Here is a 144,179-nt window from a genome sequence, read left to right as displayed (position 1 = left end):
GGAAAGCAGTAACTTGTAGAATTTAAAAAGGCATATAAACAAAAAGTTCTTTTGGAACTCATACTTGAGGAGATCCCATCAAAATAATAAACAGTTTTCATGAACTGGCCTGGAAAGAGATCTTTCTCTTGAAGAAGGCCTTCTTTCTTACCTGTCCCCCAACTGTGATGGCTGTGGATCCCTGTTTTCTGCTGCACTGTGGGTAGGCTCTCTCTCTTTCTTACTCTTCTTCCTGCTTTGAGGCTTCTTCAAATAGCAGGCCCCAAATGAGGAAAGTTTTATTTGCTGAAGCAAGAGGCCAGAATGTGTCCTCCCAACTCCTGCTGAGCAGTACACCCTGACACCACCTGTGCCAACAGGAGAGGAAGCTCAAGGCAACTGCACCCAGCAGGCCCAAAGTGCCTGAGTCCACAGTGAGCTGTAATGACACGTTGATAGGGGTATCGTAATCTCTATTCTGTATGTCGGGGTTCTTCCATTTTTCCCCCTCTTTCACAAATTTCCACCAACAGTTAAATCCAGACAATTGTTTGTGGTGTTAAAAGTGTTGAATATCTCTTCTTATAGCACTTCCTTTTGCTGTGTTTGTCCCATTTTAATTCTATATCCCTCCATCATCTGTTAATCTCCATTTTTTTAGTTACTTTTTATTTTTCAATTATAGTGGACATATACTATTATATTAGTTTCAGATGCACACCCCAGTGATTAGACATTATATAACTTACTAAATGATCATAGTGATAAATCTCCTACGCATCTGACATAATACATAGTTGTTGTTGTTTTAATTAAATCTCTGTTGTTTAAAGTATAACATATGTCCCCTTTTCCCCCCATTGACCCCTCCTAGCCCAGCCCCACTCCGCCCACCTGGCCTTCACCAGCCTATTGTCTGTGTCCGGGTTTATGCATATGAGTTCTTTGGTTGACCTCTTCCAACCCACCCACCTATCCCTGCCTTCCTTCTGAGATCCCACAGTCTGTTCTATGGACTGGATCTGTTTTCTTCATCAGTTTATTTTGTTCTTTAGATTCCACAGATGAGTGAGATCATGTGATACTTGTCTTTCTCTGACTGGCTTATTTTACTTAGCATAATACTCTCCAAGTCCCTCCATGCTGTCTCAAAGGGTAAGAGATCCTTCTTTTTTACTGCTGCATAGTGTTCCATGGTGTAAATGGACCACAGCTTTTTTATCCACTTACCTGCTGATGGGCACTTGGGATGTTTCCAGATCTTAGCTATTGTAAATTGCGCTGCTATGAACATAGGGGTGCATATATTCTTTCTGATTGATGTTTCGAGTTTCTTAGGATATATTCCTAGAAGTGGGATCACTGGGTCAAATGGCAGTTCCATATTTAATTTTTTGAGAAAACTCCACTGTTTTCCACAGTGGCTGTACCAGCCTGCATTCCCACCAGCGGTGCACTAGGGTTCCCTCTTCTCCACATCCTTGCCGATACTTGTCCTTTATTGATGTGTTGATGATAGCCATTTTGACAGGTGTGAGGTGATAGCTCATTGTCGTTTTAATTTTCATCTCTCTGATGATCAGTGACTTTGAGCATTTTTGCATATGTCTCTGGGCCATCTGAATGTCTGCTTTGGAGTAGTGTCTATTCGAGTCCTTTGCCCATTTTTTTATTGGACTATTTGTCTTCCTGGTGTTGAGTTGTATGAGTTCCTTATATATTTTGGATATTAACCTTTATCGGATGTATTATTGCCAAATATGTTCTCCCATACAGTGGGCTTCCTTTTTATTTTATTGATGGTTTCTTTTGCTGTTCAGAAGCTTTTTATTTTCATGTAGTCCCATTTGTTTATTTTCTTTTTAGTTTCCTTTGCCCTAGGAGATATATCTGTAAACGTTGCTATAAGACATGTCTGAGATTTTGGTGCCTATGGTTTCTTCTAGAATTTTTATGGTTTCATGACTTACATTTAAGTGTTTTATCCATTTTGAGTTTATTATTGTGTATGGTATCAGTTGGTGGTATAGATTCTTTTTTTTGCATGTGCCTGTCCAGTTTTCCCAGCACCATTTATTGACGAGACTGTCTTGACCCCATTTTATGTTCTTGCCTTCTTTGTCAAATATTAATTGAGATAAATGGCTTGAGTCAATTTCTGGGGTCTCTGTTCTGTTTCATTGATCTATATGACTGTTCTTGTACCAGTACCAAGTTGTTTTGATTACAGTGGCTTTGTAGTATAACTTCATATCTGGTTTTGTGATCCCTCCACTCTTATTCTTCTTTCTCAAGATTGCTGCAGCTATTCAAATAGGGCTCTTTTTGGTTCCATATAAATTTTTGCAGTATTTGTTTTAGATCTGTGAAATATGCTGTTGGTATTTTAATAGAGATTGCATTGAATCTATAGATTTCTTTTTAATTATGTTGATTCTACCAATCCATGAACCCAGTATATTCTTCCACTTGTTTATTTCTTCCTCTAGCTCTTTTTTCAACATCCTGTAGTTTTCCGAGTACAGATATTTTACCTCCTTGGTTAAATTTATTCTTGAGTATCTTAATTTTTTTTTGTTGCAATGGTAAATGAGATTGTTTTTATAGTTTCTCTTTCTTAGAGTTCATTATTGGTGTATAAAAATGCCACCCATTTCTGGATGTTAATTTTATATCCTGCTACATTGCCTAATTCATTTATTAAATCTAGTGGTTTTTTTTATAGATTCTTTAGGATTTTCTATGTACAATACCATGTCATTTGTGAATAATGAGAGTTTTACTTCCTCCTTTCCAATTTGGATGCCTTTTATTTCTTGTCTGAATGCTGTGGCTAGGATTTCCAGCATTATATATAATAATAAAAGCATAATATGCTAATTAGACCGGACATCCTTCCGGACGACCTTCCGGACGAAGCTGGGGCTGCAAGGGAAGCCCAGGTCCCAGGTGCCAGAGGGAAGGCAGTGTTGGCAGCCGGGGGAAGGAAGGCCTACTCTTTCATGAATTTCGTGCATTGGGACTCTAGTCCTATCTAATAAAAGAGTAATATGCAAATTGACTGTACCTCTGCTACTCCCACAAGCCACGCCCACAAGCCAATCAGGAGCAAATATACAAATAAAACCACCTAAGATGGCTGAGGCCAGGAGAGCAGGAGGGAGGCTTGGCTTTCCACCTGCCCTTGCCGGCCCAGGCCTCTGCTTAAGGCTACAAAGTTTCAATTATAGAAGGTAAATAAATCCCAACAGAAATGGCTGCGGCCATGGAGCGAGCAGAAGGCTTGGCTCTGCTTCAGGCTACAAAGTTTCAATTGTAGAAGATACATAAATCCCAGATACCAGGGCCTCCACTTAGGTCACCAGGGGGCGTGGCCGGCCTGCAAACCACCACAGGCCCCTCGCCCAGGCCACCCCACGGGAACCCCCACCCTGATTTGGGACACTCTTCAGGACAAACCAGCTGGCCCCCACCCGTGCACCAGGCCTCTATCTTATCTAATAAAAGAGTAATATGCAGATTGACCATCACTCCAACACACAAGGTGGCTGCCCCCATGTGGTCAAAGATCCTGCCACCATGTGGACACAAGATGGCCACCACAAGATGGCCAGCAGGGGAGGGCAGTGGGAGGGACCAGGCCTGCAGGGAAGGGCAGTTGAGGGGGACCCAGGCCTGCAGGGGAGAGCAGTTGGGGGGGACCAGGCCTGCAGGGGAGGGCAGTTAGGGGTGACCAGGACTGCAAGGGAGGGCAGTTAGGGGCAAATAGGCTGGCAGGGGAGCAGTTAGGCATCAATCAGGCTGGCAGGGGGTGGTTAGGGGGTGATCAGGCTGGCAGGCAGAAGCGGTTAGGGGCAATCAGGAAGGCAGGCAGGCGAGCAGTTGGGAGCCAGCAGTCCTGGATTGTTTAGGACAGTCGGACATCCCTCAAGGGGTCCCAGATTGGAGAGGGTTCAGGCTGGGCTGAGGGACACCACCCCCCCATGCACAAATTTCATGCACTGGCCCTCTAGTGTTAAATAAAAGTGGTGAAAGTGGACATCCCTGTCTTGTTTCTGTTCTTAGAGGAAGTGGTTTTAGTTTTTGCCCATTGAGTATGATGTTGGCTGTAGCTTTGTCATATATGGCCTTTATTACGTTGAGGTATGATCCCTGTATTCCCACTTTGCTGAGAGTGTTTATAAAAAACGGGGTTAGATTTTTTTGAGTGCCTTTTCTGCGTCATCTAATTGATAGTATCATGTGATTTTTGTCTTTCACTCTTTTTATGTGATGAATCACAGGTATTGATTTGCAAATATTGTGCCTGCCTTACAAACCTGGAATAAATCCAACTTGGTCATGGTATATGATCTTTTTACTATATTATGGAATTGATTTGCTAATATTTTGTTGAGGATTTTATCAACTATGTCCATCCGGGATATTGGCCTGTAATTCTCTTTCTTTGTACTGTCTTTATCTGGTTTTGGAATTCGGATAATGCTGGCTTCATAAAAAGACCTTGGAAGTGTTCCTTCCTCTTGGGTTTTTTGGAATAGTTTGAGGAGGATAGGTGTTAGTTGTTCTTTGAAGGTTCGGGAAAACTCCTCTGTGAAGCCATCTGGACCAGGGCTTTTGTTTGCTGGAAGTTTGTTTATTACTCCTTCTATGTTATCAGTTGTTATTGGCCTATTCAGGTTTTCTGATTCTTCCTGATTCAGTTTTGGAAGATTGTATTTTCTTAGGAATTTGTCCATTTCATTCACATTGTCCAGCTTGTTGGCATGTAATTAATTGTTCATAGTATTTTCTTAGAATCTTTTGTATTTCTGTGGTGTCAGTTGTTACTTCACCACTTTCATTTCTGGTTTTATTTATTTGGGTCCTCTCTCTTTGGTTTTTGATGACTCTTGCTAAAGCTTCGTCAATCTTGTTTACTTTTCAAAGAACCAGCTCTTAGTTTCATTGATTTTTTTGTATTTTTGTTTTAGCCTCTGTGTCATTTATTTCTGCTGTAATCTTTATTATTTTTTTTCCTTCTACTTACTCTGGGCTTTTATTATTCTTCTCTCTCTAATTCTTTAAGTTGTAGGATAAAATAGTTTATTATTAATTTTTCTTGTTTTTTGAGGTAGGCCTGTAGAGCTATGAACTTCCCTCTCAGGACTGCTTTTCCTGTGTCCCTGAGATTTGGGGTTGTTGTGTGTCCATTTTCATTTGTTTCCAAGAAGTTTTTTATTTATTTCTTGATCTCAGTAACCCATTCATTGTTTAATAACATGCTATTTAACCTCCTTGTGTTTGAATGTTTTTAAATATTTTTACCGTAGTTGGCTTCTAATTTCATTCCATTGTGAGCTGAGAAGATATTGATATGATTTCAGTCTTCTTGAACCTGTAGAGATTTATTTTGTGTGCTAACATGTGGTCTGTCTTTGAGAATGACCCATGTGAACTTGAGAAGAATGTATATTCTGCAGCTTTGGTGTTAAATGTTCTATAAATGTTAATTAAATCCATCTGATCCAGTGTTTCATTTAGAGTGTCTGTTTCCTTATTAATTTTTTGTATGGAAGATCTATCCAGCAAAGTCAGCGGGGTGTTAAAGTCCCCTACTATGACTGTTTTGCTGTGGATCTCTCCCTTAAAATCCTTTAGAAGTTTTATATATATGCACTCCTATATTGGGTGCATATATGTCTTACAGGGTTATAGTCTCTTCTTGGATTGATCCCTTTAGTATTATGTAGTGACCTTTATTGTCTCTTATGATGGCCTTCATTTTGAAGTCTCTTTTGTCTGATATGACTATTGCTACTCCAGCTTATTTTTTTATTTCCATTTGCATGGAAAAAATTTTCCATCCCTTTCCTCTCATCCTGTTTTAGTCTTTTGTTCTGAGGTGGGTCTCTTGTAGACAAAATATAATTGGGTCATGTTTTTGTATCCATTCAGCCACCCTATGTCTTTTGATTGGAGCATTTAATTCATTTACATTTAAGGTAATTATTGATAGTTATTTATTGCCATTTAAATTCTTTATGTCTATGTTTGTCTCTCTATTTCTTCTTCTCATTGTAGCAGTCCTCTAAGCATTTCTTGCAATGCTGGTTTTGTCATAATAAACTCCTTTAGCTTTTGGTGATAAACTCCTTTAGCCATTTTTTGTCTGGGACACTCCTTATTTCTCCATCTATTTTGAATGATAGCCTTGCTGGATATAGTAATCTTGGTTTCAGATCCTTGCTTTCTGTTACCTGGATGACTTCATGCTATTCCCTTCTGGCTTGTAAAGTTTCTGATGAGAAATCAGCTGACAGCCTTATGAGTGCTCCTTTGTAGGTAACAAATTGCTTTTCTCTTTCTGCCTTTAAAATTCTCTCTTTTCTTTAATTTTTGGCATTTTAATTATGATATGCCTGAGCATGGGCCTTTTTGGATTCTTCTTGCTTGGTACTCTTTGTGCCTCCTGACCTGTGTGACTTTTTCCTTCACCAGGTTAGGGAACTTTTCTGCTGTTATTTCTTCAAAGACATTCTTTCTCCCTTACTCACTTTCCTTTCCTCTGGCATTCCTATGATGTGAATGTTACGTTTCATGTTGTCCCACAGCTCCTTTAAGTTGCCCTCCTGTTTTTTAATTGTTTTTTCTTTTTGGTTCTCTGTTTGACTGATTTTTTCTAACCTATCTGCTTAATTCACTGACCCAATCCTCAGCTTCCCCTTTTCTGTGTATTCCTTCCACTGTGTTCTTTATTAGTGCTATGTCATTCTTTATAGTTACTATATCTTTTCTCTCGCTGTTGAGCATCTTTGCCATCATTATTCTGAACTCTATGTCTGACAAATTTCTTATCTCCATTTCATTAAACTCTTCTTCTGGATACTCTTGTTCTTTCATTTGGGGATTTTTTTTTGTCACCCCATTTTGGCTGCCTGTTTGGGTTTGTGTCTGTGTGTTAGGTAGATCTGCTAATACTACCAGTCTCTAGTGCTGGACAATGTTAGATACTGTTTGTGACTGGCCCTGAGTACCCTGATTGGAGCCATCAGCAAGCCACAGCTTGTGGCTCTCTCTGCTGAGGCTGGGTGTCTTTGGGAAGGACCAAGATGTGCAGTGGGGTCTGCTTTTCCTGGACCTGGGCCCAGAAGGAGATCAGGAAGACTCAAAGCCTCCAGATACCCACCTCTGCCTGCAGTCTGATTGCATTCAGGCTTGATTAGCCTTAGGTTATCGGTCACAGGGTGGGGCTACTTGTGCTGGGCTTAGAGGTGCCCAAGAGAGGCCAAGCTGTAAACCAAGGCCAGATGCCGCTAGAGCCAGGTCTGGGGCCACTTAGCAAGAGGTATGGTGTACACAAAGGCCAGATGCTCTTATTTGAGTTATTTTAGGAAAGTCTGAATGAAGAGGCAAGAAAGGCCAGTTGTATGGAAGCACCTCTAAAACCAGCTTGGATGGGCCTGCAAGTTGCATGGGGCTTGGTCTAAGGGACTCACGATGGTGGGATGAATATTGTGGCCAGGTTGATGGAGACTCGGATATGGCACCTGCCTATCAGCTCTTTGCTTTGGGGGTTAGGAGGGGAAAAACTTAGCAAAGGAACAGTGGCCTCTGCCTGCACTTTTCTCTGGCAGAAAGCTGCACTGCCTCCACCCAGCTCTTGCCCTGTTGCCAGACAATACAGTTTCTCTCCATATGTCCCTGGTTCCTTTCAAGGCGCTGCCCTGGTGCTGGAGCTTTGAGGGAGTGAATTCAAGTAAGTCTGTGCACAGGCCCTTTAAGAGGGACTGCCTGGGACTCCAGCAGCCCTTTATCTCTCTCAGCCTCGATCCCCGCTGGTTTTTACAGCCAGAAGTTATGGGGCCTTCTCTTCCTGGCACTTGAATCCTGGGCTGGGAGGCCTGGTGTGGGCCTGGGACCCCTTGCTCCTCAGGGAGCCCTCCACAGCTAAGATATCCCTCCTAATTTTTATCTGCCACACAATGGGTGTAGCATCAGCTCATTCCATATCTCCATCCCTCCTACCAGTCTCAATGTGGCTTCTTCTTTAAATCCCTTTTTGAAGGACTTCCATTCAGCTAGATTTTAGGTGGTTCTGAATGGTGGTTGTTCTGTAGTTTAGTTGTAATTTTTGTTAATCTCCACTTTAAAGGAGATGCATATGTTTATGTGATGGTGGTTGGTGGTGGTTGAGTATGTGTATGTGTGTTGGGAACAAATGGGGAAGGAAACTAATAAGTAATAAATGGAAGGCCAGGCAACAGGAACAAGTTACTATTTTCAAATATAAAGTAGCATCCTAGATTTATTTCCCTTTCTGTCCTAAACACAAAAAACTACAAATGGGAAATTAGTGTTTTTTGAGCCTCCAGGAAGAATATTCATTCTTGCCCTGTATCCCCACCTCCTTTGTAGAAGATGGGAATGAAGAGGGTAAGGTGAGAACCCTCCAGTCTTTGGGAAAGGACCTAAAAGAACATTGTACTTTGGGGTCTGTACTGCTCCCCTCCTTGGTTCTTCCAATGCTCTGGCTGCTACCCCTCTTCACTCCAGCATCTGAGCAGTGATGGATGGCCCTTTTCACAGGACTGGGTCCTTCTCCTTGATAGATCTGTATAGAAAAAGTAATGGGCAGTGCTAGTCAATCTCAAATCTCTCTAGCACAGCTGGTTTAGTTATATGGTTTCTTAACCTTCACGTGTCCATTTTATATATTTTCATTCTGGTGCACATACTTTGATCAGAATGAAATTATATTCTTGTCTGAATGCTGACAAGTGCCTAAGTCCACAGTGAGATGATAATGACACGTTGATAGGGGTATCGTAATCTCCATCCTGTATGGAGATTATATTATACCAAATTATTGCATCTTCTAAATTTTCCTTTATGCTGTTTGTCTATATTTATGTGTTTGCTTACAATATAATAGCCTTAAAGCCTCTGATCTTTACTGTAGTAAACTAGTACAAGGCTAATTATCTGCCAGCAAACTTTGGATTGCTGGATGTTTTAGTTGTTGCCTTCAAATGTAGTAATGGGGTTGCAGGTTTGATGAAATGCTTATGAGTGGTGGCTTTAGGGAAATCAAGCTTTCTTTTTTCAATATTGAATTCCAAATGACTATGTATTAATGCATCTGTCTCCTGCTTTTTTATTTCAGTACCTACTAGAAATGAAAAGCTTAATTCTACCCCCAGAACATATCCTGAAGAGAGGGGACAGTGAAGCAATAGCATATGCGTTCTTTCACCTGGCACACTGGAAGAGGGTGGAAGGGGCTTTGAATCTTTTGCATTGTACGTGGGAAGGCAGTAAGTAATTTTCTTTTTTTGGAACATTGTTTAAGAGCATGAAAAGATGCTAAAACTGTTTTTACCCTGATTGCCCATGATGAATAATGATTTGCACATCAATAGCTGTTCCTTTTTGTGATGTTCGTCACTGTGAGATGGTTAATTACTCAGGCTCTCCATTTCCCTGGTGGTGGTGGGTGTTACTATGGTGGTGCCATCAAAAAGGCAAGTTTCTACAGCAGGTGTGATGAGTCTGGACACTCCGGCATAGGAGCATCCTCCCGGCGGAAAACCCTCTTTGGAGACCTGGACAGCCCCATGCCATTGTGGGAATCTTTGGCCTGGTGTTAGATCTTGTGCTGGGCTCTCATTACCACTTCTCAATGGATTTCCTGGATGGGTTAGCTAATGAGCCCCAGTTCTCCTTTACTAGAGTCAGGAGGCCAAACACAAATGAGCAGTGGTTCTGCTTCAGAACAAGAGCAATGGCCATTGGACCCTGGTGTTTGGTGGCAGATTATGTTAGACTAGAGACCTGGTGCATGGATTCGTGCACTGGTGGGGTCCCTCGGTCTGGCCTGTGGGGATCGGGCTGAAACAGTCTCTCCAACATCCCCCAAGGGGTCCCAGATTGCGAGAGGGCACAGACAAGGCCGAGGGACCCCACTGGTGCACAATCGGTGTCAGGAGGGACTGCAGGAGGTCTCCAGGGTGTGTACGGCCCATCTCGCCCAGTCCTGATGGGCCAGACCCCAGCAGCAAGCTAACCTACCAGTTGGAACCTCTGCCCCCTGGTGGTCAGTGCACATCATAGTGACTGGTCGAACAGTCGAACGGTCAGACACTTAGCATATTAGGCTTTTATTATATAGGATGGCTGTGATTAGTTCCCATCATTCTGTGTAAGGAGAAGAGGCTCTGATGTGGTGAGATGTGCCCCTGCCCTGGAGAAGTTCTCTACTTGGGTGTAGTAACCAGAAGCGTGTAGCAGCTGCTCAGTGGTTCTTCAGAAGGGAGAAGTCTTTGGGGGTGGAATGGTCATGTGTAATCTTACAGATCATGTGAGATTTGAATGAAGTCTTGAAGAACAGGCAACTTTTTAAAAATATATATATTGGGCCAGTATTATAAGCAAGGACACTGAGAGAATGTAAATAAAGGGGAAAAGCCTGAGACTCTGGATTATTGGACACGTGTTTTGACACTCTGTTATCATTAATTTAAGCAAAACAAGTACCACATGTAGAATGAGGTTTTTTTTCTCCTTTCCTGAGGAAACCAAACAAATATTAGAGTCTTCTGTTAATTTTTTTGTAGTTCCTCCCTACTCTTATCAGCTTTATTAAACAGATGTCTCTTTAATCCCTTTAACGCTGTTTGTCTTAGCTGCTTCCATTTTTATTTTTATAATCTGCTCTTCCCTCTTCCTGTCCTTCCCTAACCTAGTAGGAATCTAAATTGGAGCAAGAAGAGGGCAGCGGGGGGAGGAGCCAAATAGGATGGAATAAAAGTGAGTTGATAGATATGGATGGGACTCAAGTTGATTAAAAGTTTTTTGTTTAGATGTTTTGAAAATATTTCTTTAGAGAATTATAATTGGTCTGCGTAAATAATTTACCATTTATAACATGAGGGATGTTGATTTGATTGATGCTTCTACCCCCACCCACTCTGTAAGTGCATTAACATACTCCAGGTGTCTTGGTGCTGGTATTTAGATGTGTTAGGACAGCACACTCTACTCAGGCATGTGTGGGCACATGTACAGTCCCCTCTGTCTTCAGTCATTGTTGCATTTAAGGTGTTCTTCCCAAATAAGACAAAAGGAATTTTTATTTAAACACAAGGGGGGGAAACCACACACACACACACACACACACACACACACACACACACACACACAAAAAAACAAAACAACAACAAAACAAAACAACAGAAAAATCACAGCAAGACTGAACATGAGAAGCCTCAACTTAGTTGTGGATAAATTAAATGAACAGATTGACTTACCAAATAAGAACATATTCCTACATCAGCATTTTGGAAACAGTAATAGAAGCTTATCAATTGGATCCAGTTGAAAAAAAAAAGTTGCCAGTCTGCCCTAACCGGTTTGGCTCAGTGGATAGAGCGTCTGCCTACGGAATGAAGGGTCCCAGGTTCGATTCCGGTCAAGGGCATATACTTTGGTTGCTGGCACATCCCCAGTAGGGAGTGTGCAGGAGGCAGCTGATCGATGTTTCTCTCTCATCGATGTTTCTAACTCTCTATCCCTCTCCCTTCCTTTCTGTAAAAAATCAATAAAATATATATTTTTTAAAAAGTTGCCTGTTCTATAGAAAGGATCAAAAGGGGTGCCCAGGGGCAAGAAGTGAGAGAGATGCTGTTAGGAATGCATAACTATAAAAAGAAATTCTCTGAGAAATAACTGGAAATTCTATTTAGAAATTAGTTACCCATATAATCATTTAAAAACAAACAGATGCTTTGAACCACCTGGAAGGACAATGGGATTTCAAGAAATGTGATGTGACATAGTGAGTTCCAAAATAAAATGGGAATGTAATTATTAGAGTAAAAAAAAAAAAAACGAGATGAATTTTTATACGTAAAACAGTATGGCAAGGCAAAGAGAGACCTATAGGAAAGAGAAATTCTGCTCCTGGTTCTTACCGACAAATAGGAACCACTCCAGGGAAGTTACACTGCTCTTCGGTTTTCCAAGAGATCCGTGAGAGTGCTTAGTAGGTACCAAATGCCTGTGGAACACCAAGAGCCTTGAAGAGTGTTTGTAGAACTGGGTAATTCTACAGAGGGTTTGCATTTCCATCATTTCATGCATTCTTTCTGGTAAAGTTCTGAGTTAGGCAGGGCAGAGTTGTCCATCTTGGTTGTTCAAGAGAGAGACAACCCTAGCCAGTTTGGCACAGTGGATAGAGTGTTGGCCTGTGGACTGAAGGGTCCCTGGTTCGATTCCGGTCAAGGGCATGTACCTCGGTTGCAGGCTCAATCCCCAGTCCTGGTTGGGGCGCATGCAGGAGGCAACCAATTGCTGTGTCTCTCTCATGTCCAATGTTTCTCTCTCTGTCTCTCCTCTCCTTTCCACTCTTTCTAAAAAAAAATTAGTGGAAAATATTCTTTGGTGAGGATTAACAAAAACAAACAAACAAATAAATAAGAGAGAGGAACAGATTAATTGAGTAGAGTGACTTGTTGAATGTCATGCAGCCATTGTTGGTGGAGCCACGATATCAACCTAACTTCACTTTACCTTCACTCCTCTTTTCTATAATATCAGCTAGTTAGGCCTTTCCTACATAGAAAAGGGATAAGAGGATCAGTTATCTTTGAAACATTTGCTTAAGCCCTCAACTTCTACATCACTACTTTCAGGCTGAGGTACAGTATACTTATTCTCTTCCTAGTGTTTATAAAGTTAATCATTCTATATAAAACCATATTTTTTATTGTTCAATACTGACTTAAATATTTTGAATGTAGAATGAGCCCATTTTTATTTTTAAAAAATAAAGAAATCCAATTGTAAACAAACGAAAGAAACTGGAAATGAATACATCTTTAAATAAATTTTAAGTGATTTTTCCCTTCATATTTGCATTTTCAAATTTTTATGCAAGGATATATATTTCCTACAAGCATAAATATGTGTGTATATATATGTGTGTGTACATACATATATATGTAAATTTTAAAAAAGAATCTTTCATTACAAGCACTTTGGTCTTTTTTACAAACAAAGCTATAAATCTGTCATGCAATATAGATGAAAGAATACCATTCCAACTCCACACTATTGTGTGCAGTCCTTTGCCATTACTTCTAGATCAGTGTCCAAAGTTAAATGGAAGCATCAGAGCTCTGGGTTTTGTTTTATTTTAATTTATTTTTTAGTGCGATATAATTGGCATATGAGGTATTAGTTCCAGGTATACAATGCGATGATTTGGTAATTTGTACATACTTAAGATCTACTCTCTTAGCAGCTTTCAAATATGCAATACAGTGTTATTGACGATAGTCACCATGTTGTACATTTCATCCCCGTCACTTATTTATTTTATAACTGGATGTTTTTACCTTTTGACCTCCTTCACTCCAAACCTCCTATGGTAACCACCAGTCTGTTCTCTGTATTTAGGATGAGCTCTGGATTTTAAATCAGAGGACTTGGATCAGAATTCTGACTTGCCTGCTTACAGTGGTATTTACTTAATTGACCCATTTTTTGAGCACTGTGAAGCTCTCATGATATTGAAAGCCACCCCCTACCTCACCCCCACCCCCCGCTACCCGCTGCCCCGTCGGTGGGCTTCCACGCAGTTGCGCAGAGGGTGATTGCAGCACCTGAGCTGCTCCCTCTCCCTCCTGGAGTAGTTGGTGGGCCTCCCCTGGGTCAAGCCTGAGCGCAGGATGCTGCACTTCCTCCAGTGCGCCACATGGTGGTGCCTTTTGACATCTCCAGCTTCCTAGTTTAGGTTTGCTTCTTTTAATCTGGTTTGTCTTCCTTCTGAAAGTTTAGGGCATCCCCCAACTTCCTTTCAGTGTCCCCTTTTCATTAATAGGGAATTCAGGGGGAAGGTAGCAGCACCTAATTTCACTAGTTTCCATGTTAAAAATGAGTATTTTTTTGGTCAAATTTTAATTTGGAGATTTAAAAAAAATTCTGTCAGAAGTATTGTTTAGTGGTGGGGATGGAGGTTTATTTTGCTTTTCTCTTTAATGTTGTGTGTTTTTTTAAAATGTTGGAGCATTAGTCATCTTGTGGGATTAAGTGAGTTTCTCAACAATTAGGCTGAAATAACTCACATTTTTTTATAAAACCCCCAAATCCAGCTGATGCATGGCAGAGATTGTTTGGGTTTGAAACATATGGTGGTTAAAAAAAAAGAGTCCTCAAACCACAAGTACATCAGCATTTCAAAGGTTTCTAAAATGTTTGATTCATCACTGTCCCAGCCCTTGAAATTACACAATATGTTCCTTAAAGTCAGGATAATCAAGAAAGGGGAAAAGTTTTAATTTATAAGATTTAAAAATATGTTTCTTAGTTCATTACACAGCTGCCATCTTATCTGAATTATACTTATTTTAAACACTGTAGGTTCTGGTTATTCTCTCTCTCTCTCTCTCTTCTCTCTCTCTCTCTCTCTGTCACACACACACACACACACACACACACACACACACACACACATACACCACTGCAAGTATGAGTTGAATATAAAAACACATATGAATGCAGGATTTCGCTTGAACTGGGTCTTATTTACAATGGTATTGTGCCTTTTGGGGCCCTATTTTAAATGGCAGGTCTTCTGTCTTACCTGTATTAAATACTGGTGTGGCCTTATCTCCTTCCTACCTAGATCTTTTCAAGGCTCTTTTGGTTGCATTTATTTTATAAAGCAAGGTAGTCTGCTAACTTCAACTGTGAACTTTAAGATTTAACTTTCTAATTCTATATATCAGAAGACTAGTATGCCATGGGGTACATCACTTAGCCTTTCTTTGTTTCCATTTATTCCACTTTTCCAAGTAAGACTCTTTATTTTTTTTTCTGGAGATCCCCCTCCCCCCCAAAGAATTCACTAAATAATGTATAAGATATGAAGGTGGTGGTTTTTAGGAGGACTACGGCAGAGTACTTCCTTTGAGAGGAGAAAGTAGCCCATTGTTAAAGCGTAGGATGAAATCCTGATTCTAATTTATTCTCTTTGAACCTAACGGTAAATGCTGCTGCTGTAAGATGTGGGCCTGGGGGCATTTCCTCTGACTGAACCTTTCCTCCCAAAGGCTGGCACCTTTGGGGCTGCTGAGGAGAGATCCCCACCCCCACGCACCATCCCTGACATCTAAGATGTTGTTTCTTGGGGGAAGCAGTGGTCCGCTAAAGTCCCTGGTGATAGTTGCCATTTACGAATAGCCAGTGTCCAGATCCAGGCCGATGCTTTCCCACCTCTGTCCAGTGAGCCCAGCTTGCTCCTTCATGTTATTCAGTCTTGCTGACTGACCACAGTTTGGATCCACCTGAGTTTCTAAAAAGGAAATTCTGCTCTTTCTGATTATGCATTAATTTGTTCATTCCTTTACTCAACAAAAATTCATTGAGTCCCTCCTTTGTGTTGGGGATACCAAGATGAGTAAGACTCTGAAATGCTTTGGGAGAAACATGTGTATGTGTATACATATGTACAGATATATTCACATGTACATACACACACACACGTGTGTGTGTGTGTGTGTAAGCCGTACTGTCATGGAAGTAGGAGCAGAGTGCCAGAGTTACTAACAAGTTATGAATCTGCTGTAAATCTCTAGAATTTCTCTTCAGAATTAGAGTGGAACATCATTTAATCTAACCAATGGAAACTGGTTTCCCAAGGCCACTAACGAGATACTGAAAGAATGTGGATCAGAACCTGGGCATTTGACTTTTGTACTTTCTCATAACCAAATGTCTCACCAAAGAGACAGCCCTCCTGGGCAGTTTCCTACAGTGCAGTGAAAGGTGAGAATACAAAATTGGTATTTGGATGATAATTTTCTGTTCTATTATTTGTACTTCTAATTGTTTACAAACAAGCAGCATTTTTCTTTGTAAGCTAGAGTATGACCGAAGAGAGAGAGCATGAACCGGAGGGTTAGTAGAAAGGGAGGGCGGAGGGGAAACGAACTTGTATTGAGCAACCGGGCGCTGTGTGTAGACACCTTGACCTCTGCAGTCACACGTGGTCCCCTTGACAGCCTCGCCGGGTCTGCTATATTCTCATTTACAGACCAAGAGACTCGACACAGATTGATGACCCACCCAAAGACAAGCCGTTGTTAGCCTGGTCAAGTTCAACTCCTTCTTTAGCTGTCCCCCCACCCCTCCTCCAGATAAACACAGCCCCACGGGTCTCTCCCACCAGGAGCTGCCACAGTGGGAACTTTCACACATATTGTCATGGTTATTGGATCGTCCACTTTCCGCCATGGGCAGTGAGCTCTGTCAGTGCAGGGGCCATGTGTGCCTGCTCACTTCTCTCAGATCCTTGCTGCATGAGGACGACGTTCACATGTTTAGGCGGTAGAGCTGGGACTCCAATTCAGTTCTCACTGTTACAAGTAATCAGTCTGTTTGAGGGTCTCTGGATCCTCTTTGGAAAGACAACATAGACAAAACATGACCTTCTACCCTTGTCTGTTTCACTGGGGAAATCAGGCATGAACTTGTTCCCGTCTCCATCCTTCTGTCCACTCTTTGGTTCTGTTGAATTTTCCCTCCAGTACTGGTGGAGAGTGTTTGCTGTGCACCGCACTCACAGACTAGGAGCCGAGAAAATGTGTCTGGTCAGGTGTAGAAGGTAGCAGTGCAACACCGCAGCCGCACTGCGGAGGGCCTGGTGTGTTCATTAACTGGTTCCGGGTCCTTTCACCCCAACAGGGGCATGGCAGAGAACAAGGTAGGGAGCGATGCACACAAAGGAACATACAGGTGCCATTTGTGCGCCATGTGGTAACACGGAGTGGTCTAGCTTTTTGGTTTTGTTTTTAAGCAAATACATATATATCTTTAATTTCTTGGAAATGAGTGTTTTCTCAGAAAATATTTTTAGGAGGTTTGTGATCACACATAAAATAAATCAAATTCATAAAATAGATTAAATGACCTTATTTTCCTTCATATTTGCTCTTGCAAAATTTCTGGACATTAAAGCCACGAGGTTCTCGCGGAGCAGCTGCAGGCACGTTTCTGCCGGGAAAGGGACCAGGAGGCCGGAGCTGCGAGGCAGGAGCAGCGCCTCTTCCTGCTCCCGGCTCCCCTGCTTATCTCACAGCTGCACTTCCCTGACCCTGCACAGCAGGGCGGCTGAAGGATGGAATTGTACAGACAGAAACTGTACTTGCTTTTGTTCAGTGAAGCCAAAAGTCTTACTATTATTTTATGAACTCGATGTAGATAATAACTGACATGAGAAAGAGCATGATTTTAAAGAGCACCTTAATACACGTCTTTACAATCTTGGCAGTGGGGGGAGGAGGACAGTGCAAGGTGTGTGTGTGTGTGTGTGTGTGTGTGTGTGTGTGTGCGTGCTTTTTTAAGCTGTATATAATCAGTGTCTCCACCCTCTCCAAAAAGACCAGAACTGATTAGAAGAAAAAAGCTAACTTGATGCACATAATTCTGTATGCATGTAAAAATACATTTGGCATCTGATTGAAAAGATACCAACTAACCATTTGATTTCCATGGTTTAAAACTCTCAAGATCTTGTGCTCCTATATTTCATTTTAAGAATTACTCCCTGAAGTACAAACTGACTTCAAATTTTGAATAAAATCTAGCACTCAAATTTATAGTCACTTTGAAAACTGAGGGTTTATTTATATCATATAAACCTGAACAGATTCTTAACTACAGCAGCCCAGTTGTACATGGAGAATCTGGATTTTTTTTTAAAAAAGAAGAAGAAGAAAGAAAAACTTTTACATACATTTCTCTACATATTTGGGATATTTTTAAAGGAGCCATCATTTATGGGAAATGGTATTAAAATCCTGCCACATTGCAGTTTAAATTTAAATGCATCACTTCCCAGAAAAGATTTTAGTATATCCTACAAAGGACTAAAACGATTTTTTTTGGTTTTGTAGTTTTTTTCTTCTCTTGCAAGCGTAATTCTATTAGGAGAGATGCGGTTTCTTGGAGTGATCTTTGTGTGTTAACAACTGGTATGGAGAGCTCTCTCTTGGCTGGTAGCGGGCAAAAGTCATCTCTGTTTGCATGAAGTTAAGGTCTGATTGAGCTAGGGTGAGCCTTTCATTTTAAGAACAGTTAAAGACTGGGGTGTTTTTAATGTTTTAATCTCTGTTTAAGAGGTTTCTGTTACGAGAGGAAAATTGATAACATTTTTAACTCAGCGAACTGGCTCTGCTCTAATCCCGCGTTTATGTGATTTATATTCTCCGTGGCAACGTGCTGTAACCCCAGAGTGATACCACTGTGGTGTAGATTGACTGCATTCCAAATGCTGGAATCACATACATAATGTTTTTACTTTTAAATAATATTCAGACACCAGAATAAATACCATATGTGCACCGATGCTGGTTACAATGGAACCTTGTCATTTCTTGTGAGGGAGAACATTCTTTGTTTCTGATTCCTGTTTGAAATAAGTATGCAAAAAATAAATACATACATTGACAGCATTTTGAGAAGGTTTAGGTAATCATACAGCTAAGGGTGTAGCTACAATTCCTTGAAATGTTGCATTGAAACTAAAAAGAATCCTGTGTCGCCACCACCCCTCTTTGACAGGCATGAAGGCAAGGATTGATATCCAACATTTCCCAGTGTAGGGCTCAGTTTTTATATTTTATATCTACAGCACTCTGTAGTTAAAGGACATCTGCTGAAGAAAAATCACCTCCATGAGCATTGTTCATAGGAACGGTGAGACTAACATGCTGATGACATTGTCACAGGGAGAGGAACACAGGTGATATAGGAGGGGCCGGGTTGATTGGAAAGCCAGGATTCAGTGTGAGACCTAATGTCATCTGATGCCACAAACGCAGAATTGAGGTGGCCCAGCATCAAAATACAGTCTCTCTGGATCCATTCTTTCCCACGTGATGTTGAAGGTTTAAATGTTTCATAAAGTTTAGAAATACCTCCCAAGTCATGCATTTTTAGATTTTTGTTTTTATCCATCTTGGTTGGAATTCTAATCCACCTAGACATATTTTAAAATGCCTTTCATATTTGTGCATCTACAACAGGCTCCAACAAGTCAATCCACATTTTTTTCTTGGGGAAGCATTTCAATGCAGGTTTGTGCTGTTCCCATCAGTTGAACTATATTGAATTAGTGCTTATGGCATTTTAATAATATTTTGTAGATGAGGAAATTCTGGGCATTGGAATTGATGGCTTCCCTACTCCTCTGCACCCCATCCCCACCCAGTTTTGTGAGGTTTGCCCAGAATATATAGTGAGATTAATGTGTGAGTCATACATCATAATGCACCTCTGACAGCTTATCTGGCAATGACTCAGAGTTTGGGGAAATCTTGCATCCTTTCTAGGAGTTATTTGTAGAAGTGTTCCCCATTATGAAAATGCTCAAAAGTTGAGAAGTTCTGAGACAAATATTGAACCTCTAACATACTGTCTCTCCTTTCAGCTTTCCGGATGATCCCCTATCCCCTAGAAAAGGGGCATCTCTTTTATCCTTACCCGATCTGCACAGAAACAGCAGACCGAGAACTGCTCCCGTGTAAGTGCCCCCTCTCATTGTCTTCAGCCTGTGAGGAGGGTGCCTGAGTGGGGGTGGGAATGATAAGTGTTTATAATGTTCCTTGTCTTTTATTACTCTTCTCCCCAACCCTGTCCTTATTTGATAGCATATGCATTAAAGTGACTTACGTGAATGGGTTTGGCTTCCTGCTCCTCCAAGTCTCTTCAGGTTTGTCAAAGAGAAAGACCCCAGAGGACTGAAATTTACATGAAGAGGCATCGTGTTGGCCTGAGCACAGAGACCCCTACTTTGGGGCTGCTGTTGACTGGGCTGGTCTAGCGTGCAGAACGCTGCCTGGCCTCTCCTCTGGCCACGTGCAGTTCGCACAGACTTCAGGGAGCTGCAGATGAGTCACTGATGGGAGAGCAGCACCAGGACCCTGGCATCTTGGCCAGAGGTGGAGTCGTGGGGCTGGGGGCGGGGGGAGGGGGAGCAGGTGTGTTCTCTGTGGCGATGCAATACTCTGGGCCAGAGGGATTCCCGCGAGCGCCTAAGGGCTGCACGTAGTGAGTTGGCGTCCCGTGTGTGGAGCCCGTGTGCAGCCTCAGCGCTGTGTGAGCGGGCCTCTGCTCTCAAGGGCCGTACCAGCCAGTGTCTGCCCATACCACGTGTGGTTGACTGTAACACGACACCGTTTTGACAGTTCTGGGTAACTAGTTTGTATCAAATCCTACTGTGCACGAGGAGCATGTCCAGGCTCTTCTTGTGGCCCTGACTTAAGACCTATTTTTCTCCCTCAGATAATGAGCTCCAAATTTTGGCTAATCCTTCTTTCCCATCTCTCTCCTGCCACCCCCTCCCTTTTACCAGCCCCAGTTATATCATACCTCATAACTATAACATATTTAAATACTTTGCCCAGAGGAATTGTGTAACATTGGAGCCCTGAGTGCATAGTAAATTGTCCAACACCAGCATTATTGAGCCAGTCATAAATCTCAGTCATAAATGGTGGGGTCTGGGTGCAAAATGAATCTCTGTCTTAAATTGCAGTAGCAGGAGGTAGCTCACTGGTCTCCTTGCTAGCTAGCCCCAGTGTGCGCTTTGTTACTGAGGGAGCGGGGAGGCCTCAGTGACATGTTGTCCTCACTGGCCGAGTCCGATTGTGACAAGGGTCTGGTGTCTCACACTACATTCGATTTGATTTCAGAAACCCCTGTTATGGGCCACACTTTACCTTTTGACTCCCCCTTCAGGGAGATCCTTGTTAAAGTTTCAGTTTTCTGGTATGAGAGACAGTTTTCTGAAAAGTACATTAAATGTTTTAGTTGAGTCCAACTAAGTTTCCATGGGGGTAGATTCACTGTTACAACAAGATTACAGGTCTTAAAAGAAACTTTACAGGAATAATCTTTATAAGCCGGAAGTAGGAAATAATGGCTCACATTTATTTAGTTGAATGCAGTGGTCCAAGTCCGATCTCCTCTCTAAAGTTAGGGGGGGCTGGGTTTTGAGAGTGAGGATATGGAGAAAGTCGCTGTTGCCACAGTGGCCCCGAGTACACCTCCACCCACGTCTGAACCCTACAGGTTGACTTCCCTGGTTCAGGTGTGTGGTCGGTTGTGCTTTGTCCCTCTCTCCCTCGCGGCCCTCTCCACCCTTAGTGTCAGCAGAGTGGATGACTCGGGGGTCTAAGTAATGAGAGCTGAGCAGTCAAGGAAAGGCCTTTACATCTTGGATTTGCTGAGGAAAGGGGGCGCTTGGATCCTTTTGGTTCAAGTGGCAATATTTTTCACACGCAGCCTCATGGTTTCCCTCTACCAGGGCCTCGGTCAGCACCCCCTCTGACCAGGTCACAGGCAGCCACAGAGCCACAGGAAGCAGGGAGTCCATTTTCTCCGTGGTACAGCTTTTTGGTTTCCCCAAACCCAGCATTTGAAATGTGAAAGTTACGGAAGGTGCTCTACAGAGCACCAGTTATTTATTTATTTATTTATTTATTTATTTATTTATTTGGGCGGTACTTGGGAGTATATTCATCATCACAAGTCTCCTACAGTTGTGCCAGGTGACCCTCAGCTCCAAAGCCCTGGCCAGCGAAAGAGGTCCTGCTGAACGTCTCTCGATCTGGGCAGCCCCTCCATCAGCATACCTAGCGCGCACCAGGAAAAAATACCAGATGAATTGATATCGCTGCCTTATGATGGTTAAAAATTACAGGCAGGTGAAAATCTAGAGACAGGATCTTTTTTCAGTGTACTGACTTTGGATATTCCAGGTTGTATACAGTGAACATGTGTTTTATAATTTGAATAAAGTTTTGTTTCCTTTGTGTTCACTTTCAAGAAAGGAATATAATATATCGGGCATAGATGGTGTTCTGTCCCTGCCCGGGAATGTGTGACATCCCCACATGAGCTCTATCCTGCTCCTATAGAGCACTGACGGCTGAACATGGACTTGGGAGAAGCAGATAGGCAGCCAAAGGCTGGCTCCAGTGTTGACCCGGGTTTGTTCAAGTGCTCTGCCTTTTTCATTTGCAACAGGCTTAAGCCACAGCTCTGAAGAGACCATCCCACATATAGAAATTCCCTGAGAATGCATGGTGTCCCAGCCTTAATATTCCTTCTGATCTTCTCCACAGCTTTCCATGAGGTCTCAGTTTACCCAAAGAAGGAGCTTCCCTTCTTTATCCTCTTCACGGCCGGACTGTGTTCCTTCACAGCCATGCTGGCCCTCTTGACACATCAGTTTCCGGAACTTATGGGGGTCTTCGCAAAAGCTGTGAGTATTTGCCAAGAGGGAGGCCTCAGGGAAGGGGCGGGAAAGTAAGAGAAGCAACATCAGAGAAATGGGGTGCAGTTGTGTAGAAAGGATATGCCTGTATTGATCATTTGCTCACTATTTAATTTCCTTATCATCATTGGAATCTAAGGGCTCAGGCTCAAATGAGAAAGTGTAGATGGTTCGTTAATGCGAGCCTTACTTTGTTTCCTACACGAAGAATTCTCAGCCGTTCCCCCCAAATGCATAAGGTCTAAAAGGATTAAATAAATAATGAAGGGACTCTTAGCAAAATGAAAAATGTGTGGGAGATTATTTAGTTTTGTATAATTGAATTACATTATTTTAAATCTTTAGATATTATGAGCCTTTTTTCAAGAAATATGAGATTTACATTTTCAAAGATGGTTTAAATTAACATTTTTTAAATGATTACAAACGTTTGGCTCAGTGGTTGCCGACCAGTGGTCAGCGGATCACTGGTGGTCCATGAGGTCCAAAAGGTTGGCGATTGCTGCTTTGACTAAATTGGGAAATGAACTGAGAGGGTGTGAAGAGCTTGTAGTAGTAAGAAGTACACAGATATGACATTTAGAAATATGGAAATCCATTAAGAATCTTTAAGGAGGATTGTGGAGAGGAACTTTAATCAGAAAAGCCACCTGCAATTGACGATCAAGAACCACTGTTTCCTTCTTGAAACTGACATTTTGGCCTACACACACACTGAGGATAAGTTAACTGACTTTGCCACAGATGAGTTTCAGACAGAAGAAATAAGGAAAAGCATAGCCATTGTTTTCCTGGAACTCTTGATTTCAAGGCAAATGGAGTCAGAAAGGATGATTTTTAACGTGGCTCGGTTGATTTCATCCCTTTCCAGATGATTGACATTTTCTGCTCGGCAGAGGTCAGGGATTGGAATTGCAAGAGTACTTTCATGCGTTTTGAAGATGAACTGGATATCCCACCGGCACCTCAATCTCAACATTTCCAAAACTGAACTCTCCACCCTTCTTCCTCACCACCAAAATCGCTCCCCTCCTGTATCCCTGACCTCCACAGTAGCATCCTGTCACTCAAGCCAGAGACCCAGCAGTGCTCCTTACTCTTCCCTCTCTCACTCCCCACATCCCATCTGTCCAGTCTCCAAAACCTGCTGGGTGTAACCTCCTGAGCCACTAGACATCAGTCAATGTAATTCACATCTCCTCCTCCTCCTACTGCCATGGCCTCTTAGTTTAGGTCTTCATTATTTCTTGCCCGGAATCCTACAAGTCTTAACAGTCTCCTTGCTTCCTGTCTATTCTTCGCCAGTCTTTCTTTCATACTGACACAAAAATGTGCTTCCTAAATTGCAAGTCAGAGCATGTTACTTCCTTGCTTGAATTTCTCCAATGGTTTCCCACCATCTTTAAGATAAAACCCCAGCTCTTTAGCATGACATATAAGGTCCCTTATGTTCTGGCCCTTGTTTGCCTCTTCAGCCTCATCTCTCCCAGCTCTTTCACAGGCACTGCTCATGGGCCACAGTGAATTGCTCACCCTTCCCAGATGCACCAGGGTCTTGTATACCTCAGTACCTTTGCACATGCTATTTTCTCTGCATGGCATGGTCTTTCCCATCACCACCCCCACTTGTCCACCCTACTAGTGCCTCTTTATTCCTTTATACTCACTCAGCTTTCTTTCTAAATTTCTCCTAAGCTGAGTTCGATCTCTCCTCTATGATCCCACAGTATTCCATGCATACCTATATGATCACACTCATTGTATTATATAATTGTTGAAAACTTGTCTGTCCCCCTTTTAGAATGGGAGCTCCTTGAGAGCAGGACTGTGTCTTCCTCATCTCTGTATCCCCAAAGCTATGCATAGTGCCTTGCACATAGTAGGTTTCCAATAAATGATTATTAAATAAATAAATGGTAGTGGTTTCTGCAGAAAGAATCAATGTAAAAATCAGATACAGCCTAGCATTTCTTCTCTTCTTTTATACTTGTAATTGTAGACTCTTAGGGTTGAAAGGGACCTTAAACAAATTGCCTTCAACAGAAACATGAAGGAGATCATTTAGACTCATCTTGAATACTTTCAGCAATGGGGAGCTCACCTATTTAATATCAAAGCCCATTTCATTGTTCAGTCACTCAGAACTTTTCTTTATCCTCATAAAATTGGCCTCCCTTTAACTTCCACTATTGTTCCTACTCTGCCCTCCAAAACTATAGTAAACAAGCCTATTTCCTCTTGCAAATTCTTAAGATAACTAATGCACTGATGGCCACCTCTAACTTCTGACTACCTCCTCTTTTCTCCAAGCAGAGTTCTTAAATTTCCTTATGTCTTCTGTACATGGCATGATTTCTGTACCCAGTAAGAATATATGTACAACATTAGATAATTACTGTTCCTCCTATGTTCATACTTTCTTAAACATTTTAAAGGCATATTTGTAAAAGTATGTTATTGGCCCCGTATTCTTCATTAAACTAAAAAAATAGCACTTTGTGGAAGTTTTGGGTTAGAATAGAGATTTTTCAATCTCCAGAGTGCATAACATTCACCTGGTCCTACCACCAGAAATTCAGAATTGTGAGGCTTAGCACCCAGGAATCTTTTTAACGAGGACCCCAGATTCTGATGACGGGTTGGGGACCAGACTTCCTTTCAAAAACGTTACAGGTGTGTGGTGCGCTGCCAGAGCTGTTGAGGTGAACACTTTCTACGAATCAGTGGTTTCCCCGGGCTGCACCTGGGAACCATCTAGGGAGATTGACAGTTACTGATGCCTGCCCTCACCAATCCCCAAGGGAGTCTGGCTTGATTGGCTTGGGATGCAGCTTGGGCATCTGAGTTCTCAGACACTCCCGAGGTGACTCAGGTATGGAGCCAGGGCTGTGAGAGCCACGGCAGTGAATGAAATGACTCATCTCCTGACACTGTGTTAAGTAGGATGGGGGTGGGAGGGTGGGGACAGTAAGTAGGGGACTGAGTGTTCTCTAGGGAAGCTGCGCAGCCCCCCGAGTGTCCGTGATGCATTCATTATGGTGCCAGACAAGGGGCACTCTCCTTATTTAACGTTTTCAAGTTTTGGTTTTGAGTCTAAGATAAGGTGACCAGATCGTCCCGCTTTTGGCGGGACAGTCCCGATTTTTATCAATTTGTCCCGAGTCCCATGGCGTTTTTAAAAAGTCCCTATTTAAGTCGAAGATCAAATGATTGAACAAAATATAAGTTTGCCTTTGCTTGGGCTCATCGTATTTTATACTCTACCAAGGTATGGTCGTTTGGTCAGCTACTTGTAATATTCAAATATGACTTAGATAAATTTGCTTTTAAACCTCTGTCTGGAGGATCACATTCATCTTGCCCTTCATTAAGGTTTCACAGTTTCCAAAATGTCTGGAGAGACTTTGTGAGGAAGGAAGATGGATGGCCTGAAAGAGATGAGCCGCATCGCCCTCCTCCTCCCCACGCCGCCCCGTAGTCTTCTCCGCATCACATTTGCACCCTTGTCACCTCACAGGGCCCCTTAGGAAGCCTCCTGCAGGTTATCAGGGCTGCCCTTCAGGCTGCCTGCACCGTCTGCTGCTTGTGAACCGGACTTTCCCAGCCCTCGCCTGCAGCATGTCCCTGGGATAATGCCTTTTAGCAGATGGAGCGATGGCCCTGCCACCCCAGGCCGTGTGCAGAGTGGGGACTCCCCGTGTGTTTACTTGTTGATGTGCAGCCCATAAGGAAGCCCAGCCCATGGGCGCCACTGGAAATAGCGAACGAGAGGCTTCAGCTGGCTTCCCCTATCTAATCTACCTCAATGGCTTAGGACTGACTCCTCCTAGAATGTTTGGCTCCCAAGATAAGGTTGCTCATATAAATAAGTTATGTTCCAGCCCAGCCCCTGAGAGAACGTGGGAAGGTCAGCATTCTGACCCCTTCTGCTTTCAAGGGCCCTGTCTTTACCCCTGCAGTCTTTCTCCTTCCTTCCCTGAGATGAGCCCGCTGGCTTCTGACTCTCGTCTTCACTTACAGGCCCTGCCCTCTTTGAAGTCTGATATTGATTACAGTGAAATGTCAATGGTCTGATTGCAGGGGCACCTGGAACTTGCTCAGATAAGCAGAGGCGTTTCTAATGTTAACGGAGCACGTTGGGCGCCGCGGCCTTCCTCTGAGTGACGGTGCTTCAGGAAAAGGAGGGTCAGGCGGCTGAAGTGTCACTCTCCCGTTTCCATTTGTTCCGTTGCTTTTTCTCGCCACCAGAGACTGATTGAGTCAGGGCGCATTGGACCATGTATCTCTGCCCTCGGGACAGAGGTTTTGGACATTGAGAGAGATGAGCTGTTCCAGGGTTGCCTGGTGCTGCTCACGGCCTTACCGCTCCACGCAGTCAACTTCCCAAGTCTGCGAGGGAAGCTGCTGCTCCTCTATGTGCATTGGTTGTGTCTCTGGCCAAAAAAATAAATAAAAAAGGACTGGTTTTCCAGCATGCAAAGAAATATAAATGACCACCCCAAGCAAGCTGGGTTCTGTCAAACGTTTTTCTAGTGCCTCCAATGAAAGCTGCTGACCTTCGTTTTGTTCCTAAACGAGAGGGCTCAGCAGCTTCTCTCTGTGGGCGGGTGTGGCAAGGAAGCTGTGGGGCAGGGTGCTAAGGAGGAAAGCAGCTTAGTAATAAAGTGAGCGCATCACAACTGGGTGCTGTAGGAAAACTGGGGTCTCTTCTCCATTTCCTCAGGATGGAACACTCTAGATGTGAACAAGAGCAGTAAATTATCATATACCTTGGAGGTGGGGCACTTAAATCTCTGTGGAACCTTGGTGGGAAGGCAGGTGGAGTCAGGGAGGCAGGCCCCATTGTCTTGCTGCAGCTGGGGGAAGAGGAGTAATTACAGATATCAAACACGGAGAGAGGCTCACCTCTTGGTTTCCAGAGGCCTTACCTTTTGCACTTGCTATCCAAGTCAGGAGAGTGCCCAAAACAAACAAACAAACGGCTTTATTTCAAACCAACTTGGTAACAACATCCCCATTCATTCTGCTGCCCAAGCTGAGGCTCCCTGAAGTCTCCACGTTCCAGTGCGGGGAACAGCCCAGTGCAGCCGCTGAGCCGCCTTTCCTCTGACGCACGGCACATGCTAGTACTTCGGTAGTCCCTCCCCCTCAGTCACGACGTCAGCAGTTCCAAATCTGTTTCTGGTCAGCTCTTTAGGATATGATCACCTCACCAGCAACATCACCTGTTCACTAGCCCGTCTTCCAACCCCTGTCGGAATCTGTTTATCCAGACCCCTTAGCACCCAGCTCCTCTTTATGGAAATGAGTATTACAGGCAAATGCTGTGGTTTATGAAGCATGGTAGTCTCTGAACACACAAACATAAGTTTAAAAATGTGTAGGTATTTTTAATTGTATAATGTTATCGTATTAGGTTAATGGAATCAGTAGACTTGTTACATATTATCCTTTCATAACCAGGATTTTGCAAATTTTTTCAGAGGAAGTAATTATTCATTTCTGGGCCAAATATCTCTCATGATGCCTTACAACTTCGTTCAACTCTAAACTGAAAAGGGTGGGCACAGGGAGTCAATTCTGTAGGGCGAGCATCTAAAGTGGTTCTGTGCCCCCAAAGGCTAGTTTCAGAAGGTGACTGGAGAGTGCCATGTACTGTATCTCGCGTGCACTTGAGGGGAGAAAGAGCCATCCATCTTTGCTCAAGTCCTAACGGTGCTGCCTGTTTGTTAACTACAAATCCAGCCTGGCTTTTAGGCCCCTCCCACATCCTTCTAGTTACCTTTCAGCTCTGCCTGTAACTCGTCCAGCCAAGCTTGACTATTTACTATCATCTGGTCATCCCAGTCGTTTTCCCATTTCTCTTCCAGTTGTTTATTGGGCCTGGAGGGTCCACCTACTCCTGTTTCTTTCCTTATCATCCTTACCTCATCTCTCCTTTTGCTATCCAGCCATCATTGGGGTCTATTTCAATTGCCTCGTTTTAAGATGTTCCCGATCCTTTCAACAGGACGCATTCTCTCCCTTTTTGAATCCTCCTGGTGCTCCTCTTCCATCCTGGTCTCTCTGGTATTATTACTCTGCTGGGTACAGGCCTAGTGCCGCTCCCTCCCAGTCCCAGGCTCTGAGGTTTCTGACAGTAGCAGCTTTGTCCTAGACCCCTTTATACTCACCCAGCGCTTAAGTGCCTCACCGAGCAAACATATTTAATGGATGTAAAAGACAGCACAGAGAAAGGCTCCAAGTCTTACACTCTCTTGGGTTTTCTTTACATCCTCACACTTGATGATCCAGCTATAATGTGTCACAGGCCTTCTCAGTTTGTACTCTACTGGTTCTTTTTAAAAAGGAGGAGGAAAGATTCTGAGGTCAAATGAATCTGGGAAACTTCCCTACCACACCCTTCCTTGAAGACCCACAATCTACAGAACATATGACCCGCAGAGAAGCCTGTTCTAACTTCATGAAGTGTACTGTCCACTCATTTTTGACCTAAGAACCATGTTCCCCCTCTGCATATATACTCACATCACTTCTGTGGGAAATCCTTGGTAATATAGACAATGATGTGCTATGGACAAGGGATTAGGATAAAGGACTCCCCAGTACTCAAACCAGTATTGGACCCTAGTGAGGTGATACCCGGGTTCTGAAGAGACAGACAGAGGGCAAAGAAACCTCCCAGTGCCCCTCAAGCCTGGCTGGGTTGGGCCCCTCTTCTGCCAAATATTGGATGGTTTATGACGTGAAGGCGAGTCTTCACAAGAACACAATCAGAACAGTTTTGAGATTACGTTAAATGAGTCTCGGGCAGAGCACTTGGGTTTCTTAAAAGGCACCGTTACTGTGCTGAATTCCTCTCTGCATGTAAAGCAGGAAGTTTAGTAACCAAATGAAATAGCTCCCCAAGGTCTCCGCGCAGCACCTCTTCAACAAGGACGTGCCGTCGGCGGGCTGGCCGGTGGGCTGCCCTCCCCAGGCTCCCGAGATGCGCATCATGATGCAGGCTGCCATGATGCCGGTAGTCAGAAATGGGCATGGGCTGCACAGGTGTTTGGGAGACTATAATCCAAAGCAGTTCACAGCCATACAACAAACTTGACTTTAAAATTCCCTTTTTCACTTAGTGAGTTCCATACCCAGCGAGGTAAGCAGGTGGCCACTATTTTTCACTCTTTTGCCCACTTGCTACCTATCAATCCCTTTTGATGGCCATCTGCATGGGCAGCTAGGCGATCCTAAAAGCTAACGGAGGACTCAGAATTGTGGGGCGGCTCTCACAGGGCAGAGGGGCTGCCAGGAGACACTTCCCCCTTTACCTCCCAGGGCTCGGGGGCGGGGCCTGGAATGTGGGTTTGAACATCAGCCGGTGTTTCCTGTAGACATAAATCTGAAGCTGCAGCCTTTGAGACTTTTATAACGCAGAACTGCAGATCAAACCTGGGTGGGAGGGGCTTATTTTATCATCTTGAATGAGATCTCTCCTGACATCTGCGCCCTTCTGTTCTCTCTGCAGTTCCTCAGCACTTTGTTTGCCCCGTTAAACTTTGTCATGGAGAAGGTGGAAAGCATCCTCCCCTCCAGCCTGTGGCACCAGCTGACTCGAATCTAGGGAAGCCCATCGTCCTCCCACTCACTGCGCCCGGTGGACTGCGCCAACGTTTCCATGCCGATTCCTCCCAGAGCACAAGAAAGCATGACTTTGAAAAAGGGAAGCCATTTGGAGATTTAGAACATTCATGGGCTGTCTGTTCCATATTAAAGCTGTTTTTGTTGTACAAAATTTATTAATGTTTATTTCTATTATTTCCTTCAAAAAAGAAAAAAGTCAAAAATAAACTTTTGTGTATTGCAGTAACCGGTTGTGACCTTCCTATGTCTTCCAATCCTAAAAGTTGTGGTGTCCCCAACAAACCTACAGGTTTACGTTCATTCACTAGGGACCCAGCGGTTTACTTTGCTCGTGAAGCTCAGCAGGCCCTTAGAACTCCTGCAGTCAGTAACTTGGAAATGGCATCTCTTTGGCTCAAGAGCACCATCTTTTTCAGCCCCAAACTGAGTGTCCTCATGGGCCAAGTGCACAAAACAAGCCCTCAAAATGAATGACAGGAAGTGCGCGTGAGATGACACGGATGCACTGTAACAGGTTGTTCCAGTTCAGACTCTACTCATTGACTGGAACTCAACATTTCTGTTCTCAGAAGCATTTTGTTTTGCTTCCTGCCAACTTGTGAGAAGAAAACCTTTGATGAAGCTATAGACTCAACAGTTTGCTGTAGAACCGGGCCACTTCACCCACATTGCCATTTTAAAATGTTTTCTCAGAAGGTTCTTTTTAATGTCATGTAGGCATGGCTTGGCATATGAGCATTCTTTGCATCTCTTAGTGATGGCTTGTTCTCACCACTTTTAAAAGCTTTCTACGTGATTTACACCTGCCGAGCTTTAGCAAAACAAGAAAAATAACCTCGAATCCTCTATCTGAAGTGGAACGTACCTCTATTTAAAATCTCAATCCAGTGCTTTAAAAAAGGGAGGCGGGGTTGTCCTTTACGTATTTTGTTCCCCTTTTATTTAGAATCCCGAATCTTTCCCCAGAAGCCTTCAAATAGCAGCGCGCGGGGAAAGGGCCACAACACATCCTCACAGCTGGACCCTGCAGGCTCCCGGTCTCCATCCCAGAGCAAAGCCAAGTGGGCAGGTAATGTTCACATGCCCACGGGTTGCTCATGCTTTCGGCAAGCTTGTCTTTGTGCCTCCTCTGTGCACAGCCCCGATGGGGACATACACCCGCCTCCTGCCCTTAGGAAGTTTTCTTGGAAGAGAGTCAACTAAATGCACACCACTAGGGCTGCTCCTGAGGGCAGGGCCATGTCTGCCTTTATTTGCCTCTTTACCACTTATTCTCCCAACACAACCCTTGACCTGGAATGGGTGCTCAAATGACAAGGAAACTTTAGTTCATGTTCAGAGGAGAGAGATTGGTTCCCAGAGAAGGACGAGGGGAGGCATAGAATTACAATTTTGAGCTGGAAGAATAAGTAGTTATGATTACAATTATTTGAATTAATAGATGGGGAAACCATCTATTAAGTGTCCCTTAGCCTCAACTTACATGTGTTGGAATACAAACGCAAGTTCACAGTGATGTTCACCTGCCTGAGTTGGGGACTCTAGACTGTGACAAGACTTCACAGAGTTCAAGAGCCTGGAGGCAAAGGCAAGTGGGGACGGCCCAACGTGAGTTACATACTCGTATTAGGTGCCCTCGTTCCAGGAAACCCAGCAAAGAAATGTAGCACAGGATGGAAAAGTTCATGTCAATGTAATAGGACCTTAGAGCAGTTTCATGAGTAGAGGAGGCAGAAGTTAGACTGTGAGGCGTAAAGGGATGAAGGGGGGAGGTGAAGGTGGAGAAAGGTGGTGGCAGAATGAAGACACCAGCCTGGGTATGGAGACTGCTGAAGAAAATGGGTCCATGATCCCAGAGGAGCTCATCACGTGAGGAGGAGGGAGACATTTCTAAACTTGTGTGAACTTAATGCCCTTTAACCTTAAAACCCAGAGTCACTCTTCAGGCCAAGGCTGTGACCCCAATGCTCCCTTCCCCTCTGCCTCTTCCACTACTCTGCTCAGCTTTTATTGTTATTACTAGAGGCCCAGTGCATGAAATTCATGCAAGGGTAGGGCCCCACCCCCTGGTCGAACTCCTGGTTGAGGGGACAATTTGCATGTTAGGCTTTTATTATATAGGATTATTATTTTAATCTTTATTGTTGGAAGTATTACATATGTCCCCCCTTTTCCCCATTGATCTCTTCTAGCCCCAGGCCTTCACCACCTTATTTTTTTTTAAATATATTTTATTGATTTTTTACAGAGAGGAAGAGAGAGGGATAGAGAGTTAGAAACATCGATGAGAGAGAAACATCGATCAGCTGCCTCTTGCACACCCCCCACTGGGGATGTGCCCGCAACCAACGTACATGCCCTTGACCGGAATCGAACCTGAGACCCTTGAGTCCGCAGGCCGACGCTCTATCCACTGAGCCAAACCGGTTTCGGCCCTTCACCACCTTATTGTCTGTGTCCATGGGTTAATGAAGTTGATTCTACCAATCCATGAACACGGTATATTCTTCCACTTGTTTAGATCTTCCTCTGGATCTCTTTTCAATGTCCTGTGTGCTTTTCCTGGTTAGCAGCAGGGGCCCAGGGCTGAGTCAGCACACTGCCCCTAGTTCCCCAGCCTCCACCTCCGCCTTTGCCTGTTAGCCAGCTGTCAATCTTAATCACTCAATAGTCTGTTTCTAACCGGGCTTTAGGCAGGGGAGGTGCTGTTGAGCTTTCAGGGAAAGTGGTGGGTGTGTTTCCCTGTCCCAGAGCTACTCCTCTGCGAGTGGCCCAAAGTATGACTCTGCCCTCGGCTGGGCAGAGATCCTTGCATGGAGACCAACGGGGTTGGCTGGAAGCCTGGAGTTTTTAATCAGTTCTCCAGTGCGAGGAAAGTATCAGTCTGACTCCCAGGGTAGTGGGGCGGATGTCCCCTTCCCCAATCCAGTCACGGAGGGCTCCTGAGACTGTTGAAACCTGCAAACTTGGCCTCTGCATATGTTTCCTCTGAAAAGCTCAAAATGCAGGGCGAGGCAGGCTGGGCCCTGGGGGTGGGGCGGGCTGTATCACCCAGGGCAGGTTTTTTTCCTTTACCTGCCTTCTGGCTACTGGGAGTGGCCAGCTCCTCTCTGGAAAAATGGCCGTTTCAGTTTGGGGGCCTACAACCAAATGCTCCTGGCTGCTGTTCCGCCAAGTCGCCCACAATGCCTCCAGCCCAGCCTCTCCCCAGGCACCCCGAACCCACATCTCCCTCGCTGCACCAACGCCTCGGTGAGTAGTTACAAGTGAAAACTCCTGGGCTCTCGGTTTAGAGAAAATAATGAAACTGCCACTCTCTCTCCTACCAGCTCAGGTGTCCGGGCTCCAGGCTCTGCTGCAGCCAGCAGCCTTGCCGCCTTCACGGCTGGATGCCACCTGGGCAGCTGGATGCTACCTGGGCAGCTGGATGCTACCTGGGCAGCTGGATGCTACTGGGCAGCTGGATGCTACTGGGCAGCTGGATGCTCCCTGGGCAGCTGGATGCTACCTGGGCAGCTGGATGCTCCCTGGGCAGCTGGATGCTACTGGGCAGTGGGTCTCCAGGCTCCAGGCCTCTGTCTTCTGAGAGAACAGACTTCCCATAGCAGAGTTCCCTCCTCCCTCTCGGCCCACGGCCCCTGGGACCTGGACCTTGCCCTTCCTACCTGTCTCTATGTGTTTTCTGTCCTCCCTTGATATAAGTCTCCTCAGCTGGGCCTCAGTTGGTAATTCCAGGTGGATGTTTCCACTTTAGTTGTATTTCTAGTCGGGCCCTGGGACAGGAGCATGACGGGTCTGCCTATTCAGCTGCATTTTCTTCTCTGCTCAGCTCTTGAGCGGAGTCCTGACTCCCTCTTGCCCTCTGGGCCTCACCAGGACTGGACGCCAGGGCGGTGCTCTCTCCCAGCTTCTGCCTGATTTGCTGCACCCGGGGACGAGCATGCAGGGCTTTTGTTCTGAGGCTTTCACACATTCCGTGGGGAGGCAGGGCCAGAGCCGCAGCCACCAGTATGGAACAGCAGTTTTTAAACCATTTCCACATGGTGCTCACACTATACTCCTCACCCAAGGCCCGCCGTTTCTGACTTCTTACTGAAATGGCAACTTCTATGTATTGGGATACAAATGCAGGCATTCTAATTTAAAAATGGGCACGTTGAATCTTATACAGGGAATAATCTGGTTTATTTGTTTTTAACTTCCTTATCAATACTTAGTAGGAAGGTCATTCTGCCTTTATAAAAAGAACTGTGGAGTTTTCCATATTTTTATATGGCCCAGAATAAACATCGAAATGACCTTCTCTTCAAGGATTAGAAACAATTCAAATATGAAATATCTGATTGTTGGCTTGTTAATGATAGACCTGTGATCATGTTTTTACTATCTAGTTGAGAACCACTAGCAGGGTCGCCTAAGACCATCGGAAAACATAGATATTTACATTATGATTCATTAACAGTAGCAAAATTACAGTTATGAAGTAGCAACAAAAGTAATTTTATGGTTGGGGGTCACCACAACATGAGGAACTCTATTAAAGGGTCGCGGCATTAGAAAGGTTGAGAACCACTGCTTTAAACCAACAGATCCAGAGACAATGCCCCGGGAAACGGGAAATGGAGCCTGAGGCGTCACTGAGAGTAACTGGGATGAGATTGTTGACAGCTGTGATGCCAGGAGCCTATCGGGTCCCTCCTCTGTGGCATCTCCGCCTGTGGTTTTGAGAAGCCCCCTGCCACCCAGCAGCGAGCCATTCTTCCTTGTATCGAGGGTTATGATGTGATCGCTCAAGCCCAATCTGGGACAGGAAAAATGGGCCACGTTTGCCATATTGATTCTGCAACAGATTCATTGGCTCTCAGTCCACCCAGGCCTGGTCCTGGCACCCACTGGGGAATTGGCACCGCAGATACAGAAGGCAGCCATGGCTCTAGGACATGACATGAGCGCCTCCTGCCTTGGGGGTACCAATGTGCTCGCTGAGGTGCAGAAGCTGCAGATGGGCGCTCCCCATATCATGGTGGGTGTCTCAGGCCGTGTGTTTGATATGCTCAACTATAGATACCTGTCTCCCAAATACATCAAGAGGCTTGTATGGATGAAGCTGATGAAATGTGAAGCCATGATTTAGGGACCACATCTATGACATATTCCAAAAGCTCCCCAGCAACACCCGGGTGATTTTGCTGCCAGCTACAGTGCCATGGCGCCCCAAGTGCTTGAGGTGACCGAGACGTTCCGAGGGACCCCGTTCGGGTTCTTGGCGGGAAGGAAGAGTTGACTCTGGAGGGTATCCGCCAATTCTGCATCAACGCGGAAGGAGGGGAGAGGAAGCTGGACGCACCTGGTGCCTTGGATGAAACCCTCCCCATCACCCAGGGAGTCGTCTCATCGACACGCACAGAAAGGCTGCCTCACTGAGCAGAGGCTCGCCCGAGACTTCGCCGTCTCTGCCCTGCACGGAGATGCGGACCAAGGAGTGAGCTGTGATCGGGAGGGAGTTCCCCTCTGGCTCTAGCAGAGTATTGACCCCCACTGACTGCTGGCCAGAGGGATGTGCCGCAGCTTTCCTTAGCCATTGACTGTGACCTTCCCACAGCAGGAAGAACTGTACCCACAGAATCTGTCAGGCTGACATGTTGGCAGTAAGGGAGCAGCCATTAACAGGGTGACAGAAGAAAAGAGGACTCTTCGAGGCATTGAGACGTTCAGTGTTGCTGGCCTCATCTGAGAGGGGCTGGCCTGCCACCTGACCTCAGCCGGGCTCAGTCCTCAGGGGGCCGAGCAGGAGCAGGAGGGGAGAGGGAAGGGAGCCAACGGATGGACATCTTGTCATTTCTTCTGTTGTTTTCTTCTGAAGAGATGTCACTTCCTGAGGCGAAGAAGGAACCATGAGCATTTCGATACCCTTCTCTTCGGGATCAGCTCTTGCCCCAGGCACTGTCTCGTCTCCCCAAAACACGCGAATCCATATCCTTAACCTAGTCAACCTCCAAACCCTAGGAGGCCCTCTCCACTCCAGCCAAATTCCTCTGAAGATGAGTCAAGGGGGCTAGAGTAGCCATTTCTACATTGTTTTGTACAGAATTTATTGATTTAGGAAACAAACACAAAACTCTGAATAAAATTACTTGGAAACTGAAAAAAAAAATTGTTACCACAGAGTTACTTGGGTATATCATTCACATACATAGTTAATCTCCTCTGTATTTGTGATAATTTCTCTTTTCTCATAACTAATTTTGTATATTTTTGCCATCCCTGTCTTTTTCCCTCCTTTAAACAACCTCACAAATTTATTCTTTCAAAGAAACAAGTTTTGAACTTAATGAATGCATCCAACCATATTTTTTGCTTTATCTTTTGTTACTTTCAGCTTTTATCTTTATTTGTTCTTCCTGGCTTCTCTTATTTGTAAGAATTATAAATTTTCTAATTTCCTTAGATGAGTAGTTGATTCACTTTTATTTTAAGAAAGAAAATATTTAAGGCTAAACATTTTTCTGTGTGTAGCTTTCTTGTCCGATAGATTTTGCTATGAAGTATTCTTCTCTTTCTTTTCTAGAAATTTCTGTTTTGGCTTCTTCTCGTCTAGGAGTGATCCTTTCCTAATAATTGGCTTCCACTACTGCCTTCAAGGGATTTATTTGTCATGTTACTTTGCAATGTCTAATGAAAACATTAAATGTGCTCAACTGCCTGCCCCCAAATGTGGTCAACCCTGATAGCTCACCCCCAGGGGTTACGTCTAAGGAAACGTTGGACCCCTCTTTCAATCACTCTTAAAAAATACATCTTTCTTTCATGGGCAACTTCAGGGGCGTTGTTAAATGTGTACAGCATGTTTGTGTTCCATGCACCGTCCGTGTTGTGTTCTCCTTGCCCCGTGGCCACTTCCCCTGGCTGAATCACGCCCGCGCGCTGCGTGGACACAGGTAAGTGGCACCCAGAGTCGGTGCTGAAAATGAGGGAGAAGCGGTGCCTCAAAGACATCCCCATCACACACGTAGGCTTCTGCGTGGGCTGTGCTAGGCACTCACCTTGGGGGGGCGTGCGGGGAGGGCCCGGACACGGGTTTGAAGGAGCTGGTCTTGCATTTCTGCCTTTTGAGAGTCAAGAATGGCTGAGGTTGAACAGACAAGAGATGTCTGAAGAGAGGAAATGTCCAGGCGACCTTGAGGTGTGTCTGTCTGTATTTTGAGCGGTAGCTGTAATTCTCTAGCAGGAGCGAAAGGGCAGAAAGGACGCCACCTCTCTTCCCCTCTCTCCAGCTTGTCTCTCTGTCCAGCTGTAGCCGATTGCACGGTCCCCTGGGGCCTCAGCCTTGAAGTCTGTGTGCGATCAGCCTTAGGCAGAAAACTCTGGAATTGAAAACCTCAACTGACCATCCTCAAAAGGCAAGAAGAACTCCCTGTGTGTGCTTGTCGAAGGAAGGGGCAGGACGTCACAATTTTAGAGAGTGCACAAGGAATGGAACTTGAAACAAAACCGTGTCCTGCCGGCCTGTGACAGTGCCGTCATCTGCGCCTGCACTCCCCCTAAAGTCTGGGGGCTCTCTGCCTCTGCGGCACGCATGGGCCGTGGGACCTGGGGACCCCCCTGCGCCAGGCGCCCCCTGTGTCCCTAAGCCACCCTTTCTGAGATCTAGGTGCTGCTCACAGACTCACACTCCGCGCCCCAGGCCTCTCAGCTTCTCCACTCTCCCTCTGGCACACCCAGGACCGTCTCTACAGTGGGAGCAGTTATCTGGGCCAAAGAACTGCAAAATCCGTACCTTTAACTGGAAACGATAAAAGGAAGACTTCAGGGATAAAATATGAATGAACATCACCAAGATATTTTGCCCCTCAAATCAGTGATAACCTCCTGCACGACAGCATCAATTCGCTCATTTTTCACTCTTTCCTTTACTCGGTTCAGTGGACTAGGACCCACTTGGTGCCAGGAGTGTCGTCAGGTTCTCCCGACGGCACGTGTCTCACTTGTTCTTTCCTGCCTCCCCACCGGGCTACAGGGAGTCTGAGTTCCACATTATGGTATTCATCTTCATGTCCTCGTGGTCTGGAACGAGCCATTCTCTATTCTAGAATGGTAAAGCTCAACCAATGTTTGCAGGAAGGAAGGCCAGATGGGGTAGAGGAGAGGATGGTGCTAAAACAGAAGTGAGCATTGTTTTACAGAAATCTATAAAACAGACTTCTAGGGGAAATATTACCATGAAATAACATTCATTCTATTTTGGAACAGCCGCTTTTAATGAGGAGTTTTTGTAAAAAAAACATTGCCAAATCATAATTTTATTGGGGATATATTATTTCCTTGATGTTTCCCACATCATCATTGTTCTTGTTTACTGAGCATCAGGTACTCGTGTGCATGATTGCTTTCAATTCTCCAGACCCCTCTGTGGGGTCGGTGCTAATGCCATCCCCACTGCGCGGCTTCGGAGGTCAGGAGGTTTGAGCTCGAACAGCTGGCCACTGGCCAGGACGCAGCCTCGACCTCCCTGCCCGGCTGGTCTCACAGCTGTGAGCTGATTACTCACCAGCTGATCTGTGACGCTGCAGAAAGCATCCCAGGGACTCTGCTTCTCAAGGACCCGGGAAAGGTGCGAGCCTGAGCAGATCTCAACAGACAAGGTGACCTCGCATTTTTCTTCAGCACGTGTGTTATGATAGGAGATAGGGAGCTAATGTTTCTAGAATACACAATAGTAACACAAAAGCAAGTGGAATGCTGCGTGGATTTGGAACAGGAAGAGGATCCTGTAACCAGCACAGACCGGCGTTTCCCACGTGGGTGTGAGAAACTAGTCCGGTGACATGCTCTTTTGGGAAACATTGCAGCTTTTGCCATTCTCTTGGAAGTCACAGTGTGAGGAGGCCCTGGGAATAAAGAAGTCTGTTCAGCTAGCAGTTCTGACAGACCATAGGCACCCTTCTCTCTCATAAAGGTCACTTGTGAACATCTCACAACATTTATTTTGGAAGACATTGGACAAGGCCAATGCTGAATCCAAAGGAGGGTCCCACGAACAAGATGTGTGGTCTCGCTGAGCATCCTGTCCGTCCTGACCAGGTGGGGCCAGACAATTTCAGGAGGAATCCAGGCTGCATCCAGCTGTGAGATGATGTCATGCTCCCCAGCTGGGCATCGTGTCCTCTGCTCCCACTCCTGGCCTGCCTACCAGTCCCGATGGGACTGGTCATGGACTCCCAACAAGGTCCTGGGACCTTATAATTGTCCATGGAGACCAATACGGCTGAACAAAATAGAGACACGAAGGGCTGGTGCAGCCGTGCAAGTGTTCTGTTCTTTCTCCAGTCATTCAAGGCCACCTCAGTGACGGTGTCTGAGAGAGCCTGTTAAGAGCTGATTTTTTGGCCACGGTGACCAGTTAATTACTATCACACTCCGGGGGCCCCACCAAGTGGGGGTTTTCACTAACCCAAGCCTCCGGGTCTTATAGATAACAAATTATATTTTACATTATTTTTCAAAAGCTGGTTACTGACAACTAAGATGGTCCCTCTGCAATTAGAATCTAATGTCAGAGTGAGAAAATTGCCCGTTCACTGGAACTCCCATGTCACTCAGGCTGTATTAGTGATATTTATTCCTCCTGGTTGTTTTATTCTTAAAAAATGGCTCCCCTGGTTGCAATGTTAGTTCAGCATGCTACAGGTTACTCCAAAGTCAGCTCATATATTACAGGTCGTTACACTCCTGGGTATACATTTCTGAACAGCGCTCACTCCACAGTTCCAGTTCCACACTGAACACGGGCTGCCAAGAAGGTTGTCTGTTCATTTTTGGCTTCTGGCTTTCCCTGGGAGCTTTCTTCCCCCTCTCCTTTCTACTCCTCGGAAGATGTGGCCTCTAGTAAGGACAGTCTACCTGGAGAAGGTGGAAAGTAGTTTTCTCTGGGGTTTTCTGTAGGTGAGGTTAGAAAGGGGCAGCTGTGTAGGGCAGCGGGCTTGGTGCGTCCATGGAGGCCAGCAACGAGCATGAGTGGCCACGCTGATTCCAGAGGCAGGGGATGGGCGTGCCAGCATCCATCAAGACCGCTGACCAAGAGCCGTGCCTTTTACAGCAACACTAACATCAGGATGAGTTTTGTCCTCTTTTGTGATCGGGTCTTTGTCTTCTGACATGCTCATAAGCAGCTGTGCTGTAGCATTATTAATAGACAGTTTTAGGAATGTCACATGATCTAATCTTTTTTGTCACTTCAGTAAAATCCATGAAAACATATTTTTAATCCTGTCTGCTTTAAGATCCAAGCACAAAACTCTAATGAGCCACCAGCTTCTGTCTTTGCTCCATGCATTTATTCGTTCAACATGTATTATGCATTGAGTTGCATCAATACACCAGAAAAAAATCAACATGCAAGGGCCACAGCCCTTGAGGGGAAGTGTCTGGGTTGTAGCAGCGGATGCCAGGCCACACCAGTGACCCGCCCCTCTGGTGTGGCTCTTCTGAGGAGTAAACAAACAGCACTGGGGAGCCAGCATGTCAGGCCCACGGGGGCATATGAAATTGTTCTCAGTGGGTCCCGAAGACTCCAAGGTGAACAAGTGAGGAGCCACTTCTCTCCTGGGCCGGTTAGCCAGTTCTGACCTCCCCACACAGCTCCTTTCAAACTATCTCAGTCGCTGCCCTACACACTGTGACAAGCGCCAGGCACCTCTCTTCTTCAAGATAAGGGAGCGTCTTCAGTGGAAAAGTGACGGCCACGGGGCCAGGGTACGAGAGCCTCTGGAGCCCACAGCGTCGCCCTCAGCCGCAGAGGCAAAGGCCTGAGACCCGTGAGAAATAAGGATCAGATTGTGTCCAAATACATCGCAACCTCTTGGGCTGTCTGTGGCCATATAAGGAGCTGGCCAAGAGCTATTTATCAGAAAGGTTCTTGAAGGCAACGAGAACCTACTCGGCACTTCAACTGGCTGAGCAGTCTCTGGCTCGGCTTTCGTGTCTGTAGCTGTCAGCAGGAGGGATATCGGCGATTCAAATGGCACTGCTATGATTTCATATGCAAGGGCTGCACAGGGCCCCTTTCTCTTGCCTCACTCCTTTAAGCATCTTGGCCCATATTTGCACAGGGGCTTGGACTGAAAATAGTCTAAAAATAGCCAACCTATAGGCAAGTAGGTGTTTTAATCACCTGCTTCAATCAAAGCATCAAAAGAGATTGCCCAACCATCACTGGTCACCAGAGCCAAAGACATGTCTTCAAAGGGTCACTCAGGTAATCTACCTGCTTTGCCTGTGCGGTTCAAATGAGAACAGAGAATGGGAGTCATGACAGATGCCCCAGGCGCTCATTTCTCTGCCTTGCTCCACTGCGATTACATCCACTGACAGCCTCAAACCCAAGGGGCCTACAGCGTTCCCAGCAAGACTAACCAGTTCTGTTTGAATATCAGTAAGAAATGTTTTCATAAATGCAGTTTTTCAGCACTCATAAGAATATTTACCTTCAAAAATATCCCCTCAGTGTCTTTTAGTTCAGAAAGGGCTCACCTGGTGGTTAAAGAGCACACTGGGTCATCCAAAATCAGGCACTCCACACACCTCGCAGCCGTGTTTGCCGCAGGAAGAACTGAGATATTTTTTCAGTTTTACCTCTGAAGGATGCTTTCTCCAACACACCTATGAAATGTCTGGATACTGATTTATTTTCCCTGACATGTGAAGGAAGCTTTTTCAGAAATTCTCTCTCTGGCCCCAGCTGGCGTGGCTCAGTTGGTTGAGCATCATCCTGTGCACCACAAGGTTGCTGATTCAATTCCCAGTCAGGGCACATACCCAGGCTGTGGGTTCAACCCTTCCCCCCTCCTCCCCACCCCCGTAGGGGTGCGTGCGCAGGCAACCAATAGATGTTTCCCTCCCCCTCGGTTCCTCCCTTCCTTTCTCTCTCTATAAAAAAATCAATAAAAACATTTTTTTAAAATTCTCTCTCTGTTGATACCATTATAGCAGCACTCAAACTTAACATGGTAATGTCTCTTTCTATCCTCCGATCAGATTTTGAACGTATTTATTTTTGTATTCCCAATGTTTAGCACAGTGTCTGCATTGGTGGTGGTCAGTAAATGCCGAGCAAAAGGAAGTGGGGAGGGTAGAAGGGTGGTTAGGGTCAGAGAAGTATTTTCCTCCCACAGTATCTCATGTGGGAGCTTAAGCTCCTAGGGTTCGTGGCTTGGGTTCTGGCACCCTTTGTGCAATGTTGTTTGGTAGTCGAGATGGAAATATTTTATTAGATGTGTTCAGAGCCAACTTGCAGCAATCACCTGAAGAGTTTTTCCACATGTGAGTGGTAAAGAGCAAGACCGGCCTAAAGAAAGGTGTGAGGCTGGGACTCTTTAAAAATCCCAGATCCTTTGCTCATTTCCCACATCTTATACATAGCCCATATCCTACTGTAAACCGCAGGCTTCTGGCACTGGAAGACATGTAGTAGTAAATAGTATGGAAGGCAAACAAAAATGAAAAGGAATAAAATACTTAGGAATAAACTTAACCTAGAGATGAAGACTCATGCACTGAAAATGACAAAATAATGATGAAAAAAATTTAAAGAAGACAAATAAACTGGAAAGACATCCCATGTTCATAGACTGGAAGACAATATCATTAAAATGTCCATACTACCCAAAATGATCTACAGATTCCATGCAATTCCTGTCAAAATTTCAATGACAATTTTTACAAAAAAAATTTTGAATCCTAAAATTCATGGAATCACAAAGGACTCCAACGTAGTCAAAACAATCTTGAGAAAGAAGAACAAAGTTGGAGTCATCACACTGTCTTATATCAAAATATATTACAAAACACAGTAATTAAAACAGTATGGTCTGTAAAGACAGAGATATAGACCAACTGACATGAATAAAGGGCCCAGAAATCAACCTGTGCATATTCAGTCAGTTGATCTGCCACAAGGGTGCCAAAAATACACATTGAGGAAAGGATAGTTTCTTCTAAATGGTGTTGGAAAAACTGGATGTACACATGTAAAAAAATGAAATTGAACCCTATCTTACACCAGACATGACAATCAACTCAAGATGGATTAAAGACTTAAAAGTAAGACTTGAAACTACAAAACTCCTACAAGAAAACATAGGGAAAACCTTCATGACATTGCTCTTGGCAACAATTTCTTGGGTATGACACCAAGTGCATAAGCAACAAAAGCAGAAATAGACAAGTGGGACTATATCGAACTGAAAAGCTTTCTTTCTGAAACGTAAGCACTCAGCATAGTAGAATAGTAATCTATGGAATGGTAGAAAATATTTACAAACCATAAAACCAGTAAAGGGTAATATCAAAAACATAACTAAGTAGCAAAAAAACAAAACAAACAAAAAAAAACAACCCACATGTAACTTGATTTAAAAATGGGCAAAAGACTTGAATAGACATTTCTCTAAAGAAGATACACAAATAGCCAACAGGTATATGAAAAGATGCTTAACATCACTAATCATCAAGGAAATATGATTCAAAACCAATGAAAAAAACAAACCATCAAACAACAACAACAAATAAAACCCACAACAAGATATCATTTCACAAGTGTTAGGATCACCATTATTTTTTAAAAAAAGATAACTGATGTTATCAAGGATGTGGAAAAATTGGAACCTTTGTATACTGTGGGTGGGCGTGTAAAATAGCAGAGCCACTAATGGAAAAGGGTGAAAAGAATTAAAATACTCCTACCATATAATCCAACAATCCCATTTCTTTGTAGAATAAAAAAGAAAATTGCCCCCTTAGAACAGGGTTTCTCATCCTCATCACTGTGACATTTTAGGCCAGACAGTGCTTTGCGGTGAGGAATTGTCCTGGGCGTTATAGAACACTTGGCAGCACCCCAACCTCTACCTTTTGGATCTGAGGAGCAACTCCCACCCCACAGTTATGACAACCAAAAATGTGTCCAGAAATTGTCAAAAGTCCTGGTTGAGAACCACTGCCTCAGAAGAATCCCAACAAGCCTAGCACTTTGGCCCCCAAGGAGCCAATGGTGAAGGTCAAATGCAATACTTGGCGGCCATTTCCTCAGGAGTGCGGCCTGGCCCATTCGGAGGATGAGTGTCCCTCCCTACTTTGGGCTCGCCCAGCCTAAATTGGTGAGGACATCTAAAGTACATGTTGCTTTCAGTGTTTACCTAGTTAAAACAAAATGAAAGGAGAATAGGACTCCGTGTTAGTTTCCTAGGGCTGCAGTAACAAATTACCATAAAGTACATGGCTTAGAACAACAGAAACTTATTCTCCCACAGTTCTGGCGGCGGGACGTTCAAAATCAAGGTGTAGGCAGGGCTGTGCTCCCTAAGCCTTCCTTGCCTTTTCCTGTTTCTGGTGGCTCCAGGCCTTCCACGGTCTTCCCCTCTGTGTGTCTTTCCTCTGTGTCTCTTATAAGGACACTTGTCAGTGGCCTTAGGGCCCACCCGCGTGATCCAGGATGCTCTCATCCTGAGATTCTGAATCATATCCACAAAGACCCTTTTCCTAAATAAGGTCACATTACAGGTGCCAGGATGTGGAGATACTTTCAACCCATTACACACTTTAAAAGAAAGCTCCATTTTTTAAAACATAGAGACTAATATTTTTATATTTTATGTTTTTTTAAACATTTGAAAACAACAAAAATGTACAAGAAAGTTAGAAGTGTAGTCCAAAACCCCCCTTATTTTTCTTTTTTGAGATTTAGTTGCTGACGTGATTCCCCATCACCCCCTCGCCTTTCAGTGTACATTCCCTGCAAACAAGGACATTCTTCTGATGCAGAGCAACCTCCCCACTCCAGCTCAGGGATCCCATCCAGGCTCCTCCAATGGTCCCATGACTGTTTCTGTAGTCAAAGCGTTTACTTCAGAATCACACGGAGCGTGGAGTCATGTCCCTTCAGCTTTCTCCACTCTGAGACGGATTCTCAGTCTTTCCTTGAGATTTAACTCCTTAACACTTTGAAGACTGAGAGCCTGTTACTTGGTAGAATGTCCTTCAGTTTGGACTTGCCTGGTATTTTCTTATGATCAGATTCAGGTTATGCATCTTTCTCAGGACGACTTCCAAAGTATTGCTGTGTTCTCATTGCATCCGGTACCATATGCTTTTGATTTGTAGAATCACTCGCAATGAAGACTTCAATCGCCTGATGAAGGTGTATCTATCAGGCAACTCTTCTTCCCCTTGTAATTAATAGCTACTTTGTAGGGAGAATCTTGACACTGTGTAAATATCCTATTCTTCACCAACTTTCAATTCATTACTGGGTTTATTTATATCTGAACAGGCTCATGAATTTCTATTTTATTCAAGAGGTTGTGATCTGTTGTGATCATTATTTTGATGTTCAAATTGTGCAATATATGGCTAGCAGGAGCCCATTCAGCCTGACTCTGTGGCTTTTGGACATGTCCCCATCATTTGATCACCTCCTTGCTTTCTGGCACAACAAAACATTCAAAGCTTATTTCATCCCTTCTCTGCTCCTAGAAGGAGCTCTGGGCTCCTTGTAGTGGGAAATGGACAGTGTTTTGGTAACTGTGTGCTTGTTCTTGCTCGTTTTCCAGACTATTGTGACAGTTTCCTTCTGGTGCTTCTCTCCTCGTTCCTTCCACATGCCACACCCTCCCTCCCTCGCTCTCCTCTGCCCCTGCATGTCCCATTCTGTTTCTATGTTGATAATCGGAGGCAATAACTCTGTGGAACAGCAGCCACACAATAAGCAGCCCCAGGCCCTGAGCAAGGCGGGCCTGTTAGCAGCTGGCCGTGGCTGGAGGAACCTGGCCTGGGGACTTCTGAGCGTGCAACTTCAATGCACTTAAACCTCTGAACACGTGAGCATCATCACCAAGAACCAACAAGGATCAGAACCAACAGCTGACTTTCCACTTCACTCTGTGAAGACAACTGACTTCTTGTTTGGCCTTCGTTCAGCATTTCAAAGAGATTTCCAGACTCTGAATTTTGAGGGTGTGGGAACCCTAATCAGAGTAGGCCGGATGATCAAGACCAATTAGCCATACGCATGCGTGCAAGCGAGGGCACAGCAGTATTATTAGGTGCAAGGCCCCTTTGTCCTACGCAGGTGTGAGAGCAATGATTCAGTAGTAGCAATATATGTACTGCACAAGAGCACTCTTATGAAATCTGTTTATGCTAATACGAGAGGCCTGGTGCACGACATTCGTGCACTCAGAGGGGTTGGGGTCCCTCAGCCTGACCTGTGCACTTTCACAGTCAAGGAGCCCTCAGAAGAAGTTCCATGGGGAGCGGGCCTAAGTCGCAGTGGGACATCCTTAGCCCCGCCGCAGAGGTGGGCCGCTGCACTCGCCAGCTGTCAGCCCAGCTTGTGGCTGAGCAGCACTCCCCTGTGGGAGCGCACTGAACACCAGGGGCAGCTCCTGTGTTGAGTGTCTGCCCCCTGGTGGTCAGTGTGCATCATAGCGACTGGTCGTTCTGCCTTTCGGTCAATTTGCATATTAGCCTTTTATTATATAGGATTATTATATAGGGTAGCATGAGTGTCACTAATTGGCTCGAGGCCTCTTCTGTTTGAGTGTGTATATGTTACCACTGACCAGCCAGTGGGAGGCTGCTTTGTGTGGCCACTTTGTGCGGCTGCTTTTGTGGGTCTACTTTGAGGAACTACTTTGCCTGATGGCTCCTGTAGTAGCAATGCTACTCGGTCTACAATGAAGTATATGCCTGCAACTTCTCATGTCTTCATCTGATACCCGGCGTTCGAGGACCTGTGCTCCAACAATTGGCGCAGTGGAGCAGGATCAAGGAGTAAGTGCTCCGACAGAGGGTTGTTGCTCTACCCGGGTCCTTTCTCCTCTAGGTAAGAGGAACATTTTGAAAGGCCAGACTACTCCAGCCATCCTACCATAGCTTCTTGCTCAGCTGGAGGACTCTTGCTCTGGGGCGAGCCAGTTAGTTCCCTCAAGGCTGGGAATGGAGCCTCGGGGCTAACATGGGCTAGTATCCCACACAATGTTCATGCAGCCTCGCCCTGTCCTTCTTGTCTGTAGCCCAACTCCTGCCTCCTTGATCTGCCTTGGCCACCCAAGGTGTAGCCCCTGCCACCCAAATACTTTATCCTCTTCCTTGGGCTCTCCGTCCTCTGCCAAACTTCCCTTGGGTCCTTTTCACTATGAATTTCTTACGTGACTTCCGTACCCCCTCCACCTCTGGACTAATGAAGTCTTCACTTTCCTCTTCAGCTGCACGCACCCAACATTTCCATTCTGCCTCTGCCGAGTGGACCTGAACCCTAGGATGCTTCCCAGGAAAAGAGACACCTGGCCTCTACGCAACCAACCCAGAGGGGGCAAGAGTCCCTTGGCATGCCTGGTGAGAAGGAATTTGTTTCTTTCTCTCACTGAACCAGGAAAGGGAGAGAGGGACAGGGTGTGAGAAGTGTGAGGTTATGAGGAAGAGTTGGAGTCAGCAATCATGTTGGGCCACGTGAAATTTAAGCAAGTGAAAGAAGAGGCTAAGAAGGAGGAAGAGAAAGCTGAACTACAGAGAAAAGCAGAGGGGTCATCATCATGAATGAAAAGTGAAGAGGAGCTGCCTTAGTCTTTCTAGAAACAAATGCCATTTCATTTGAAATCCAGCTGAACTTTGCTCCCTGTCCAGAAATTCTGTCAGAGCTCTGTATTCTTACAGTGGCCTGCTGTGTGTGTGTGTGTGTGTGTTTGTGTTTTGTGTGTGTGTGTGTGTGTGTGTTGATATTTTGAGTGGATTTCTGTTTCTTGCCATTAAAAGAGTCTTTCTAAAACATTCATGATGATTATATTGCCTTCAATATCTATAAAGTGTATATTTTCCCCCATGCCCAGGGAGTATTTCTCTCATCCCACAGTGCTGTTTCCCAGATGATTCTGCAACACCTTTTAAATATATATATATATATATATATATATATATATATATATATATATATATTTATATTTAAATATATATATATTTAAATATAAATATAATTTAGAGAGGAAGAGAGAGAGAGAGATAGAAATATCAATGATGAGAGAGAATCATTGATTGGCTGCATCCTGCACACCCCTGACTGGGGATCAAGTCCGCCAGCCCAGGCATGTGCCCTTGACTGGAATCAAACCCCCGACCCTTTAGTCCACAGGCTGACGCTCTCTGCATTGAGCCGAAACAGCTAGGACGATGCCTTTTTAAAACAAACCAACCTTCTATTTAGGTCCCTGTCCAACATGAGGATGGACTATTCTCTTCCCTGTCATCCACTGGTATCTTGTTCCCTAATAAACATAGGAAGTTCCCTAGCCCTTCCTTCCCTTGCTATCATCTGGGCAACCTCAGTGTCCACAGGGATAATTCATGGACCAGGTAAGCCCTAGAGTTCCTGAATACATCTATTCCAAAAATAATGAAAACAATATGTAAAAAAGGCTTAGTATCTTATAGCTTAGGAAATACTTTCCTGGTCATAATCTCATTCTGTTTTGATTTTTGGACTCTACTCCCAAAGCCAAACCATGGACTCATCTCCTTACACAGCCTTATTTCCAAAACCTGATGTTGTAATTTTCTTTGCATCGAGGACAATTTCTTAGGCTCCTATTCTTTCCCTTTAGTTTCGCATTCTCTTAGGATTCATCGAAACCCTTTGTCTTTAATCTTTTCTAATCTCGTAGGATCCCAGCTCTCTTCGGGTTTCCTTACTAGGTCAGCCAGAATCCCAGGGTTGGCCCTTGAAATGCTGCAGGGCCAGCACGCAGAGTCTCTTGTCCCTTGATCTACACTGTACTCACTTTGTCGATCTTCAAGTTTTGCTTATTGAAAACACCTGCTCTTGCTGTTCAGCCTCTGCTCATTCAAGCATATCATTCTCTCATCTCAGCTGGGCCCTCAATACCATCTATAATCTATAATAATAAAAGGGTAATATGCTAATTAGACCGGACATCTTCCAGACGTCATTCTGAACATCCTTCCTGATGAAGCCGGGGCCGGAGGGAAGCCAGCCCAGGTCCCCGGTGCCTGCCGGTGGCTGGAGGAGGGAAGCCCAGGTCCCGGGGTGCTGGAGGGAAGCCTGTGCCGGCAGCTGGGGAAAGGAAGGCCTACTCTTGCATGAATTTTTGTGCATCGGGCCTCTAGTTTAAAGTATTTAATTAGGTTTCCATTAGCTCCTGATCTTCATTTTCTTCTCCCAAATCTTTCTCCTTCTACCTGCACTCTAACTCTCCTCACTCCGGTCTCCTCCAGGTTTTTACATTTATTTTTCATCTCTTTCTCTACTGTTTCCCTTTCAGATCTCCCCACCTCCATCCCCCCCGTTTTTTTTCCTTTGGTTAATCCTCACCCAAGGATATTTTTCTATTGATTTGTAGAGAGAGTGGAAGGGAAGGGGAGAGACAGAGAGAGAAAGAAACATCAGTGTGAGAGAGACACATTAATTGGTTGCCTCCTGCATGTGCCCAGATTGGGACTGGGGATTAAGCCTGCAACTGAGGTACTTGCCCTTGACCGGAATTGAACCCAGGACCCTTCAGTCCAAGGGCCAATGCTCCAACCACTGATCAAAAACAGCTGGGGCTCAGGTCCCCTTTTTATTGCCCTAAATGAATGGTCAAATATTTTTCATTTGTTTTTATTTTCCTTATTATTAAATTTATTGGGATGACACTGGTTAACAAAATTATACAAGTTTCAGGTGCACAGTTCTACATCATATTATTTGTACACTGTATTGTGTGTTCACTACCCCAAGCAAGTCTCCTTCCACCACCATTTATCTGGACTAAATTCTCACCCTCCTTCCCCACTCCACCTCGCCCTGGAAATTACCACATTGTTCTCTAAGACCATGCGTTTTGTCTCTTTTCTTCTTCTTTGTTCAATCCCTCCACTCCCCCCCCCCCAACCCCACCTACTAACAGCTGTCAGCCTGCTCTTTATCTACACGTCTGTCTCTATTTTGCTTGGTAGTTCATTTTCATCATTAGATGTCACATGTGAGTGAAATCATATGATACTTGTATTTCTCTGACTGGCTTATTTCACTTACCACAATGCTCTCCAGGTCCATTTATGCTGTGACAAAAGGTAAGAATTTCTTCTTTTTCTTAAAATATTTTTTATTTCAGAGAGGGAGAGAGAGATAGAAACATCAATGATGAGAGAGAATCATTGATTGGCTGCCTCCTACACATCCCCTACTGGGGATCAAGCTTACAACCCAAGAATTGTAGTGTGACTTGTTCATAGGTCGATGCTGAATCACTGAGCTACACTGGCCGGGCAAGATTTCCTTTTTTATTATGGCTGAGTAGTGTTCCACTGCGTAAATGTATCACAGCATTTTTATCTACTTATATACTGATGGACACTTGGGCTGCCTCCAAATCTTGCCTATTGTAAATAATGCTGCAATGAACATAAGGATGTACATATTCTTTTGAATTAGTGTTTCAGCTTTCTTTGGTTCAATTCCCATAAGTGGAACCACTGGGTCAAATGGCAGTTCCTTTTTTAATTTTTTGAGGTAACTCTATACTGTTTTCCACAGTGGCTGCACCAGTCTGCATTCCCATCAGCACTGAGCAAGGGTTCCTTTTCTCCACATCCTCACCAATGCTTGCTGTTTGTTGATTTATTGATGATAGCCATTCTGACAGGTGTGAGGTGATATCTCATTGTGGTTTTAATTTGCATCTCTCTTGGTGATGTTGAGCATATTTTCATATGTCAATTGGCCATCTTTGGGGAAGTGTAAAGTTAGGTCCTTTGTTCATTTTTTAACTGGATTGTTTGTCTGTTTTTGGTGTTGAGTTTTATAAGTTCCTTATAAATTTTGGATATTAACCCCTTATCAGATATATCATTGGCAAATATATTCTCCCAGTCAATGGGTTTTTTGTTTTGTTCATAATTTCCTTTGCTGTGCAAAAGCTTTTCAGTTTGATGTAGTCCCATTGGTTTATTTTTGTTTGTTGCTCTTGCCAAAGAAGATATATCAGAAAAAATATTGCTATGAGAAATGTTCAACATTTTACTGCTTATGTTTTCTTCTAGGATTTTTATGGTTTTGAGTCAACATTTAAACCCTTAATCCATTTTGAATTCATTCTTGTGTATAGTGTAAGAAGGTGGTTTAGGTTCATATTCTTGCATATATCTGTCCAATATTCCCAACACCATTTATTGAGTGAACTGTTTTCACCCTATTGTAGGTTTTTGCCTCCTTTGTCAGGTATTAATTGACTATAAAGGTATGGATTTATTTCTGGGCTCTCTATTCTTTTCCATTAACTATATGTCTGTTTTTATGCCAGTACCATACTATTTTTATTACTATGGCCTAGTAGTATATTTTGATATCAGGTAGCATGTTTTCTCCAACTTTGTTCTTCTGTCTCAAGATCGCTGTACCTATTCATGGTATTTTGTGGTTCCATATAAATTTTTGGAATATTTGTTCTAAGTCTGTGAAATACACCGTTGGTATCTTCATAGGAATTACATTGAATCTATAGATTGCTTTGGGTAGTATGGATGTTTTCATTATGTTAGTTCTTCCAATCCATGAACATGGTTTATACTTCCACTTGTTTGCATATTCTTCTATTCCTTTATTCCGTGTCCTATGGTTTTGTGGGTACAAGTGTTTACCTCCTTGGTTAAGTTTATTCTAGGTATCTTATTTTTGTTGTTGCAATAGTAAATGGGATTGTTTTCTTGGTTTCTCTTTCTGAGAGTGTTATTGGTGTATAAAAATGCCACCAATATTTTGTTATTAATTTTGTATTGTGCTACGTTGCTGAATTCATTTATTAGACTTACTAATCTTTTTTGTGGAGACTTTAGGGGTTTTCTATGTACAGTACCATGTCTTCTGTGAATAATGACAGTTTTACTTCCTCCTTTCCAATTTGGATGCCTTTATTTCTTCTTGTCTGATTGCTGTGGCTAAGACATCTGGTACTATGTTGAATAAGAGTGGTAAGAGTGGACATCCCTGTCTTTTTCCTGAACTTAAGGGAGATGTTTTTAGTTTTTGTCCATTGAGTATGATATCTTTGCTGAGAGTTTTTATCATAAATGGGTGCTGGATTTTACTGAATGCTTTTTCTGCATCTATTAATATAATTATGTGATTTTTATCTTTCATTTTGTTTATGTGATGTATCACATTTATTGGTTTGTGGAAATTATACCAGCTTGGCATCCCATAAAATAAATCCCATTTGGTCATGGCATATGAGTTTCTTAATGTATTGCTGGATTCAGTTTGCTAGTATTTTGTTGAGTATTTTGGCATCTATGTTCATCAGGGATATTGGCCTATAATTTTCATTTGTTCTAGTGTCTTTATCTGGTTTTGGAATTATGATAACACTGGCCTAATAAAAAGAGTTTGGAAGTCTTTCTTTCTCTTGAATTCTTTGGAATAGTTTGAAAAGGATAGGTGTTAGTTCTTTGAATGTTTGGTAAAACGCCCCTGTGAAGCCATTCGGACCAGGAATTTTGTTTGCTGATTTTTTATTATTATTATTATTACTGCTTCAATTTCGTTAGTTGTTTTTGGTTTATTCAGGTTTTCTGATTCTTCCTGATTGAGTTTTAGAAGATTGTATGTTTCTAGTAATTTGTCCATTTGGCCCAGATTGTCTAATTTGTTGGCATATGTTGTTCATGGTGTTTTCTTACAATCCTTTGCATTTCTGTGATGTCAGTTGTTACTTCACCTTTTTCATTTCTGATTTTATTATATGGGTCCTCTCTGTTTGTTTCTTGGTGAGTCTAGCTAAAGGTTCACCAATCTTGCTAACCTTTTCAAAGAACCAATTCTTGGTTTCATTGATCTTTTGTATTTTTTTCTTGTTAATCTTCATGCAAGGATACTTTTCCCCCATTGATTTTTAAGAGCGAGGAAGGGTGGAAGGAGGGGGAGAGAGAAAGAGAGAGAGAAAGAGAGAAAAAAACACTTGTATCCCGCACATGCCCTGACTAGGGCCTGGGATTGAGCCTGCAACCCAGATTCATGGCCTTGACTGGAAATTGAATCAGCAACCCTTCAATGTGCAGCTGATGCTATAACCACTGAGCAACACTTGCCAGGGTGACTGTTGTATAGTTTTTTATTTTTTAAAAATTTTTTATTCTTTTTATATTTTATTTTATTTTATTTTTTAAATAATTCTTTATTGTTGAAAGTATTACATATGTCCCCTTTTCCCCCCATTGTCCCCCTCCACTCCCCTCTTTGCCCCCCCCCCCCAATCCCCACTCCAGGCCTTCAGCACCCTATTGTCTGTGTCCATGGGTTATGCATTTATGCATACAAGGTCTTTGGTTGATTACCTCCCACCCACCCACCTACCCCGCCTTCCCTCTGAGATTCTGCACTCTGTTCCATGCTTCCATGTCTCTGGATCCACTCTGTTCATAAGTTTATTTTGTTACTTAGATTCCACCTATGAGTGAGATCATGTGATACTTGTCTTTCTCTGAGTGACTTATTTCACTTAGCATGATACTCTCCAGGTCCCTCCATGCTATCTCAAAGGGTAAGAGATTCTTCTTTTTCACTGCTGCATAGTATTCCATGGTATACATGTATGCACTCGTCTTCTGATGGGCACTTGGGCTGTTTCCAGATCTTAGCTATTGTAAATTGTGCTGCTATGAACATAGGGGCCCATACGTTCCTTCTGATTGGTGTTTCTGATTTCTTAGGCCAGTGGTCGGCAAACTGCGGCTCACGAGCCACATGCGGTTCTTTGGCCCCTTGAGTGTGGCTCTTCCACAAAATAGCACATGCGGGCATGCACATACAGTGCGATTGAAACTTTGTGGCCCATGCGCAGAAGTCAGTTTTTGGCTCTCAAAAGAAATTTCAATCGTTGTACTGTTGATATTTGGCTCTGTTGACTAATGAGTTTGCTGACCACTGTCTTAGGCTATTTTCCTAGAAGTGGGATCACTGGGTAAAATGGCAGTTCCATATTTCGTTTTTTTGAGGAAACTCCATACTGTTTTCCACAATGGCTGCAGCAGTCTGCATTCCCACCAGCAGTGTACTAGGGTTCCTTTTTCTCCACATCCTCACCAGCACTTGTCATTTGTTGATTTGTAGATGGTAGTCATTCTGACAGGTGTGAGGTGATACCTAATTATTTTAATTTGCATCTCTCTGATGATCAGTGACTGAGCATTTTTTTCATATGTCTCTTGGCCATCTGTATGTCCACTTTGGAGAAGTGTCTATTTAGGTCCTTTGCCCATTTTTTAATTGGATTGTTTGTCTTCCTTTTGTTAAGTTGTATGAGTTCTTATATATTTTGGATATTAACCCTTTATCATATGTACCATTGCTAAATATGTTTTCCCATACAGTGGGTTTCCTTTTCATTTTGTTGATGGTTTCTTTTGCTGTTCAGAAGCTTTTTATTTTTATACTAGAGACCCGGTGCACGAAATTCATGCATGGGGGGGTGTGTCCCTCAGCCCAGCCTGCACCCTCTTCAATCTGGGACTCCTTGAGGGATGTCCGACTGCCCGTTTAGGCCCGATCCTCCTCTGGGGATTGGGCCTAAACGGGCAGTTGGACATCCCTCTCACAATTCAGGACTGCTGGCTCCCAACTGCTCACCTGCCTGCCTTCCTGATTGCCCCCAACTGCTTCTGCCTGCCAGCCTGATCACCCCCTAACCACTCCCCTGCTAGCCTGATTGATGCCTAACTGCTCCCCTGCCAGCCTGTTTGCCCCTAACTGCCCTCCCCTGCAGGCCTGGTCACCCCTAACTGCCCTCTCCTGCAGGCCTGGTCCCCCGCAACTGCTCTCCCCTGTAGGCCTGGGTCCCCCCCAACTGCCCTTCCCTGCAGACCCGGTTGCCCCCAACTTCCTTCCTCTGCCGACCTGGTCACCCCCAACTGCCCTCCCCTGCAGGCTTGATCACCCCCAACTGCCCTCCCTTTCAGGCCTGGTCCCTCCCAACTGCCCTCCCCTGCTGGCCTGATCGCCCACAACTTCCCGGTCGCCCCCAACTTCCTTCCTCTGCCAGCCTGGTCACCCCTAACTTCCCTCCCCTGCAGGCTTGATCACCCCCAACTGCCCTCCCTTTCAGGCCTGGTCCTTCCCAACTGCCCTCCCCTGCTTGCAGGCCTGGTCCCTTCCAACTGCTCTCCTCTGCTGGCCATCTTGTGGCAGCCATTTTGTGTCCTAATGGGGGCAGTCATCTTTGACCACATGGGGGCAACCATCTTGTGTATTAGAGTTATGGTCAATTTGCATATTATTCTTTTATTAGATAGGATAGTTCCATTTATTTATTTTATCCTTAGTTTCCTTTGCCCTATGAAATGTATTCATAAACATATTGCTACTCGAGATGTCTGAGATTTTGCTGCCTATGGTTTCTTCTAGGATTTTTATGGTTTTCCAACTTACATTTAGGACTTTTATCCATTTTGAGGTAATTTTTGTGTATGGTATAAGATGGTGTTCTAGTTTCATTTTTTTTGCATGTGTCTGTCCAATTTTCCCAACACCACTTATTAAAGAGACTGTCTTGACTTCATTGTATGCTCTTGCCTCCTTTGTCAAATATTAATTTAGTTTAATGGCTTGGGTCAATTTCTGGGGTCTCTGTTCTGTTCCATTGATCCATATGCCTGTTCTTGTGCCAGTACCAGGCTGTTTTGATTATGGTGGCATTGTAGTATAACTTTATATCTCTCCAACACCATCTAGAAATCCCCCTGAAAATGTCTTTATTTTACCTTTGTTCAGATGAATACAGTTATAGATTGATATTACTTTCTTTCAGGGTTTTAAAAATATTATTCCATTTATTTTAAAAATAAATTAATTTTAAAAATATTATTCTTATTTCTATCATTGCTTTGGAAAAGTCTACTTTTGATAACTTCTCTTTTTCTTTTAGTCTGTACATTTTATGCAATATTTTTGGTATGTATTTATTTTCTTTATTCTAATTGGGACTTCTGCTTTTTAAATCTGAAAGTTTCTATTTTTTATCCATTCTGGGAAAAGCTCATCTCTCTCATTTTCTCTCTTCTTTCATTCTACCTTCCATCTCTTTTACCTCCTTTCATATCTTCCATTTCCTTATATCTTGGGCAGCATTCTGAGTAATTTTTTTAGATCTATATTTCACTTCACTAACCTCTTCAGCTGTATCTACTTTTCTGTTTACCACTGAGTTTTTTTAAACACATTTAATCAGCTTCATGATCAAATTATTACATTTATCAACCAACAAGTGAACAAAAAAAACCCCCTATATTAAAAAACAAAACAAACAAAAAAACCCTATATTAAATTTTTGTTGTGGTCATGCTTTGCACTTTTCACAGAACAGAAACTAAAATACCTGTTTTATAATTAGTAATAAATACGCTTATTTTTGTGGGAGCCATAGGAGTATTTTCTAAAATATATCTCCCTGTAGCAGTTAGGTTTTGCCACTGTTTGGAAACCGGTTGTAACTTGTAGTTTTTCTGTCACTTCTCTGTCTCTCCTCTTCTGATAAGGTTTTTTTTTTTTTTCTTTCTTGGAAGTAATTAAAATCTTCTGCCACTGCCATATTTACTGGTATTGCTGAAACACCCATAACCACCTTGATTTGGGGGTTTGGCAAAGTACAGACCTATACCACCATAAAAAACAGAGCTTCTGCTTCCAAAATGTTCTCCCTTCCTGGGTCCAGAATTTGAAGATTGAATATTATAATTTCCAAGGTTGTAGTTTCCACTACCTCCAAAACTGCTTCCTTCATTACCCAATTCACTATATCCACCAACACCATGGCTGCCACCACAGCCATCACCATCACCGAAGTTTCCTTCATAACTAAAGCTGTCATTCCCTCTAAAACAGCCTCCACAAACCACTGCCAGTCTTCAGAACCACTTTTGGATGAGACTCTAGCCATCTCTTGCTTATCCAGGGTTCTCTTTATTTCACAGTTATGGCTATTCATGGCATGGTATTTCTGGATGACAGTCTTACCATGGAGTTATCACGGTGACCAAAGGTTACAAAAGCAAAGCCTCTCTTCTCTTCATTGCCTTAGTCCAGTGGTCGGCAAACTCATTAGTCAACAGAGCCAAATATCAACAGTACAACGATGGAAATTTCTTTTGAGAGCCAAATTTTTTAAACTTAAACTTCTTCTAATGCCACTTCTTCAAAATAGACTTGCCCAGGCCGTGGTATTTTGTGGAAGAGCCACACTCAAGGGGCCAAAGAGCCGCATGTGGCTCGCGAGCCGCAGTTTGCCAACCACTGCCTTAGTCATTAATAATTTCAATCACCTCAGTCTTCCTGTGCTGCCCAAAGTATCTTACCCGATGTTCTTCAGTGTCTCATTTCATGCCTCTGTGGTATAGGTAACTGGGCACCTGGCCTTTGACACCTTCTCTTGAGACAGCTGTCTTTGGTTCCACAACGCTGCCATTTACCTCACATGGCCTTGCATTCATGCCTATGTCTGCTTGCACCACAGTGGCATATGTGATGGACTAAAAACTCCTGGAATGCTTGGTGTTTGGATCTTCCATTACAACACAGTCTGTGAGTGTTCCCCTGGCTTAACATGGCTCCCTAGTCTCTGGCTGGTTATCTTAAAGTTCAAACCTTTAATGAAGAGTTCCTGCAGCTCTTTGGGCAACTTCGAATTAGACACAATGGCAGCAGGAGAAAAGGCTTTAACCGTTTCCTCTGCTGTGGACTCAGGCAGGAACTCACTAAGTTTGTAACATCAGAGGTTATACTTGTCATTTACGGATGTACCTTTTATTTTTTTTCAAATATCTTTTAGCTTAATTTTTCCTTTAAATATTAAAAATCTTATTCATGTTCATTATTCCATTTGAAATTTTCTTTTATCATGCCTAGCAGATTTGTTTTATTGTCTATGAATAATGATTTTACCATCTGATATTCTTAGGAGTCTAAATTTATGGTTTGTTTTTCCTGTAATGCTCAATCTTGATGGCTTACTTTTGGGTGTGTTTTGTAATTTTAGATTATGAACTCAGGTTTGGTGAAGCTTTGTCTGTGAAAATCCTTGCAGCCTGGTTAAAAATGTGACCCTCAAAGTGGTTTTATTCTTGCATCTGCCTGGCACCTCAATCTAGAACTGTCATGTTTTGTTTTGTTGAGGCTATTTTTAAAAAATATATATTTTATTGATTTTTTTTTTTTACAGAGAGGAAGGAATAGGGAGAGAGAGTTAGAAACATTGATGAGAGAGAAACATCAATCAGCTGCCTTCTGCACACCTCCTACTGGGCATGTGCCTGCAACCAAGGTACATGCCCTTGACCGGAATTGAACCTGGGACCCTTGAGTCCGCAGGCCGACGCTCTATCCACTGAGCCAAACCGGTTAGGGCAAGGGGCTATTTTTTTTAACATTATTTTCCTGGGTACACAATTTCTGAAGCATACAAATTATGTCATTCTAACATCAAGCTAAGGTGAGGAGAGGCTGGTAGCTATAAATGGTCAGAGCTGTAAATGTATTGTAATTAATTAATTCATTAATTAACTTTTCCCTACCCTAATCCCATTTCATAACAAACTAGTTCCCAGTTTATTCCATGTGTTGGTGGTCAGATTTTTCCTTTATTAAATGTAGGTTTTGACTTTATGTGGGAAGGGATGGAGTGGTGCATCCTTATTCCAATCCTTCACTTTAACAAAGCCTTATTTTCTGCACTGACAGGGCCTTTAGAACCCAACCTTCTAGAAAGGAAGATTACCAAAGCTTGAGTTTTCAGCTTCCTCTTCATTTTTTTGGCCTTTGTAGCTTTTCTATATTTGAGGGTAGGGGTAGAAAGAGTTCACTTATACATAGCAAAGAATGCTTATTTTACCTGATGTCAAACTTGTAGGGATTTTGCAGTAAGAGGCTTCTTTTTTTGGATATTTCGTCGCCATATTACCAGAAATAGAAGTCTCATTTGTTTCATTTACCTTATTCAATGTTGTTTCCCCAACACAGGGAAAAATATTTGATAGATGAAAAATTGTGCCAGGTGTTTGTTGAATAAAATAATTGTTGGATTAAGGAATAATATTCACTCACTTTAAAAGAAAATTTCCTAAAATAGGTTCTTAATCTCTAGGTAGCATTGATGAGGGTCCCCATTTAAAAACCATAAAAAGAAAATGACATTTGTGGGTGAATTGTTCCCCCATCCAGCCATAGTTGGCAATATAATCTACCCATAGACCTGATTCTTATATAATAGTTATAAGGGAAAATGTTTACATGTACAAGAAGTAGGAAAATTGCCTTTGGACACGATATCTCTCTATTTATTGCTCCAAAAGAATGAATTACATTTTAGGCAGGATTATATTCCCCCTCGATTATATTTATTTATTTTAAGGACCATCTTCTCCATGATCTTACATTTCCTAGCCGCTTTCTCACAAATTAAAATGCGTATCTGGGGACAGTTTTTTCCTCGTGAATAAACATGAGTGTAAATCTATTCCACATACTTCTAGAGTAATTGTAATAAAAATTCTCCACCATCTCCCCTGACTCATCACTTAAGATTCCCTTTAGACAAAGTTTCTCTCACTTTCTTACATGCATCAGCTATTCATGTAAGGACTTGTCTTTGGTTCCTTACATTCTGAAGAGACATTTGTTTTGCTGATTTGGCCACCATCACAATCATAACCACAAGGCTGGACTAAGTGAGCAGTCAATAGAGATCAACTGAAGGTCAGTGATAGCAACATGAATTGTTCCAATCCCACTGGGCTGTTTCTAGATCAGAAGATAGAGGAGAGATCACCTGTCACTCCTAGAAATAGTATCTAATAATCTAGGACAGTGGTCAGCAAACTCATTAGTCAACAGAGCCAAATATCAACAGTATAACAATTGAAATTTCTTTTGAGAGCTAAATTTTTTAAACTTAAACTTCTTCTAACGCCACTTCTTCAAAATAGACTTGCCCAGGCTGTGGTATTTTGTGGAAGAGGCACACTCAAGGGGCCAAAGAGCCGCATGTGGCTCGCAAGCCACAGTTTGCCGACCACGGATCTAGGACTACACAAATCTTTCCAGTTTGCTTTATGGAAAGAAAGACCAAGCATACTTCATGTTAAACAAGGTGAAAATATTATTGGTAATAGAGGTTCATATCATATTTACATATATTTTATACCTTCAAAAATATTTTTAAATATATGGTTACATTTGAATATAATTCTGAAAAAAATAATTCTTTGGCAACATTGCGAAGAAAATTTTTACTGTCTCTCTTCTTCCCGGTGTTAAGCAGTGGTCATTGGTGCCAATCCAATGCCAACAGGAAGTCCCAATTTGGGGTGTAGTGAAGAAGGAAACTTTATTCAGTACAAAGAGCTCAACAGTGATACAGTACGGCTGTGAGGACAGCACTGCTGTGGACACTAGCTCAGTGGTGATGTGGCTCTTCTCCAGCTAGACAGCTGCTTGCAGGTGTGCCAGGCCCCTCTCCAGGCTCTCTCTGTAGCTAAGCAGCTCTATGCTGGTCTCCTCCCTGGTAAGGGAAAGCATGCTTTCCTAGACAGGGGAACTGGCTTCTGTGGACAGGAGACCTCTCCATCCTCATGCAAATGAGGGCTCTGAATCCAGGAAGTTTGATTGCTACACAGGGCACTATCCTGATTGGTCTCAAATGGGGGGTGGAGGAGTGGAGGGAGGGGAGCTGTGCAGTTCTGATTGAATGGGGAAAGCCTCAACCCTAATGGCTGAATAGTTCCAGAAAACCTTTATAAGGGCTGGCTCAGAGGGCAGGAGCACAGTGCAGGCCTGCAGTTTAGCGCAGAGGTCTCTCCAAGAAGTGCCGTTTGCCTGAGAGACCCCCGTACAGAAATGCCTGCTGGGCTCTGCTTTTGAAATGTGAGCCCAGTTAGCCACCAGGAGCCTTTCTTAGTAGGTGTCTTTTTTCCCCCTCATGGTTAACACGGGTAAGAGGGTGAAATGTATGAAAAATATTTTTTAAAATTATTGACATGTTAATTCAATCTGGGTGATCAAACATTAGGTAAGAGTTTGGGGAAAACTCTTAATAAATAAATCATGCCGAAACCGGTTTGGCTCAGTGGATAGAGTGTCGGCCTGCGGACTCAAGGGTCCCAGGTTCGATTCCGGTCGGGGGCATGTACCTTGGTTGCGGGCACATCCCCAGTAGGGGGTGTGCAGGAGGCAGCTAATCGATGTTTCTCTCTCATCAATGTTTCTAACTCGCTATCCCTCTCTCTCTTCCTCTCTGTAAAAAATCAATAAAATATATTTTAAAAAAATAAATAAAAATAAATCATGATTCATGCCATGTTTGAGTTGATACATAATATTTTTGAACCATCTTCAATTGTGTATTGGATCAACACGTGGTAAAGTAGATTTCTTATGATGAGGTATGTCAGATTTTCTAGGAGAATTTCAAAACTAATTTATTCTATATAATTAAGAGGTAATATGAAAATTGACTGTCACTCCAACACACAAGACGGCCTCCCCCATGTGGTCAAAGATGGCCACCACATGTGGACACAAGATGGCCACCAGGGGAGGGCAGTTGTGGGCGATCAGGCCAGCAGGGGAGGGAAGTTGGGGGTGACCGGGCCAGCAGGAGAGGGCAGTTAAGGGGTGACCTGGCCAGCAGGGGATGGCAGTTAGGGGCAATTGGGCCAGCAGGGGAGCAGTTAGGCATTGATCAGGCTGGCAGGGGAGTGGTTAGGGGGTGATCAGGCTGGCAGGCAGAAGTGGTTGGGAGCCAGCAGTCCTGGATTGTGAGAGGGATGTCCGACTGCCTGTTTAGGCCCGATCCCACCAGGATCGAGCCTAAACGGGCAGTCAGACATCCCTCAAGGGGTCCCAGATTGGAGAGGGTGCAGGCTGGGCTGAGGGACACACCCTCCCTACCCCCATGCACGAATTTCGTGCACCAGGCCTCTAGTCTACATTAATAAAAAAGTAATATGCAAATTGACCATATCTTTGTGACACCCACCAGCCAATCAGGAGTGAGTATGCAAATTAACCCAACAAACATGGCGGGTTAATTTGTATACACAGGCACTGAGCAGCCAGGGGTGGGGTGGGGCGATGATGCAGGCATTCCTCACCACCCCAGCCTCTGGGCAGTGTGGAAAGGTGGAAAGGTGGCTCCAGCCAGAGTGAAGGCTGTGCCAGCAGCCAGGGGAAGGAAGGCCCATTCTTGCACAAATCTTCGTGCATTGAGCCTCTAGTTTTAAATTAAAGTACATTGTTACCTATATAACTAAAAGCCTCTTGCTCCCTGGTAGGACTTTGTTAAACATGTAACTACATATAACTTACTGTCTGGGATGCACATAAATGAAACCAGAAATCCAAGAAATTTCCTTGCAGTGCACCCGTCTTCATTTACATTTGGGGAATATGGTCATGAAACCAATGAAGTAATTTTCAACAGCCCATTGGGAAGAATGCTTCTCACTGAGTTTTAATCAGAGGGATCTCTGGTATACTGGAAAGGACCCTGGAATGAGAGTTAGGAGATAGATATTTGAGCCCAGGTTCTGCCTCTTATGAGTCTTTTTATGACCTTGGGCAAATTACTAAATCTTTCTGAAACTTGCCTTATTTCAAAAAAGAGGATAATTACGTTTATATCTAAGGGTGGTTCCAAGGATTAAATCCCATCATGCGTGTGAAAGGACTTGTAAAGTAAGAGTGTTCACGCTCCGTGCCTGCCCTCCCGGAGGCTCTGAGCAAGGGCACTTGTCTTAGTCACTGTTGCATTTCCAGTATGTAGCATAGCAGCTGACTCACAGGAGCTGTTCAATACAGACTGATGGCGTGAATAATGGCTGTTCTTCCCTGAAGATGATTCAGTGCCTGGCTTACATCAGAGTCCAAACTATAAAATTTCTTTTTGTTTTCCCATGAATCAAATGTGAGGAGGTTGGAATAACTTAATGTGCATTGTTCCTTCCAAATGTGACATTCTGATTCCATGAACCCTCACTCTCGGGATCCTGGAAGTGTCACGGAACCTCACTGCTCTGCTAAAGTTCCACATCCATATGATAGAACAACATAAGTTTCAGAAACTGTTTAATAATATGTCTATGAAGGCAAACCAGAGGGATCATCTTGACCCAATTATTCAGTTAGTTCAGAAAAAAGAAAAAATCCCAGTGAATGAATGGTTAATAACCAGAAGAAGTCAAATGCATTTGTCTGTATAGACAGTCAACTGAGTAATTCTTACTCCAGTTACCAAATCCTGTAGAATAGGGAACTTTCTCATCTGTGAATCATGATTCTAATGAAATCTCCAAGGGCTGGTGGCAATACTTATAAAAACACTAGTGCTTATTATTTCATGAAGGAAGAGATAGAGTTATTTATTCATCCAACTGGATTTCAATCATGCTATATGAGAGTTGCTGAGAGGATGAGATATTGTTTATAGTTACAGCAACATTCAGGGAAATTAATCCTTGCTCCTTCTAGTTGTATTATTATGCTCAGAATATTTGTCTTGATTATGCATGACTTCACGTTGACGACTCAGAGTTCAAGGTCCTTCATTAAGTCGTCATTACTATTGGAAAATAATGCTCACGAGGCAGATAACAAAGTTTACATGGGTAGGTGGACTTTTAAGACTCCAATTCAGATTTCGTTTTCTGTGTTTCCTGCTATTCGGCTGGTGTATGGCCTCCACCTGCAACAGGAAGCACCTAAACAGTTACAGATGGGTTTGCCAAGCTTCCCAGCCTCTGCTGAAGTAACCAGTGTGAGCAACCCAACTAAGCAGATCCTGGATGCATCTTCATCATTTATTGTTTGAATTGGGTTTACGGGCACTAATGTGAGTCCTCTCATTTGCGGGACGTAGGAGAGACTGCAGTCCTATTACGATAGGGTTGGGTGGACGGCCTGGGGAAACCCAGAGCCTGTGACTCAAGCACAGGGGCTTTCACGGGGCCAGTCACTACTTGGGAATTAAAAAATCAAGTTAAGAGTCTACAAACAGCCTGGTCAGTTGATCATGTTGGTTGGATTTCAGTCCTGCTCTATTACCTAGAAGTAGATAATAGCACGAGGGAACAGACCGGTATTTGTTCATCCAAGTGTTTCTCATCGGCTCTTCGCTTCTATGGGCAACCTAAAACACAGATTTGGTTTGGCCCGTGACAATTCGTCAAGCAAAAGACGAAAGGCTTTCTCCGTCCTTCTTTCAGCCAGTTCGCCGCCCCAAATTCTTCAGCCCTTGGGGTTACTCTTTATTTGGCCAATCATCCGGGCTTCCTTCTTTCTGCACTCCACCCCATCTCGCATCCAGCCTGTGCTGCCCCTTCCCACCTTCCTGGCACATGTTGGACAGCACTCTGATTCCTTCCTGCCACTAAAATATCACCCATATAAGGCTAGTGTTACCTGGGATAGGGACATCGGTAGTGTGTATGTGTGCGTGTGTGTGTGCGTGTGTGTGTGTGTGTGTGTGTGTGTGTGTGTGTGTGTGTGTTGGGGTTTCTTTCAAGGAACAGCCCTCCAGATGATCCCCTTACTCCACCTTAAACTGGAAATCCTCACTGTATCATTGCTTGAAACTCAGACTTCCTCCATCTCGCAGTGTTCCATCTTCATTATTACCCTCCTTTCTGTCCTGAGAAACTAAAAATTACTCAACTATATTAGGCAGAGCTAGAGCATTCTCACTCCTCCGCCTTCCAGGCCGTATCTCGGGCTTGTTTTTCCCTCCGAGTGTTGTGAAACTGGGGAGTTCCTGAGAAGAATTCCGCTGCCAGCTCCTAAAACCACATCGTGCTTCCCTTTGCTAAACTTTCCTCCTTCCTGTGAGGCCCACCGTCCGGGGACACACAGTGCGGCCTGAGTGAGCTTTAAGTCTCAGCCCGGCTCATTCCGCCCATGATGTGAGGGGTTCTAATACTATATCTTTTCCAAAAGATTTCTTCACAGCTGGTCTGATACACTCATTCTGAGAACTCATCCCATTAAACTAATATGTCCCAGTGCGGCATTTCTAACTGAAAGTGGCAGTTTCACTCTCACCCTTGGCCACTTCCTTCCCTCACCGGGGACATTTGGCAAAGTCTGAGGACACGTTTGGTTGTCACAACTGGGGGACAGGGGAATTGCTTCTGGCATCTAATGGGTAGGAGCCAGGGTAGCGTCTGAAGACCTTACCAGGAGCAGCACAGCTCTCTTACACAAAGGGCTAGGTAACAGGGAAATGTCATTGACAATGTTCAGGCAGAAACGTTTTGGGGAAATGCCTTTTGCAAAACACACACAGACACAGGGGACACCACCTCTTCCTCAGACCATCTGAGCATAGAAGGAACAATGGAGTCCTAGAGAGAGTGAGCAGTCTGACCATGGAGCCACCTTGGGGTGCGTACAGTGCAGAGTAAGCACCTTGCTTAGTTAGGTCAACCCCAAAACAGTTCATCAGAGAGGAGAAAATGGGGATGGATTTCCTTTGCTGGGGAGGTTTTATTTCCATATTCTGAGCTTTCGCTGCATGCATATAAGCAGCATACACAATCAGGATGCACAGATCTCAAAAAAAAAAGAGAGAGGGGTTTTGAATGTTTTTAATCAAGCTGAAACTATCATTTCAGACCAGAGCAAGCACATACATGGGAAGCAATGGTTCAGAGAAGTCCTGGGGGGGGGGGAGGGTCAGGGTCTGGCTGCTGTGGACACTTAGAAGCACTGCCAAAGCATGCTGGCACCAAGAGGGTGCAGGCCCCTGCATGATGACCACAGGGGACACAGGGTGGAAACCTGGAATAACTTTTCAATCCACTAAAAGTCTTGCCCACTCACTCACTAGAAGAGTTATCAGTAAGACAGGTCAGTGGTCTTCCCTGAAAATCTTTACAGACTTGAAAGGCTGCCCTTGACCAAGTTGTGTTGAGTGTGGTCCTGAGAGAGACAAGGGGATGATTCCCAGAACCCGCAGGGATTTCTTTTCACCAGAGGCTTTGGCAAGACATCACAAGATTAAAACAACAAAGTCAACACGGAAAAGTCACTTTATTATGTTTTGATTTCACAGAAAACGTAGACTTGTAAATAACAATAGTCCTTTGTAACAATCTGCGTGACACTTTTATTAGCTTGTGGCCGTGGGAGGTTTGGTTAAACAGGAGTCCACGTGAGTATCAGGGGGGGAAACCCTAGAGCTGGAACAACAACGATTTAGAAAAATAAGGATCATGTTGGGCTTTGCAAACCACCTGTCAACTCGCTGATCCCCAGAAAAATGTAAAGAACATTCTCATGGATGACTGAAAATGTTCTCTGCCGAGGGAAGGAGGTCGGCATCAGCACGCCTCGGCTGTCAGCTCCCACCTCGCATCGCTCTTCAGAAGGTCAGCACAGACCTGACAGAAGCCATTTACCAGCTTTGGAACCAGCGAGATCTATTTGTTAAGAGCATAACTCTTGCTCTTAAGATAAGAAAAGCCAGGCTGAAGTACAGTAAACAAATATAAAAGAATGGTTCTGGTCCATTGGATGCCTCTCTGAGCCTTTATGTTGAGAGTGGGCAAGAGGGGAGATGGATGTTCTTCAGCGGAGTGAGAAAACACCAGCCCTGGGCCAGCCTTTAATAAATGAGAAGTAATAACAAAATCCTGGCCTGCAAATGCCAGCAAGCGCAAGCGCATGCACAATCACGTTGGCTGCCTCGGAGAGAGAAAGTCCATACTGTAGGTCTCATGGAGTTGATGTAAGATTCTTAGTAAGTTAACACGGTTGAGAAATCTCAATGAGAAGGCAGATTTTCTGACTTTAAAGCTCTCTTCTTTGAAAAAGAAATGTGATACCTGCCATTTTCAAGCTATATAGTAACTCCAATAAAAAGAAATACGGTTGGGACAATTGAAAACATCTCTAAAATGAATGTCACAGACTCTAGCAGAGCCACACAATAGGTACAGAGGATCTGGGCAAGGGCCCGAGACTCTGAGCCTCGAAGAAGGTGCTGGGAGGGGAGGGGACGGCGGGGGAGGGGGGTGGGGGGGGCCGCTACAGCAGAAGGAAGGGTGGAGGTTACCAACAAGAGCTCAGCCGATCACTTGCCAACAGCTACACGCTCTTTCCCTCTCACTCCCCTTCTGGGTCCATTCGCAGTACATTCCCATGTGATAGATCCTTCCGGGATGCTCATTTCAATCTGGCGACATTTGTATAAGATAGTCAGTGCTCTTGGGTGCCCTAAGCTCCTCCCACATCCATCCTGAATCCTCTGTGGTCTAATAATGCCAGGATCCCCCTCCCAAGGGGCACAGGGCCAGAGCTGAGTGTGGTAATTGCACTGGGGGCTTTTGTGCTTGAGCTTAAGGCATCTGAGCAGGTAAGCTGGTCTCTGAAGGCAGGGCATCGGAGCTTTCAGAGCATGAGGCTGTCCAGGGGGCTGTTACTACAATGTACTTGACAAGTGTGTTCCCAGAAGACAGATCAGTCTGCACCACAGACTAATTCAGGGAGGCAAACTATTGAAGAGAACAACCCATTTGCTAAGTCTCAGAGTCACGTGCAGACTTTTATCTTTATTGAAGACACTCCAGTGAATTAGGATCTCCTATGGTGTGGAACTTTTTCAGAGATTGCAGAAAATTAATGGATGTCATCTTGGGCCTAAAAAAACTTCAATTTATAAATATTTTACTGGGAGGTAATTTGTAAGAGGATTTGACCTGAATAGAATCTCTTATTTTGTTTTGTGTAGTTTATGCCATGCATTCCCTTAAAAGCCTCAGCTATCAAGATTTTAGATTCAAGGAATATCAACCCTCACTAAGCCCTAACAAAACTGAATTTGAATTATCTTCACCACCCCCCCCTCCCCAATTTTTTCAAATAATGGAGATTTCCTCTATCAGAAGAGCAGATAAAAGTACTTCACTCTCTTATGCCCTCCACAGTGGCCACATCCGCTGCCGCTTTAGGTGGCTGGCAGAGTCTCCTTTACAAATTCGGACAATTTATGCAGATGTGAACATGGATATGCCTTGTCCCCTTGCTCCTTGTCAGGAAGGATACACTTCCCCATAAAAAGAAAGTCAGATTTAAACATCCCAAGATCATTGCCTTTGGATGCTAAAATTATTTAGAATCTACCGAGTTGATCCTGAGACAAACTAGTTTCATGTAATAGATAAAGTGCTTAACTTTCTGGAATACTCAGAGCGTGGTCCTGCTTGTGATGGAGCACTGGCGTAAGGGCTGATACTGGCACAGATCCCCGGTCTCCGTTTCCCAGATATAAACTGGGGGCAGCTGAGATGTCCTCTAGGCCCCTTTCCATGTCTAAATACATCCCTGGATCTTTTACGTCACAGTTCATCCAGCAGGAAGACGGGCTAATGGCTTTGGGATTCCATGAAAGTCCCTTTGCCCTCCCAGCGAGGCATTCATAGCCAGCTTCAGTGTAACGAAGACGGAGCCCGCTTGCCTGGCCTTCCCACTCCCCACAGACCCCACTAAACTCAGGGTAGCTACTGTCACACTCCACCCTCCCCCTTCTGAATCCACAGGACAAAAAGAGGGAAGAGCCTCTTTGGAAAAAGTAGACACCTAATTGTGGGGTTTGGGGCCGAGGGAAAGGAGGTGGATGCAGTGTGTTTAAGAGGGCTGGGAGGCGGCGGTCACCTATGACGAAGCACTGCAGCATCTGTTTCCCACAGGCCTCCGTCTCCACGTCCTGCTGTGAAGTGAGGATAGAGAAACCAGAGGCCAACGACGTAAAGAATGAGCAAGTATTAATAAGTTGACGTCAGATGTGTGTAAGGAAGCTTCCTGTGACTCAACATAGCTCTGTGAAGCGATCCCATTTTGAACTAGAACCAAATTGTAGGAGGGGATGAGAAGGACCTTCATCTATTTCACTTTTTTTTTTTAATGTAATACACAAAACGGGACAGGCAGCCTCTCCATTTCCCCCAGATAGTCATCTTTTTGCTCATAGCAGAAGCCAACCACAACCTGTATATTGATGTTCCAAAATGATAGCTGGGCCTCTTACATATAGTCTCCAAGTTACGATTTGTTTGCAATAGAACATACCAGGGTTACCAACTTTATAAGCAAGGCTACGTGTCCTTTGCTTTAGGCTACGGTATTTTGTCATCTCGTCAGCATCAAATGAACACAATTACATCTGTCAGGTCTTTAAAATGCATGTGCAGGGTGGTGAGTGCTCGCCGATACTCCTCTGCACACGTGGCCAACCATCTGCTTATGGGAGAGGCTGTCTGGGCAGGACTGAGCCCTGGACACCGCCCGGTCAGCATTTTGGTTCCCTGCTCTGATCATCCCCAAAGTTCTCATCTCAAAGCCATCTAGTTACAAAACCCCATAGGTCACATGCATCATCCCCGGTAGGAATTTGATCCCCTCCCCTTTTCCTTATCTGTACAAACACATTTTCTGATACTCTAGTCCCGTGGTCGGCAAACTGCGGCTCGTGAGCCACATGAGGCTCTTTGGCCCCTTGAGTGTGGCTCTTCCACAAAATACCACGGCCTGGGCGAGTCTATTTTGAAGAAGTGGCGTTGGAAGAAGTTTAAGTTTAAAAAATTTGGCTCTCAAAAGAAATTTCAATCGTTGTACTGTTGATATTTGGCTCTGTTGACTAATGAGTTTGCCTATCACTGCTCTAGTCACTACGTTCTTTTCCTCCATCTTCACCCTACAGTTGTAGAATACTGACAGTGTCAGTTTTCTCAACTCCTCCGATCCTACGTGAGAAAGAAGGCTCACTGCACACCAGTTCTTTGTATTGAGAGGACAGCCATGCAAGGCATTCCTTTTCTGAGGCTTCTGCTATTGCCGCTCCCACTGCATTTCACCCCTAAAGCGGATGGAAAGCTGCCCTTCTCCAGGTAACTGCCCATTGCCCCTGGAGGCTGTGGCAATCGCTGGATCAGGCACAAGCCTTGCTTGGTCTTAGAAATGGAAGCTAATTCAGTGGCAGCTGGTCCTGCTTTCCCTCCGTTACCCTCCAGAGAGAAGCCTGGGGCTTTACATGAGCATTTGTGGGAAACTGGTTCCTTTGAGACACTGGTTCCCCCAGGAGCCGACGGCTCTGGGAAGAGGAACCGTCTGGTGGGTGGAGACAGTGACCTGGGCCCACACCCCTTCCCCTGGAACAGCCACCAGGAAGAGAGGCGCCCAGAAAGCTGGCGGCAGAGAGGGCGGGGCGCTCTCCTGCACCTGTGGCCCCAGGCCCGGGCCCCAGGCAGGCGGGAGAGGCTTCTGCGGAGACAAAGGCCACCGCCTCCTGAGAGAACCCAAAGGCCCAGTGTCCCTGCGGATCCGGGGAGTCCTTGGAGGGAAGGTGGGTGGCGACCGCCACTGGGGTCATGTGGGCGCCGCCCAGTCGGCGCTCTTCGGGGCCTTGCACGTGTGCACGTCCAGGGCCTCCAGGCAGTCCTGGCAGCGCACGGCGCAGCACCAGTGGAACTTGCACTCGCACTTGGTCATCCGCGTGACGCGGGACGTGTCGTAGCCTCGGCCGCAGCACATGACTTCGCAGCTGTCCATGCCCCGGGAGGTCAGGTTGCACACGCGGCCGGCCGTGCCCAGGGAGCCTGGAAGGACAGAGAGGCGTCACTGGGGAGGCGGGGGTGGCTCGGAGCTGCCTCCAGGAGGAGAGTTACAGAGTCATCCATCCTCCAGAACAGCACCCTGACCCCCCATTCTGGGGCCCCACCCCAGGGGACATCGTGCTGCCGAGGGCCAAGTCCAGGAAGGATGGAGTGGAGCGCAGCTTCAGATCTGCCCTGGGCACCCTGACCCCCGCGTCCCCACTTCTGCCTGAGATAAACCTGTCAGGTGATCCCTACCTAGCCTTGGACTGATGGACCACCGAGTGGGCAAGGCCAGACCAGAATGAAAGAAGCATCTATCCCAGTCCCCTCTCTCCTGACCTAAGAAGCACATTAAGGGAGCAGTGGCCAAAGCTAGCTCTCTCACAAGGAATTTGTCAGGGTGTGGAGCCCTCAAAGGGAGGGATTCTGTCTCTCCAGACCTGGTTCCCCGGCTCATTAGAATGAGGAGAGAACCCCGGTTGGTGATGAGGTGTGGGTATCATTTGTTTAAGCCCTGGAGGAGGGAGCAATGCCCAGCCAGGCTGTCTTTCATGCTGTGGTGTCACAGGCCTTCGAGATGTGTGTGAGGCACCTGGTTGAAGCCAGGAGCCTAGACTTTCGATGAACACAATTACTGTGGGAAGACCATTGGAACGTCCTCTGAGTTATTTGGGGTGATTCATATTTATGAATTTGTTCCTGAAAAACAGTCTCCATGATAGGAAGCCTCTTCATTTGTTCTGTTTTGTGGGAAACACCTAGAATTCTTTCACAAGAGAACCAAGTACAGTGGACATTTTCGGAGCATCTGCTCAACTTACAATGGTCCTTTCTGCTTCTTCCTCCTGGACAGAGATGGGGGTCTGGCAGCCATAATCATCCAACATTACCCTGTTCTGTTGGAGGCAGATGATTGGACCAGGGGAGGGCACCTGACTTACGGTGAGCCAATCAAATATATTTCCCTGAGGAATTGTGATTTTTTTTAAAAAAAATTGTATTTTTCAATGACAGTTTGCATTCAACATTATTTTGTATTAGTTTCGGGTGTACAGCATAGCAGTTAGTCATAGTCTGTGTGATTTTGATAGAGAAAATCTTGCCAAATATAAACGCAGTAGCCATTGGTAGCCACACACCACAATGAGGTCCGTGGACTAGAGGAGGTCCAGAGAGAGACCAGAATGAGACAGATGTACAGACAGCAAGGATAAGACACGGAAAGAGAATGCTGCTCAGATCCTGGACTGTTTTCCCATCTACTTCTATCTCTACCTGAGGTCGGGCTGCATTCCAAGCTTTGGGCTCCTAGCTTTCCCTGGGATGAAAAAGATAGTAACTTAATTCACTTCCCCTTCCTTCATCACGTAACTAGCCATTTTTCCTCTTCAGAGCTCCTCCAGTGCCTCCTGACTCTCTCTGTGTTTATCACAATCTGCACTGCGTTCCAATTATCTATATAAATGTCATGTTGCCCTGACAGTCACGAATGACCAGGGAAGCACTCAGGTTCAAGCAGAGTGTGGGGTCAAAAAGAGAAGAGGGAGGGGCATAACTTGCTCTGTGATCAGGCCACCGACAGCAGGAAGACAGGCAGAGGAGAGGAAGGATGGCAAGGGCTGGGGCCAGGGTGGCGGGTGGGTCAGCCAGGGACATCCCTGATCCTACATGGTGCCGAAGAAGCAAAGGTTAGAAGAGGCAGCATCTGGGCCGAGATTTGCAGCAACAATCAGGACAGTGCTCAGAATTACTGATTGTGCAAGAAGGACTCACTGCCAAATGCTGCCTCTTAAACAGCACACCCATATTTTTTTTAGAAAGTTCTTCTTTTTTTTTTTTAATCCTCACTTGAGGATGTGTTTTTATTGATTTTAGAGAGAGAGGAAGGGAGAGGGAGATGAGAGACAGAGACAGAGAGAGAGAGAGAGAGAGAGAGACATAGAGAGAGAGAGACAGAGAGAGAGAGAGAGAGAGAGAGAGAGCGCGGTGGGAGAGGAACATTGATCAGTTGCCTGGACTAGGGATCAAACCAGCCACCTAGGCATGTGCTCCAATGGGGAATTGAACTGGCGACCTTTCAGTGTAGGGACGATGCTCCAACCAACTGAGCCACATTGGCCAGGGCAGCACACACATTTTTTAATTCAATAAACATCTGGTGAACACAAATATGTCTGAGCCACTGTGCTACCTGCTTGGAGAATTTGCTGAAAACCTACTGTAGCCTACAGTAAAGTTTTACACAAAGCACCACTGTAGACAAAGCTCAAAGGTGATAAATGAGGGTATTTAGGGCTTGCACATAATCCTAGCTTTGTTATGCTTCAACTGTGTGACCTTGGGCAATTAAGCTTCAGTTTCCTCTCAGGCAAAATTGGAATAAATACAGTTCCTTCCTCATCGGGATGAGGATAGAATGAGATAATTCACAAAAGTGCCCTGCATAATAAGTACTCAAAAATATGAGCCATTCATTCAATTAACAAGGGTTTACTGAGTGCCTACTATGTGCTAGGCACATTTCTGAGAGCTTAAAATTTATCAGCAAACAAAACAAAGATCTTGCCCCAAGGATCTTATGTTCTAGGGCAGTGGTCAGCAAACTGTGGCTCGAGAGCCACATGTGGCTTGCAAGCCGCGGTTTGCCGCTCTGTTGACTAATGAGTTTGCCGACCACTGCTCTAGGGGAAGTGAGCCAAGGTCCTCTTATATAATAAAAGGCTAATATGCAAATAGACCAAACAGCGGAACAACTGAACAACTGGGTCGCTATGACATGTGCTGACCACCAGGGGGCATGTGTGGAACATGGCAGGCATTGGCCGTGGCAGGATGGCGGAGCAGGTGAGCAGGGGTTTCAGACCAAGGGGGGGCGGGCACTGGTCGCTGTCACTGGGGCGAGCCTCTGGTGGTTACTGAAAATTCTTTGCTCCCTCGCTACAGTCCTGCCCAGCGCTCACACCTGCTGCCAGTGCTGGCCCTGCTCGCACCCGTTGCTGGTGCCCGGCACCGATCCCAATCACTTGGTGCCATCAGTAGGTGCGAGTGTCGGCTGCTGGCCCTGATCACCCCTGAGGGCTTCTCCACCTCCCCCTGCTCCTAAGGGGCAATCAGGGCAGCAGCCGCCGCTTGCATTGCTGATGGTTCTGGCTCCGCTCGCAACCGCTGCTGGCGCCAGCCCCAATTGCTCCGCGCCATCAGCAGGTGCAAGTGGGGCTGGCACTGTCAGCACATAGGAGCAGCAGCAGCGGGAGCGGGGCTACCGGCAGACATGGGACTGGGGGTCATGGCAGGAGGGGCCGGATGGGGGTGCAAAGGATGGGCCAAGACCCACCCTTGTGCCTACCACAGCCATGTGGCCCACAGTTCCTTTCAAGGTGCACGGATTTGTGCACCGGGCCCCTAGCATTATAATAATACTAGAGGCACGATGAACAAAATTCATGCAAGAGTAGGCCTTCCTTCCCCCGGCTGCCAGCACCGGCTTCCCTCTGGCACCCAGGACCCGGGCTTCCCTCACAGTCCTGGCTTCGTCTGGAAGGTCGTTCGATCTAATTAGCATATTACACTTTTATTATTATAGATTTATTGGTATTAATATTAATAGTAGCAATCATGATCAGAAGAGAAGCTGTTAATAGCAGTTTTGTAGAGGAGGTGGCATTAGAAATCCTATATAATAAAAGCCCAGCGACCGAAATGGTGGAATGACCAGAGACCAGAACGACCGCAGCCCCTCGCCTTGGCCGGCCCCACCCCCAGTGGAGACCCTCACCCCAATCGGGGGTGTGGCAGGCTTGCAAACCCCCCACGTGGCCCCTCGCCCCAACTGTCCCCACCGCCATTATCTGGGGCCCCCATCAGGGCAGGCCGGCCGGCCCCCACCAGTGCACCAGGCCTTTATCCTATATAATAAAAGGGTAATATGCAAATTGACCCTAACGGCAGAATGACCAGAATGACCGCTCGAACCAGTCACTATGAGGTGCACTGACCACCTCTTGGTCCCTCCCCTGGCTGGCAGGCTCTGATAACCTGATGCCAAATGGGGAACCGGGGTAGGTGGCAGCAGGGATCAGGGCCAGCTGCGGGCAGCAGGAGAAGATGGCCCTGATCGCAGGTCAGGCCTAGGGACTGTTCCTGTGCACAAATTTTGTGCACTGGGCCTCTAGTATGATATAAATAATGAGTAGATTAGTAGGGAAAAATGCGGTGAAAGGCATTCCAGACAAGAAAGAACCTCCCACTCACTGAATTAGGGAGTGGGTGGCCGGGGTGTCAAGTAGGAAAAGACTGACAATGTTCATTTGGCTCAACCAATGCCCTTTGATGAGGGAAGCTATGGATGGGCACAATGGGTTGAAAAGCAAATGGGCAGAGAGCACAGCTGGACACCAAATGGAGGCGATTTTCAAGAAGCTTGGTGATGAAACAAATGAAAAAGTATAGCTGCAATGAGTGATGAGGCTGGAGATAGGACCGAAAGGTTATTTTAGGCCATTAAGCTCATTGGCATCTTTAAGCTTATTGTTTACCCTGCTTAGCTTCCGAGATCAGACGAGATAGGGCGCGTTCAGGGTGGTATGGTGGTAGACGACATCTTGTTAAGTAGCAGGAGATGTGTGACACAATTCTGTGATTTTCATTTATATAAAGTACAAAAGTGGGAAACACTAGTCTATGCTATTAGAAGTCAGGATAGTAATTTCTCTGAGGGTTGTGTAAAGGGTCATGAATGAGGCTTCTGGAAGACTGGTCCTCTTTGGGTTCTTGACCTGAGCACATGTTCTGTGGATGTACTCATTTGGGACAATTCAGAGTTGTACATATGTGGCATGTGCACTCTGCTGTATGCATTTTGTATTTCAATAACCAGAAGAAGGTGGAGGAGAAAAGGGAGGAGGCAGCAAAGACCAGGAAATGTGTGAGGAGCAGAGAGGTATTAAGCATGGCAGGAATGTGGCATTCAAAAGGGAGAGTGTCGCCCTAACCGGTTTGGCTCAGTGGATAGAGCGTTGGCCTGTGGACTGAAGGGTCCCAGGTTCGATTCCGGTCAAGGGCATGTGGTCAAGGGCATGTATCTCGTTGCGGGCACATCTCCAGTAGGGAGTATGCAGGAGGCAGCTGGTCGATGTTTCTGGCTCTCTATCCCTTTCCCTTCCTCTCTGTAAAAATTCAATAAAATATATTTAAAAAAACAAAACAAAACAAAAAAAAAAAAACAAAAGGGAGAGTGTCAAGAATGAACCAAAGAGATGGGCAGAAGCTGCACTGTGAAAGGCCTTTTGTGATAGGTGAAGGGGTTTAAACTTTAACCCAAGGCCAATGAGACGCTACTGAGAGCTTTTACACAACAGAGCAACATGATTTGATCAGAAGAATCATTGTGGGTGCTGGGGTCTAATGGATTGAAGGGGACCAGAGAGAAGGCAAGGAAATAAGTTAGAGACCAAAAAAGGCCACGGACTGGCCTGGATGGAGACAGTGTTGGAGGTAATGGGAGAGGCGAACAGACTCAAGCGAAGGTGAGGCAGCAGCACCTTCAGGACATGGTGCCTGATTGGACGGGCAGGTGAGAGGATGAGAAGAGTCAAGGAGTCCGCCCAGGTTTCTGGTTTCCGTCTTGATTGATCGAGACTGAGTTTATGCTGGTGACCTTCCCTAGGGTGGGGACCACGTGGGGAGGGGCAGGCTTTGAGAAAAGATAATGAGTTTAGTTTTCAGCTTGTTGAGTTTGCTGTGAGTGGTTCATCCAGGGAGACATGCTCGCTGGAAACACTCTCTGACCCTCCGCAGAGAGGTCGGGGTGGAGGTGCAGATCTCAGCGATGTCCAGTGAAGCCGGGTGTGAATGGGACCCCAGTGGGCGTGGAGAGCGCTCTCACCTGCCATCCCACAGGAGACTCTCAATGTTTACTGTCTCATGTTTTGATCAGAAGCCCTCCACACACATAAACATGCGTCATTTCTACTGAAATGCACATATCAGACTATGAATATATTCCCATGCAATTAGAATGTTTTTCTCGCCCTTGGGGCTGTTGGGCCCAAGATGTAATGATCTCATTCCTGAATCAGGCAAAGGGCCTCCCCTGACATCAAACTCAGTGGTCTTTCCCCAGGGGTTACAGCCTGAGGCTGTCTGAGCCTGTGACCTAGCTCAGCCTTGAGTAACGGTCATGGTGGTTTTGTCTCCCAAATGCGGAAAAGGAACTGGATTCTGAACAGAAGGATTGCTCAGTGATCTGATGTCGGCCCCATCAAACCTCTGAGAGCAGCCTGCAAAGTGATGGCCACTGACAGAGCTTAACGCAGAGTGGTTTCAGCAAAGGAGACAAAAGCTCTGGCAACGGGGTATTTCAGCAGCTCAATGTTCGGTGATAGAATGCTGGACAATGCAGTTCACATGAACACACCACCTCCAGGCGCCCTCACAGGGCATGTGAGGCCCAGGAGCAGGCAGGAGATGAGAGGGGGTTTTGAAGGCCGAGAGCCACTGATGTGAGAACAGCGGTGGGTGTAGGCGGCAGTGGCAATGGGCCCTGTGAGGTGGCAGCAGCACCCAGGAATGGGCCACAGCAGAGGGAAGGGCGGGCTCTGAAGTCCTGGGAGAGATGAGGCTGCATAGCGATGGACTGCACATGGGCCCTGCCTCGGGGTTTGGATCTGATTAGCTCTAATGACAGGCTGAAGGGCATAGGGCAGTTCTGACACTTGCTGTCATCTGAGCAAATACACAGCCTTTTCATCAAAATGGCTGAGGAGCACATCTCCAGACTGCAGAGCAATGGGAAATTTGTCGGTACTGCTTTCCTTTATTGGAATTATAATAAGGACTCATTATAATTGACAGCAATAGGGCTATACTGTCTCTGCAGCCTCTCACTAGTCCAGTGGTTGGCAAACCGCAGCTCGTGAGCTACATGCGGCTCGCGAGCCACGGTTTGCCGCTCTGTTGACTAATGAGCTTGCCGACCACTGTCATATACTACCCTTTACCTCTTTGCACACAATATGCCACAATTGCCTAATCCTCACAGCTTCCAACTACACGGTAACATTTAGTCTAGTCCAGTGGTCAGCAAACTCATTAGTCAAAAGAGCGGCAAACCGCACCGCATGTGGCTCGCGAGCCACGGTTTGCTGACCACTACACTAGTCTTTCCAAAACTGAAAGCATCGCCATTATTCTTAGAGAACTAGAGGCCCGATGCACAAAATTCATGCAAGAGTAGGCCTTTCTTCCCCTGGCTGCCGGCACCGGCTTCCCTCTGGCACCAGGACCTGTGCTTCCCTTGCAGCCCCGACTTCGTCAGGAAGGTCAACCGGACTAATTAGCATATTACACTTTTATTAATATAGATAAGAATCAAGACTATCCATGTGCATATGTGCACATTCTCTCTATGAGAGGGAGCCACTGAGCTGTACGGCCTGCCCGCTATTTAGTTCTCAACATTTGGGACATATATTTTCAGGTCTCTTTTCTAAAGGACACACCCACTTGTTAATGAGTCACTCACCCCTGCCTGGGCCAGGACAAGAACTCTTGGGGAAACAGAGCAAGCTCTAACTGTCAGCCTTGCGCCCAGCGGGCACAGTTCTCACATTTTCAAAACCAAATAGCCTTGAGGTTCATCCACCCCTTTTTTCATCTTTTCCCCCTCATTCTTCTTCTTTCTGCCTTCTCCTCTACCTTCTTTTTCATCGTCTTTCTCTTCTTTCCATTCATAATTGAGGTCAGGATTTACGGAGCACTGCTGTGGGCTGGGCCCTGGGGAAGCATTTGCCCACATCATCACATGTAGTTCTCATATGCTTATAAAGTAGGTATTATTTTATTTATTATTATTATTTATTTTTTTTTTTTTGGTTAATCCTCACCTGAGGATATTTTCCCATTGATCTGTTAGAGAGAGTGGAAGAGGGAGGGAAAGACAGAGAGAAACATCGATGTGAGAGGAACACATAGATTGGTTGCCTCCTGCATGTGTCCTGACCAGGGCCTGAGCCAGGGAGGAGCCTGCAACCAAGGTACGTGCCCTTGACTGGAATCGAACCTGGGACCCTTTGGTCTGTAGGCGGATACTGCATCTACTGAGCAAACCTGGTGAGGGCTAACGTAGGTATTATTGTTATCACCATCTTGGAAATGAAGACATGGAGGCTCAGGGAGCCATCCCACTGCCAGCAGGTGGCAGGGTCGGGATGTGGGGGCAGGTTTGTCAGACTCCAGAGCTGGAGCTCTTGACCTTGTGACGGGCAGCCTCTCGGCAGGGCTCCATCCAATGCCCCCGCCCCCCCCCCCCCACCGGCCCCAGGCAGCAGGGTGGCTTGTTGGGGCCACGGGCAGTGCTCTAGCATTATCTCCCGCTCTTTCCCTCGTTGTTTTATCAAATGAAGACTATGCAAAGCTCCTAATATGTAACTTGTTTGAAGGGACCTTTTTCTCCAGCTCATGATATACTGCAGACAATGAAGATACCTCAAGTTACATGAAAAGGTGAACAAGACGAGTTACCATGGTGTTAGCAGCTCACACTGCATTTCTCCTGCGCTGAAATGCTTGTCACCTTTTTGAGAAATGGGACTCATTATTTTGCAATGCCAAGGTGGCATGTGCAAAGCCTGTGTGCCCTAGAGGTGGTGTGAACATATGTCACTGAGGTGGCCTGGGCGGAAGGCTTGGGAAGAGCCCTTTCCAAGGAGAACCCTCTGTCTCAGGAAAGCCCACAGCAGCGCGGGAGGTCACCGAACACGGGGTGGCAGCCTGGTCCCGTACCTAACTCTCCTCTGACTTCCTTCGCATGTTCTCTGAGCCGTTTCCAGAAACCAAATTGATCTTTATAGGTCAGATATTTGCATCAGACCGTATCTACAAAAGCACATCAGGCTGGCTCTAAAAATGTTTCAAAGGAGAAATTTCAAAAATAGTTTTGAGTAACAGCCCTATCATTAGTCTCCCAATTTATATGTTAACAGCATAAACACATATGTAGATACTTCACATTTAATGTCTATTTAAAAAATCACTCCTATTGCTTAAAAACGTTACCTCTTATCGCACTTTAATCTACCCAGTTCACTTAAGAGAAAGGGACCTGCCATGACTGGTTTGGCTCGGTGGATAGAGTGTCGGCCTGCAGACTGAAAGGTCCCAGGTTCGATTCCGGTCAAGGGCATGTACCTTGGTTGTGGGCACATCCCCAGTAGGGGATGTGCAGGAGGCAACTGATTGATGTTTCTCTCCCATCGATGTTTCTAACTCTCTATCCCTCTCCTTTCCTCTCTGTGAAAAATATATATAAATATATATATTATTATATTAGAGAGAGAGAGAGAAAGAGAGAGAGAGAGAGAGAAAGGGACCCATTGGAAGCTCCTTTCCCTGACTTCCCTTTGCTTTGTGTTTGTGACGTGTGCCCAGATGTGTAGACTGTCTGCATGCAGGCCTTAGTCCCCGGATAGAGGGCTGCAGACTCAGGCTCAGTGAGCCCAACCACCTTCTGTCATCTGCACACCACACTGTCATAAGATCATCTAGACCAGTGGTCGGCAAACTCATTAGTCAACAGAACCAAATATCAACAGTACAACGATTGAAATTTCTTTTGAGAGCCAAATTTTTTAAACTTAAACTTCTTCTAACACCACTTCTTCAAAATAGACTCGCCCAGGCCGTGGTATTTTGTGGAAGAGCCACACTCAAGGAGCCAAAGAGCCGCATGTGGCTCGCGAGCCGCAGTTTGCCGACCACGGGTCTAGACTCAGTGTCGACAAGACCCAGGTAGTCCGCACCGTCTGTGCCGTGGGGAGGCGTGGGTTCCAACCAGATCTACCCCTCCCCTCTCCACAGGTGCTGTCCTCACCACGACTTGCACAAGAGCTCACATAGGCATGGGGAAAGGGAGGAGGAAGAATCGGAGTTTCTAAGCTACGTAAGTGTGTGGCCACATCATGTCCTTCTGGTGGGGCGATGCTGAGGGAACTTCCCAGAATCAAGCATCCCATCCCCAGAGCTATAAAATTAATAACGGAGCCAGGGTTCCCAGTACAAAAACATTTCTGTCTCCACCAACATGCATCTTCCTGACAGCCGAGGAGGATGGAGGGCCTTTGCTAATAGTTCCCAGACCCACACCTCCGGGACCTGCAGGAAGGGTGCTCTCTCTGTGGATGGGCCTGTGTCTGTGGAAATTCCTGCCCCTCCAGGCTGACAGGAGCCCATATGTTGACCATTAGGGTGTAAAGCAACATTCACTTACGCCCGTCATCCAATAGGCTGTTTCTCCTCTGGTTGACTTACACGTTGTCATTAATGACACAGATTTATTGAGGGAAGAAAAGAATGTTAAAGAGCAAACGTTAGAGACCGCACATTCATCTACTCACAAGGCTTACCCTTCCTTGCATTAAAAATTGCCAGGTACAGCTAGCAAAGACTATGTCTCCACTTATCTCAGATGATTTTACTTAATGTTTGCATAAAAACTAGGAAAAGTTTGACCGGCACAGGAAAACACGTCCCATTAAAGTAGCAACTGCCGCTGTGAAATTAAAGTTGTTGAAGCCAGACTCTGCAAGGCTCTCCATAGCAGCACTCACTAGCCCACCCACATCACTTCCCACTGCCCCCACCTGTGTCCTCTAACCAGGCCACCTTCTCACCGCTCACCAGAGTGACTCTCTGATATCACAGACCTGCAGACTGTTCATAAGGGTTACTCTCATCCGCTGCTCTAGACTTTCCTCTGCCTCCTTTAGGTTGAAAATCTTCCCATCCTTTGAGATTCAGCCCCTTCATAGAGCTCTTCCTGACTGCCCCACGCTCAGCTGACCTCCTGAGTCCTATAACGCATGTCATGCAAAAGGGGCTCATGTGCTGTTTTGAAATGTTTTATCATTTCTCACTCATCTTGTTTCTCCAAGGACAGGGGTTAGGTCTTATATTTCTTCTATCTATTGCATAGTTCTCAGGTGGCCAACATATACCTGGTATTTCCTGATTTACTAAGTATTAAATTTAAAGCAATTAAAAAAATTAAAATCAGCCTTCCCTTACCAAATCAGGGCACACTTCTCCAGGGAGCAGCAACCCAGTCCTTAATTTATATATTTATTTATTGAATGTATGGGGATGACATTGCTTAACAAAATTATATAGGTCTCAGGTACACAATTCTATAATACATCATCTGTATACTGTATTGTGTGTTCACCATCCCAGATCTTCAGAATTTAGAAGTAGGAGAAACTAGCAACTGAACTTGAGGAAGGCCAGCTGTTGGGGCAGAAGGAAAATCAGGGGAATGGGGTGTTTTAGGAAAGAGGGAGGAGCTAATTACATTGTAAGTTACTAAGAGTTTGAAAAGATGGTCTTCTGGTTAATAATGAATATTAACCACACAACATAATCAATTAACTGTCTATGAAATGGTGACTTATAAGCCTCACAAATATGTTTTTCATCTTCTCTTCCAGTCTCACTGTCTTAGCACTTTTTAGATATCAATTCATGAATGTCTATAAGTCACAACGCAGAAAGGGAGGAATAACTTCGTCAAAATGACAAATGAAGGATAAGACCTTGTAATAGAGCAATGGAGTGAGGACGGAAACCTAAGAAACACCACTTTCCTGCCCAGCTCGAGGGCTGTGCCCCGTGGCTGCCAACCTGGCTCATCTGCAGCCCGGGAGGCCAGGAGGGCACGGGCCCAGTTCGTCTTCCTCATCTTTGCATTCAAGGGGCTTATGCCATGTGTGGCATATAGAAGGGGCTCAAAAAGTATTTGTTCTGGGAAGAACTGAGGCACTTAAGATGTACTGGTGGGAACTGTGCATTTCATATCAAAACAAGGCCCACCCATTGCTATTTGCTCACATGTTGCTCCCTTGTTTTTAATCGGGTCACAGTCACAGCGTTTAGAGGTTCTGCAAACCTGGCCACACCAAAGGGCATGTCTAGAACACCAATCTCTGTCAACCATGGTTGGCATTGTGTTTCCGTGGGTTCTAAGCTGTTGGCCAAATATGACTTATGTGAGGAAAACCCTCGACACCTGAACACTTCGACCATTCACAGCCTACAGCTGTCAGCCAGGTACTGGGCTTTTAGCGGCCTAACCAGTTACACAATGGCAGGACTCCATTTGTTTTTTGAACTTGACTGGAGAAGGGTGGAGGGCTGCTTCCTTCCTCTGGCTGATGAGGAGACCTCCGGGTGACCTCTCGCCCAGGTCAGGGCTTGTATATCACAACCAGCGAAAGTGGCCAGTGATTAGGTGCAGACGCTACTCTGCGAGGATAGCAGCATTCCTTAGTGAGAGATGAACCTATCTCTGACTTAAGGGCTTCTTTGATTTATGGATGCCTGGGGCAATAACCGGAGTAGATAACACAGAACTGCCAGCATACCCATCCCAGAAGCCCAGCTTCCAGACCTAGCCTCCCATATGGCCTGCAGAATGTCACATGCGCAGCCTCACACGGCTGGCCATGCTCTTCACATCAAGGGGAGTATTTATAGTCGAACATCAGAGCACTGACTCCGTTTTCAATTGAAGACTCGGGGAAAAGGTCTCTGTTGCCGCCGTAAGAATACCTTTCTTAATCGATTTTTGAGCCGATCATTTCTTAGGAATTACTAGCAATATTACCATTCTTCAAAACTTGAAGGGCTTGTAATTGACAGGGGAGTCAAAGCAACCTGAGCCAAGTGTGGGTGAGGTTGAGCCCGACCACTTTCCATCCCCCACCCTCCACTTTGTAGGCACCTCATTCCATGATGTCCCCAGGTCCTCATGCTGCCTCTTGATTAGACAGATCTCCCCTCCCCGCCAAACTTCAGGAAGTAAAGTGGTGGAGTAAGGGGAGTATGGATTTCTGTTTTGATTTTTATTAATTTGTTTTGTTTACCACTTACAGGCCACAAACTTTTGGGCAAGTTACGTGGCTTTTCAGAGCCTCGGTTTCCTTTTCTCTAAATAGAGGGAACTGCCATGAAGATTCAGAGAAAATGCACACCAGGTATGTAGCTCAGGGTCTGACTCTGAGTAGGAATCCACCCAGCGTCCCCCTCCCTTCCCCACCTGGGGTCTGCATCTGTCCGCACACAGGAATACCTCAGGGTCTTGCCTCACCCTTCTGCAATTCTCGTCGAAATCTGTCCTGGTGTCATTATGTCAGGATGTCACCGCAAGGCTGACTTGATAACCTCTGTCAAACTGATTCCAGGGAAAGCTCTGAAGGATGAAATCCTTTTAACGTGCTTACTCACAGTCAAGAGGGTTTCTGAAAATGCAGGGTCTGGATGTGAAAGAACACCCTCTGACCCTGGGCAAGCCAGGGTGGGGGATATTGTTTGGGAGGTGACATTTATCTAGAGATCCTCAAATAAAAAACCTTTTCCTTCTTTGTCTTATAAATAAGAGAAACCGCCCCCCCCCCCCCATCATGTCTCCCTGGATTTCTTCTTACCTAATAATTACAGAAAAATCAGGAGTCATGGATTACTTAAACTGCTTGATGTATTTAAGTTTGAAATGCTTACAGAACATCAGGAACAATGTCCTGAGATTTTAGTTCGCTATATCTCTGAAAAGGACCTCACTTTGGAAAATAGTGGACTAGACGGTAGACTTGATCCACTCCACAAGCCACATTGACAAAACAAGCCGACTCGCTCCATTCAACTCGTGAGTTAATTTGAACAGGAAACAGGTGCTAACCAACAGGAGGAAAGACATTCAGTCCCAAGTATCTATTACTTGACCATCTTCAACCTGCTCACCACCATTGTGTTCCCTGTGCTGGCGAGTAAAAGGTGCCCGATACGTTGAATATTAAGCGTGCCTGATATTACAAAGAGCAAAATAAAACAATATGACCACAAGCAAACAGATTGGGTGGTATGCGATGTGCTCTAGGGGAAGGGTATGTCAATTTTAATAGAGAAATTTTTTTAAAGTTCATATATACATTCATTGATTTAAAGTTTACTGCAAACTTCTGACTTATTGGGAGTTCCCTTTACCAGAAAACAGGCTGTCCCTAACATAGTAAGAGTCGAGTGAAGGGAAGGGTCCCTTGGGGATGTGTTCATTCTGTGACATGTGCATGCTGCAAGGATGTTAGCCTTGACCCCACACCTTCCTTTCATGATGAGAGAGCAGAGCTCAGAGGAGGAATGCCAATGCGAGTTAGATGACGGAGTCCCCCCTTCTCCCAGGTCTCAGATTCTGTCACACCTCCCTGCCTCTACAAAGAGAAGCTAGGAGCTACTCCAGGATGGTCCTGAACCACACACTTCCATGATTGTTTTGACTGACTTGCTTGGATGCACACTATGGCCAGGATAAAGCCTCACCTTTGGAAGGCCACGATCACACAGACAGGTGCAAGTCTCTTAGCAGCTGTGTGGGTTGAAAGCTTTCTTACGGGAAATCTGCATCTTATACGTGCATCTTATTTGTGCATGACTCCAATATGAAAAGTATACTCTGCCATTGATCTGCACTTTTGCTTGTATGATGTCAAACACCCTGAATCGCCAAAGCAATCATTGAGAATTACAATCAAGAGAATTACAGCCCTAGCCTCTTTAGTTCAATGGATAGAGCATCGGCCTTCGGACTGAAGAGTCCTGGGTTGGATTCTGGTCAAGGGCACACTCCTGGGTTGCAGGCTCAATCCCCAGTAAAGGGTGTGCAGGAGGCAGCCAATCAATGATATTCTCTCATTATTGATGTTTCCATCTCTCTCTCCCTCTCCCTTCCTCTCTGGAATCAATAAAAAATATTTTAAAAAGAGAAAGGAAAAAAGAGAATTACAAAGAAATATTGCAAGGTTTGCATGGATGACTTTGGCATTTTCTTAGGTTCAGCTCAAAGGGGCATTAAGTATTGTTCAGGTAACTTATGAATAATCTAGAATGTTACTGGAATTCTGATCTAATACATTGGAACTAACTACTTAAAAAAAAAGGAGTAACAGGGTGGTTCCTGATTAATCAACACCAACGGTTCACATATTTGCAAGTCAGCTAAGTTGGAATAAGCTTAGGGAGAAGAGAAGTAAATGAAGAGAATAAATAAATTATATCGCTTCCCTCAGAAAGTCACATTGTGGCAGTGTGTTGTGTGGCTGGCCCATCTGGAGGCCGAGTAACAAGAATGAATGAACTCAGGTGCAGATCCCTGCTCTGCCTGCCTCTTACCAACTGAGGGTCCTTGGGCAAAATCCATAACTTGTCTGTCAGAGCCTCAGTCTCCTCTCCCATAAAATGGGATAATAACATACCCACCTTACAGACTTCCCATGAGAATCAAGGAGAGAATGTAGACCAAGCCCTAACACATGGCAGGTGCTACGGATGTGTTTGTTATTTTAGGATCAAGAAACAGAATTGTGTTCTCATATAGGGAGTAGAAACAGCAACATGTGCAAGAATAACAGTATCCTGAAGTTGCCTAATCTCCTCGTGAGGAAGAGAAAGTAAGGTCTTTATGTAATTGAATATCCAGGAGGCAGTTAAATGATCATCAAGCATAACTGTTTACTTTACTGTGCAAACTGCTTCAATCAAAACAAAACAAAATAGAAACGAAGTCCCAGGGAAGCAGATCCTCTTACATTTGAAATGAGGTTCTTGCTTCACAAGGCCTGTTCATGTGCATGCCCTCGGAGACAGGTAGGGACAAGTTACAGTGTCAGGGTCAAGAGCACAGGCCATGGAGTCAGCCAGCCAGACATCGATCCCCTCCAAGACCCATGAGGTCTTGAGCTGGTCCTTCACTTTTCTCATGTGTACAATTGGGACGATGACCTCTAGGGCTGCTTATCTGACTAAAACAAAGCTGTGCATTTGGCTCTTGGTTGATCAACCAGAAGCCACCCTCTTCTTCCTTCTTCTTCTTTTTTAGGAAACCAGTTCCAATGCACTGATGTCATAGAGCAGCTCAAAAGATGAAATAAAACCACGTGTGCAATGATCTTAGTCCAGTACCTGGCACACAGGGGTCAATGGGTAGCTCCTAAAATGATCCCGATATCATTATCCCCATAGTCTGCCCCAGGACCCTGAGATTAAGCAGCTACTTAAGAGCAGAGAAGGACCCAAACCTCTGGGACAATCTGTATCGAAGCACAGGTTTCATGGGGATTCTGCTCAAGCTGTGGCCCAGCAGGAAGGAAGACTTGCTAGAGGTCCCAAAGCGCGTCAGGAATGCTGCAGGGCACAGCAGCGGGCCCTCCGCTTGGCAGTTATTAGTTCAGAGACTGCATGTGCGAACCTGCTCAAGTGCTGCAAAGAGCTGGCTCATCAACCAGGAAGGAAATGCAACCTCTCAGGTCAACGAAGAGGCCCTGGACTTCTGGTGACATTCCCTGGTAATCGTGCTTCTTGGTCAGTCTAAGGTTAGGGGCTGGCGGCCGGCTGCACTGTTTTACTGGTTCCTTTGCAATTACTTTGGAATGAAAAACAAACTGGGAATTTAGGTTCAAGGATGTTTTTCCTGATCATGGGCTCCCTTGTTTTCTACTAAGTCTGAGAAGTTGGCTTGAGCCAAAGTTGGCTATGGGCTCCCTAGCACCTCCTATCCACTTGTACTCATTCTTATCTTGTACCAGATTCTTTGCAAAGACTGTGCTAAGCCTGGCGTTCAGTGCTGAGCAGGAGGGGTGGGAACTGGGCACAGCACACTTGCAAAACACACCAGGGGACAGCTGTGCTGAGGCTGACGGAGCTGCTCCTGGGTGGGTTCAAATGGGAAAGGTGCTGTGTGCAAGGGGAGCTGTGGCCTCAGTGGCCGAAGTGCCTCTTACACAGCCCTCATCCATCGCTCCCCGGCAGCCAGGCCAGTGGGATGAATTCTTTCTCTAGTATTTGGCAACTTCTGAGCATAGTGGAAAGCGCAGAGGAGTGTGAAAGACGGTAGATTTCAAAAACGGGCAAACTTGAAAGCCCTGGGACCCAGAGGTCGGACCTGCAAAGGGGAATATACACTGCAAAGCCATGCTCCTGTCGGCTGCAGAACCACAGGAAAGGCTGGGATGCTATACACAGTGCGGGTTGACACACCAATTCCAGTTTCGTCCAGGCGGAAGAATTTTCCTAATCTGCATATTGTGACTTTTTTTTTAAAAGGTATATTTTACGGATTTCAGAGAGGAAGGAAGAGGGAGAGAGACAGAGAATCATCCATGATGAGAGAGAATCATTGATCGGCTGCCTCCTGCATGCCCCCCACTGGGGATCAAGCCTGAAATCTGGGCATGTGCCCCTGAGCAGAATCGAACCTGGGACCCTTCAGTCTGCAGGCCGACGCTCTATCCACTGAGCCAAACTGGCTAGGGCTGTATTTTGACTTTTTGCCACAAACATTCTTGTTGGGGTCCCATTTCTCCAGGATCTTAGGAGAGCTCTCTGTGCACTTTAAATATGAATGATAAGAACACGAGCTTTGCGCCTGAAGGCAGCAGCTGCACTCACAGGACTGGGGAGCTGAAAATACAGAACTGCCTTTACCTGGGCGTGCTGACCGCTGGAGAATTACGTGCAGTGAGTAAAGTGTTTTAAACTTACCTGCATCTCGGTCCCTGATACAGTAGTCTGGAGAGTTCTCAAAATACACGAGGTCATTTTTCGTTGGCTTCTTAAACCTCTTGTTAGCCACAGTGAACCCAGTGCCGTCCTGGTTCATGACCACCTGGATGGCCCCGTTGTACTTCTTCCACAGGTAGTCGCCCGTCCTCCTGAAGTCGGCCATGGCCAGCCAGCACGTCCTCAGCGTGCAGGAACCGCTCACGCCGTGGCACTTGCACTCTTGCTTCAGGAACCGCTTCACAGCCTGTGGGGAAAGACAGGCTGTCCAGTGGAGGTGGACTCAAGTGCGTGACATGCGCTACAGCTTTCCGAACAGCACGGAGTGACTGAAGACACAGGACCCCGGGGCTAGCACGGGGGATGTCTGTGGTCACTGGCTGGTCACGTCAGCCACACTGCACTGACTGCAGAGCATGCGGGGAGGCGGGGAGAGAGTGGGAGGCATTGCCTGGCCGTGAGCCCCGTCAGGCTACCGGTATAACAAAAACCGCACTCATGTGAATTCAATAGGGAACGGGGCCAGTCTGAAGAGTAAGGCAATGAATTAGAATATTCTCCACATACATCTAGCTGTATTCTATTAAAAATGTATGCTATTATGCAAATTTGGCTAAGTCTGCATCATGTACTAAACCGATTCTAGTGATTGCTACTACTGATGGGTGCTCTGCGTGTTCCATTGTGCTAAGGCCTTCTACACTCAGTGACCTTGATCTTCACAACAATCCCACGCTACCTACTGTCCTTATTTTTCACGTCTTAGGAGGGGAAGCTCCTGGACAGGTGGGAGCAGAGGGGGCAGAGTTGGGGAGCCAAGATGGCCCTCCTAGGGTTGTGTCTGTGGCCAAGGCCTGCCATCCAGGTCACCCAGGGAGCCTCATACCCAACACCCAAACATAACGATGTGAGGGTGAGGGCATATGGGGGAGTTGGAGTTCCAGGAAAGTTCATTCTGACATCCTTAAAAAACGCCCAGGTCTTTGTGACCTGGTGTACCAAACTAAAGCCATTCCCCCTTCTCCCGTCTCTGTCCTGGCCCTCCAACGCTGCCTCGCGATGACAAGGACAGATTCCAGATGTAACAGGGCTCCGTCTGCCTGCGATGACGAGCTAGGAGGGAAACACCTCGGTGGCGAGCCCGAACGGGGAAGGGTGCGAGTGGATTAGTTTACAGCCGTGCATTCTTGGCTCCTTCAGCTCCAGAATGATTTTGACACATTTTCCAAGCATGTGAATAAATTAGGACTGACTTTCTGGAATGAAGAACGTTCCTGCACACTTGGTTCTACCAGAGCCTTGGTCAGCAACTGAGTCTGTGGAGCAGGCAAACCAGGTTGGAGCACCAGGAGTAAGTTACCTGGGGTGAGGCCCAGGGGAGGTAACCTGGAATATTGGTATCTGTGTGTGTTTGCGGGGGGTATGGGGTGGGGGGGGGTAAAGGAGGGGTGAGCATGAGTGCTTCAGGGAGCCTCCCACTCACACCCCACACCCACCATATTATGCCAGAATCTCAGGAAGTAGGCAAAGCCGGCGTATAGCTACACCTCCAAGTTCTTAGAAAGAATGTTCTCAATGTGTTACGCTAAGAATTTAGTTCAGAATTACCAGCTTGGAAAATGTCATCAAGGGGGTTCCCTTCCCCCTCTGTCTATAACCCCACCCCAGAGACCCTCCATCTTGGGGATCCAAATTGAGGAGGGGGACTGTCAGCAGGGTGGTTTCTCCTCCTCTGCTCTGCGACTGAGCCAAGGACGAAGCCAGGGTCCTGTGAGATCGCCAAGGCTGATCAGCTCATAGCCCTTCTTCGTGTCACGTTGCTCTGAGTGTCTGATGGGAGCAGAGCCTAATTGTCAGTTGTGATCTTTCTCGAGCTTGGGAACGGATTATGAATGCTCATTCTTCACAGCTTTTTCCTTTTAAAGCTGAGTTGTTTACTCATAAGTAACCTTTTGCACTCGGATGTCGAGATTAAAATTACTCTTTGAATGTATCAATAATTTGAAATATAAAAAATCCAAATAAATAAGTTTGTATGAAAAGAAACTCCAGTTTTTTATTCTACTGCCGCGCTTTGTAAAATCTGGGGTATTTAAAAAATTAAATCCCGAGTAGAATAAAGGAATCGAGAAAAAAGCAAGCGAGTGCAAAGGGTTAATACTCCTAACTTTAAAATGATCGGATAGCCCTGGCCTGTGTAGCTCAGTTGGTTGGGTGTCGTCCTGTGCACCAAAAGGTCACCGGTTCCATTCCTGGTCAGGGCACATGCCCAGGTGGTGGGTTCGATCCCCAGTCAGGTGCATGTGGGAGGCAACCCATTAATGTTTTCCTCTCTCTCTCTCCCTTTCCTTTCCTCTCTCTCTAAAATCATTAAAATTTTAAAAAATAACAAGATATAGTACTGCCCTTCCTTTGTAATGCTAAGTTCCCAGGTTGCAAACTTCAAAGTTGCTATTTTTATATGTTTAACTGGATGATTTACATAATAATTTAAGATTGGATCTTAAAGATACACCTTACAAATCCTTAAAAATGCATGTGGCAGTGGTACACACGGTTGATCATCACTCACTATTGAGTGGAAATAGCCACTGTCCTCTTCCTTCCTCAGTTTTGCTCAGGTGTTGGCAGCCACGTGCTTCAGAGGTGGCCATGTCTCTCTCTGACCCCAGAGCAGACCAAGTCAATAGGGGGACTTCCATGGTCCTGCCACTGACTCTTTCCAGCAGAGGGCATGGGATGATTCCATTTGGGCCAAGATAATGTCAGGAGTAGTCTGCCAGGGACTTGTAAGAAAGGTTTCTTCACTCTAAAAAACATTTAAAATCTTAAATATAAATGGCACTGTGCTTTTCTCAGGTTTTGAATTATGCAAACTCTGCTTCCTCCATTGTTTTGAATAAGACAATAATTAATGGGATAATATTAAAGACCTATTATAATAGGGGAAAAGAGGGAGAGAAATATGGGGGATTATGTTGCATCTTCCAAATAGTCATCAAAAATCTATTAGCCAGCCATTCACAGACGAAACACAGAGTACTAACAAAAACATGTTTAACTCTGCTAGAAATTAGAGAAATGCAAGCTGAAACAATACAACACTACATATATATATTATTTTGCCTAGCAGATTAGCATATAGCCGTGGTTGGCAAACTGCGGCTCGTGAGCCACATGCGGCTCTTTGGCCCCTTGAGTGTGGCTCTTCCACAAAATTCCACGGCCTGGGCGAGTCTATTTTGAAGAAGTGGCGTTAGAAGAAGTTTAAGTTTTAAAAATTTGGCTCTCAAAGGAAATTTCAATCGTTGTACTGTTGATATTTGGCTCTGTTGACTAATGAGTTTGCCGACCACTATATGCCATATAGTAAAAAGATTGACTATAAGAATGTTGGTAAGCCCTAACCAGTTTGGCTCAGTGGATAGAGCGTCGACCTTCGGACTCAAGGGTCCCAGGTTTGATTCTGGTCAAGGGCATGTACCTTGGTTGCAGGCACATCCCTAGTAGGAGGTGTGCAGGAGGCAGCTGATTGATGTTTCTCTCTCATCAATGTTTCTAACTCTCTATCCCTCTCCCTTCCTCTCTGTAAACAATCAATAAAATATATTTTTTTTAAAAAAGAATGTTGGTAAGAGTATGGGAAAGGAGATGCTTTAACAAACTGTTGGTGGGAGAGTAAATTGATGTGCCATTTAAATGGAGAGCATTTTTGCAATACTGTAAAAAATTTCAATATACATATCCTTTAACCTTGGTGATTGTATTTTGGAAATATTTGCACAACTTCTGAGGAATTTACACCCACATGAATGTTCACTGCAGCATAATTAGCAATAGCAAAAATATTAGAAAAAACCCAGATGACATCAATAGGAAAATATGGTTAAGCACTTCATGGTATATGCTTAATAATGCAATATTATGTGGTCCTGGAATAAGTCTTTAAGTCTTACAGCCATAGAAGGAAGTCAAGTGATAGAAGCGCAATGCAGAACTATGTATGTGGTCTGGCGCTTCTTAAAGGCCGGCCTGTGCGTCTATGCACTAAGAAGAAAGGGAAAGCGTGTTCTCTGACAGCCGGGCTGCAGTCTGGGGGGCTGCTTGGTCTGGAAAAAGAGGGGAAACCAAAGAGTCCAACTATCTGCACAGTGAAATATGCACAGGAATGTGGGGCTTGCTTCCCGGCACCTGGGGAGCGCAGAGCCGGGGTTCTCTTCGGCTGCACATTAGAATCAGCTGGGGTGTCTCTAGCACACACAGCTGCCTCTCCCGGGCGGAATACAGCAGGACCTGGACTTGGGGGCGGGGCGGCCTTGCGGGCACTTCGGCTCTCAGGTGCATTTCTTCTTCTTAATTTTATTGTTGAAAGTATTGCGGAGTGGCTGTTTTTCCCTCCAATGACGCCGCCCCCACCCCCACCGCCCGCCCCCGCCCCAGCCCCGCTCGCGTCCTCCCCGTCCCAGGCCTCCCCAGGTGCTTCTCCTGTGCAGCCAGGGCTGAGGCTCCTCCAAACCGGGCATGCTGCGGAGGAGGAGAGCGGGCCCACGCCCGGTTCCAGCCCACCGAGGGCCAGAGCAGGTGAGCCAGGCCCGTGGACGGGCGGCATGACGGTTCTGGGGTCAGGGACATCTGACTATTGAATGAGAAGTTGTGTCCGACCCTAGGTCTCCTGGGAAAAATAGCGACAAGCAACAGTGTGGCCTGGTGCTGCCTTGGAGGGGATGAAAGATGGGGGACCGCCGGTGGAGGACAAGCCCGGCGCTTTTAGAGGAACAATTGGCAGAGGAGGTTCCTGTCTGAAAGGGTGCACCCACCCTCTCCCCAGGGGTCTCAGAGGCGCTGGGGGAGGGGCTGGTGGGCCCCCACACAGGCCGTTGATGGAGCAGCTGCACACATTTGATTTGCTCTGCAAAGGAAGCACTGAGCAAAGAAGAACCTGGGGACATCCCCAGGGGCTACCAGTCTGGGAATTCTTGGGTTTGTTTTAATTGTTACTTTCAAATTCTTAAATTAAGGAAATATGTGAGTTTTAAAAACTCAAATAGTCTAGGGATTCCACGATGGTGGGGTATTAAATGGAAGCTACGCTGACACTCTCCCAGGACCAATTACAACTAAAATGTAGAAAAATCACCCTAAGTAACCAACTGAAGACTAGCTGGAGAGAAGCCGTATAACCAAGAATGTAAGCAGAGGCCACATGGAGACTGGTGGGAAGTGTGGAGGCGTGAGAGGGCTGGCTGGGCTCCACAGGCAGCAGCTGAAGTTCTGGAGGAGTATCTCAGCTGGGGGGGAGGGTCCCCCCTTAGAGGTCTGGGGTCAAACCCCAAGCTGGGTGCCTAAGCCCAGAGTAACAGAAACGGGAAAGGTGCCCACCTAAATCTGGCTGCGAAAAGCAGCAGGGGTTCTGTCCAGCAGGGAGAGAGGGCTAGAAACACAGGCCGCTCTTAAAGGGCCAATACTCTAAATTCCATTTGCAGCCATTCACTGTAGGCTCTGGCAGAGGGAGGGAAGAGTGGTCTAGAGCTGCGTGAGGAGAGTCTGGGGTTGGTGGCTCTGGGGAGAGAGCTGAGAGGACAGCTGTGGGGATCACTGTGCTGAGTCATTCCTTCATGCTTCAGAAACAGTCTTTCTCAGGCAAAGCTTTCCCATCAACAGCTTTTTCAGTGGGGCGGTGGGGGGGGGGGGGGGGAGGGGGGATGGTAGGGAAACAATTGCTCCACCCATTGAAAACCCTCTTGCCACACCCTGTGGAGTGTATGCCCTGCTGAGGTCTACAGCCTGAGGCTCATTAAGTGGCTCTCTGGGTGCACTGAATCTTTGCCAGACCTGACTCTGGAGGCTTTGATTCTTTGCCTGACCTGCAATATCTGGGTACTTTGAGTCTTTTTTTTTTTTTTAATTCTTTATTGTTAAAAGTATTACATATGTCCCCTTTTCACCCCATTGTCCTCTCCCAGCCTACCCCTGCCCCCCAGCCCCAGCCTTCACTGCCCCCCCGCCCCCGCATTGTCTCTGTCCATTGGTTATGCTTCTATGTATGCAAGTTCTTTGGTTGATCTCTTACCCCCATCCCCCCCCCCCACCGCCCACCCTCCTCTGCCTTCCCTCTAAGGTTTGATGGTCAATGATTCTATGTCTCGATCTACTTTTGTTCATCAGTTTATGCTGTTTATTATATTCCACAAATGAGTGAGATCATGTGATACTTTTCTTTCTCTGACTGTCTTATTTCACTTAGCACAGTGGTCAGCAAACTGCGGCTCGCGAGCCGAGGTTTGCTGCTCTGTTGACTAATGAGTTTGCCGACCACTGGGATAGGGGATTAATCACAAGGAACAACAACAGCCTGTAATTATTGGAATCCAGAGTCTAGGTCAGTGGTCGGCAAACTCATTAATCAACAGAGCGGCAAACCGAGGCTCGAGAGCCGCATGTGGCTCGAGAGCCACAGTTTGCCGACCACTGACTTAGCATAATGCTCTCCAGGTCCATCCATGCTGTTGCAAATGATAAGAGTTCTTTCTTTTTTACAGCAGCATAGTATTCCATTGTGTAGATGTACCACTGTTTTTTATTTTTTGTTTTTATTATTTTTTTATTGTTTAAAGTATTACATATGTCTCCTTTTCCCCCTATTGACCCCCCACCTGGCCACTCCCACACCCCACTACCCCAGGCCCCAATGTCCATGTCTATTGGTTATGCTAACATGCATGCATACAAGTCCTTTGGTTAATCTCTAAACTGCCCTTCCCCCTTACCCCCCCGCCGCCTTCTCTCTGAGGTTGGATGGTCTGTTCAGTGTTACCTTGTCTCTGGATCTATTTTTGTTCATTAGTTTATGTTGATCATTATATCCTACATATGAGTGAGATCATGTGATATTTATCTTTCTCTGACTGGCTTATTTCACTTAGCATAATGCTCTCCAGCTCCATCCATGCTGTTGCAAATGGTAAAAGTTCCTTCTTTTTTATAGCAGTGTAATATTCCATTGTGTAAATGTACCACAATTTTCTAATCCACTCATCTGCTGATGGGCACTTAGGCTGTTTCCAAATCTTAACTATTGTAAATTGTGCTGCTATGAACATAGGGGTGCATATGTTCTTTCTGATTGGTGTTTATGAGTTCTTGGGATATATTCCTAGAAGTGGGATCACTGGGTCAAATGAGAGTTCCATTTTCAATTTTTTGAGGAAACTCCATACTGTTTTCCACAGTGGCTGCACCAGTCTGCATTCCCACCAGCAGTGAAGGAGGGCTCCCTTTTCTCCACATCCTCACCAGCACTTGTCGTTTGTTGATTTGTTGATGACAGCCATTCTGACAGGTGTGAGGCGGTACCTCATTGTTGTTTTGATTTGCATCTCTCGGATGATTAGTGACTGAGCATTTTTTGATATGTCTCTTGGCCTTCTATATGTCTGCTTTTGAGAAGTGTTTAGGTCCTTTACCCATTTTTTCATTGGATTGTTTATCTTCCTTTTGTTAAGTTGTTTGAGTTCCCTGTAAATGTTGGAGAGTAACCCTTATCAGATGTACCATTGGCAAATATGTTCTCCCATGCAGTGGACTCTCTTGTTATTTTGTTGTGGTTTATTTTGCTGATCAGAAGCTTTTTATTTTGATGTAGTCCCGTTTGTATATTTTCTCCTTAGTTCCCATTATCCTAGGACAGTGGCCGGCAAACTCATTAGTCAACAGAGCAAATATCAACAGTACAACGATTGAAATTTCTTTAGAGAGCCAAATTTTTTAAACTTAAACTTCTTCGAATGCCACTTCTTCAAAATAGACTTGCCCAGGCCATGGTGTTTTGTGGAAGTGCCACACTCAAGGGACCAAAGAGCCGCATGTGGCTCGCGAGCCGCAGTTTGCCGACCACTGTCCTAGGAGATGTGTTGGTAAACATATTGCTATGAGATATGTCTGATATTTTGCTGCCTATGGATTCTTCTAAGATTTTTATGGTTTCCCATCTTACATTTACTAGTTAATCTTTTATCTATTTTGAGTTTATTTTTGTGTATGGTGTAAGTTGGTGGTCAAGTTTCATTTTTTTTTTTGATGTATCTGTCCAATTTTCTGAACACCATTTATTGAAGAGACTGTCTTAACTCCATTGTATGTCCTTGCCTCCTTTGTCAAATATTGAGCATAATGCTTTGAGTTGATTTCTGGGTTCTCTGTTCTGTTCCATTGGTCTATATGTCTGTTCTTGCGCCAGTACCAGGCTGTTTTGAGAACAGAGGCTTTGTAATATAGCTTGATGTCTGGTATTGTGATCCCTCCAACTTTATCTTTTTTTCCCCTCAGGTTTGCTGTGGTTCTTCGGGGTCTTTTTTTATTCCATATAAATTTTTGAAGAGTTTGTTCTAAGTCTGTGAAATATGCCGTTGGTATTTGAATGGGGATTGAGCTGAATCTATAGATTGCTTTGGGTAGTATGAACATTTTAATGATGTTGATTCTACCAATCCATGAACACAGTATATTCTTCAACTTGTTTATATCTTCCTCTATCTCTTTTTTCAATGTCCTATTGTTTTTGGAGTACAAGTCTTTTACCTCCTTGGTTAAGTTTATTCCTAGGTATCTTAATTTTTTTGTTGTAATGGTAAATGGGATTGATTTTTTAGTTTCTCTTTCTGTGAGTTCATTATTGGTGTGTAAAAATGCCATAGATTTCAGGATGTTAATTCTGTATCCTGCTACATTGCCAAATTCATTTATTAAATCAACTAGAGGCCCAGTGCATGGATTCGTGCACTGGTGGGGTCCCTCAGCCTGGCCTGCAGGGATCAGACTCCGACATCCCCCGAGGGGTCCCAGATTGAGAGAGGGCGGTTCTCAGATGATGCACCCCGGAATAGGGCTCCCTCCTCTCTGGTTCCATGTGCATCAGCCAAGAACCACCACTGCCAAGTGACTGCAGCTTGGCAGCTCCTACATTGAGCATATGCCCCCTGGTGGTCAGTGTATGACAAAGCTACTGGCTGGTCGGCTTGTTGGTTAGGCTTTTATATATATAGATTACCGTACTTTCCGGCGTATAAGATGACTGGACGTATAAGATTTTCCTGGGTTAAAAAGTTGTTTTATACGCTGGAAAATACGGTATATTGGACTATATTGATGGGATTAGATATAATGGATTAGATATTTTGGACTACCATGTTTTCTGGTGTATAAAACGACTTTTTAACCCAGGAAAATCTTATACACCCAGTCGTCTTATATGCTGGAAAATACCGTAGTTTTTTTATAGAGTCTTCAGAGTTTTCTATGTACAATATCATGTCATCAGTGAATAATGACAGTTTTACTTCCTTTCCAATTCAGATGCCTTTTATTTCTTCTTCTTGGCTGATCACTATGTCCAGCAGGAGTGGTGAAAGTGGGCATCCCTCTCTTAGTGGAAATGGTTTTAGTTTTTGCCCATTGAGTATGACTTTGGCAGTAGGTTTGTCATGTAAGACTTTTATTATGTTGAGGTATGAGCCCTCGATTCCAACTTTGTTGGGAGTTTTTATCAAGACAGGTTTTGGATTTTGCCCAGTGCTTTTTCTGCATCAATTGATATGATCATGTGATTTTTGTCTTTCAGTTTGTTTATGTGCTGTATCATGTTTATTGATTTGCAGATATTGTGCTAGCCTTGCATCCCCAGAATAAATCCCACTTGGTCATGGTGTATGATCTTTTAAATGTATTGTTGGATGCAATTTGCTAATATTTTATTGAGGATTTTAGCATCTATGTTCATCAGGGATAGTGGCCTGTAATTATCTTTCTTTGTAACATCTTTATCTGGTTTTGGGATTAGGGTAATGCTGGCTTAATAGAAAGAGCTTGGAAGTGTTCCTTCCTCTTGAATTTTTTGGATAGTCTGAGGAGGATAGCTTTTAGTTCTTCTTTGAATGTTTGGTAAAACTCCCCTGTGAAGCCTTCAGGACCAGGGCTTTTGTTAGCTGGAAGATTTTTGATTACTTCTTCAAATTCCTCAGTAGTTATTGGCCAATTCAGATTTTCTGATTCTTCCTGATTGAGTTTTGGAAGATTGTATTTTGTTGTTTTGATTGTGTCCATTTCTCTAGGTTGTCAAATTTGTTGGAATAGAGTTGTTCATAGTATTTTTTCACATTCCTTTGTATTTCTGTGTGGTTGGTTGTTACTTCACCTCTTTCTTTTATGCTTTTTTTTTGGGTCCTCTCTCTTTGCTTCTTGGTTAGCCTGGCTAGAGGTTCATCAATCTTGTTTATTCGTTCAAAGAACCAACTCTTGGTTCTATTGATCTTTTGTATTGTTGTGTGTTGTTGTTTTTTTGTCTCTATGTCATTTATTTCCACTCTGATCTTTATTATTTCTTTCCTTCTACTTATTCTGGGCTTTTCTTGTTGCTCTCTTTCTAATTCTTTAAGTTGTAGAGTTAGATAATTTGTTAACAGTTTTCTTGTTTTTTGAGGTAGGCCTGTAGAGCGATGAACTTCCCTCTCAGGATGCTTTCACTGTGTCCTATAGATTTTGGCTTGTTGTGTTTTCATTGTCATTTGTTTCCAGAGTGTTTTTTTTTTTTTATTTCCTCTTTGATCTCTTTGGTAACCCAGTCATTGTTTAAAGCATGCTATTTAGCCTCCAAGTGTTTGATTGTTTTTTATTGTTTTGATTATAATTGATTTCCAGTTTTATGCCATTGTGATCTGAGGTGGTGCTTGGTATGACTTAAATCTTCTTGAATTTGAAGAAACTTAGCCTGTTTCCTAATCTGTGGTCTATCTTTCAAAATGTCCCATGCATACTTGAGAAGAATGTATAACCTGTAGCTTTGGAGTGAAATGTTCTGAAGATGTCAATTAGTTCCATCTGATCTAGTAAGTCATTTAAAATTGCTGTTTCTTTGTGTGTTTTTTTTTTTTGTCTAGAACAGTGGTTGGCAAACTGTGGCTCACGAGCCACATGCGGCTCTTTGGCCCCTTGAGTGTGGCTCTTCCACAAAATACCATGGCCTGGGTGAGTCTGTTTTGAAGAAGTGGCGTTAGAAAAAGTTTAAGTTTAAAAAATTTGGCTCTCAAAAGAAATTACAATTGTTGTACTGTTTATATTTGGCTCTGTTGCCAACCACTGGTCTAGAAGGTTTATCCAGTGATGTCAATGGGGTATTAAAGTCCCCTATTATGATTATATTGCTGTCAGATCTCTCCCTTGATATCTTGCAGAATAATTTTTTAAATGTATTTGGGTGCTCCTGTATTGGTTGCATATATGTTTACCAGAGTTATATCCTGTTATTTTATTGATCCCTTTAATATTATGAAGTGTCCTTATCTCTTGTTATGGCCTTCACTTTTAGGTCTATTTTGTCAGATATAAGTATTGCTATCCCAGCTTTTTTCTCATTTCCATTTGCCTGAAAAATATTTTTCCATTTCTTTACTCTCAGTCTGTGTGAGTCCTTTGTTCTGAGGTGGATCTCTTATAGACAGCACATATATGGGTCATGTTTTCTTATCCATTCAGCAACCCTATGTCTTTTGATTGAAGCATTTAATCCATTTATGTTTAAGGTTATTATTGATAGATACTTGTTTATTGCCATTTTTATTCTTTATGCCTGTGTTCTTTCTTCCCTTCCTATTTCTTCTTTTTACTAGTACAACAGTACCTTTAGCATTTCTTGCATGACTTTCTTGATGGTAATAAACTCCCTTAGCCTTTTTTTTTGTCTGCAAAGCTCCTGCTTTCACCTTCAATTTTGAATGACAGCCTTGCTAAATAGAGTATTCTTGGATACAGTCCCATGCTTTGCATCACTTTGTATACTTCATTCCATTCCCTTATGGTCTGATGTGTTTCTGTTGAGAAATCATTTGATAGTCTAATGGGAGTTCCCTTGTAGGTAACTTTCTGTCTCTTTCTTGAAGCCCTTAAGATTCTTTCTTTGTTGTTAATGTTTGCCATTGTAATTATGATGTGTTTTGGTGTGGGTCTTTTTGGGTTTGTCTTGTTTGGGACTCTGTGCTTGTGTGACTTTTTTCTTCCCCAAGTCAGGGAAATTTTCTGTCATTATTTCTTCAACTAGATTTTCTATTCCTTGCTCCTCTTCTTGTCCTTCTGGCACCCCTACTTTGCAGATATTGCTTCATTCATGTTGTTACAAATCTCCCTTAAACTCTCCTCCTGCTTTTTAATTTTTTTCCCAATTGCTGTTCAAAGTGGGGTTTTTTTTCTACCCTGTCTTCTAACTCACTGATTCAGTCTTCAGCTTCTTCTAGACTACTGTTGAAATCTTCCATTGTGTTCTTTATTGCAGCTAAGTCATTCTTCATTTCCTCTTGATTCTTACTCATGTTGGTGAATTTCTTATCCAAGTGGGTGAGCATCTTTATAACCATTACTCAGAATTCTTTCTCTGGCAGACTGCTTGCCTCCATTTCATTTAGTTCCTTTTCTGGCGATTCCTCCTTTTCTTTTCTTTTTTTTTTAAAATATTTTATTGATTTTTTACAGAGAGGAAGAGAGAGGGATAGAGAGCTAGAAACATCGATGAGAGAGAAACATCGATCAGCTGTCTCCTGCACACCCCCCACCGGGGATGTGCCCACAACCAAGGTACATGCCCCTGACCGGAATCAAACCTGGGACCCTTCAGTCCGCAGACCGACGCTCTATCCACTGAGCCAAACCAGTTTCAGCACGATTCCTCCTTTTCTTTCCTTTTGGGGATTATTTCTTTGTCTCCCCATTTTTGCTGTCTCTTTCTGGCCCTGCATACCTTGTTTGGAGTCCGAGAGATTGAAGACCCTAGTGGTCCAATGATCTGTGTCTCATTAGCCCAGAGGCTGGGTATGCCTTGACTCTCATGCCTTTATTGTCTCTGCTCTGAGTTGCACCCCATTCTCCCATGGATTTGGTCCCTCAGTTGTTCACTTCAGATGCTTGGGGTCAGCAGGGGTGCGTGTACAGTTCCTCTGTTGTGTGACTCCCTGTGAAGGCCCAGAGCCCTCTGGCATGCAATTTGCTGTGCTGCCCCAAAACTCACGGCACAGTGGCACCATAGGTCCCTCTGGCAGCACACTTGCAGCTTGATCCTGTGACCCATGGCTGGGTGCACCAGCTTGCACAGCAGCACAGTCCCAGGGCCTGAGGCAGGGCATGCTCCAGGTGGCTCTGGGTAGCAACAGCAGTGTGGACTTGTGACCCAGGACTGGAGGCACCGGGTGGCTCCAAGTTGCAACGGCAGCATTATCCTGGGTCCAAGGTGGGGCTGGGGCATGGGGCCTCCCTGGCTTGCACTCATAGCTGGGTCTGGGCGCACGAGTGAGAGGGTGCAGCGTGGCATAGGGGGTCTCTCTGGTGTGCACTCAACTGCAGCCGTCTGAGAGCCCACAGCCAGGTACTGTGCCACTCACAGCCAGGGCCGGTGGTGGTCCCACCTGGGTTATGACTGGCAAACGGCTCCTTGCATGGGTCTGGGATGGTGTTCAAGGCCAGTCTGGGTGTCAGTGTGGCTGCATCCCTGGTCTCCGCTGCTCCCCTTGACAAGATGGTGTGGGCTCCACGCCAAAGCTGCACCCAGCCTGGGAGTGCCTGTGATGGTAGCAGGAGCTCCCCATCTAGGAGCCAGTCCCCGAGACTCCTGTGATATCTAACTGTCCCTCACTCACACACACACACACACACACACACACATCACACACCACACACGTCCACACACTTCTCTCTCGCTCCTTTATTCACTTACACTCTCTCCCTCACTGGCTGCCATGTTGGGATCAGGGTGCTTTGAGTCTTTGTCTGACCTGCTTCTGGACCCAGGTCTAGGAAAAACAGATCTTGGTACGCAGCTTGGACATTCCTACACACATCCAGCCAGAACCGAGGGGGCCACATGCTGAAGAATTAAAATCCTTAAAATATCCATACTACCCAAAGCAGTCTATAGATTCAACACAAAAAAAAGTTTCTACAAGTTCAAGAAGATTGAAATTATATAAAATATCACATCAGATCACAATGGCATGAAACTAGAAATCAACTACAATGAAAACACTCAAAACATTCAAACACATAGAGGCTAAATAGAAAATTATTAAACAACTAGAGGCCTGGTGCATGAAATTTGTGCACGGGTAGGGTCCCTAGGCCTGGCTGACGATCAGAGCCGATCGGGGCCTTCCTCCCCTGGTGGTCAGCACATGTCATAGCGAGCTATCGAACTCCCAGTCTCTCGGTCGAACTCCCGAGGGAACACTTTGCATATTAACCTTTTATATATATAAATAAATGTGTTACCAATGAGATCAAGAAAGAAATTGAAAACTTCCTAGAAAAAAAGTGAACACAAAACCCAAAATCTGTGGTACAAAGCAATCCTGAGAGGGAAGTTCATAGCAATACAGGCCTACCTGAAGAAACAAATTAGATATCTCTAATAAGACATCTAACCCTACAACTCAAAGAATTAGAAAGTGAACAACAAGAAAAGCCCAGAGTAAGCAGAAGGGAGGAAATAATAAAGATCAGAGTGGGGAGAAATGACATAGAAATTTTAAAAACAATACAAAAAAATCAATGAAACCAAGAGCTGGTTCTTTGAAAAGATAAACAAGATTGATGAATCGCTAGCCAGACACATCAAGAAATAAAGAGCAAAGTCCCAAATGAATAAAATCAGAAGCAAGAGGTGAAGTAACAACTGACCCCACAGAAATACAAAGGGTTGTAAACAAATATTACAAACAACTATATGGCAACAAATTGGACAAGCTGGGCAAAATGAAAAAATTTCTAGAAAAACACAATTTTCCAAAACTGAATCAGGAAGAATCAGAATATTGGAATGGGTGAATAACAACTAATGAAATTGAAGTAGTAATCAAAAGCTCCCAGTAAACGAAAGTCCTGGTCTAAATGGCTTCACAGGGGAGCTTTATCAAACATTAAAAGAACTAACACCTATCCTCCTCAAACTATTCAAAAATTCAAGAGCAAGGAACACTTCCAAGCTCTTTTTATGAGACCAGCATTACCCTAACTCCAAAAGCAGATAAAGACACTACAAAGAAAGAAAATTATAGGCCAGTATCCCTGATGAACATAGATGACAAAATCCTCAACAAAATATTAGCAAATTGGGTCTAAAATATATTTAAATGATTATTCACCATGACCAAGTGTTATTTATCCCAGGTATGCTAAGATGGTCCTATATTTACAAACGAATAAATGTGATACATCACATAAACAAAATGACAGATAAAAATCACATGACCATATCAATAGATGCAGAAAAAAGCATTCGAAAAAAAATACAGCACCCATTTTTGATATATACTCTCAGCATAGTGGGAATAGAGGGATAATATCTCAACAATATAAAGCCCATATATGAAAAATCTACAGCCAATATCATACTCTATGGGCAAAAACTAAAACCATTCCCCTTAAACTCAGGAACAAGAAAGGGGAGGTCCACTTTCACCACTCTTATTCAACATAGTACTGGAAGTCCTAGCCACAGCGATCAGTTAAGAAGAAACAATAAAGGCATTCACATTGCAAAGGAGGAAGTGAAACTGTCATCATTCACAGATAACATGATATTGTATATAGAAAAATAAGGACTCCACCAAAAAAAAACCCAAAGACCCACTAGATTTAATAAATGAATTTGGCAAAGTGACAGGATACATAATTAACAACCAGAAATAGATGGCATATTTATACACCAATAATGAACTCTCAGAGAAACTAAAAATACAATCCAATTTACTATTGCAACAACAACAAAAAAAGATATCTTGGAATAAACTTAACCAAGGAGGTAAAAAACCTGTACTCAGAAAACTATGACATTGAAAAAACAGAGGAAGATAAAAATAAATGGGAGAATATACTGTGTTCATGGATTGGAAGAATTAACATCATTAAAATGTCCATACTACCCAAAGCAATCTACAGATTCAACACAATCCTTATTAAAATACCAATGGTATATTTCACAGATCTATAAAAAATACTCCAAAAATTTATATGGAACCAAAAAAGACCTCGAATCTTGAGAGGTCTCAGCAATCTTGAGAAAGAACAAAAAGCCTCAGCAATCTTGAGAAAGAACAAAGTATGAAGAATTATAATACCGGATATAAAAATCATACTACAAAGCCATTATAACAAAAACAGCCTGGTACTGGCACAAGAATAGGCATATAGATCAATGGAACAGAACAGAGAACCCAGAAATTGACCCAAGCCATTACACTCAATTAATATTTGACAAAGGAGGCAAGAGCATACAATGGAGTCAAGGCAATCTCGGTAATAAATGGTGTTGGAAAAATTGGACAGGTACATGCAAAAAACTGAAATTAGACCACCAACTTACACCATACACAAAAATAAACTCAAAATGGACAAAAGACTTAAATGTAAGTCATGAATCCATAAAAATCCTAGAAGAAATCATAGGCAGCAAAGTCGCAGACATCTCTCATAGCAATATGTTTGTAGATACATCTCCTAGAGCAGTGGTCGGCAAACTGCGGCTCGCGAGCCACATGTGGCTCTTCCACAAAATACCACATGTGGGCGCGCACGTACAGTGCGATTGAAACTTCATGGCCCATGCACAGAAGTCAGTTTTCGGCCTGGGCGAGTCTATTTTAAAGAAGTGGTTCTAACGCCAAGCCATACTCAAGGGGCCAAAGAGCCGCATGTAGCTTGCGAGCCGCGGTTTGCTGACCACTGTCCTAGAGCAAAGGAAACAAAAGAAAAAACAAACAAATGGGACTGCATCAAAATAAAAAGCTTCTGCACAGCAAAAGAAACCATCAACAAAATGAAAAGAGATCCCATTGTATGGGAGAACATATTTGCCAATGCTACATCTGATAAGGGGTTAATTTTCAAAATATATAAAGAACACATACAACTTAACAAAAGGAAGACAAGTAATCCAATTAAAAAATTGGGCAAAGGACCTAAACAGACACTTCTTCAAAGAGGACATACAGCTGGCCAAGAGACATACACAAAAATGCTCAAAGTCACTGATAATTAGAGAGATGCAAATTAAAATAACAATGAGGTATCATCTCACACCTGCCAGAATGACTACCATCAACAAATCAACAAATGACAATTGCTGGCAAGGATGTGGAGAAAAGGGAACCCCAGTGCACTGCTGGTGGGAATGCAGACCGGTGCAGCCATTATAGAAAACAGTATGAAGTTTCCTCAAAAAATTAAAAATGGAACTCCCATTTTACCCAGTGATCCCACTTCTAAGAATATATCCTAAGAATCCTGAAACACCAATCAGAAAAAAAAAATATATGCACTCTTATGTTCATAGCAATTCTATTTACAATAGCTAAGATTTGGAAACAGCCCAAGTGCTCATCAGTGGATGAGTGGATAGAAAAGCTATGGTACATTTACACAATGGAATATTATGCAGCTGAAAAAAAGAAGGTGCCCTTACCCTTGAGACAGCATGGAGAGATCTGGAGAATATTATCCTAAGCAAAATAAGTCAGTCAGAGAAAGACAAGTATCACATGACCTAATCTATATGTGGAAATTAATGAACAAAATAAACTGATGAAGAAAATAGATTCAGAGACATGGAAGCATGCAATAGAGTGATGATTCTCAAAGGGAAGAGGCGGGGGAGAAGATACTAACCAAAGAACTTATATGTATACTAGAGGCCCGATGCACGAAATTCTCACAAGGGGCTTGGCCTGCAGCCACGGCGGCTTGTCTCAGCCCTCACATTCCTGGCTTCATCTGGAAGGATATCTGGATGGATGTCCAGAAGGTCATTCAGCTGTCCAGTCTAATTAGCATATTACACTTTTATTATTATAGATATGCATATCCCATGGACATACACAATAGTGCAGCGAATGTCCACGGATCAGCCAGGAGTGAGGTGGAGGGGGACCATGTGGGGGGGAAAGGGGACATTTGTAATACTTTCAACAATAAAGATAAATTTTTGAAAAAATAAAAACTCACATAATCCAGAAAGGATCAAGGTGACAAGCAATAGCCCCCTGCTGTACCCTTGTCCTCATCTCTCCTCTCCTTACTCCCCTTCCTGTCTGCACAGCCCAGCCCAGAGGTGGTTACTTTTAGTGAATTCTGCTTTTAGTCCCTGATGGCTACCTAAATGCTTCTTCTAAGCCAGTTCTGGCTAGCCGACCGCCAACTGTGGTGACAAACAGAAAAGGGCATCCCATCCTCAACACACCTGATGGACATCTGCCAGAAAATCACCATCATAACTAAACAAATCTACAATAACAAGAGGTGAGCCCAGCCGTGTGGTTCAGTGGTTGAGCGTCGACCTATGAACCAGGAGGTCACAGTTGGATTCCCGGTCAGGGCACATGCCCCGGTTGCAGGCTTGATCCCCATTGTGGGAGTGCAGGAGGCAGCCAATCAATGATTCTCTCTCATTATTAATGTTTCTATCTCTCTCTCCCTCTCCCTTCCTCTCTGAAATATCCTATCTAATAAAGAGGGAATATGCTCATTGACCCTCATGCCATCACAAAGATGACAGTGCCCACAGCCAATAAGGAGGGGATATGCTAATTGAATGCCCCAACCCTCAAAGATGGCAGTGCCCAGGGCTGGCCCGGGTGTAGGCAAGCCTCGGATGGCGGCTGCCCAGCCACCCAGGGCTTCCCAAGGCTCAGGTAACCAGGGCCAGCTGAGGCTTGCACTGCCAGCAGTGGCAGCACCAGAGGTGTGATGGGGCGTCGCCTTCCTCTGATCGCCAGGTCACCTCCCACCCCTGAGGGCTCCCAGACTGTGAGAGGAGGCAGGCCGGGCTGAGGGACCCACCTCCAGTGCATGAATTTTCATACACCGGGCCTCTAGTATCTATACTAATAAATGGGTAATATGCAAATTGGTCATGATACCCTCACAGTAACAAATGAACAGCAGGCTGCATGGGCAACAAGGCCAGCAGGGGGGTTAGTGAGGGACGACCAAACGACTGAACAGCAGGCTGTGTGGGGCGACCAGGCCAAAGGGAGGGGGGGGTTGTGGGCGTGAGGGGCGACCAGGTCGGCAGAGGGGTGCAGTGAGGGGCAATCAGGCCAGAAGAGGGGGGCAGTTGGGGGTGACCAGGCCGGCAGGGGGGGCACTATGGGGCAACCAGGCCAGCGGGGGGGGGGGCAGTTAGGGGCGATCAGGCTGGCAGACAGAGAGCCAGCTAGGGGTGATCAGGCAGGTAGGCAGATGAACAGTTAGGAACCAGCAGTCCTGGATTGTGAGAGGGATGTCCGACTGGGATCGGGCCAAAACCGGCAGTCGGACATCCCCTGAGTGGTCCCGGATTGGAGAGGGTACAGGCTGGGCTGAGGGGACCCCCTCCCCTGTGCATGAATTTCGTGCACCAGGCCTCTAGTATATATATAAGAGGTGAATGGAGCCCTCTGTGTAAACCTGGCACAACTGAATGTGGCAGCTCTGCATATCAATGTTTATGTACCTATCAATCAACGTTCCATATTTCTTATTATGGAGAATGCGAATTTCACTCAGTCCTCACTTCCCTCCTTCCAACTCCCTACATGTTTTATCAGGATTCTGGTGATCTCTGCAACTTCCAGGAGCACACTTACACCTCCTTTCCTGTTCCAGAAGTCACAGGTGCTATCTCTCAGGAGGATATTGCAGTCCCTCCTCCCCTTCTATCCCAGTCTCAGTCAACAGTGCCTGCCCTTTTATGGCAACAAAGATGATATGCATCGAAGTCCAGTTCTGGCCCTGGCCAGGCAGCTCAGTTGGTTGAAGCATCGTCCTGTACACCAAAAGGCTGTAGGTTCGATCCTAGACATGGCACAACCGGGAGGCAACCAATCCATGTTTCTCACACTGATGTCTCTCTATCTATCTGTCTATCTATCTATCTATCTATCTATCTATCTATCTATCTATCTATCTATCTATCTCCCACCTCTCTAAAAAGAAGTCAATAAAAACATATCCTCTGGTGAGAATTTTTAAAAATGTTTTGTTCTGTAACTATAGTTAAGTCACCCACTAAATATGTCTAGACTTTGATTCTAAAAACTCAAAACAATAACTATCTATGTAATACTGTTAACTGCACAACCACAGACAGTGCCAGGACTGAGTTTTATAATCTACTAGTAGCCCATCATGCAATATCGCATGCAGTAGGCTGCCCACCACTTCTGCGGGAGCCGGCAGGAACTGCAGCGCGCCGCCGGGAGCCGCGCCACTTCCATGGGAGGCAGACCTGCCGTCTCCTCTCCAGGCCTGTGCTCAGCCGCGGGCCGGCCCCTCTGCCCCCCAGAGGCCCTCCGCGGCGACAAAGCAAGCATTCTGCCAGGCCGCTCATGCTGCCCGCTCTCAGTGGCCACCCCTCCCCCCCCCCAGGACTGGGGGACTCCGGTGAGGCTGAGGGGACTGGGCGCCGCCATCTTTGTGACAGAGTGACAGTTAATTTGCATACTGCCCTTTCATTAAATAGGATGGTCCAATATCACAATCTCCGTGCCAAAGAAGAATGTTCTTGGACTGAAGTTTGGTGTTTTCTAATTTTACTTGCAACCAATTGCATTTACTGTAACTTAATCCTTTCCATCCTCTCAATTGTTCTCCCTACTCCATCACTTCCCCTTGCTTCCTGGGGGCTCCATAGTCCTCCATCTTCTTATTCCAGCCTGGCCTGGCTACACAGCTGAGACCTAATACCCTGCTCTCCCACGTTGGACCTGCTCTGCGAGGTGCCATGTTTTCTCCTGTTTCCCTCCTTGATTCCTTCGCTGCAGCCCCTGCTTAAGGGTGCTCAGGGGACACAATTCCTGAATTCTCGCATATCTAAGATGTCTATTTAGCCTTAACACTTGATTGAGAGTTTGGCTGAGTATAGAATTCTGGGATGAAAAGAATTTTCCTTGAGAACTGTGGAGGTATTGCTCCATAGGCTTTGGCTTGCAGTATTGTGGATGGGAAGTCTGATGTCTTACTAAATCTTTCTAAACTGATTTTTTTTTTCCTACATGAAAGCTTCTAGAAACTTTCCATTATCTTTAGTGTTTGAAATAGCCTAATGAAATATTTAGGATTAAAAACAATCCTACTCAGCCTTCGGTGGGCCCTTTCCACCTGGAAACTCATGTCCTCTGGCACCGAGACATTTTCTCTGCACTTTGTTTCCCTTACTTCCCATTATAGCATTCTAATTAGTCAGCTGCCGCATCTTCTGAATGCATCCTCCATGTCTCTTATATTTTCTCTTTACTATTTTTAATAGTTTCTTCTCGGCTTCTTGAGAAGAAATTCCATTAGAGTAATGCTCCCGGTTCTCTCCTCTGCTTCACGCATTTCTCCCCCCAGGGGAAGAGAAGTAAGTGACTTATCCAACGGGTGAGTTTAAAGGAAAGAACAGGACTTGTGTGCCTGAGGGTCCTTCTCTTGGGGCATCTGCCAGCGTTATAATCAGCTCCTACCCTCCAGCAAGTGGCTCCCTGCAGAGAGCCCAGTGCCCAGCCAGTGACTGGGTGATAAGTCTGCCCAGTTCAGGGGTGGAGTGTGGGAAGCCCATCGAAGCTCTGAAGCTACATCCTTCGGGGCAGCTTTCTTCTCAGTAGTGTGACAGATGTGCTTACTCCATCCACCTGCCTCCCTTGTCCATCTGTCAGTTGGTTTCAAATTCAAGTGGTAAAGATGGGTGTTTTTATGGATCTCCTTGAGCTCCATGTGTCTTTTAGGCTGCTGTTTGACTTTCTGGGAGATCTCTTTGGCTTTCTCTTCCAAGTTCTTTCTTGTTCTCTTCTTGTCAGTTTTTCAAAGCAACCATTCTTATTGTTTATGGATGTTACTACTCTCTTCTTGAGTCTCTGTAAGTAGACTAAGTAGGCTTTTTAAATATCCTCTTCTCATCCCTGATTTATTGATATTTTTTCTCATGGGGAGCATTTTTCCTCCAATTTTTGGCTTTTATTTTCCATACTGCTGAATTTGCTCAAATATATGGTAATCCTTGGACAGTCTCTTCATATCTAAGAATGAAGTCATAATCAGAAACTCTGGTTATATGGCTGGGGCCTGTAGGACAGAGAGGTTTATTTTCTGGTGAGTAGGTGGGATTCTGGTTGTTATGCTTGAAGCTAACTCCAAAAAGCTTGTGAGGTTACACCAGACTTCCAGGATTCTGCTCGAGGGTGGAGGGGAAGGCATGGGATTCAGGATTCCATCTATGGGTTTTTCAGTTAAGCCCAATGTTCAGGCCTATCCTTCTCTCCAGTGCTCACTTGTACATAAAATTTTCTCAGGGCATCTTTGTTCCCGCTTCGGCTATTGCTCCACCTGCTTTTTCTTTTTCCCGTCTGCTGTGGCTTCTCCATCCCTCTTTATCAGTTACAATGTCTTCATTTGCTTTCCACTCTCCTGAAATTTGTTGAGCTCCCTCAATGCTTTGGCCATTCTCTTTACTGTTGACTTCAACCATTTTTTTTATTCCATTACTATGTCTTTAATGAGGTTTGGGGTTAGAAGAGGTGTAATAGTATATGTCCTGTCCACAGCCTTGAGACCGCTTACACTGTGAAATGTTCTGGAAGGAGACCAGGATTCTGAGGAGACGAAATGGTCCATTTTATGATACACTTCTGCACGGCTCAATTTGTTACTTTTGTTCATGCAAGTGTTATTTTCACAAAAGAAATAAAGAACACAGGAAAGAATCCGGTACAGTGACTTGCTGTTTCTCTCCAATGAGTGATGCTGAGAACATTTTCTGGAAACTTAGGCCACGGTCCATGCACGACACAGGTCCTATTTTCTATTTTGTCTTGAATATTTTCTAAAGGATCTCTTGTTCTATTTCCTTTTCTTTAATTCTTAAAGTAGGCTGCAGTCAAGGTGCCATTTCCAGCCTTCCCTTTTGCTCCTCTCTTCACATCCTCACAGCCCTCAGGCTTTTTATATCACCACTGTGGCCAGCTCAATTCTTCATCAACCCTTCTCCCCACACCATTTGCTTAACCCCATCTAATGTTTACTCTGTGGTGTCCTGTCAATACATCCTTGATCATTTGACATGACTACTTTTTAAGACAAATAAATTTGATTGCTAAGGACTCTTGGTGTTTAGCCTCATAGGAATCATTCTTAGCTTACCATCCAACTTTTCTCAATAAAAATTTTCAATAAGCTCCTAATTGCTTCAGTGCTAAAATCTTTGCAAAGTTTTGATGGGCCTTAAATGTTTAGTTTTTAGCATTTTAAGCCTTCAGGTCTACAGAGGCTATTCTCTACTCTTAAAATTTAAGAAACTTATAAATATTATATACCACAGAGACGTTTGAATTTAAAAACAGAAGCGATGGAAGAAGGAAATGCATGCATTGTTCAGGCTAGAACATCCTATTTTATATTGATCTGCCCCAGTTTACTGTCAGAGCATAATAAGGAGACATAACATCATTAGGCTCCTACCCTGTCAAACCATGCTCAATCCCCACAAGCATGGAAGGTATATATTATTTTCATCCCATTTCACAGATGAGGTTATTCAGACACCTACAAGCTGAGGACCTTGTTCTCGGGTCTCCCAGCCAGGATGGCTAAGGCAGAATGTAACCCACACCTGCCAGACAACAAGCTGACACCTTAATCACTCTACCAGTGTTTTTAAAATGGGCGTTGGCCAACCCCTTGGAGTTTATGGTCTCTAGGTTCAGTGGAGTCTACAAAAGTATTTAAAATTAGTGTTTGCATATCTAATTACAAAGAATTGTTTTGGGAGAAACCAAGATGGCGGCATAGGTAAACACCTAAACTGCTGCCTCGCACAACAATTTCAAAACTACAACTAAAAGACAAAACGGACATCATCCAGAACCACAGGAAGGCTGGCTGAGTGGAAATTCTACAACTAGAAGGAAAGAGAAAAGCACACTGAGACTCAGAGTAGCTGCAGGAGGCAGAGGTACTGAGACGCGCGTGCGGTGAGGACTGGCAACTGAGTGCGTGGCTGGCTTTCTCAAGTGGGAGGGAGACAGAAGCTCCCAACTGTGCTGAACTCCAGTTCCGGACGAGACTCTGGAGACCCAGACTCATACGGGGTGAAACTGGACTGTCAGGAAAGAGAAAAGCACACTGAGACTCAGAGGAACTGCGGAAGGCAGAGGTACTGAGGCGTGCACGTGGAGAGGGTGGGCAACTGAGTATGTGGCTGGCTTTCTCAAGCGGGAGGGAGACAAAAGCTCCCAATTGCTCTGAACTCCAGTTCCGGGCAAGACTCTGATGACCCAGACTCATTCGGGGAGAAACTAGACTGTCTGGCAGTGGGCAAAACTCGAGGGCGGCTTTCTCTCAGAGGTGCTTGCAGTGATTACCATGGGACACTGAGACAACAGGGGCTTATTAGGGCAGGGCTGATGGGAAACCAATGCTGTCTGCTCTGCCCTGAGACTCTGCCCCATCCAAGCTGAGCACAGAGGCTTTTGCAAGACTTGTCTCATAAGGGTGTCTCCAGCACAGAAGTTCTGCCAGCATAGACACAGCTGATCCTCACAGCCAATTGGCCTGGGGGTCAATTCTTCCCAGTGATACCAACAACAATCAAGGCTTAACTACACCAAGGCTGTGCACACAGCCCACAAAGGGGTGCACCAAGTGTGTCCACCTCAGGTAGCTGGGGAGGCTGAGCCACTGGGCCATATAGGACACCTAGCACACAAAGCTACTCTATAAACACAGGGAAGCAGCCAAAATGCTGAGACAAAGAAACAGATCACAAATGAAAGAAATGGAGGAAAGCAAACGACTAGATATAGAGTTCAAAACCACAGTTATAAGGTTTTTCAAGAATTTTCTAGAAAAGGCTGATAAATTTAGCAAGACCCTCGAGGATATGAAAAAGGATCAACTAGAAATTAAGCATACACTGACTGATATAAAAAATACTATACAGAGATCTAACAGCAGACTAGAGGATTGCAAGAACCAAGTCAAAGATTTGAAATACAAAGAAGCAAAAAACACTCACCTGGAAAAGAAAAAAGAAAAAAAGAATCCAAAAAGTTGAAGATAGTGTAAGGAGCCTCTGGGACAACCTCAAGTGTACCAACATCAGAATTATGGGGGTGCCAGAAGAAGAGAGAGAGCAAGATACTGAAAACCTATTTGAAGAAATAATGACCGAAAACTTCCCCCACCTGGTGAAAGAAATAGACTTACAAGTCCAGGAAGCACAGAGAACCCCAAACAAAAGGAATCCAAAGAGGACCACATCAAGACACATCATAATTAAAATGCCAAGAGCAAAAGACAAAGAGAGAATATTAAAAGCAGCAAGAGAAAAACAGTTAGTTACCTACAAGGGAGCACCCATACGACTGTCAGCTGATTTCTCAACAGAAACTATGCAGGCCAGACAGGAGTGGCAAGAAATATTCAAAGTGATGAATAGCAAGAACCTACAACCAAGATTACTCTACCCAGCAAAGCTATCATTCAGAATTGAAGGGCAGATAAAGAGCTTCACAGATAAGAAAAAGCTAAAGGAGTTCATCACCACCAAACCAGTATTATATGAAATGCTGAAAGGTATTCTTTAAGAAGAGGAAGAAGAAGAAAAAGGTAAAGATAAAAATTATGAACAACAAATACATGTCTATCAACAAGTGATTCTAAAAATCAAGTGAATAAAAAAATCTGATGAACAGAATAAACTGGTGAATATAATAGAATCAGGGGCATAGAAAGGGAGTGGACTGACAATTCTCGGAGGGAAAGGGGTGTGGGGGGTGCAGGAAGAGACTGGACAAAAATCGTACACCTATGGATGAGCACAGTGCTGGGCGGGGGGTGGGGGGGCGGGTGTAAGGGCAGAGGGTGGGGTGGGAACCGGGTGGAGGGGAGCTATGGGGGAAAAAAGAGGAACAACTGTAATAATCTGAACAATAAAGATTTATTAAATTAAAAAAAAAAGAATTGTTTTGCCAGTTATAAAGACAAACTGCTTCAAAGGAGAATGAAATTTGGGTTTCTTAATTCAGCTTTTCTGAATACTAACCTCAGCAACGCCAAGGTGTCTTTGTAAGACTTCTTACATGAAGATGTTTTTGTTGTAAGTTCCTGCATTTGGCTAAGTTGAAAAACCCCTGTATTGTGTCCTATAGGTTCTCTTCCTGTCAGAAAAAGGGCAGTCCACCTGTTTGAAAGGTATCCCAACTGAACAAATGACCTTGCCTTAGAAATCCTACCTAGAATTTCTTTTAGGTTCTTTTGCACTCGGATGTCGAGTGTGACTCGACACGGTTAGCATTAGAATAAAGGAATCGAGAAAAAAGCAAGCGAGTGCAAAGGGTTAACTAACTTATTTAGTTAACTTGAGCATTCAAAGGAGTGTTAGTACTTCACTTTTTATTTGGGTGTATGCCATAAAGCAACTAACATACTTCTGCACCTATATCAATTTTCCTGAGGGGAACAAACATTAAAACATTATTTAATTTTCAGATGCTGGCCTAAAGCCAAATCCTATATAATAAAAGCCTAATATGCTAAGTGTCCGACCATTCGTTCAAATGTTCGACCAGTCACTATGATGCACACTAACCACCAGGGGGAAGATGCTCTGACCTGTAAGTTAGCTTGCTGCTGGGGTCCAGCGGATTGGGACTGGGCAAGACAGGCTGGACACGCCCTGGAGCCCTCCCGCGGTCCCTCCCCGGCCCTGATCATGCACCCGTGGGGTCCCTCAGACTGGCCTGTGCACTCTCACAATCCGGGACCCCTTGGGGGATGTCAGAGAGCTGGTTTCAGCCCGATCCCTGCAGGCCAGGCTGAGGGACCCCACCGGTGCAGGAATCTGTGCACCAGGCCTCTAGTACATTTATAAACAGTGAAATCCTTTTGACAGGTCAATGCCTCTGAGTTACTGAAAATCAGACCAACTTATATCTTTCAAATATATATGCTTTGAAACTAGGAAAAGAAGTAATATTTATTACTGGACTGTGCAGTTAATTGGCTTATGCAATAACTTATTAACTTAAATAAGACATTGTGATTTCTTGAGCACCGTCATTCTTTGAAAACAGTGACTGTGGGTGGGCTTAGCTAGGAAATATAAGGTGTGGAATTTTTATTTGTGGAATTCAAGAACATTACTCTTGACTAACCATATATAGGCTGTCCCCCCAAAATGTATACACACACTTTGAATAATTAAAAAGGCAGTGTTTATTTAAAAATACATTTCATTTTCAAAACTGAGCTACCAGCTGTTAATGTGTGTATACATTTGTGAGGGGGGCACGATAATTCTCACTGACTGATGAGGCCAGTCTAAAAAACATTTTTCTATGAGTAATAGAACTTTACATGGAACTCTAAGCACTTTGTTAAGTTATTCTCTGCTTTGGGACTTTAAGCCTGGGTAGTTTTTAATTCATATGCTATAAAAAGATCTACAGTATCAAGCACATACTACTTCTGAGTCCAACAAGACAGCAGTGAGGCTGGTAGAGCTGATCTCATTTCTCAAAAGGCATTCAATTTTATGAACTAAGGAGACTAATCAGAAAGCACATTAAACTAAGTGAAGGTTGTGCCTCATAAAGATGTTGAATGCTGTTGAAGGGAGGGTTAAGATGAATAGGAGGTTAAAGTAATCTGGCTCTGTATTCAGTTCAATGTTATCCTTTTCTTCTCGATTGGTAATTCCTTTTTAAGAGTGATTTCTTTTGAATCCTGCCCAGTTCTCTTGGTTCAGATGCATTATTTGTTATGTATATTAAATGGCATCACAGGACCTATTCTTGGAAGTCTTTATTAGGCCCTAAGTTTACTTGCCTATAAGGTCGTGTTTACATCTTGGACGATATCCATTCCTGTTTACTTTAGAGGCATTTCCTGCAGAGAGAACTTAGAAGTATCTGCTTTGTCTGGGCGCCCCAGTGCTCCACAGCGCTAATCTTGAGTGGTGCAGGATTGGGTGGGGCACGAAATAGAAACTCTGGATCCCTTCCTCTGAACTTCTTCCATATAAAATACAGGATGTCAAGGTAAGCTTGAATTTCTGATAGCAAATAAATTCCGTTTGTTTGCTAATTCTGGCCACCCTATTATAGACCTTAGTCTCTTCATTTGCAAAATGCGGTTAATAATCCTACCTACCTCTTAGGCTGGCTCAAAACTTGGTGCATGTGTGTATATATTTTATTTTTGATAGCAATTCTTGTTAGGTAACCTGTCCAAGGTCATGCTCAACTATCAGAACTAGTGTTCTCATTCCAGAACCCCAGCTTCCATAGTACCTCAGTCAAGATGATGTAAATAGCTAAGAACCCCGAGTAGCCAATAATAATGTAAACATTATATTAAAAATATAAATATCAACACAGTTGCCATATGTTAATTTTGTTGTTATTATTAAACCTCACCTGAGGATATTTTTCCATTGTTTTTTTTTTTTTAGAGTCAATTGAAGGGAGGGGGAGGGACAGAGAGAGAGAAACATTGATGTGAGAGGGACACACCAATTGGTTACCTTCCGCAAGTGCCCTGACCCAGGCCAGGATCCATCCTGCAGCCGACGTATATGCCCTTGACCAGAATCGAACCCGGGACCCTTCAAGCCACAGGCCAATGCTCTATCCACTGAGCCAAACCAGCCAGGTTGCCCTATGCCAGTATTTTATTAATAAACATTGGGAAGCTTACTATCCACATCAGACCTTCTATGTTTATTTTATGGCTGAAAATAAAATTCAGGGAGGTAAACATTTCTCACAGTTTTTCTAGTAAGTCTATTTTTAAGTCACTCAAACATATCACAGAAGATTTGAACTCTGGAACCTGTCACTGTTTTAAAGTGGACTCTAGAAAAGTTAGCAATGCATAAGCATGAAACCTAAGCATGAATTTCTCCTGCAATGCTCAACACCTGCCGAGTGCTTCACGGGGACATCGTTCGAGGCTCTCCAGACTCGAGTCTGCAGCCTCAGCTCCTAGCACTTCTCAGTCATGAGCTCCATCCACCCTGGAGCCCTCGTCACCCTCCGCTCTGATGTCCTTTCCGTCCCAGCGTGTTTCTTGGTCTGGTCGTCCCCCCATCCTGGAAAGCACCCTCCCTGTCTCCCCATGGGAAGTCTTTATCTCCAACTCCAACACCCTGTTTTGTGACACAGCCTTTCTCTCTCAGCTCCCTGGCCCTTCGGCTGATTTTCCTATTCCACACCTAGCGTGTTGCTTGCCTCCCAGTGGTATTTCACGGGTCTCCTCGACTAAAGTTTAGTTTCTTATGGTCAGGGGCTTCTTCCTCTTATTCTTTTCCTCATACAACTTAGTGCCCCAAATAGCTTTTCCCAAAGTAATTCAGTAATAAATTATCTGTTGAAACAAGCTCAGCCCAGCAGCTCCGAGGAACGGGGTTCTGAAACGGGCAGTGTCGTTAGTGGAAATTTTGTGAATCCACTGGAAAAGGCTAATTGGCGCTGAGCTGTTCACAGTCATTAGCCGTTACGTTTCTACATTTAAAACATTTTCCCTGTTGTTTTTTTAAAAAAGATACATATTTATTTTAGAAAACTTGTAAAATAAAGACACACACAAAGGGGAAAAAATAATTCCAAGGGCGGTGGCTGCTGCTACTGCCCCTTTGTTTAAAATACAAAAATACCGTGTGTGTGTGTGTGTGTGTGTGTGTGTGTGTGTGTGTGTGTGTTTCTCAGAAATTCTCAACAGAGACAACATGGAAAGGTAGGTGAAAACATGGGTGAACACAACTGGACTTGAACCCACCAAGCCCAGCACTTCATGATTATGTGACCCTGGTCAGTCCCTTCACCTCTCTAAGACCCAGTTTCTCATTTGAAAAATAGGAATACTAATACTGTTTTTTAAATTCCCATATGGGTTTTTGAAAGATAAAACTACAAAACATTTGACAGTGTTTTGCACAGTAGCAAATAATATATGCCTGGATTATGTATTTATTTATTTATTTGCTTATTTATTGATTGGTTTTAGAGAGAAGGGAAAGGAGGGGGAGAGAAACATAGATTTGTTGTTCCACTTATTTATGCATTCATTGGTTGATTCTTATATGTGCCCTGACTGGGATCTAACTCCCAACCTTGGTATATCGGGACAATGCTCTAACCAACTGAGCTACCCAGCCAGGACCTATGTGCCTGTTTTTTATTAGTATGTTAAACTAAAGCAAAGATGAGTCTATGGATACCTGTAGTGATCAGACTGAATAGTTCAATCTGAACTAAGTAACAGTTCCAATTGAGTTTGTGCCTATCTCTATTACCTACGTTACAAATAACTTCACGAAAGGGAAAGGAACGAACTTTTATAGAGCACCTACTACGTGCCAGGATCTCCGCTATTTGCCTTATGCTTGTCTTCCTGGAGCACCATATAATACACTTTTACTCATGATAGAACCTGAAATTCAGGGAGCAAAGCCACTGGTACTGCACGGCTAAGACTAATGTGGGTCTCATTTCAAATCCCATGTCCTGTCTTTACCACAAGAAAAATACCTTTTAGGGAAAGTATTTTTTATGGAGTCCCTCTTAACCTTATTATAGAAGTGTCCAGTGATTAAAGGGCAGGATTTTGCTGGATACATGATTTTGATATACATTCTCTCTTGAAAGGTAAAAGAAGTTGTGATTATTTCATATTAGGGAAAGAGTAGACTAATTTTAAAGCCATTTTCAACCCCCAGAAGGGAACAAATGGTGACTATCGGCCAAGTAACTTGTGCTTATAATTCGCCTCACCTTATCCTAAAATGTAACTCAGAGGCTTTCCTCGCACGGCTTCTCTACCCCTAAAGAGAGCCACTGAGAGCAGCTGTGGGGTGTCTTTCTGGATTGAAAGTTTGTGTTGAACAAGGTAAATTTATCTTTCTAGGACTCTCTGGAGGTAGAAAACAAGGCTCCATCAAGGATGAGTTTCAAGTAAACATGAAGGAAAGAAACATCATCACAAATTCTGCTGAAGCGGTGAGTAAAATGATACAGTCGCACCGCAGATCCAAAATGATATTACCATACAAAGACACATGAGGGTGCTCTAACCAGCTGTTATAATAAGCGAATTAAACTGCTCAAATATTAGGGGGAAATTAAGGTCTTTTGTGAATGGCAGTGTTGAATTATGACTTACAGCATTGGCTAAACAGCATCTTCTTAGAATAGATGTGTTTTAAATAAAATGTATTGGTCGCACCACAATGTTAAAAAGTATAAGATATTCATATTAGACAATTGGGGAACTACAGAAAAGCACAAAGAAGAAACAAAACGGAACTAACGTTGCGGTCAGCCCTGGGTGGCTGGGGTGTGCTAGAACAGGCCCGCTGGAGATTTAACTCAGGAGGCCTGCCTTCAGCACAGGCCCAGCCTGTTCTCATTTTGATTCCACAGACCTTCTGCCCGTACGAAGGGGGAGTCGGGAGTGGGGGTCTAACGACGGCAAGGAGAGAATTAGAGACGCATGTTTATCTCAATACATTCACTCTCGTTAAAGTTCATACTCACTGACATCATGCATCTCCTTGAAAAAGTCTGCCCACCCACCATTAATTAAAGCCACATTTTAAAAAGTCAGCGTGTGCACTTTTATTCCAATCAAAAGTAGCCTCCTCAGTTTTGCAGAGTAGGCAGGAGAATATCTGAGGCCTGACAGCTGTTCACCTCTGCACAGTGTGGAATCATGTGATTTACATTACAAGTCATGTTTATTCAGGGCCTACAAGATAATAGCTAAGATCTGCTGTCCTAAAGACCTGGAGCATTCGATAGCTAATGAACTATTTAGCATAATTAATATTTATTTTGACGAGTCAACATGCTCTTGGATTCAGTGTGTGACCTTTATCTGTAATCTAAGAGATCTAACGTTATTTCCTGCTTCAGTAATGAAGCAGCACATTCCTGTCAAAGACACCACCCTTTATAAGTTATGCAGGCGGCATCAATGTCAAAACAAAGTCACTGTACATTGTCCTCTATCCAAACTATTGCACAAACAGTCGTTACCAACAGTCGTAGGATTGCACAACCACAGCCTATATTTTTTGGCAGTGGTCACTATAAATTAATAAATTCATGAACATAAGGAATGTTGACTTTTAAAGTTCAAGAAAGGTACTATTTGTAAACAGTTCAGGTCACACTCATCTTATTCCTTGTACTAAGCAAGAGTTCTTTCCTTTCAACTCCTGTTAAATGACATTTGGTCTCTCTGTGAGCTTACTAAGAGAGTTTTCATCCAAACAGATCCGCTTTTTTTTTTCCGATTCTTTTTTTATGTTCAAGACCCCCCCCCCCAGACCTTTCAATTGTATGCTGATCTTTCTTTATATATTAATATCAAGCACATTTTAATTTTATGTTGACAAATGACAAATTATGTTTATCTCTTCTCACTGGCAATCCGATTATTCTCAGATGGCCCTGACTGTTTTTCATGCAATTAGAATGACACGAGCTTTATTCACAATGGCAAAAAATGGAAACAGGACAATGGGAAAGTCAATTGTGGCTGATTCCTGGGAAGAGGCTGCAAATGTATGCCAGAAATGTATATCTTATCTAATCACACAAGTGTGGCTGTATCTGTGTGAAAATAAGTATTATAAATATATGAAAATAAATTTCCGAGCTACATACAAGATTAGTGTGCTTCCCACACTTTACGTATCTTATGCCTTGGTTAATCGGACTAAATAGTTCATTACCCCCGCCAGTGGGTGCTTCTTACCAAAGCCACAATGGGCAGCATGCTGGTTCTCTAGTTATTCTGGTGATGCCACCATGCCAAAAGACGTGGCTTAGCAATGGATCCGAACACTGTCCTTTTAATGGCTTCATCCTAGGCCAGTGGTCGGCAAACCGCGACTCGCGAGCCACATGCGGCTCTTTGGCCCCTTGAGTGTGGCTCTTCCACAAAATACCACGGCCTGGGTGAGTCTATTTTGAAGAAGTGGCGTTAGAAGAAGTTTAAGGTTAAAAAATTTGGCTCTCAAAAGAAATTTCAGTCGTTGTACTGTTGATACTTGGCTCTGTTGGCTAATGAGTTTGCCGACCACTGGCCTAGGCCACAAAACCCCTGGTCTAGCAGTGGAAAGCTGAGTTCCAGTCTTGAGTTTTCAACTGATTCTCCATGTGACCTTGAGCACCTGAGGGCCTGTTTCCTCATCTAATCAATGGGAGGTAGCGAGTCCATACTGACCAGTGAGTTCACAGCCCAGGAGGTGAGTAAGGATAGAAGATAAGGGATAGAGTACCCCTTTGGGGCCCTGTCCTCCCTCGGTCTACTTCTCCAGTAGCAGAAATCCCAAGGTACGTCTGGTTCTAAAAAGAGCATCCCTGACTCCAAAAGAAGCCAGTCAAGTTGCTTTCCTGGTGAGTTGCTTTCATGACATGTTTGAGAGAAGATGTTCTGGGTCTTGATATCCTTTAACTCCAAGCATCCCAGGTCCCATTGGTATGTGGGATGAAGCACTAGCTAGCCTGACCCACAGAGTCTACCTTCTGTCTAGAATGACAGTCTCCAGAGGGACCATAAAACACTTGACTCTACACAATGCCAAAAGCAGTGGGTGGACTCCTTCAGCTCAGCTGAGGGAAGAAAGGTGGAGCGCGGGCGAGGTATTCCAACCCAGTCTGTGGTATTCTTTTGTTTTTGTTTTTGTTCATCTTCACCCGAGAATATTTTTTCCATTGCTTTTTAGAGCCAGTAAAAAAGGGAGGGAGGGAGAGGAGAGAGAGAGAGAGAGAGAGAGAGAGAGAGAGAGATCGATTGGTTGCCCAGGGATTAAACCTATAACCCAGGTATGCGCCCTTGACTGGGAATTGAACCCGAGACCCTTCGGTGCACAGGCTGATGCTCTAACCACTGAACCACACTGGTCAGGGCCAGTCTGTGGTACTCTTTAGAACAAACAGCTTGGGGCTGGGGGACCGTGGGGGTGCGTGGCTACATGGCATTTTCTCATCTCTAGGAACGTGTAAGATCAGCTCAGCTTAAGTGACGGTAAGGCCATGCCGCCTACACAGTGAGCAGCGCGCAGCCCTACCTTCCTGCCGGCTCTGTTGTTGTGCAGGTTCATCAGGGCTCTGGCGTCCTTGCCTTTCCGTTCCTTGGCATCCACGAACGCTCGGGCAAACTTGATCCCATAGTCAATGTTATCACTGCAGCCGCCCCAGTCGAAGGTGCCCTTGCTGTCCTTGGCACTTCCCTTCTTCTTTGGATCACAGGAACAGGATTTTAACTCTCCTTGGCTACAGGCCCTGGTGATGGCAAATACAACTCCAGCTGAGGAGATGGCGTAAACAAAGGCAGATTCCCGACTACCTGAAACAAAAATGCGTTTCTTAAAAGTGGCCTGGAGGTGCTAGTCCTGAATGACTTTCAGATGAGGGCTGGTTAGTCCTTGCTCTGCCTCGGACACACTGCAACACTAGGCAGAAAGGGACTGGTCGTCTTGAAGGATTCTTTTCTAGAGCCAAGGCTCGCTCTTTAAAAGGAATCATCACCATCGAATATAAGCGGCTGTTCATTTAGACGCCTGTCTGGCCACTGTCCTTAAGGTAAACACAGCAGAAAAGAAAGGACAGCAAAAGCCTGCCTTGCCCAGCTCCCGACTTCGCGTCAGCCTCATACACGTGCTTGCTTAACCCAGAGCCCTCCACGTTCTAGACGAGAGGAGAGTAGCATTTTTGTTTTTTCATCTGTACATACAGTCCGAACTGTACAGTTCTTTCATTACATAATAGATCTGGGCTATTCCATGATACTACATGAATAAAACCTTGGAAAAAACCCCACAACTGCCAAGCCTCTAGGCATTTCTGAGGGCACTCGTATACATTTAATATTTCAGACTGAAATTCCGAATTTAAAAAAAAAAAAAAAGAATCTAGGGGCTGAGGTGGGAAGAGAATTCAAGGCCGTGACCAGCCCCCAGCGCTAACACTGGAGAGCGCTGGCGGGGCATTGACTTTCACCAGTAATTGGGAGATTGTTGAAGGCAATATGCAATATCCTAGTTACATACTACGTCTAACTATGACGGTGAACTTACTTTCTTCTGGAACACCTGCACTAATCACTGGTATTGGGGAAAAGACAGTGCAAAGCTTTCCTTTGGTTTTTCTGGAAGGAAACAAATTTACCGCCTATAATTAGACCTGGGCAAGAACCCTTTGGGGTGATTTCTTAGAATTGTTCTTTATTAGCACACAGCCTACTTTCACTTGCAGGCTGAAAGGCACATATTTCAGAGCAATAACTACATTAAATTATTTTAATAATCTGTAGTAACTCATAACACAGTGTTGTGGTACAGTGACAGATATAAGGCTCTTTAGGGTCTGTGTACACCTCATTTTTCAAGCGGAGCTGTATTTCATTGTTATTAGCACGCCTTTTTATTAATGGTTGCTGCAGCAAATATATTAAGAATCAACATCCAGGCTGAACAGCCTCCTGCCAATGCAAGGCAGAAAACAGAGCCATTTGGCGATTCAGTATGTCAAGACGAGTGTGACTTTTTGAACCACACAGCTGGGAGAACAAACCACCTTTCCGCATCAGAGCCCTGCTTGGTTCTGTCTGTCATTCAGCGCTAAAATTTATTATATACATTATATAATGCCCTTCGCAATCTTTACTCTGCTAGTCTCATTATTAAAAATCAGGAAAACATATCTACACCATATTAAATGGCACTTACCTCAGCCCTCCAAAAATATCTGCCCCCAAACCTCTAGCCATCATAAAAAGAAACCAGTCATGCTCTGTGGTTAGGTAAAGTCAATTATATGAATATTTGCTATAGGTAGCAGGTGGTGGTCTCAAGAGGAAAATGCGATGGTCATGAGGGCTGTTTCAGAGTCCCAGGTTATTAGGATTACCGATTTTCTAAGTGGAATTGACTTGTTTTATAAAAGATGGTGACTAACTGAGGCTAATGTGGTTTGATCCCAGGTTGTGACTCTCAGATAAATGAGATTTTTATTATACCCATTTTACAGTTTAGGAAAATACCTTGCATTAGTTATGCCAAAACCACTGAGTTGCTAAAGCCTGGTTTTGGATTGGAGTTCAGTGTCCACATTTAGAGATATCACATGGAGGGGAAATTCCCAAGTGCTTAAGGTACTTAGCACTAGCCTTATTTTTTTACTGAGAACGAAGAGAAATTTTATGAGGTGGTCCTCTAGGAGGAAAATATGGACGATGTCAATGATAGAATGCCGGTGGCCAGACAGTATTTTGAAAGTAGTAGAGGAATAAATTGTCTAGGCAAAGCATTCATCCTGGCTTAAGGTACAATTGCATCGACCTGTTGGCTGAAAGAAAGAAATCACTTAAAATCTGCTGCCTTTCGGAAATAATTTCTAAAGCAAAAATACCTTTCACAATATTTGTCACTTATTATTCAAGTACATCACTAAATAGAGAGATGTTTATTTATTTAACTAAAAATGTAGCACAGGGACTGGTTTTTCATTTTACCTCCAGATGTTTTGGTATCATGTTAGATGTGGCCTTAAGATGTTTTCAGTTAAGTGTCTTAGATGAATCACTAAAATGCTATGTGTGAAATAGTAGCACATTTCAAGAGTTGGCTTTCTAACAAAACAAATTTTGACCTTGGGGCTCTTCTTAGAAAAACGGATTCTTTTTAAAGCCATCATAATATGAAATAAAATCCAAATCTAAATAGTGATATTTAGACTTCCTGATGTGTTACTATTCGTTTCTCTAATTTCTGGGTTGAGATGAGTCAGACAATGTCCATACTAAGCGCACAGGCATAGTTTTTGTTTGCAGTCAGGGATTGTTACCTGGTAGAGCAGAACACTAGAAGCTGGGCTTGTTGGAAAGTTATGGGTTCAACTCTTTTAAAATGCTGGCTTTAAAATTTTTTTTATTTTTATTTTTTGCATTTACAAGGATGAGACCTAATGACCTTTTTAAGGTTCATCCAAGAACTCTAGAGGTATATTCTTGCAGGGATATATGGGTGTAAGTTTCTCAGCCTGTGACTGGCGATAGTTTGTTGAGTGAGTGAAATGCAAATGTTACTAAAAATGGGTGTCTAACTCTAAGCTGGCTGAAGCAAAAGAGGCAAATGTTCTCCATTTCTCTATGACCCTGGGATGTGTTAGTAACCTTTATGTTCTTCCTATAAATGGCATCGCCCTTTGCCTTCCTAGTCATCTATAAGGACACATTTAGGTTTCCAAAGGAAGTTCTTCACAATTCTAAGATGTGCATTTCCCTCCAAGCAATTAATTATAAAAATTTTTGGAAGGCTTTACTGGAATTTCATGATGATTTCCAGGATAAACTACCTTAGGCCAAATTCAGCCCTCCCAGAATCAACGCAAAATCATCACTGACAGTCACAGGAGTTTACATAAATGTCCAGGAAGAAATCTGGCCTTCTATGAAGAATGGAAAGAAATTGTGTAGCTTGAGTGTTTTAAGTTTTGAGTACTTTGGCAAAGCATTCAAGCTTCATCTGAAAGAACTCTGAAGGAAACACAAGTTAGAATCTCTTATTTACTTGAGGCCTTAGACTAAGTCAAACTAGTTCCAACCTCTTCCTTCTCAGCACTCCACAGCTCTGAAGAAACAAACACTGTCAAGATTAAGTTAAAGTATTTTATGAATGAACTCCCAGCTTTGGCAGGCCTTGAGGATTAGTGCTCAAAATTAGGTCCTTTGATTTGTGACCTAAAGATTTTCTTCAATATAGAGACATCTTAACAGATTTTCATAGACAGAATTTAGAGGTGATCATTTTATAAATTAGAAGGACATTTAATTTGAAATAATTGGGAAATGGTTGTGAGCACTTTGAAAAGGAAAAACCCTGATGTATCTTAAACACCGAGAGCCTTACATAATTTGTCCGAAGGTATCTTGTGCTAAATACTTGCAAACTTTCTTTGACAAGTTCCGGCACTTTAATTGATTCACTGGCGAGCTAATCTAGGTGAAGTCTGAAAATTCCATGTTGCTGAAATTTACTATTAGCCTTTCAAAAATGTGCAATGTCATATCAAAACTCCAAAAGGAATGCAGAAGAATATAGTTCTTAAGCTAGAGAATAAAATTGCAGAATATGGCCATAAATTTACTTGAGGGATACACTGAGAGTGAGTGCACTACGCCCTGGGGGGATTTCAGAGACATTCAGTTATGCATTTGGCCTCATAAAACCCCAGGGCTGTGATGATTACAAGATAGAAACACCCTCTGTTAAGCATTACCAAGTGTACAGCCTGGATGATTTTCTTAGGGATGGGGGGTGGGGTGGGCAAAAACAAGTGTAAAGTTTCCTGTTTCTGGGGTTCACACAAAACTTTTGTGTTTTCAGTCAGATTTCCCAGTAGCAAATGGACTGTGCTATTTCTTGGAAAATGCTTATAACACCAGGTTAAGGAACAAATTCTTAAAAAAATAAAATGTGATTTTCAGTTAATTTTCTCTTTATACCAACTCCTGAGCTACTTTCCACATTCAGGACTTTAAAACGTTTTTTATGCAATTATATAATGTTGTGGGTTTTTTAAAAGTTTTTTTATTGATTTCAGAGAGGCAGGGAGAGGGAATGAGAGATAGAAACATCATTGATGAGAGAATCATTGATCAGCTGCCTCATGCACACCCAACACTGAGAATCGAGTCCACAACCCGGGCACGTGCCCTAGCCAGGAATCGAACCTTGATCTTCTGGTTCATAGGTCGATACTCAACCACTGAACCATACACGCCGGACAATTATATGATGTTTAATGCTCCTAAGTGAAAAAAAAAACACACACACACACAAAACAAAAACAACCCAACTATGTATTCATGGTTCACACTCCTAACCCTCCATAAATACCCTTCTGCCTCAAGTGTACCTGGGAAATAATAGGTGTTCACTACAAGTTCATCCATTCATTCACGCAACCATTCAATGAATGAATGGTGTCAGCAACACACAGAGCATCAAGTGAGATGCAGAGAAGGCAGGCTAGTCCAACCTTAGAGAATTTACAGTCTACTGGGGGGAAAAAAAGTTTAATTTAGATATAGGGTGACCCAAAGCTGAGTAGCTGAATGGGAGGTCAAAGGTGGTGAGCAGAGATTTGTCTCTGCTTTTTGATAACATTTACGCGTTATTGTAATAATGGCCATCTATGGCCAATAAAAGATTTGAGCACTCCATCCTCATCTTCTGCTCAAATCCTCTGTAAGGTGCAAGTAAAAAAGTCAAGAAAGCCCTGTGGCTGCTGCCTCCTTTCTCCCAGAGACAAAATCTGAACCTGGAGGAACAGGAAGGGGCGATAGGATACTGTGGCAATAATCTAGTTATTATTCACAGGAAAGGAGTAAAGGGAAGACTAGATAATACAGGCATGCCATTTGTACAGCTTTGCTAATTTAACACTTTCCAAGTCTGTTCCCGACTGACGGGATGACAGCCGCATGCCCAGTACGGTCCCAGTGACGTGGGAAGGTGCCCACCTGTCTGTCACTCACACCTGGGAACAAATTAGTGGCCAGAATAGGTGTGGCCACTGCAAGGGCTGGAAACCTGAATGTTTAAACTTCTGAACAAAGGAGCAAGCTCTCTTGGTTTTCACTCTCTTGGCTCTTCCGGACCTGGGCTCCTGGCTCTCCTGCTGCAGGGGCTGTGCTCCCCTGTGCCCACGCGGCCCATGGCCACGTGGGACCCACACAATGGACTGATGGGCTTTAATCAGCCTGAATGCTGAGCTGGGCCCAGCTGCAGCATGGAACGGAGTTCTGGACCCCCAGCTGCCCCTCTCTCAGGGCTGGGTTAAGGGACACGGGGCATTGAAACCCGAGGGATGAAACTCCATGCAAACAAAGTCTTTTTCTACATCTCACTCTCCCAGGCGGGCTTCTGAAAAGTCTTATTTCAGTGGTACCCCAAGAACCTCACGCTCACTCGTGTCTGAGAAATCTGGTCCACTAATTCCTCCAGCAACAGACAGAGCAAAGAGTTATAAGACGTCAGCCTGGGGTCTACATTCTAATCTACGGCCAGCCTCCCACACAACTTCAGGCAAGTTCCTTGATTTCTTAAGTCCTCATCTGTAAAACAGGGGCAACGCCCCCAACGGGACAAGCTTCTGACTGAACAAAATGCAAGGAAACGATGAGCAGGGACTTCGAAGACCAAATAAAGGGGGGAGTGTGTGAGGGGAGCGCCCGAGGAGGGGCCTGGGGGCCGGAGACTTACTTCGGAGCAGGACCCTGCCGAAGAGGCTGTGGTCCCTGTCCAGGGTGTTGCAGTTCCAGCGGTGCTGGCGGAACTGGTGCTGGCACTCCGTGGTCCACTCTGCCACGCCCAGGCCGATGGCACGCATCACGTCCGGGTGTCGGTGGCACAGCTGCCGCTGGCGGCTCACCAGGCCCGGCACGTTGTCACACATCACCCTGGAGGCGCCGCCTGTAGCTCTCATGTACCTGGGAAGGGCCAGCACAGAGGTGAGAACACTGACACTGAGGCCCGAAGCCACGTTTCCTGGGAGACTGAGTTCAAAGCGCTGTTTCAGATACGAATTCCTTATCCTTTCAGGGATACTGGAAAGCAAAGGTTATCTAATTTTAGTTCCATGGAGAAGCAGCACAGCAGGCATGAGAAGAAACCTCGTGGAAGCCACCCCAAAGTGGAGCGGTGCTGTCTTGGACATGAATCCAGGGCCAGCCGATGACGCTCTGGGCGGTCAGGGAACAGAGTGAGCAGGGAGGGGCAGCATCTTTTGGGAAGAGCCTTCAAAGACTGTTCCCAAGAAGGCTCTGATCTCAATGATGAAATGTGTCTGGACTTGGCTTTGGGGGGAAGCCGACCTTTAAAGCTTCTCGCTCGCATTTATTTGACCCGAATGTTTAAGTATGTTAAGAAACTGTCTGTATCTGTCTAATCGACACCTGCTGGTATCTGATGTTACACTCTCCTCACAGACATGCCGTTCTTTCGGATCCTTTAAATATTTCCATTTTCTAGCTCTTCTTGGCCTTTATAGAGAACCTTTGGAAATAGTTCTTTCTATTGTTATTAAGGACACTAAATGTTTGGAAGAATCAAACAGTATTATAGCTCCATAAAGTACTTTTGAAAAGAAACTTTAACAAAAAAAATTACATCATCATCTCTGCCCAGATGTTCTCTATTAGTTGTGAAATGTTTAGAAAAGGTACCTTTTATATAACCAAAGCTGCCATAGGTGTCTTTTGAAGCCATCAAACAAGGAGAATGTCATTTCTTGCATTTTCATTACTTTATATGATCATAAAATCGTTATGGCTGTGATTTCCAAAAAAGCATATTTAAGTGACAGCCGAGAGACAAAGTGACAAAAAGACTGGGCAATAAATAATGCTTAACCATGGAAACAGAAGTATCATCTTATTGAAAAAAATGGTCATTCTGATAAATCAACCTTTGATCCCGTGTCAGCAATGTCAAGGCTAAACGCCTTCCCATCCAAAGTGGCCGAAGGAGGACTTGAACCCCTCTTCCCATCAGTGCTCTGCCATGCTCCTTTGGAGAGCTCCCTGCCCGCTTCCTTCCTTTGGCCCAGACTCCTCACGTTGGACTGCCCCAGGGAACAGGTCTTTCTGAATCAGTATTTTAGTATCTGCTGGGAAACCTCTAGGTGCAAGGACGCCAAAGAGCTCTCCATTCCCTCCTTTCAAGATCATTAGGGAGGAAGATGCACAAGCGTTTCTGGGTGGGTGGAAAAGCTCCCTTTGTAAGGGGGCTAAGACCTGTTATGTTCGCTGTGCAAAATAAATAAATAAGTCGCCGACCAGCGCACAAAGGACAGCAGCACAGCTCCTCGGGGGGGCCCCCGCCCCACCCCCAGCCCCGAGCTCCGGGGCGGCGGTAGTCTCTACCTGGAGGCAGCAGCACGGCGTGCTTCCCACCCATGGGGAGAAGAGAAGCACTAGGAATGTGGAAGGACGGGAAATAATGCAAAATCACACGCTCGGGGCTCCACAGCCCCTGCCTGCCTGCCTGCCTGCATGGCCCCTAGGTTTGTCTAGAGTTTTTTTGGGGGGGTATGGGAGAGTGGCGGGGGGGGGGGCAATTGTAGTTTTCAGAGTCAACACACACACACACACACACACACACACACACACACACACACACACACACAGGTCTCTTAATGGGATAAGAAATTGGCTGATTTTGCTGTCGCTCAGCTGGATCCAAATAACCCAAATATCAGAATCAGAGCTCTCATTTGAGGGGGGTTGTGGGTTCTTTTTTCTTTTTTTTAGTTGTCAAAGTTGGAATGGTCTTCAGAGGAAAAGCAAGGGACTGGGGATCAGGGCACTGGGAGAGGGCAGCAGCCAGGTTCGCGCCTGGAACCCGCGGAGAACCGCCGCGGGCGAGGGTTTCCCTGGCCAGTGCGGTGCCCATTCCCAGACGGGAAACCCGCCTCCCTCCCGGGCCGGTCTGCGTGGACTTACCACCATGAAGAGCTGACCTCAGGCCTGAGCCAGGTCAAGAGCAGAGGGAGCCAGAGCCAGATTCCACCGAGAGGGCCGTTCATATTAACCCCCTTGCGTCCGCATCAGGTCAGACTCCGTGTGCGGGCGCCATGCGTGCCCCGAGCAGAGGCGCTCAGCCCCGGGAGCGCCTGGTCACCGCCCCAGCCCCCCGCTCGCTCGGTCTGCAGCCGCGAGTGGCGAGACTCGCTGATAAAGTTTCCAACGACGAGCCGGGGAGCGATAAAGGCCAAGCCGGCCGCCTCGCCCACAGCCCAATTCCCCAGGCGCCGAGCGCCGCGGCCCAGAGCTCTGCGCACCTCCCGCGCCCAGTGCGCTCGCTCCCCACCCGCCGGGGCGCAGCCGAGGGAGGGGGCGCTGCGCTGGCGCCGGCGGGGAGGGGCGCGGGGTTTATCCGACAGACGCTGAAATGATGGCCAGAGATGTCTGTGGGCGAGATGAGGCGGGGCGGGAGGAGCACCTCCGTGCGGCCTCGAGCTCCCGCGGAGGCAGGTAGCTTTCGGGAAGCTCCCAGCCAACGAGCATCCGAGGGCTCCCGCCACGCGCGCGTCCAGGGTGGGCGAGGCGCCCCTCCTGCGGGTCCAAGTCCCGGAGCGGGCGCCGTGGGGAGTCGAGGGAGGGGACGCGGAGATAACTGCGCGCAGGGACCGGAGGCGGTTGTCAACTCGCGGCTTTCCCTCCACTTGTAAACGTGGAGTCTTTGCAGGGCGAGGATGGGGAGGGAGGGGTCGGGCCTCGGGGAGACGAAGGCGTGTGGCCTGGATGGCTGGAGCTGGGCTTATATACAGAGCTCGCAGGGAGGGGCCCTCGAAGGTCCGTGACCCTCCCGACCTCCCTGAGCGTCCTGGGCCAAAGCGTCCGTCCGGGGAAGGTGCGGTGCAGGCGCACACCCGGCTCTGCCCGGCGCGGCGGGAGCGCCGAGGTCCCGGGGGGAGGGACCGGGCAGCGAGGACCCCCGGGTGGCGCCGCCGCCGCCCGCCCTGGCGCTCAGCCTGGGAGTTTGCGGGGTGAGGGGACCTTCTCGGCCCTGGATCTGTGCCCCCGCAGAGCCGAGGGAGAGGCACGGGCTGCGGGCGGAGCATCTTGAGCAGCATTTGGCTCGCAGCCCCGCCGTTTATCACCGGAAAGGAAGACCGGGAACTCGGGCGTCGGTGGACGGTTCCAACGCTCTTTTCCCGGGGCGGGACCCCGCCGCCCGCGGGGAGTGTGCCTGGGGGAACCCGGAATTTGGGGGGGGGGGGGGAAGCGCCACATTGTTCGCAAGGCGCGGAGGGGTGACCCTCCTGACGGAGAGAGCCGGCTCTTCCCCCGCCCGGTCCTCGGCCAGAGCGGCAGTCCCGCCGGGAGGGAGCGCGGTGAGGGGCTGGAAGGAGCGCGGCTCGGAAACGCCAAAAACCTGAAAGATGCTGTCATCGCCACCCCGTTCCCCCCGCCGGGCCCTGGCAGGTCCGGCCCCTCCCAGGCTGACCCAGATACATCCCGGTTTGGGTCCGGAAAGGGAGGGGAGGGAAACCAGCCCCGCGCCACCCACGACTCGGGAAGAGCAGGGCTCCGAGCCAGGCCGCGCCGCCGTATCGCGGGCCGTGACCCCGGGAAGTTCGGGTCGGACTGCGCAGGTCGCGAGGGAGGGGCCGGGGCGCTTCTTCCCCAGCGCGTGGGAGGGGACCAGGGGGTGTGAGGTGCTAGGCACCCAACAGCAACCAATATGGGCAGTCACCTCTATGCTCATGATCACAAGCATGTTCCTGGGTGAAGCAGAAGAATAAGCTGCAATTTAATCCCACCCACCCTTGCCCACAGTCTCTCACAGGGAAATCCAGACACTCGGGACGTGTAGAAGAGATGGGTGGCCCCAGAGGAACCCTAAGATGCCAACATGCCACTTCTCAGTGAAGAATGCAGGGGTGTGGGTGTGGATGTGGGGAGATGTAGGTAGCTGTATGTGTCGCTCACGGACAAGGAGACCTGAAGCTACCTAAAAAGCTCCTCAGCCCACCTCAGCATATGGTGTCCTGGCAGCTAAGGCGAGTTGGACACATGGAGTGTGACCATCGCTCCGAGGCCCTGCCTCTCCGCCCAGGGGAGTTGTCCATTGGCCAGGAGATCTGCCCTTCGGTTGTTAGTGAGGCCAATGGAATGGCCTAAACCTGAACCAGACCTCCTGGAAGAAGAATGGACCATTCCCCCAAACTAATGAAATCCAGCCCAAAGTCCTTCACCCTGGGGCAGGAGGAGAAGTAACACTCGACTTGAAGAGAGGGAGTAAGGCTTGGTGAAAGGCAAAGGGCTGAACATTTCAGTTAATGAGAAGCTAAATCCAGATGTGAGAAAAGGCCCACACAAACACCCCCTCCTGACCTGTCCAGAGGCGGTCAAGGCCAGAGGACTTGTCTCTGCCAGACCTGTGATTCCATTTCCCTCCCATTCTCAACCCCTTTTCACTTACGACCCATTATTAGCTCCATACAACTTCTTTTCCTGGCCCACAGGCCTGACTTTGCCCTCTCATCTGTACCTGATCTCTTTTTTTTTTTTTTTTTAATATATTTTATTGATTCTTTACAGAGAGGAAGGGAGAGGAATAGAGAGTTAGAAACATTGATAAGAGAGAAACATTGATCAGTTGCCTCCTGCACACCTCCTCCTGGGGATGTGCCCGCGACCAAGGTACATGCCCTTGACCGGAATCGAACCTGGGACCCTTGAGTCCGCAGGCCGACGCTCTATCCACTGAGCCAAACCGGTTAGGGCTGTACCTGATCTCTTGATGAACTGTTCACATTGAAGATAGGGTGTTTACTATTAGAATTTTGGAAATTCTCACGAAAATTAGGAGCAAAGAGGGTGATTGCAAACCTCAGTTCTCTTGCAATAAGAACTGCCATCCCAAAGAAGAGCTAATAATGAAGTAAATTGCACATGACTTCAGCCTTGCTGTAGCAGATGATGAGGTAAGGAAAGACAGGGTTAAGAGTGCCTTTAGATCGATGAATTTCATGTCTGATTTTTTTGTTTGTTTCTTCAATGAGAAATATCAGAATTGACTGTGAAACTCATTCACAGTATACAGAACCTGATTCTTTTTCTGAAGATTAATGTTAGTGTGCTTGTAACTTCAGTATAGCATTGTAGCCAAATGACTCAGTCTATTTTCTTAGTTAGATCCATTGTTTGTCTAATCTCCCAGGGCGGAGAGAGAGAACTAATTTACTACCAAACCATCTCCACCCTTTAAAAATGGAGAGTCGCTTCTAGAACCAAATAGAAATTTGTCTTTCAGTCTGAACTGCCTTCTTCTTAAGGCAGTGTCTCCTAATTTTTAACTACTCACCAACCAATGATTCAAAGTTCAAGTATCTCCAACTTAGCTTCAGTGACCTTTGTGTATTTACAGGACAGGTCAAAGATGGGAAAAAAAGAAATATGTACTTTTTGTACTTTCATCTAAGAGTATCAGATACATAACAATATAGGTTAAGTTTGAAATTTGAAATTTGTCTGCAATGCCCTTAAAACATTGTTCCTGCTGGTTTGGCTCCGTGAATAGAGGGTCCGTCTGCGGACTGAAGGGTCCCGGGTATGGTTCTGGTCAAGGGCAAATACCTCATACCTCAGTTGCAGGCTCAATCCCGGGCTCTGGTCAGGCATGTGTGGGAGGCAACCAATCAATGTGTGTCTCTCACATCGATGTTTCTCTCTCTCTCTCTGTCTCTCCCCCTCCCTTCCCCCCTTTCTCTCAAAATCAATGGAAAAATATCCCTGGGTGAGGATTAACAAAAAAACAAAAACATTGCTCCCTTTCCCCTTTAGTCACTCCTGAAATTTAATTAAGTACTCTTACCTAGTCTTAGTCAGAAATTGCTTTTAGGAAAAGTTCTATTATCGGTGATTTAAATCTCAGTGTGCATTTAAATTAATGTGCACCAAAAAGTACTCCCAGCATGATTTATTCCCCTAGTAAAATAACCTCTAAGACTGGACAAAACTAGAGGAGGCAAATTTTTTCAGGGATCGGTAGGAAACACAGCTGTGATCCTCGAGAGAAGGGAACCACATGAAGTGTGTCCCACAACTTTCTCATAATTGCCCTGGTTTTTCTGCGGAAGGGTACTTTTCCTGGGCTGCAAGAAGCGGAATCCAAGCAGAGCAACAGACTCAGTTAAGGAGGAAGAGATTAGAGTGTTGCACTGTTGAAGTGGCTGAAGTTAGCAGGGTAACATATCTGAAAATAGGTAGCTGTGAAAAGGGAAGTTCCACAGTCTACATGGAGATTCACCACGGGTCCTTGGACAAGAGCTGGACTGAATCCTATATAACAAAGATCTAATATGCTAATTAGACCGAACAGCAGAACAACCGTCTGGACAACCTTCCGGATGAAGCCGAGGCTGCGAGGGCCAAGCCCCTTGCACGAATTTCGTGCATCGGGCCTCTAGTATAGATCTAACAAGACTCTGCAAGGTCTAGCACAGATTGCCTGCTGCATGGCATGCGGTGTTGAGAGATATTGGAGTTCCAGCTTAGCAGGGTCGGGAGGCCCCATTGTGCACTTCAGACATTCAACCGAGATGCTAGAAAGACCATCTCTCTAAAGTAAGGGTCATGACTTTGTGTAAAAACAGACAGGCCAAGGGGAATTTACAAGAATAAAACCAACGTCCGTTAAGTTAAGATGACCTGTATCGTTTATAATCTCAAGCACACAATAAGAAATTAATAGGCAGGTGAAAAACGTGACCCATACTTAAGAGCAGGCAGTCAAAAGAAACTGACTCTGAGGTGACCCAGATGTAGGAACTGTCAGGAAGGCAACTTTAAAATAGCTCTTTTACTGTATATTGAATATATAACTATGTTCAGGTACTTAAAGGAAAATATAGTCACAGTGAACAAATGCATGAGTGTCAATAGGGAAATAGAAGCCATAAGAAACAAAGACAAGGAGAAAATATTAGAGCTGCACAAAAAGACACAAGCAGGACCTACTGAAATCAGGAGACAGTAGAATAACATCTTTCAAAGGGGATGCTGCTGAACGGGAATTCTATAATCATGGTAAAGCTCCTTCAAAAAATGAAGGAAAAATAAAGATGCCTTCAAACAAAAGCTAAGAAAATAAATATTAAGTCAGTTCTTTAGGCTGAAAGAAAATTATACCAAATGGTCTTATGGAATCACAGGAAGGAGTGAGCACCGGGGCGGGTAACTTTGAAGGAAAATGTAAAATAATATTGACTGTTAAAACAATGGTGGCTGTATCTTGTGAGATTTAAATCCTACAGGAGGAAAACATGTGGCATCACGAGTCCAGAAACAGGAGGGGACTCTGATTCCAGATAAGATGGCTGAAGTACACTATGCCCTGTCTCTCCCTCTGAATGTGCCCGTGCAACTGGGAAAGAATGCACGGAAAAGCTATTTGAGGACACTGAAAAGTAAATGGTAGCAGGTGGTTTGAGGAAGACGAGGAATTTAAGTATCACCAAACGATGATGAGTTTCTTATTTGTGTATCTCCTCTGATATTCTGAAACCTCGGCCCAAGGCAGCCAAATCCTCAAAGTGGAAACCTTAATATAATGGCAGACCAACAGAAGTCTCCAGAGAAGCCAACTAGTTTTTATTCAAGGAGCACAAAAGGCACCCTTAACATCCTCATCGTGGAAGAAATCCCCTTGCTTCTGCCCCCTCCATTTATCTCAGACCTCAGTCCCCTGGGAATTCCTGTGTAGATGTTGGCAGTAGTGACTGTGGCAGCAGTGAGAGCCCACATGTGCCTAAAACTTCAAAAGATGAGAAAATTCCTCTCTAAACAGAGGAACTGAGGTCCCAAGAAGGTGGAACAAAATTCCCTGACTTACTTTCTTTTTCTCTGCTGCTATGTGCTCCAGAGATGGGTGCAGTCACAGGAAGCATATGGCAGAGTGAGATAACTAAAGCCACAGGTTCTGACCAAAGGACCAAAAAGGGGAGTCCTTGAGAACCAGAAAGTCTTTGGAAAGCAGTGAAAAAGCCAGAGCTGGGGAAGTAATTCCATAAAGTCACATGTGAGCTGCTGTTCATACCCCCTGTGCACATGTTGATCATCCTAAGGACTTTGAGGACAGAACTATGGGATAGACCACCTCCCAGGTCCCAGACACATGTGAGGCAGGCATGAATACCATTGCAAAGGCTATGAAAATGGAAAAAAACCTCAGAACATGGACCCACAGAAAGCTGGTCAGAATTCGTGGCCTGACTGGGCTGATTATATGCTAAACTAAGAATAGCAACATTCTCCCTAGGATTGAAACAAAACCCATAGTCTCTTAACATTCTACTCAAAATGTCCAGGATAGAACAAAATTACCTGGCATACAGAGAAGCAAGAAATTCCAACTCAAATAGAAATATAATATATGGACACTAATTCTTAGATGACACAGATGTTGAAATGATCAAAGACTTTTAAAGTAGCTGTTTTTCAAATGCTCCAAGAAATAAGGGTAAATACTTTTGAAATAAGTGGACAATAGAAAATATCAGCAAGTAAACATAAAATAGGTAAGGAACCACATAGAAGTTTGAGAACTGAAAAAAGTACTCATCTTTCACTGTGAGATGGTGAAAAAAGTACTCATCTTTCACTGTGAGATGGTGAATATCTATCTCACTGGATAAGGCCAACATCAAAGTGGAGATGACAGAGGAAAGTGTGAGTGAACTTGAAGATAGGTCAATAGAAATTATCCAGTCCTAACAAGAGAAGGGGGAAAAAAAAAAAGATTAAAAGGAAATGAGCAAAGCTTTAGAAATCTCTGGAACAATTATATAAGGCATAACATTGTCTTATGAAATCCTATAAAGATAAACTGTCCATTGCAACAAAAAATACTTGCAGAAATAATGACTAAAATATGGTGATAGCTTTCTACATTCCACTTGAAGTTATAAAATGTTGGTTCTAATCTTTGTAATCTTTAGGTTAATCACTAAAGAAATAATATAACAAATAAGTTTTTCAATGATCTGTTGCTATATAATAAACCACCCCCAAAATAATGGCTTTTTATACATTGAGAAATAACCAGCATGTGACACTGTATTTGTTTTAGGTGTACTGATACAGGTGTACCTGGAGGTATTGCTAGTTTGGTTCCAGACCACTGCACTACAATAAAGCAAATATGACAACAAAGCAAATCCAGTGAATTCTTTTAGTTTCCCAGTGATACAAAAGCTATGTTACATTCTACTGTAGTCACCTAAGTGTGCAATAGCATTATATCTAAAAAAATGTGCATACCTTAATTAAAACACTTTATTGCTAAAAATGCTAACCATCATCTGAGCTTTCAGTGATAAAATCTTTTTGCTGGTGGAGGGTCTCGCCTCTATGTTGATGGTTGCTGACTGATCAGAGTGGTGATTGCTGAGAATTAGGATGACTGTGACAATTTCTTAAAATGAGACAACAATGAAGTTTGCCTCGTTGACTGACTCCTCCTTTTATAAACGATTTCCGTGTATCACACAATGCTGTTTGATAGCATTTTACCCAAAGAACTTCTTTCAAAATTGGAGTCAATGCTCTCAAACTCTGCCACTGCTTTATCAATTAAGTTAATGTAATATTCTATTTTGTTGTTATTTCAACAATTTTCACAGCATCTTTAACTGTAGATTCTATCTCAAAACACCACTTTCTTTGCTCATCTGTAAGAGCAACTAATCTGTTCAAGTTTTATTCTGAAATTGTGGCTATTAAGTCACATCTTCAGGCTCCCCTTATAATTCTTGTTCTGCTGATATTTTCACCAAAACTGCAGTTCCTTCCTCCACCGAAATCTTAAATCCCTTGAAGTTATCCATGAAGGTTGGGATTAACTTCTTCGGAACTCCTGCTAATGTTGATATTTGACCTCTTCCCATGAATCACAAATGTTCTTAATGACATCTAGAATCGTGACTCCTTTCCAGAAGGTTTTCAGTTTTCTCAGTGCAAGATTACCAAAAACTTTAACTTCGTAAAAATGCAATACCCGTGGTCCAGCCAGCATGGCTCAGTGGTTGAGTGTCGACCTATGGATCAGGAGGTCAATGGTTCGATTCCTGATCAGGGCACATGCAATGCGAGCTCATCCCCAGTAGGGGGCGTATGGAAGGCAGCCAGTCCCTAATTCTCTTTCATCATTGATGTTTCTCTCTCTCCCTCTCCCTTACTCTCTGAAATAAAAAAAAAAAAAATTAAAAACACACAAAAAGAATATCTGTGAAGTGCAATAAAGTTAATCATAATAAATTGAAGTATGCTGTAATGATCTGATATATGTATATATTGTGAAATGGATTACCACAACTTAATTAACATCCATCATCACACATAGTTACAATATTTTTAAAAAACTTTTAAGATTTACTGTACTAGCAACTTTAAAATATACAATGTCGTATGCTTAACTATAGTCATCAAGTTATACGTTATATCCCCAGGAATTATTTGTTTTATAACTGGAAGTTTGTACCTTTTGACCACCTTCATCCATTTCCTCCACTCCACAGCCCCACCACTGGCAACCACCAATTTGTTCTATCTATGAGTTGTTGTTCTTTAAGATTCCACATATAATGATCATACAGTATTTGTCTTTCTCTGCATGACTTATTTCACTTAGCATAATACCCTCAAGGTCCATCCGTGTTGTCTCAAAGACAGGATTTCCTTTTTTCTGGCTAAATAATATTCCTGTCTGTGATATTTTCTTTTTCCATTCATCCTGTTCCTGATCTTAGAGGAAAAGCTTTCATCTTTTCACCACTAAGTATGATGTTAGCTGTGAGCTTGTCATATATGGCCTTTATTATGTTGAGGTACATTCCCTCTATACCCATTTTGCTGAGAGTTCTTATCAGGAATAGATATTGAATTTTGTTAGATGCTTTTTCTATATCTATCTAAATGATTGTATAATTTTTATCCTTCATTTTATTATGTGGTATATCACATTGTGTGATTTGAGCATGTTGAATCATCCTTTCATCCTTGGAATAAATCCCACTAGATCATGGTGTAAGATTCTTTTCATGTACTGTTGAATTCTATTAATATTTTGTTAAGGGTGTTTGCATCTGTGTTCATCAGAGATATTGGCCTATAATTTCTTTTCTTGTCTTGTCCTTGTCTAGTTTTGGTATCAGAGTAATGCTGGCCTTATAAAACGAGTTTAGAAGTCTTCCCTCCTCTTCTGTTTTTTGGAAGAGTTTTTGAGAGGATTGGTATTAACTCTCCTTTACATTCACCAGTGAAGCCTGCTGGTCCTGACTTTTGTTTTGATTACTGATTTAATCTCCTTCCTAGTAGTAGGTTGGTTAAGATTTTCTATTTCTTTATGATTCAGTCTTAAGTAGGCAGTATGCTTCTACAAATTTATCCTGTCCTTATACATTGCCCAATTTGTTAGCATATAATTGTTATTGTCATCTCTTATAATCCTTTGTATTTCTGTGATATCAGTTATAACATCTTTTTCATTTCTCATTTTGAGTCCTCTTTTTTTTTCTTGGTGAGTCTAGGTAAAGGTTTGTCAATTTTGTTTATCATTTCAAAGAACCAGCTCTTAGTTTCATTGCTCTTTTCTAGTGCTTCATTTATCACTTATTTCCACTCTGATCTTTGTTATTTTTCTAGTTCCTTGAGGTGTAAGGTCAGATTGGGGACATACTTTGTATGATTTCATTTCTTTTAATCTATTGAGGTTTATTTCATTGCCCAGCATATTATCTATCTTAGTGAATGTTTCATGTTCTCTTGGAAAAAAAAAAGGGGGCCATAAACAGGTGCTCAAATTCACTAGTTATTAGAGAAGTACAAAATAAAATGAAAACAATTCTATTGAGCCCATCAGATATGAGAATGTATGTCAGTTCCTATAAGCATTGGTATGGCTGTGGGGTAGTGAACACTTGTGTGTTGCTGATGCGTCTGTAAATTCATATAGGCTCATTGAAGAGCAGGGTAGCAGTGATGCAGTCAGGCTGTCACCCGGGAGAAAATGGCAGGATAATTCGAGGTTTGCTTTACAAAGAGACTATTTTTGAAGGTGTGGGAAAAGGAGCTATTTACCCAACCCCCAACCAACTGCAAGGGACATGGGGAGGGAATGAAGGCTGGGATCCAAAAGAAATGAATCTTGTAGGGGTTGTCTTGAGAGGAGACGTGTCCTTCAATTGAGGGACACAGATACCAATCTTTCAGAGTGGAGCCAGGTGAATATCTGGACCTCACTCTCCCTCAGGTATTCTGCCGGGGTTCCCTATTGGATTCATCCTAACAGGAGCTGAAGAATCCATTAATGTAGTTCATAGTTTCACCTTCTCAGGGAGCAGTTGGGTGGAGAGAGGATCTTGGGGGAGACAAACAGAAATATCTCACAACATCAACAGTTAATGAATTAGAAAATGCTTGTGCTCTATAAATAGCTATTCCACTGCTAAATATACTCAAGAAACTTTGTCACCTGCACAGGAGGACAAATTTACAAGTATGTATAGTGCAATATTATTGGGAAGAAAAAGTCAGAAATAACTCAAAATTCTATCAGTGTGAGAACAGGTAGATAAAATTGTGGGATGGGCATATGATGGACTATGACACATTAGTTAAAACAAATTAATTATATCTTTACTTCTTAACATGACTGCATCTGAAAATAGTATTGATGAAAGAGCAAATTGCAAAATAAGGCAATATAAGTATAACTCTGTATTAGTTGGGAATACCTTTGTCATCATAAACAGAAAACCCATCCATAGTGGTTTAAGTGAAATGGGGTTTATTTTTCTCACATGGTCGAGTTAGACCACCCGGAGCTGGTGCAGCTGCCCCGGATGTGTACCTGCAGGGCCCTTTGACTTCTTCGTGCAAGGCTGCTCCATCTTACGGCTTCCAGGTATTTGGTAGCAGCCCCCTTTCTGTGCTTAAAATTGAACGACTTCAGGCTATTTAGCAATTCCTTTAACCCTGACTTTCCATCCATGTCTTTAGTATTGTTCTAGTATACATGAAGTAGATAAATATTTTTGTGTGCTTTAAAATTCTTTATTGTTGAAGGCATTACATACATCTCCCTTCCTCCCCCCACCCCCATTGACCCCTTCTAACCTGTTCCCTCCCCCTCCCTTCACTATCCTATTGTCTGCATCCATGGATTATGAATACAAGTTGTTTGGTTAATCTCTTCCCACTTACCCACCCACCCACCCACCCACCCTGCCTTCCCTCTGAGATTCCACAGTCTGTCCCATGCTTCTATGGCTCTGGATCTATTTTGCTCATCAGTTTATTTTGTTCATTAGATTCCACATATGAGTGAGATTGTGTGATAATTTGTCTTTCTCTCGCTTATTTCACTTAGCAAAATACTCTCTAGATTCCTCCATGCTGTCTCAAAGGGTAAGAGATCCTACTTTCTTACAGGTGCATAGTATTCCATTGTATAAATGCACCACAGCTTTTTTATTCTCTCGTCTGCTGAAGGGCACTTGAGATGTTTCCAGATCTTAGCTATTGTAAATTGTACTGCTATAAACATAGGGGTGCATATATTCTTTCTGATTGGTGTTTCTGGTTTCATGGGATATAATCCTAGAAGTGGGATCACTGGGTAAAATGGCAGTTCCATATTTAATTTTTTGAGGAAACTCCATACTGTTTTCCATAATGGCTGCACCAATCTGCATTACCAACAGCAGTGCACTAGGGTTCCTTTTCCTCCGAATCCTCACCAGTACTTGTCAGTTGTTGATTTATTGATGGTAGCCATTCTGACAGGTATGAGGTGATACCTCATTTTTGTTTCAATTTGCATTTCTCTGATGATTAGTGACTTTGAGCATTTTTTCATATGCCTCTTGGTCTTCTGTATTTCCACTTTGGAGAAGTGTCCATTTAGGTCCTTTACCCACTTTTTAATTGAATTGTTTGTCTTCATTTTGTTAAGTTGTATGAGTTCCTTATATATTTTGGACTAGAGACCTGGTACACGAATTCGTGCACGGGTGGGGTCCCTCTGGGTGGCCTGTGGAGATCAGGCCCCAGCTCATGCCCCCAGGCTCGCAGCCCCAGCTCACACCTCCAGCCTCGCAGCCCTGCCTGGCATCCCACCTTGGCCTGGTGCCACCCCCTCACCTGCTCCACCATCCCACCTGCAGGGCGATCGGTCAGGGCCGATACCCACCGGGCTCTCTCAGTGCCTGGGAGCCGGGTGGCAGCCCCCCCCACCCCCGCCACTGCCACTGGTCGTTGTCTGCAGGGCAATTGTTTGGGGCGACCGGTCCCCCTCTTGCACCTGCCTTGGCTGCACCACCTGCTCACCTGCTCCACCATCCGCCACAGTTCTGCTCTTGTCCGGGCCCATTGGGACCAGCAGCACCTCCACTGCCACCTGCTGCCAACACTGTGTCCCCAACGCCCCCCATGTTCGGTGACGCCCCCCGGTGGTCAGCACATGTCATAGCAAGCGGTTGAAATCCCAGTCTCCTATTTGAACTCCCAGTCGAAAGACTGCCCAAGGGGACAATTTGCATAATATGCTTTTATTATATAGGATAGTTACCCTTTATCATATGTATCATTGCCAAATATGTTCTCCCATACAGTGGGCTCCCTTTTTATTTTGTTAATGATTTCTTCTACTGTTCAGAAGTTTTTTATTTTGCTGTATTCCCATTTGTTTATTTTCTCTTTAGTTTTCTTTGCCCTAGGACAGTGGTCGGCAAACCGTGGCTCGCAAGCCACTTGCAGCTCTTTGGCCCCTTGAGTGTGGCTCTTCCACAAAATACCACGGCCTGGGAGAGTCTATTTTGAAGAAGTGGCATTAGAAGAAGTTTAAGTTTTAAAAATTTGGCTCTCAAAAGAAATTTCAATCGTTGTACTGTTGATATTTGGCTCTGTTGACTAATGAGTTTGCCAACCACTGCCCTAGGAGATGTATCCACAAATATTTTGCTATGAGAGATGTCTGAGATTTTGCTGCCTATGGTTTCTACTGAGATTTTTATGGTTTCATGACTTACATTTAAGTCTTTTTATCCATTTTGAGTTTATTCTTGTGTCTGGTATAAGTTAGTGGTCTAGTGTCATTTTTTTTTCAATTTTCCCAATTTTATGCTCTTGCCTCCTTTGTCCAATATTAATTTGCTCCTTTCTGCAGGCTGATGTTATTCTCAGTCTCTTAATGGGCCTCAGAAACTCCACAGGGCCTCAGAAACTACCCTCCTCCTTCCCCCACCCCCCCACCCACCAGGCAAAAGCTGCCTGGATGGTAAAGGTCTGCCAGAGAAATGTCCTCTGCAAGGTCAGGGAATGACTCAGCACAAGAAACTGGGGGTTTCTGCCTTTT

At 44.5% G+C, this 144,179-nt stretch overlaps 2 protein-coding genes and 1 pseudogene across 8 annotated transcripts in view; 2 read left to right on the top strand and 1 right to left on the bottom strand.

Annotated features, from left to right (window-relative positions):
* ST7 (suppression of tumorigenicity 7) overlaps positions 1–30,122 on the top strand; it is a 308,974-nt gene extending 278,852 nt beyond the window's left edge. For 2 of the 7 annotated variants that reach the window (XM_054725931.1, XM_054725934.1), the window contains 4 exons: positions 9,125–9,275; positions 19,451–19,543; positions 22,149–22,288; positions 29,817–30,122. In XM_054725931.1, the coding sequence (XP_054581906.1) occupies positions 9,125–9,275; positions 19,451–19,543; positions 22,149–22,288; positions 29,817–29,912 (480 nt within the window). In that variant the 3' untranslated portion in view covers positions 29,913–30,122. Of the gene's footprint in view, positions 1–9,124; positions 9,276–19,450; positions 19,544–22,148; positions 22,289–23,171; positions 24,530–29,816 lie in introns of those variants that run through there. The other 5 variants (XM_054725933.1, XM_054725930.1, XM_054725937.1 and 2 more) reach the window with 4 other exon arrangements.
* A 2,995-nt stretch (positions 30,123–33,117) lies between these two features.
* On the top strand, positions 33,118–35,666 carry LOC103295953 (eukaryotic initiation factor 4A-I-like; annotated as a pseudogene).
* Positions 35,667–70,376: 34,710 nt separating this feature from the next.
* On the bottom strand, positions 70,377–130,842 carry WNT2 (Wnt family member 2). Its single transcript, XM_008152424.3, has 5 exons — positions 130,760–130,842; positions 128,520–128,746; positions 122,322–122,599; positions 88,187–88,451; positions 70,377–70,606 (listed from the first exon to the last, which is right to left on the bottom strand). The coding sequence occupies exons 1-5, from the start codon at positions 130,840–130,842 to the stop codon at positions 70,377–70,379; spliced, it is 1,083 nt and encodes a 360-aa protein (XP_008150646.1).
* Positions 130,843–144,179: the final 13,337 nt, after the last annotated feature.

Source organism: Eptesicus fuscus, chromosome 14 (assembly GCF_027574615.1).
Source record: "Eptesicus fuscus isolate TK198812 chromosome 14, DD_ASM_mEF_20220401, whole genome shotgun sequence".
Taxonomy (NCBI): Eukaryota; Metazoa; Chordata; class Mammalia; order Chiroptera; family Vespertilionidae; genus Eptesicus; species Eptesicus fuscus.
This window is presented reverse-complemented; position numbering and strand designations above follow the sequence as displayed.

Excerpts from the sequence above, each read along its gene's own strand:
- WNT2 (XM_008152424.3), bottom strand. The coding sequence starts at position 130,842 with ATGAACGGCCCTCTCGGTGGAATCTGGCTCTGGCTCCCTCTGCTCTTG. Across the intron at positions 122,600-128,519 it reads CGGCAGGGTCCTGCTCCGAA|GTAGTCGGGAATCTGCCTTT; the intron begins GTAAGTCTCCGG and ends TTTTTGTTTCAG. Across the intron at positions 88,452-122,321 it reads ACAACAGAGCCGGCAGGAAG|GCTGTGAAGCGGTTCCTGAA; the intron begins GTAGGGCTGCGC and ends CTTTCCCCACAG.